This window comes from Tachysurus fulvidraco, chromosome 10 (genome assembly GCF_022655615.1).
Source record: "Tachysurus fulvidraco isolate hzauxx_2018 chromosome 10, HZAU_PFXX_2.0, whole genome shotgun sequence".
NCBI lineage: Eukaryota > Metazoa > Chordata > Actinopteri > Siluriformes > Bagridae > Tachysurus > Tachysurus fulvidraco.
The window spans coordinates 8,261,481-8,405,659 of record NC_062527.1 but is presented as its reverse complement, the minus strand read 5'-3'; the positions used below and the strand labels follow the sequence as shown (position 1 = coordinate 8,405,659).

The 144,179-nt window shown below is 38.1% G+C and overlaps 7 protein-coding genes across 18 annotated transcripts in view; 3 read left to right on the top strand and 4 right to left on the bottom strand.

The window, feature by feature from the left end:
• grm8b (glutamate receptor, metabotropic 8b) overlaps window positions 1-11,248 on the top strand; it is a 124,560-nt gene extending 113,312 nt beyond the window's left edge. For all 3 annotated transcript variants that reach the window (XM_027173282.2, XM_027173280.2, XM_047819705.1), the window contains exons 8-11: window positions 1,817-1,953; window positions 2,220-3,155; window positions 9,355-9,601; window positions 10,730-11,248. In XM_027173282.2, coding sequence (XP_027029083.1) covers window positions 1,817-1,953; window positions 2,220-3,155; window positions 9,355-9,601; window positions 10,730-10,779 — 1,370 coding nt within the window. In that variant the 3' untranslated portion in view covers window positions 10,780-11,248. The remainder of the gene's footprint in view (window positions 1-1,816; window positions 1,954-2,219; window positions 3,156-9,354; window positions 9,602-10,729) is intronic.
• A 47,355-nt stretch (window positions 11,249-58,603) lies between these two features.
• pot1 (protection of telomeres 1 homolog) lies at window positions 58,604-97,028 on the top strand. Of its 4 annotated transcripts, XM_047819820.1 has the most exons (21): window positions 58,637-58,738; window positions 59,499-59,716; window positions 70,427-70,558; window positions 70,686-70,758; window positions 71,905-71,978; window positions 74,349-74,456; window positions 74,610-74,657; window positions 76,125-76,230; window positions 79,880-80,010; window positions 80,266-80,556; window positions 81,464-81,619; window positions 92,591-92,760; window positions 92,979-93,070; window positions 93,785-93,814; window positions 93,921-94,077; window positions 95,303-95,475; window positions 95,608-95,743; window positions 95,918-96,000; window positions 96,095-96,189; window positions 96,411-96,516; window positions 96,757-97,028. In XM_047819820.1, the coding sequence occupies exons 3-21, from the start codon at window positions 70,439-70,441 to the stop codon at window positions 96,897-96,899; spliced, it is 2,292 nt and encodes a 763-aa protein (XP_047675776.1). In that variant the 5' UTR covers window positions 58,637-58,738; window positions 59,499-59,716; window positions 70,427-70,438; the 3' UTR covers window positions 96,900-97,028. The 4 variants fall into 4 exon arrangements, with proteins under 4 accessions (XP_027029269.1, XP_027029270.1, XP_047675776.1 ...); XM_027173468.2 differs by lacking the exon at window positions 59,499-59,716 and having other exon boundaries at window positions 58,604-58,738; XM_027173469.2 differs by lacking the exon at window positions 59,499-59,716 and having other exon boundaries at window positions 58,604-58,738; window positions 96,362-96,516.
• A 1,584-nt stretch (window positions 97,029-98,612) lies between these two features.
• gpr37a (G protein-coupled receptor 37a) lies at window positions 98,613-104,148 on the top strand. The gene is made up of 2 exons (XM_047819221.1): window positions 98,613-99,722; window positions 102,737-104,148. Exons 1-2 carry the CDS (start codon window positions 98,841-98,843, stop codon window positions 103,583-103,585), a joined length of 1,731 nt encoding a protein of 576 aa, XP_047675177.1. The 5' UTR covers window positions 98,613-98,840; the 3' UTR covers window positions 103,586-104,148.
• An 11,744-nt stretch (window positions 104,149-115,892) lies between these two features.
• LOC113659914 (hyaluronidase PH-20-like) lies at window positions 115,893-119,673 on the bottom strand. 6 transcript variants are annotated; one of them, XM_027172994.2, is made up of 5 exons: window positions 119,570-119,654; window positions 118,676-118,910; window positions 117,589-118,522; window positions 117,349-117,438; window positions 115,893-116,582 (listed from the first exon to the last, which is right to left on the bottom strand). In XM_027172994.2, exons 2-5 carry the CDS (start codon window positions 118,750-118,752, stop codon window positions 116,289-116,291), a joined length of 1,395 nt encoding a protein of 464 aa, XP_027028795.2. In that variant the 5' UTR covers window positions 118,753-118,910; window positions 119,570-119,654; the 3' UTR covers window positions 115,893-116,288. The 6 variants fall into 6 exon arrangements, with proteins under 6 accessions (XP_027028795.2, XP_027028792.2, XP_027028796.2 ...); XM_027172991.2 differs by having other exon boundaries at window positions 118,676-118,947; window positions 119,570-119,651; XM_027172995.2 differs by lacking the exon at window positions 119,570-119,654 and adding an exon at window positions 119,475-119,489 and having other exon boundaries at window positions 118,676-118,947.
• A 1,504-nt stretch (window positions 119,674-121,177) lies between these two features.
• On the bottom strand, window positions 121,178-125,615 carry LOC113659933 (hyaluronidase PH-20-like). 2 transcript variants are annotated; one of them, XM_027173033.2, is made up of 4 exons: window positions 125,551-125,615; window positions 122,928-123,869; window positions 122,666-122,755; window positions 121,178-121,712 (listed from the first exon to the last, which is right to left on the bottom strand). In XM_027173033.2, the coding sequence occupies exons 2-4, from the start codon at window positions 123,858-123,860 to the stop codon at window positions 121,377-121,379; spliced, it is 1,359 nt and encodes a 452-aa protein (XP_027028834.2). In that variant the 5' UTR covers window positions 123,861-123,869; window positions 125,551-125,615; the 3' UTR covers window positions 121,178-121,376. The 2 variants fall into 2 exon arrangements, with proteins under 2 accessions (XP_027028834.2, XP_027028835.2); XM_027173034.2 differs by lacking the exon at window positions 125,551-125,615 and adding an exon at window positions 125,115-125,378.
• An 871-nt stretch (window positions 125,616-126,486) lies between these two features.
• Window positions 126,487-130,583, bottom strand: LOC113660151 (hyaluronidase PH-20-like). The gene is made up of 5 exons (XM_047819773.1): window positions 130,530-130,583; window positions 128,981-129,928; window positions 128,786-128,875; window positions 127,361-127,702; window positions 126,487-126,567 (listed from the first exon to the last, which is right to left on the bottom strand). The coding sequence occupies exons 1-5, from the start codon at window positions 130,581-130,583 to the stop codon at window positions 126,487-126,489; spliced, it is 1,515 nt and encodes a 504-aa protein (XP_047675729.1).
• A 413-nt stretch (window positions 130,584-130,996) lies between these two features.
• LOC113659956 (hyaluronidase-4) lies at window positions 130,997-138,344 on the bottom strand. The gene is made up of 4 exons (XM_027173058.2): window positions 138,192-138,344; window positions 134,993-135,981; window positions 133,646-133,735; window positions 130,997-132,799 (listed from the first exon to the last, which is right to left on the bottom strand). Exons 2-4 carry the CDS (start codon window positions 135,941-135,943, stop codon window positions 132,380-132,382), a joined length of 1,461 nt encoding a protein of 486 aa, XP_027028859.1. The 5' UTR covers window positions 135,944-135,981; window positions 138,192-138,344; the 3' UTR covers window positions 130,997-132,379.
• Between the last annotated feature and the right edge of the window lie 5,835 nt (window positions 138,345-144,179).

The following is a 144,179-nucleotide window of genomic DNA, read 5'->3' as shown; positions in this document are numbered from 1 at the left end:
AAGTCAAAGCATACATTCCAGCACACATTTTTACACATAACAAGCAGGTGAACTCTGTATCATTCTGTGTATAGTTTATTTCTGTATCTTGTGCCATGTGTATTTTTCACACATCTTCGGAAGATGCTTCAGCATGCATCCTGTTCCTGTGCACAGCCGTGGTCGATTGAACTTTTACCAACAATTTGCTATCATTGTTCTGTCCTAACTGACAAGAGGACAATCTGAACAAGCAGCTAATAAATGAATCCAAAATAGCATGAAGCTCTGAATCTCTGCAAAGTACAGCTGCCTGTGGGCAATTGCCAGCTCATCTGCAGTCACAGACGCTTCATTGCCTTCATGCACACGTTTATTTTTATGAGATGCTGAGAAAAGCGCACAGCTCTAAACTGCAGTGTCTTGGTTGATTATTGCACATGAGCTATGCTAATTCCTGTGTTACACCATATGTTTTAGAAGCTGTTCCGTACACACTAGTAGGTCGCACTTAGTGAGTTTAATGGAATGAAACTAAGATTAAGACAGGCTAGTGTTTGGGATGTTTCATTAGCATTTACTTAGCATTTTCTGCGCAGGACTAAAGACATGATGTGTACATTATATTTGTGTTTGTCACACTCTATTTACTCTATTTGGTGCTTACTTAATGTATTTACGTCTTACTTGTTCAATATTAACTCAATTCAATTCAATTATAGAGAAGTGTGACATATTTATTCTGTGTAAAACTGTTGAATTGAACCAGGTTCAGTGTTAAAATCCAGCTTTTATTTATTTTTTTATTTTTTTAAGCAGGCAATTAGTGGTTCATAAGCTGTAGAGAAGATTTACAATACATCTGTTCTTATGGTGAAATGTAGGCAGTAAGTGGATCCACTTGTGTACATACATTAAGCCTAAATTACAAAAGGTTGAGGCTTTAATTGCCATCTTTAATAGATTGATTTCTTAATTAGTGAAACATCCATTTTATCTTGTCAGGTTTTATGCAGCCCATTCTGAAGAGCAGCTTTCTAATTGAGTTCACAAAATGGCTCTAACCTGTGATTAAGCATGGCCTTGTTTAATCACAACATCTTGTGAGTCTGGTAGTCATTCAGTCACTGAATCAGTCTTTGTTCAAGGCAAGCAAATCATGTGGCTAATAGAGAAATGGACACAGCCATGTGCTTTAATGAGGAGACATATGGAGTTTTTAATGGGAATTGTGTTGCCTGGTGTTATGGTGCAATAAAGTGCTGTAGACATAATGCATGTGTGAAAGTTTTAATTTTACTCATGAGCATTTACAGATGACTGAATCCGGCTGGACTGTATTTTTGCAGGCTTTGAGTCCTGCAGGCCCGCGGTTCCTGTGCAAGCTGCCTCTCTGCAGGTGTTTTAATGATGCATCATATCCTAGTCCCCTGAGATGCTCATTTGTGTTACAGTCCTCACTAATCATGCTGTTGTCTCTTAAAATGCTTGATCTGAAATTCTAAAAAGCCTGAGAGAAAGTCAAGTATAGCTCACAGTGATGGAGCTGTAATTCATAATAATGATTAAACATTTGCTGAGGCTTTATGAAGGATTAGTGATTTTCATATCATATGCGATGTAACCCTGGACACCAATTCCAATCTGATTAGAATTATATAGTGTGCTTTGGATAAATATATTTAAACACATGAGGGAGGAGTAATGATTATTATAAAGCTAGCCTTAATGTCAGAAGTAAATCTGCACTACTACACTGGAGACAAGGATATCAGATTCTATATTAAGCAAGGATTGGCATAATGATTTTAATCCCCCCTCCCTCTCTCTTTAACAGGTAGTGCTAAAACCCCTGTAACGTTCAACGAGAACGGAGACGCTCCTGGAAGATACGACATCTTCCAATATCAGATTACAAACGATTCTGCTGAGTACAAAGTCATTGGGCACTGGACAGATCAGCTGCATTTAAATGTAAGGAATGGCATATATGCTATTGTGTATTAATTCATATGTTTGGCTGAAATAAGAGTTCATTTTATAAAGGTCAATGAGAGGAAATGTTACTGATAGAAATGATGATTAATGTTGGCCATTTTTACTGTATTCACAGTCAGACAGTCAAACCGTTTCATTTAATTTCAGTTAATTCAGTTTGATTAAATCTTGTAAAAATGCATACTAAGTGCACATCCTAATTTAGAATGGATACCCATAATTACACTTGTGTACCTCTCCAGATGGGTATCATGCAGTGGGTGAGTGGGGACTCATCTGTGCCCAGCTCGGTGTGCAGCATGCCCTGTCAGACTGGGGAGCGAAAGAAGGTGGTGAAGGGTGTGCCGTGCTGCTGGCACTGTGAGCGCTGTGAAGGATACCACTACCAGGCCAACGAGTTCATGTGCCAGCTGTGTCCATATGAGCAACGGCCTGACCACAACCGCACTGGCTGCCAGCCCATCCCTATCATTAAGCTAGAGTGGCACTCTGCCTGGGCCATGATACCTGTTTTCATCGCCATTCTGGGTATCATAGCCACCACATTCGTGATAATTACCTTCATACGCTACAATGACACACCAATTGTACGCGCCTCAGGCAGGGAGATGAGCTATGTGCTGCTTACAGGAATATTCCTCTGCTACATCACCACATTTCCTATGATCGCAGCACCCGGACTGGCCGTGTGCTCATTCCGTAGGCTCTTCCTTGGACTGGGCATGTGCTTCAGCTATGCCGCGCTGCTCACCAAGACCAACCGCATTCACCGTATCTTTGAGCAGGGCAAGCGCTCAGTGGCGGCACCACGTTTCATCAGCCCTGCCTCCCAGCTGTTCATCACCTTCAGCCTAATCTCAGTGCAGCTCATGGGTGTGCTGGTCTGGTTCATCGCCGACCCGCCACACACTTTTGTGGATTATGGTGAACAGCGCACACAGGACCCTGAAAATGCCCGCGGCGTACTCAAATGCGACATATCGGATCTTTCACTCATCTGTTCGTTAGGCTATAGCATTCTCTTAATGGTCACATGCACTGTTTATGCCATCAAAACCAGAGGAGTACCAGAGACCTTCAATGAAGCCAAACCTATTGGATTTACTATGTACACCACCTGCATCATTTGGCTTGCTTTCATACCAATCTTCTTTGGGACAGCACAGTCTGCAGAGCGGGTGAGTTTAAAGATCTATGAGTGTCCTGTTTTGCTTCTTTTAAACACACATTCACAAACTAGACACGCCTACAAAGGTTTCTTAATATATCGCCTGTACTCATCGCTTTTTAATCTACCTCTTTAATAAAAAATCTGAAATTCCACATGAAAATAATAACAAAATACAAACTAAAATTTGAAAAAGATATTAATTTCTCTATGAATTTATCTTGGCTGAAATGGAAAGGTGTTAGTTGAACCTTTCCACACCATTTCAACTCGAGAGTTTCACATTATTGCTTTTTTGATGTTTTCTGGATGATAAAGTTTTAGATATTAAAATTAGAGCCCGAGTTAGAGCACAGTTGCTGGCCTCTTCTGTATGACACCCCTCAATAGATTAGTACTGAAAAGGCTTTCAGTAATTCTTTTAAAAGGATTTTAAATGGTTTTGATTTGTTACATATACTTTAATAACTAAAGTATAACAGATTAAATTATTATACACTGACACAATAATGGACAATACTAATTTTGTGAGTGAGACCAAGAGAGGAAAGAAGCAAACCACCTAAACACTAGCTTTATAATATGTACAGTAAAAAGCCTAAACTCTAATCTTTGTACAACAACTACCAAAAACTTATTCGATCTCAATTTTAATGAAAGTTGAAAAATGAAATGAAAGTTGAATAATGAAATGCTTTAAAAATGAACAGAAGAGGCACCTAGTGAAAGAAAATCTAGTATCTTTTATAAAACTATAATTAACATATAAAGCAGATGCTCCACATAATCTCAAGTGAGTAAAGAGATTTTTTTTTTTATGGTGTTATGTTTCCAAAGGAATTTTAGAATCAACATGGTTATTTTCCTATAAGGAGATTTATCATAGGAGTCTCAGGTAATGGTTAGTAAGTTTTCTGCTTTTACAAATTCTTTTGCAAAAGAGAGCATTGTGGGCTCATGACATCATGACCAACTGAGAGAAAGAAGAGAGGTGTGTTATAACACGTGTTGTAAGTGATATATGAGTGTTATAGCAAGAACTTACAACATGTCACCCTGTAATAAATAAAAATTTCAAATCGGCAAAATGCTATGCTATTAGATGAATAAAACACTATGCGCCATGCTGTTATTGGAAAATGATTAACTCTGTTGTGTTAACAGTGCTCAATCTTTATGCCTGGCTGCATCACACCAAATCAGGGTTTGTAATTTTTTCGTACCAGCTAGACGTGTAACGATTGGACGATTTGCTTTGACGCATCGATTGAAAAGGGCGGCAAATGAAATCAAGCCAATAATCGTAGCAACAACTCTTAGGTAAAAATTATTCATCTATAAACGGTGTACTGCATGTAAATAGTCTAAAATAATAAGGACTGAAATAGTCCTTTAATATTTCAGCCTTCATCATGTACAAATTAACATAGGCCAAGTCCAGGTTCTGTATAAAGCGAAGACATTTATGAGTTTTCTAAATTGTTAAATAGAAAACTGTTACCGTACAGAAGCCTGATATCGTCACACTCTGTTGTGTTTTATTCTTACATACTTACATACTTTAACATACATAAGAATTCAATTTAAAAATGTTATATTAACTAACCATTGTGTTATTAACATATGAACTGACAAATCTTGGATGAAATAAAAGTGTTCCCTGGTCAGATGTTGCCTCAGTTCTTTATATCTGCTGAGTCTTTACAGCTGATGAGTGGAAAGCTATAAAGTTTTTTCCCTCACACAATATTTCGTCCTTCTACTCATTAGTGCAGTTGTTTTGTGTCTGTGAATAACCCAGTAGCATCATTACACAGTCACTGCTTGAGCAATATCCATGCTGATTGTTTATTTTCTCCCTTAGACAATTCCAGTTGCTCGATGCATGATGCCTTCTGCTGGAGTAGTGTTATCTTGTTACTGATAACATTGATATGGGGCAAAAAAAAAAAAAAAAGAAAAGTGGCTCACGTTATGTAGTTCGCACAAACGGATATTAGAGTCTGAACACGAGGACAGTCTCTCTGGATCTTACCATGCATTCTGTTAGATACCTCTGGGTTAGACAGGCAAGAGCTAAAGAGACAGGACATTGTCCACAGGACCTTACACAAAGGTACACTTCTTTCCTGTGTGAGTTTAACTGGATAAGAATATAGTGTGCAGGAGATTATTAGTTTTAGTGTAGTTTGGAAGAGTAAAGACCAGCTACTGAGTAATATTTCTTAGCTTGACATTTTCTCTGTTTCAAATGTAGCTTCATTTTCCTCATATTAACCGGGTTAGCAGGTGCATTTATCTGTATTAGCTGTGTTTGTAGAGTTCTTAGGCGAGTAGTGTCATAGAAAAATGATTTCATAGCCTGTAATTGCATTATTTTATTAGCTTACTCGTGCTCAAAACATTTACATTATATTATTATACAGAATACTTGTTAATGGGCTACATGGTGATGCTGTGGCTCCAGGGACCCTGGTTGAGTTACTGTGGATTTTTCCACTGTGTCTGTGTGGATTTTTCCCAAAACCCATGCCAGTAGGAGGCTGGGCTTCACTAGATTGCCCATTGGTGTGAATGTGTGCGTTGTGCCCTGTCATTGGCTGGTCTCCTGTTCATAAGATAGGCTCTGGATTCAGCATGGCCAGACTAATGTGCACTGTATACACACACCAAACCATCACACCCATGCATGCTGGTTAAGCAAACTGTTTCAAAACCATGGGCTTTAATATAGAGTTGGTCTCCTATGATCTTCTGGGAAGGCTTTTCACTAGATATTGGAGCATCTCTGAGGGATCTGTGCCAGGTTAGTTATAAGACATTAGTGAGATTGGGTACTGATGTTGGGAGAGGAAGCATGATTCACAATTGGCATTCCTGTTTATCAGGTTACAGGTCTGGGATTTGCGAAGGCCACTGGAGTTAGACCATGTCTTTATGGAGTTCAGTTTGTTTACAATGTCCACATACTTTTGGCAAAGTAGTAAAAATACTGAGAATGAATGATTGAATGAATGAATGAATGAATGAATGAATGAATGAATGAATGAAGTCAAATCAGTGCCAAAATAAAATCTCTTGCCTCACTGTGCAGATTCTCACCGAAAAATGAATATACTGTACCCAGGAAAAGCAAGGAGGATTCTAACTAACTTTACAGTTACAGGATAGAGTATTTTGGGTAAATCATTACCAGCATCATTGATCTAATCTAATCTAATCTAATCTAATGTAATGTAATCTAATCTAATCTAATCTAATATAATATAATATGTAATATCAATGGTAAAGCATTATCAACATCATTTAAACTATGAAAATGGCATTAAGGGCATTTAGAAGTAGGTTAGCTCAAACAGAATATTTATCTGATTATGTATGTAATGTAAATTGAGCCAACACCACCTCACTTTTTTTCTGACTCTAAATTAATGTAGGCCTGTCAGCAATTTTTACATTTTATGATTATTGATTGCATTTCATGTCTCGTTTAAATCACCAACATTCCATTATGAAGCTATTATAATGAGCAAATGAACAGGCCGTGCAAAACAGGTCATCACATAACCTTTTGTCAGAAATCAATACAAAGCTCCAGCCTGAATTCTGTATCATTCCCCTCAGAGGGCTTATAGGAAACAAATAAAAACAAATTGACATGCATCTTATACACTGTAGACTGTAATAAATTATTTTATAAAAATATGTAAGGGAGAAAATTATTTCCTTAACATCAAAATGCCTATATTCTGTGACACCATGGGATTAAAGCAGCAACACGTTTCATCTTTTGAGATTATCTTTCTTTTATTTTTCTTCATCAGGAGATTAAATGATGCAATGAAGCAGTGAAGTGTGGCTATACAGTATTTAGCTTTACCCCCCATCTCACTGTGTTCTAGTGCAAACAGATCTGCAGGGCAATGTCTCACTATTTCCAGGACTGTTCTTTATACACAGTGCCATTTAAGACCATCAGCTAATTTGGTGTGCAATAATAATGCTTTGGTCCCCTCAGTGTATATTGCATCATATATTTTATATTCAGAGGGAAAAGGAAGTGACACTTTAGGGGAGATGGATCATCTGCATCCACTGACACATTGAAAGCTCCTTTTAGCTAGGTTAGAACATGTCATCTTACGTATTTGATTAAATATTAAAGGTATGATCATCTGCATATTTAGCTGACCTACTTTCGGTATTAAAAAGAATGCTATATTTGCTTGTTCATTCCTCGTTGCAATTTCATGTGTTTGTGTCTAGCTTCAGATGTTCTATTAAAATATCTTAGCATTATATTTGCGTAATATCAAACGGTGTAAAGAAAAACACCATCTGATCTCTTGGAATTCTTTCAGCGTATGATAAATTATTATACTTAATGTGAAACTAATTTCTGGCTGATTTTTGCTGTGAAGATTTTTGGCTGGTAATGATTTCTGTCATACTGGCTTTGACTACTGATAAGTATGTTCTTTTAATACAGTACATCTATAGCTTGGCCCAAAAACAAACAAGCAATAAAAAGCCTGGCCTGAACTGTGGAGCGTTTTAAAGATAGCTTGCTGAACGGTATCAGTATCGCTAGTGCACTTACTGAAGCATATTATTAATAAGGCCAATTTACTTTTCCTGCCTTTAATTTTATGTAATCCTTGTCTTGATGTGGCAAAAGAATCAGCCTTCCTTTTTAACATAAAACCACTGCTCCTGAATCATTCCTTTGCATGCACGGTGCGGTGGAGTTGTGTACATGATACCAAAAATAATAAGATAATAGGACTAAAATGAAAGGAAAAGGAAAAGAACTGTAGGTTTTGCAGTCTCTGTGCTGCACTCTCTCACTTTTTTATCGTGTATCTGCAAGCTGTAATAAACATGTGGCAGGAAGTGTTTAAATAGCATTAAATGCAATGTTGAAGCAATCTTAGTCGAAACAATAAAGGGGATTTTTAAACATTTTTAATATTATTCTTTGAAAAGCATTCAACAACAACATTGTTAATAAGCACACAATGTGTGTATTATTTGAATACTCTGCATGGAGTCAGGATGGATTAAACTACAATCATAACCCTACAGAAATATTTTATTCGGGTGCAATTAGTTCTTTATTATTATAAGACTTTGACTCCTGATTAATTCTGGGTTTCCACGTGTAAAAACACAATGGAAGCTAACAGCTAGATGAACAACTTATCAAACTAAATAAATAAACAATTTTAAATTTAACACGGGGGGTCACGGTGGCTTAGTGGTTAGCACATTTGCCTCACACCTCCAGGGTTGCGGGTTCGATTCCCACCTCCGCCTTGTGTGTGTGGAGTTTACATGTTCTCCCCGTGCCACGGGGGTTTCCTCTGTGTACTCCGGTTTCCTCCCCCGGTCCAAAGACATGCATGGGAGGTTGATTGGCATCTCTGAAAAATTGTCTGTAGTGTGTGATTGTGTGAGTGAATGAGTGTGTGTGTGCCCTGTGATGGGTTGGCACTCCGTCCAGGGTGTATCCTGCCTTGATGCCCGATGACGCCTGAGATAGGCACAGGCTCCCCGTGACCCGAGAAGTTTGGATAAGCGGTAGAAAATGAATAAATGAATGAATGAATGAATTTAACACAAGGAGCTACACTGATCCTTACACCTTAAACAGTCTTTTGGTTCTATTAAAGTTTCTGTGTAAGATGTCTCCCTTCGTTTCATAGAATGTTCCCTGTAGTACCCTCTTTGAAGCGACAGAACAACATTCCAAAGAGACACTGAGAAATCCTTATTTTTGAATATGCTAAAATTAAATATGCTGATAAAAATATCAGCTATATGCAGCAGTTGCTATGTTTTTCGGGCTACATCTACAGCAGAGCTGGTTCTTACCATTAGGGTTCTGTAACAGATATGCTCTTTATTCTCTAGCATCCTAGATACTTCTAATGGTCCTAAAAGTGACAGATAGATATAATTATTAATTAAGATGTAAAGATCTGTATTAATAGCTTAGAGGAGGTCACACTGTATGTTTCTGTACTATAAAACCAGCTGTAATGTAAGTGTAATTTGCACGTGATCCTGATTTAAAAAAGGACAGGTGAAAAGAGTGAAGCAGGCATCCAGACATCAGAATGTTTTAGTTCAGAGACTAGGCAGAGCTTTGGTTCAATGGCAGTTTTAAAGATACTGATATGCTAATGTTCTTCTTCTCTTCGTTGTAGATGTACATCCAGACGACCACTCTGACCATGTCTCTGAGCCTGAGTGCATCAGTGTCACTGGGAATGCTCTACATGCCCAAAGTCTATATAATTATCTTTCACCCCGAGCAAAATGTGCCCAAACGTAAGCGCAGCTTCAAGGCTATTGTCACAGCTGCCACCATGTCCAGTAAGCTCAGTCAGCTGGCCAGTGAAAGGCCGAACGGCGAGGTGAAAACTGAGCTCTGCGAGAGTGTGGACAACAGCAGTGAGTAGATTTCAAATTACTTTCTCATCCTCATGTGACAGATGTTTTGTAGGTTTCCATGTAAAACGCACTTTAACTTGTAACTTATTTCTCCTTATAGAACATGTGCTTTTTAATTACAGTCCAGGGTTTTTTTTTAAACCATTTTTAATGTAGATTTGAACTGTTGGCCTAATTCACTCAGCTTCTCTTGTATTTATAGTGTGAACTTTGGCTGCACCGAGCAAAAATACGGTTTAAGAGAGTTCATTCTTAATTCATGAACTGAACTCTTGAATATCAATTTGGTTTGTTCAAGAAACCATGGCAGGGGATGTGGATCTTCCCAGTAATACAAGATACAAAATGTTCAGGCTCTTTCTTTCGTGCCAAAAGAGACTCTGCTAGTGAGCCAAATCATAATTGGTAACATAAATGCTATGTAATGGGGTGTATAGCCTGGCATTTGAAAGGAGAAGACATATTGATTATCTTTTGCTGGGCTTGATCCACCGGTTTACACTCGAGGCCCGACACTAGCACAGAACCATTCTTTTCAAAGCAGGCAGTCATCCTGAGCAACAAAAGCATCTTGTGGCACAGTGCCAGTCTGTCTTTTGAGTGTCAGTCCTTAGCCTTTATGTTTAATAAATACGAAGATAAATATTTATGGGCATTCATGAGCGGGAGGTTTCTCATTATGCTCACAGGTTATGGCCTATGAACCATATGTTACTGTATGCTATCATCAATTGATATATACGATGTGACCTCAAATGGCGCATAGTGAGCTTATATTTCTGACCTATTCCTTTTTATCCTTTCTTAATTACTTTCATTTGACCACAACATTGACTGATTTAATCTTATCAACTAAATTCTCAAAAAAAATAAAACCCTAAAGAGTAGGAATTCCTTTGTCTTCATACAGCTCAAATGATCACGAAGCATACTGAGTCTTCAGTTAATCTAATTTGGTATAGAGAAGTGTGATATTGGAGGTTCAAAGTCACACTTTCAGAAAGTGATGCCACGAGTCTGTGATAAAAATAGCTGCTATATTTCTCTCACTCCATACAAAGCACCATCAAAAAGCCTCAGTGTTCCTTTACACAGGATGAAAATCTGTTCTCCTTTTCTCTTTTGCAGCATTACCCACCAAAACAACGTATGTGAGCTATACCAATCATGCCATGTGAAGATGCAACATGAAGATGAGTAGAGGATTCTGGGAAGGATTACTGGCACTGATTGGAACTAAAGCATGAGACTTTAATGTTGTTCATGATAAAGAGAGTGTTTGTTGTCCTGAGACAAATCTTGCCTGTTTTTTCTAACAGTTAAACATATTGGCCGTACAACAGAGTGACTGGGACAGCACTCACTGCTGGCTTAACAACACATGGAAATGGGACTTCACTGAAGCAGAGGGAGAAGAATATATACATATATACATATTTAAAAAAGAAAATCTAAAAATTAAGGAAATGTTGGAGTCAACCATGTTAGTTGTTATTCTAATTGTAAGTATTTTGTGGTTGTGCAGATTTTTTCATTCTTGTCCCACGGTGTGAGATCTGCGTTGGAAAATGCCTTTTGTCTCTTGTATCGGCTACTCTGGTCAATTACCGCTGGTTTGTTAAGTGTGTATATGCCATGGTTGAAGCATGCCTGATTTTTTATACAAATAATTTATTTATAATAAAGGAATGTTTTTGAAATGTCTAGAGATCTTGGAGGAGCAGTTACATATTGTGATTTTTTTGGACTTCGGTTTCAGGCGGTTTATACGAACATCCAGCTACACAATTAGCGGTAGTGGAATTTGTTTACAACTCAAACTACACTTTAAATTTGAATTTAATGCAAAGACAGATTTATTATCTACGTTGGAAGGATTAGATGTTGTACATTCTCATGGCTTAATGAGGTTTAGAGGAAATTGAGTTACCGAAGCCCAGATATAATATGCATTAACCTCGCTTTACTCCATGGAACTAATTTTCTTAGCAGGTGAGCCTAGACACAGGCAAAAAGCATGGCTGGCAAGATATTATTTATGAGCTGCAGTACTGCATTCCAAATATAGCAAATGCTAAGTTTTCCAATTTTCCTATGCCAGAAGTACACAGTACTTTTCCTTCCTGTTGTATGTATGCATGCAGCACAAAATAGTAAAATGCCCTGCATCCAAAAGATTATAAAAAATTCAATTAAAGAAAGTAGAAGAACCAATTGAGAAGGCAGTAAACACTTGGTCTTTGGACTACGGTAAAGTAATGAAAACTGACACTTTGGGAAAGTGAAAGCAGCGTTTTGGAACAGCCTTTTTATTCTTTAGCAAAAGCGTTAACATAAACACTTCAGTTTAAAGGGTATGTGTAGCCGTGACTGTAGATTTTATATGTGGACTGATCAATATTTTAAAGCTCGATCTACTTATTCCAAAATGCAAAGGCTCGCATAGAGGCACATTAAAATGCAATCAGTATATGTATGTGTATAACAAACAATCTGATCTCACCCTTGTGTTTAACTCCTGGTTTTGTTTCTGTCCACAATGGAATCAGATCTCATTTTTCACACTCGATACACAGACCTCCAGGTTAAACAGAAGGGCAGCTTAGACCAATACCTAAGCCTGTTCTTTCTGTACTATCAAATGGCTAGTGCTTTGTGTCCAGCTTCATTCAATCAATAAATCAGAGCTCTCTATATTCTGAATGTAGACTGTTAGATCGTTGTGGCATTGGGCAGCTTATAAGGTTCAACCAATGTTTCAGGTGTAAATAGTAGTTAATGGTAAGGTCTATTTAATGATTTAGTAACAATTCTGTTCTCAAGACACATTAAGGGGTTTGTCAACTAATGCAACTAATGTGTTCACCCAACTGAGGCAAAATCTCATTTCTTACAAGGTTACATTGCTGGCAATGGTTGCGTTTTGCTTTTAAAAGTGTAATAACATTGCCATCCGAGCGTGATGGTGTTAAGGACATTTAAATGAAAAAAAAAAGAGAGAGAGAACATACCTTTCCAAATGTTTCAAATATTTAAGCGGCTGGTAACACGGTTGAGAGCTAAAATACTACATTTTTTATAAGCAGTAGTAAATGACCCATAAAAAAGGATGCTTCATGCATGAGATGTTAAATGGATTCACACGTTAATGCAAACTCTTTGCATCAATTATTGCATTATTATTATTAACATCTAGATCTAATTGGTTATAACTAATATTCATTCAATTATTTAAATAACATATGTAACAAGTGTAATTCCAGTGCAACCCAATCGGTTCTCGTTTCTTACTTATCAACATCAATTTTGCTACAGAAATTCTTTCCAGACATTAGCTACCTATTCAACTTCAACTTACCCATTTAACCTATTCAAGGATGTAAATCTAAAATAAACTCTGGATATAAGTTTATGTAGGTTTTTGTTCAAAGCGTGTAAAGAACCAGGAATATACTATGGATAAAAACATTTACACACACAAAACAAAGTGAGTGCAACAATAATGAGAAACATTTTAGCGAAAAAATAGGAAAAATTAAAAAAGTTACAATAACCTGACTGTATAACACCATTTTATAATTGGATATGTGGCTGTGTTCAGAATGAACCAAATGTAATTCTCATACATTCTCTCTATCATCAATTATCCTGAAGTTCCCCGAATATCCCCAAAATCTTCTTGGTTTCACCTGAATGCTGAAGCCAGGGTCCAAAGACAGCGTACAAAACATGCGTACAAAACAGCATACAAAACAATGTGTCTCACTTGTTAACTTGTTATTTCAGTTGTCTCACATTTATCTCAAATGTATTAATCAGAATTGGGGTAACCATGTATTTCCTAATTAAATTCCTTTTAGAGGAATCCGGAACATTAATTCTATCATTAAAAAATAGGGCTATCTATAAAACGTTAGGGCTATCATCACACAAATATGTACAAGGGAGACTCCCAAGACACCTTCAGCAGCGAATATCTGAGAAATGATAATAATCTCTCATATTCTTCCTGTGTCTGACCTGTGGGGTGAGACAGCAAGATGGAAGCCTTTTCTCACAAAAAAATATCCAAGCTCAAATAAATCAGACAAACCATGTGGCAAAAAAATGCATATCAGCAAACATAATCATGCAGATGGTTCAGCATGGTGATGGCAGCAACATGCTTTCAGTCAGAACAGGGGTGTTTATTAAATTGGGCTGATTTATATATAGCTACAAATACCAGTAGATTTTAGCTCAAAAACTCTTCAAAAAAAGTGGAACTTCGCCTTCTAGACTTTCTTCATTCTTCATCTAGAAGGATCGTTTTTTTTTATAATCAAAATCGTGTAAAGAAAGCAAAAGGTATTTCAACAAAGTATTAGTTTAGTGATGCACAACTAGGTTAATTATTTTAATTGTTTGTGTTTTCTTACTATGTTCCAGATTGCTTTGTATTTTTGATTTTAGGCATTGTAATTTCACATTGAGGGTGGGAAACGTACTGACATAATTAATCCTGGTTTGGTTTTTTACCATCAGAAAAACTGCTATTTCAACAGGGGTTTGTAGACTTGTTATATCCGATGCATGTTTGACTGCCTGCTATAATACCAGGTCTTTTCTTTGTGATAAACCACAAGAAATTGTTTTAATATTTTTTGGCATTGCTCCCAGATGCTTAATGATATCCCTCCACAATGCACAATTCTAGTCCATTCTTGCTTCCTTGGCAGAATTTGCAAGCTTCTTTGGAATAATTGAATAATGTTGCTATGCTGTAGGCAGGTAACTTCTCTCTAGTGTAAACACACTGTTTAGTTTGCATTATAAATCTGCAGATCCAAATCTGATCACAATGAGGCAGACAACTTTCATGCATGCATTCACCTAACCTGGCCTAACACTTGCCTAGTCATCACTAAAGCCATTTAAGTGAACTCTACTTGTGAGGTGTCTTGATCGCAGTCCACCACACTTAATTGGCTCACTGACAGACATGAGATTTTGCTAACCAAGAACCCTCTTTATATTTGTCTAGGAGTGGACAGCAGCCAATTATCTCTCCTCATAGCCATAGCTCACTAATGACTATCTCTCAGCCTCCATTTATGGTTAGAGAGATAGTAGTTAAAATCCCACCAAATACTTTTGCTACTTCAGATCTTCTGAAAGCACTCAACTTATTAGTTGACATTGACCCCGTTGGTCCCACTTGGTTAAACTAAGAGCAAAAATAATCAGGATGTTTGTTTTAATCAATCTATTGTGCAGTAATGAAGTTACCATTATTTTATATAGAATATAAGATATATACACATACTGTATGTATGTATATATATATATATATATATATATATATATATATATATATATACTATACTATACACATACTATACACATACTATATATGTGTGTGTGCTACACTGTACTGTACTGTACTATACTGTGTGTGTGTGTGTGTGTGTGTGTGTGTGTGTGTGTGTGTGTGTGTGTACAATTATATGATATATGTAGCACTTATATGGCATTAGTCACAGTCTGGCCATGTACATTAATTGTATTATACATCAAAGTAACAACCTGTTTTTACCTTTATTATTTTAACGCTCAATGAGTTTTATTGTATTTAAATGTGTCCCATTTCACTCTTGATCTTGGTCTGACAGCTTGATTACTGCAGTAAAGAACATTCAGTATCATCATGAATGAATTATGCACTCTAACACAGTAAAACAAGATGCATAAAATTTAATAACAGTCCTGCAATGCTTGGATGGGAAGATGTACATTATAACGAATCGGGTGATCAGTGACATAGACATAGATGTTTTGAGAAGAAGGTGCTTTGCTAAACATTTGTGTTTAAATGACCTCAATTTGTTACTCTAATTCTAACACTTCCCATGAGTCTTTTATCTATAGGCTTAAAAGTTTTACTCCTCCGAATTCATATCCATTTAATAACACACTCATTTTACATTAATATCCGAGAGAAGATTTTGATTTCCTTATTTAATTATTCTCTATCAGTATGTTAACTAAAAATACCATTCGACTTGCCAAGGTGCAAGACCTTCAGGTGTCTGCTAGTAAGATGAAGATTAAAAGGAAAAGATTATTATCTTTATAGTGATCTCCAAGACAGCAAGACCTTTTCTCTCTGATTTTTTTTTTCTCATGAGACAAATGGTCTCGGTGATCTTGTATATGTGTCCTTTTGTATTGCATTAGACGTGTCGACAGAGCCACAGACTATTCAGATTAGGATTTTATTGAAATGTCAAGTTCATTCAAATACTCCTTTTTTTGTAGTTTACTTATCCAGGTTTAATACAAGCACGCTACTTTATGTTTGGAGAGAGGTATAGTTTACTTCTGATGATTTGTGATATGCTAGCAACTCTATCAATTCACCATTTATTTACTGCCCACATTAAATTATGCATATTAGGTTATTATAATTACAAAACATAAATTATATTTGTTTTATATATTGTCACGGTGAGGCAAATGTGGATCCAAATGCAGTTGAGACTGAGACAGAGACAGAGACAGAGACAGAGACAGAGACAGAGACAGAGACAGAGACAGAGCGCAAAGCACATACTAACACCGACTCACAACAGGGAAATGAACAAACAGAGTAGATATAGGGGACAAGAACCAATCACAAGACGGAGGCAATCACAGACTAAGACAAAACACCTGGGGAAGAGAATGAGTGCAGTTAATGTCCATGGTAACAAATAGGTGGGCGGGGTCAACAATTAACAGCAGGGAATGACAGCAGACAGAAACAAGGGAAAACACAGACAGACTCGTTACATATATAATCATAAATTATATCATGTTCAGGGTATGTTTTTACAGAACACATGAAGCATTTTAAAATGTATTTGGACAAGAGATTTTAATCCCCGTTTACTTCAGTATCAGTTTATTTTCAATCTAACTTTTGGCAAACACTTGAAAGAAAATATGACTCAATAAACTAAACAGTGAACAATAAAAGGAATAATATTTGTTTTAACAAGTTTCCAGGTGGTGTCGCAGAAAAGTGTTTATTCCGTTTGAATTCTCTGTGTGCCAAGTTTGGCACTTTCTCGTTGTTTTGACTCCTTAAATGGAAATAAAGTCTTTTATGAGACATTTTAGTGACAAAATGTGAAAGCTAAGTAAATCGAGTGAAAATTACTAATAAATCTCCTGGCATACCAGAGAGAAACTTCTAAGCAAATCAATTTTCTTCTGGGTGTGTGGCAATAATCGTGATGAAACTGTTTGAAAAACAAGAAATACTCCAGGTGTACAAAAACGTTTCACTCCCCATGTATGCAGTATGGTATATAGTATACTATAGTATATAGTATCTATATAATATAGTAACTTTTCAAACGGCTATTTTACGCTGTATGATTTAAATCAGGAAAATCATAAAAGTCTCATTTTGAAATAAAATTTGTAAATTGCATTCAGTACAAAGACCGAGCATTTTTGTTTCCAAAGACTAGGAATAGATGGAGACATTTTGGACCAAAATACCTTTGTGACATGATGTGTGACTAAAATGATGCATGACTGAAATCCATCAGTAGCAGAATGTTGTTCATTTACTGCATTGTAGAACTTTAATAGCATCCTAACAATATCACTCTACCAAACAATCAGACCAAGATTTTATTTGCATCCTCTCATTCACTGTGCAAGTAATAAACTTATCAAATAGAGCAGCATTTACCAGACACCCTTATCCAGAGTGACTTGCAGCTGAGGGTTAAGGGCCTTGCTCAGGGGCCCAGCAGTGGCAGCTTGGTGGACCTGGGGTTCGAACCCATGACCTTTCGATCAGTAGCACAACACCTTAACCACTGAGCTACCACATCATTTATACAGCCTTCGTTTTTAAAACATTTTTTGCAGATAATTTTGTTAATGGGCAACAAAATTAATAGGCCATGTGTCTGTTAAAGTTTATAAACCTATAGTGAATATTATTATATAGTTGATTTTAGCTTTACTGGTTGTTTTACTGCTTGCTGCTTAACAAAATTATATTGCCAATTATAAAACTTTTACTTTCATTATTTTTTTTTAATTGGTGGTTGGTAAATCAGAAAGATTCCTAGACACTGTAGCTTTAATAGTATATATTTATTTTTAATAGTATATATTTATTTTTATACAGTATATATTTATCAGAATCTAACTCATTTAGTGTAAGTGTAACCTACAGGCAGCTAACGTATTGCTCAGATGGCAAAAATATGCCTTTAAATCTTGAATCTCAAAACAGTCATGATGCTTTTTCCCCCCACGTATACCCCTCGGGTATACTTAAACCTTTGTGCTTTGTTATCTGTCTATAAGAAGTTATGAACCATATTCAGTCATTTGTAGAACAATTTGTATTTCTTTAGCAACCAACAAAATATTACATTATTGAAAATACTCTCACCACCATGGCCTGGGTTCCAAGATAAAATGTGAGGTTTACATAAGGAAGCGTAAAAACCGTGCCAAATCAATTATACAGATCTTATGTAATGTACTCCAGTGTACCAACCCCAAACAGGGAACAGCCAAATAATGACATACAGTATATTTTGTTTATTTTATTACTGCTTAAAGTAGGTCAAAGAATTTGTGCTGCCTTGCAAATGGTATGCATGATCAGTTGAAAGCCTATGTATTTAAGGTTTAAGCATATATCGTCTGATACAAGATGCTTGAGTTGAAGATACCCCTTTACATCCTGGTAGTAAACTTTTCACCTTTCCTTAGTCACAAAATGGCACTAAAATGCACAACATGTACCGTGTGGGTTATTTAATTAACATACAATTTGGACAAGGGTGTCAAGTAACGAAGTACAAATACTTCGCTACTTTACTTAAGTAGACATTTTGAGTATCTATACTTTAATGGAGTAATTATTTTTTAGCATGCTTTTTACTTCAACTCCTTACATTTGTAATGAGGGGTCAACAGGCTGAGGATCCATGTGCAGCGGTTCTAATGAACAAACACTCGAAGTCAGACAGGCAGGGTCAAAGCCGGCAAACACAATATCAGAGCGGATACAGAAAAAACAGTAAGACAGAAACAGGATCAAAACCAAACTAGGAATACACAGAAAACGCTCAGAATGACGGTAGAAACCAGCGTAGAGTTCAAGTTCAGACTATGTACTAGAGAGTAGTTGATGAGAAGCATCGTAGGCATCGTAATCAGCGGCGGTGAAGGATTCTGGGAGGTGTAGTCCGGAAGAGCTTAATATTCTGGGGATGCTTCCCTTTGCTGGCGTATGGGAGGTGCGTGCGGCGCGCTGACCGTGACAACATTTTCACGCAATTACTTGTACTTTCTACTCCTTACATTTTAAAAATAGTCTCGTTACTAATATTTAATTTCGGCTAGTCATGATTTAAAAAAACCCTATCAAGATAAATCGTGCCATCCAAAAAAAATAAAAAATCGCGCCATCCGGATAGAGTGAATTTGATTGTTGTTGGATGAGAAGTATAAGCATATACCATTCCGACACCCTATTGGTTTGTACGTGACACTTCAGTTACCCAACGCTGGACAGAGCAGACGGAGCCAAGTACGAAGGTATCGGTGGCAGAGGCTCAAAACTCAGTCTCAACAACCAGCACCAGTGAGGAAGTTATTAGCCAGGAAAACCAATCAACCCCAACCCTTATACATCCGTGGCTGTACTTGGAAGAATGTTTTAAGTGGTTGGATGGAAAAATAAGTCATTGCGCATGCGCTGTAAGCAACGCGCGCCTAAATACCACGAGCTAATTGTTTTCAAAAAACTCGCCGTCTAATTTTAATAAAGCATATTGAGGTAAGTTGAAATCTTATCAGTCAATTATTAACAAATTTGACTTTAGCCAAATGTTATCTGAGCTTAAATTATTGCTATATTTGTGAGATAATTGTGCAAAGCTATAGTTTTTGTTATCAGTCGATTATTGACAATATTGTAGTGACCTAGTAACGTACTAATAAAGATAAATTTGCAATGTTTGCTGTGGCAAACTTGGGTACATGCCAATGGTTTACTTGCTACCAGGAGGCTATGATTCAACATTGCAAACTATTTTGGTGGCTTGGTGTGAGATTTGATATTTAACTTTAACCAAATGTTTTCTGAGCTTATATTGTTACTATATGCAATATTTGTAAGTTAATTGTGCAAAGCTATAATCTACAGCTGGTTGATAAGTTATGTAATAAAGATAGTCAGGATCCTGTCTGTGTATGAGAGTTCACGTGCCTGTATGGGGCCCTCTGGGTCCTTGTAAAGAGGTAATAGGCCTAACTATTAGCCAAATGTTGTTTAAAATGATTTTACTGGTAATTTTCAGTCATGCCCGCAGCTGCGTGTGGTCCTAAAACAGCTAAAGGGATAGTTCACCCAAAAAGAACAATTCTGTCATCATTTCTAATCCTAGTTTTGTTTTAAATCTGTGAATTTCTTTATTCTAATAAACTTCTTTACCTCCGTGAAGAAGACCAGCGTTCTTGAAAAGACCCAGCAGTTGGATGCGTACCTGGGGTGCCCAGGAGACACAGTAGTGGTACTGAAGTCCTTCCCAGCTGTGTGCCAGCTATCACTTAAGCTTAATACAGCACTCCCTGCCTCAGCAGCCTGTGAAAGACTGTTTAGTGTTGCAGGGCTGATCTTCAGGCCAAGAAGAGCATGCATTGTCTCAAAGAACTTTAAGAACCAGCTGCTTTTGTGGATGAACAAAGCCTATTATTAACTCTTTGTCACATGTTGATTACCCTATTGTTGTTTAAGTACAATGTGTTTCAATAAAGATTATTGATGACATGCCTCTGAAGTTTGTCTTTTTGCACCATTACAATATTTATAGCCAACTAGTCATATCTTACCACTCCATGAAACACAGCTCAGTCGTACACATACTGTATATGGTTCTTTAATGTATTTGCATTGTACTAAAATGCGTTCTTTTTCAATGGCCATATACAGTATGCGGCTGAAACAGGTAGCCTAGTGCATCCCAAATTTTCCAACATTATCATGTTAATATAACATTATCGTCATTAAGGCCTTTACAAATGTTTTTTGAGGAGGTGGGGTAGTGCATAATAGGCCTCTGTGGCACATCTTAAGTGTTTCTTTAATGGCATTTTTTCCCCTTGCATTACTTTTATACTTTTAAAGTAGTTTTGAAACCAGTACTTTTATACTTGAGTAAAAAGCTCGAGTTGATACTTCTACAGAAGTATTTTTAAACCCTAGTATCTATACTTCTACCTGAGTAATGAATGTGAATACCTTTGACACCACTGAATTTGGGTACATGACCGTATCATTCTCATTTATTTTATATTACACAATAATACTTCATCAGAGTACAAAGGACAACACAAAAGCAGAGGAATTGTTTTGTTGTTTGTGTATTGTATACTATATAGTTAGTAGCACGCATGTCTTACACCTCCAGATTCATATCCTGCCTCTACAGAGTTTGTTCTCCCTGTGCTTCAGGGGTTTCCTTCTTTAACTCAAAGACATGTGTTGTAGGCTGATTGGCCTTGCAATACCTTTATGCCCTGAGTCCCATAGGACCCTACATACAGTAAGACCCTACACACATAAAATGACAACAATGAACTACGTTGTATTAAGGCTAAGCAATATCATAAGGGACAAAGGAAGCAAAAAAAGCAGGGAATCTTTTATGAATATCTTTATTGTCATTGTCGAAATAGTACAAGATTTATTCTTCAATGAGATCGTCTACTCTGTACTCTGTAGTTAAGTAGGATGTAGTTGAGTGTATCTTTAACATTACATTTTGCTGGCTGCAGCTAATGACCATAAACTTTGGTGTCACAGGTTGACATTAATGAGGACATTATCAACGCCTCAAACTAAATGATGTCAAGCGGTTATCACACTACACTTATGCTACAAGCTACTACCTAGTGAATTTTGAGTATAAGTAACCCCATAATGGCCAGTCAAGCAGAGTACAGTCAAGCAGCTTGCTTTATAATGGATTTAGACATAAATCTGTTCAGCTTTATTTGACACAGCAGTTGTGTTTCCCATTATCACATTCCCATTGCAAGGTGCATACAAAGTTAATATCACTAAACAGGGTTGACGGTTAAAAAAAAAATTACAGCCTAACCATGTCTTAAAATCATCACAAAAGACCCAAAATTATCGCCAAAATGTCCAGGTTTACAAAAACAAGACAGATATACAATAGACACTACACAGTTTTTCTTAGAGAATTCACAGATTTTCTCTCAGACCTATTGGTTAACTTTGATAAAGCGTTAATTGTACTGTAGGAGATTTTAACATTCATGTTGACGACACAAACGACGCTTTAGGACTCACATTTATGGACTTACTAAACTCACTTGGGCTTAAACAAAACATCACTAGAGCAACTCATCGTCGTAATCACACACTAGATTAGAATAGATGTCACTGATATAGATATCATACCTCAAAGTGATGACATCACAGACCATTACCTCATAATGTACACACTACCCGTAGAACAGACTAAGTATGTCTCTCCATGTTATCGACTCGGTAGAACCATTATTCCGACCACTAAAGACAGATTCACAAATAACCTGCCTGATCTGTCTGGACTTCTTACTGTACCCGTAAACACAAACGACCTAGATGTAATGACTAACAGCTTAGACGCTATATTCACTAGCACATTAGACACTGTTGCCCTAGTCAGATTACCGAAGGTTAGAGATAAAACACTTGCACCATGGTATAATAGTTATACTCATACCCTCAAAAGGGAGACCCGTAACCTCGAACGGAAATGGAGAAAAACTAAATTAGAGGTTTTTAGAATTGCGTATAAGGACAGTATGTCCAGCTACAGACATGCTCTAAAAGCTGCTAGGGCTGAGCACCTAAGCAAACTCATAGAAAATAACCAGAACAATCCCAGGTTTTTATTTAGCACAGTGGCTAGTTTAACAAAAAAACAGAAATCTGAACACACTATTCCATCACAGTTCAGTAGTGAGGATTTTATGAGATTCTTCACTGATAAAATCGAAAGTAAAAGGAATAAAATAGGTGACGCTCAACATACGAGAGCAACCAGTGACACAATCTCACCTATGGCTTTACAGAGCTTTACAAGTACAGAACAGGAAGAGTTAGATAAACTTTTTACTACAGCTAAATCAACAACATGTTCACTAGACCCCATCCCAACTAAACTACTGAAAGAAGTGTTACATAAAGCTGGTGAGCCTTAATGATTCTTAATATCATTAACTCCTCGTTATCTTTAGGTTACGTCCCGAAGTCTTTCAAGTTGGCAGTTATTACGAGCGAGCACACTGCCATGATTTCACAAATCTAGAAAGCTGAGCAAAACAAGGGAACATCTGTCAAATAGCAGCCACTAGTCTCTCAAATAATGTAATTATGTTGGCCTTTTTTCCCATAGACTCCCATTATAATCTTTGGAGGTTTATAACTCTTCAAGCTTTCGAACTATCTACACCAAACTCGGCCAGCTCCTTTATGGTGATACTCTGAACAAAGTTGGCAAAATTGGTGTACTGACTGGCCTTTCAGTTGTCCCGCAGCCCCGCCCCCAAAATATGTAAAATCAAAAAACTTTTTACAACATGGACATGTGACATATCAAAACACTCAGAACAATGAGGGGAACTTCCTCACGAGTATTCTGATGACGTCACGTGATGTCATGTGAAAATTAAAAATTAGCACAACATGGACTTGTGACATATCAAAACACTCAGCACAATTAGGAGAACTGCCTCAATTGTATTCTGGTCACGTTATTATTTACCTTTATTTTTCCAGGAAGTCTCATTGAGATTAAAATCTCTTTTACAAGAGAGACCTGGCCAAGGTAGCAGCCATACAGTTTGACAACATATTAAAATACAACAAGAACAAAAATAAAAAGAAATATTAAAACATAGGATCCACTCAACAAAAACAATCACATATATTAATTACCACTTTCTTTATGATGCCTTTAAATTCACCGATAGACACCAATTTCTCTAGTTTTAAATCTTTTTGCAAATTATTCCATGCCAAAGGTCCAAAATAGGAAAATGCAGTTTTCCCCAGTTCAGTAAAAACTCTAGGTACATTTAAAAGCAAACACTTTGAAGAGCGCAACTGGTAACTGCCAGAACTAACTCAAAGAAGAGTACAAAGATACGCTGGAAGTTTACCTAGCATTGCTTTATAAATAAAAATGTACCAATGCTGTTTTCTTCGTATAGTTAGTGATGTCCAACCAACCATCTCATAAACCATCTCATGTGACATCACATGAAAAAAATAATTAGCACACATTTAAACACTCCTCAAGAGTATTCGGATGACGTCACATGCTCGTCTCCAAATGTTTTGGCACCCTAGCTTTCTGTCTACTTGCTTCCAAAAGTAACACTGATCCTTATGTCCACTCGCCTCCAAAGAATACTTGCATTGTCAAAGCCAGCATCAAAGTTTGTTGCGACGAACTTTACAAATCTAGTTAGTATTGTAGTGTTTTAGTGAAAAATGCTGATGTTGACAGAAATTATAGTGGTCTGCCCCACATGTCGACATAGATGAATCACTGTTGCATTTAGAATTAATATTGCAAGTTTGCAATTACAAAAAAACATTTTCAAGCATAATTTGTTAAAACATCATTCCAACAAAAAATTAATAAAAATTGAAATAATACATGCTCCACAAACACAAGATTTTCAATTCATTTCAATTCAATTATATTTATATATTTATATATAAATTATATTATATTTATATATAAATTATATTATATTTATATATTTATATAGTGCTTTTAACAATCGATATTGTTTCAAAGCATCTTTACAAAACATAAAATGTTTACGTAAGTGTTTATTCGCTTTTGTCCCCATCTATCCCTAATGAACAAGCCTGAGATGACTGTGACGAGGAAAAGCACCCTTAGATTGTATGAGGAAGAAACCTTGAGAGGAACCAGAGTCAAAAGGGAACCTATCCTCATACGGGTGACACCAGAGTGTGAATATAAACTATTATAAACACCGGAGAGTGTGAATTACCATAAACAAAGGAGTTTGATTGTAAATAATGTCCTTTCGATGTCATATACAGTTAAATGGAGTTGTAACCAGGAGCTCCTGAGTAACTCATAAATTGGCTTGTCATCTGTATTGATTAAAAGGTTGTTCTCCTTGTTGGGTCGGCAACTTCTATTCGAATGTCCGAAACCTTTATAAAGCTTTGAGTATACTTTTACACAAAATGCTACATAATTAGTCTACATTTTTATTACCACTACCACTGTACATTTAAAATTCTGTAATAGTGAACGAACATTCATGAAGCTGTCACACATTTTTCCACAGGTGCACAATCAGAAGTTCTTGGGTCAGTATTCATGGTAATGCATTTTCAAGCTCTCTTAAATCTCCATCAGCATTCTACTACTGTTACTGGTCTGCAGTCAGTCTTGGCTTACTAAATTATTAAAGGACATATATACTTTTCTTCCCTCAAATAGAGCCTTTAGAAATGACTTTTCAAGGTCTTTCCAACCCATAGGACACCACTATCTGTACTGTTCTTATCACCTACGTACATTAAAACCCTCACAAATGGACTCATGTGGGTCAGCAAGCGTCTTGACCCAAAACCATCTTCCTAAGAAGATGTATAGTGTTACAGCATATATTGTTTATGCCTGAGGTGTTTGCGATATTAGTTCAATTAACTGAATCACTTGCAGCTGTACGGAAGGCAGATTACTCCTAGATGTGAATGTGTGTGGATCCGCAGCTCATCCCTGGGTGAATTTAGATCCACGGTAAAAAAACAGAGAAGAACTTAAAAAAATTGAATGCAGATATGCTAACAGAAATCGAAGCGGGTAGCAAATGAAAAAGTTAAGAAAGACAAGTAATATTATACTGATTACTTCAGCACTGTTCAACAATTGTCTTATATCTGTCCTTTCATTGAAATAATGACTCAGTGCCTATAAACAACTAAGGGGATTTTTAATAAGACCATTATCTTAATTTTAGCATAAAATCAAGTTCACAAATCACACAATATCGCATTCTGTAAAAACGAAATAAGAGGCGGACATTATTTAAAAGACGCTTTCTAGGTCAGTGCACTTCTCGCTTGAAGCCTCAGGCTCAGTTTTTGTGGTTTACTCCAGCCCTAGTATGCATGTGCTCCACTTCTGATAGCTTCTTGAGTTCATCAGTGCACTCACTCTGCTCCGAGCTAGTTATTTCAAGGAATTAAAGCTCAAATTAAGCTTTGTTTTATTGATGACAGCTTCATGTCTGTCCATATTTGTTTGATATACAAATTTGAAAATAAAGCAAAAAAAAATAACTTTTATTAAATATTGTCGCTTAGGAGTGGAATACAAATGAAGGGTGCGAATGCAAAAATGTGCTACAGATTCATCTCCGCATTTCTACCAACTGGGGCTGGATTTTGTAATTAAAGTTTCTTTTAAGAAATCTGAAATGTCATTTTCCTTCATGTTTTTCCCTCCTTGTATGCAAGAAAAAAGAATTTCAACATAAATAAATGGTGTAAAAGTACACTGAAGCAAGCTTTTCTGAATTAAAGTCATCTATCAACTACTGTAGGTGTTGCATGGTTGTATGCTTGTAACATTTGTTTTTTGTTAGACTTTACCCATGATGAGGTGTCCAGTGGGGATAGGTCTTATATATTTTCCCTATTTGAGAGTAAACAGAACTAATTCTTGGTATTTACTTAGCAGTGTACAATATGTGCTTGAGAGCGTTCCCTATTCTCAATGGAAATACACTGAACTGAGCCATTAACAAACTCTAGTGAAAGGCAATGAAGCTTGTCTGGATGTTAATGGGTCTTGTGAGACCGGTCCACATTTCTTTAAAATGCTCTTTAAAACCAGCATTCGTTATGGCTTTAATTACTCGAAACACTTGCTATTTTTTTCAGTGTTGATGATTGTACATGGGGTATACTTAGTGTCTCTTGTCTTTGTGTACCAATAAGGCAATAACTTCTTCCTCGTCTCACAGAGCTCAGTTCGTTTTCTCCCCAGGCATTTTTTTTGTCTCAGCTTCAGTATTCTTTGCTGTCAACACATGGACTAATTGGCCTATAAGTCACAGACATAGGGCACAAAAGAGAATGTAGACTTTTCAGTGACCAATTACCTTCTGAAAGGCAGAATACATCTAAAGGCTGCATTTTCCGATGATTATGGGATCATATACCGTTATTTATAGCTCTAAAGATATGAAATTAAGTCTTTAATTAAACCCTTTTATGACATTTTCTGGCCATAATCTTTTCCCTATGCCCTGTATGAATGAAATACTGAGCCTCAAAGCAGATTATTCCATACTTAAATACCACTATGGACTAAAAAATAAATAGAAAAAGCTGACTATTGATCAGAATATAAATGTTTGAGGAGTCAAATGCATTCATATTTTATTCGGATGAAATATGAAATAGTATTTATTTTTAAAGGCTGATCATTTAAAATCGCTTGTGTATCTAGCATATGTATGACTTCCACATCTGCAGTACACACACACACACACACACACACACACACACACACACACACACACACACACACACACACACACACACACACACACACACACACACAAAAAGCTATTACCACAACACACTGTGAACCATAAACAGTCTGCCCCGAGTCCTTCTGTTTGAGTCAGAACTCTAATTAGTCTCTTTCCCCCAGGATGCACACTGAACACAACGTGCAGCGAAATGTCAGAGCAAGAAATGATGATTCACAATGTGCTGTCGTACTTCAATATCTATTTTTAACATAGCTTTAGCGTGACCTAATACTATAGGCATCAAGAAATCTCAGTCTAGACCTTGACTTAGTTTAATGTGCTGGAACTTAGCTGCAGGTTGCTGCTTTGTGAAATTCTTTTTCTAGATCATCATCATCATCATCATCATCATCATCATCATCATCATCATCTGCTTCATTTTTATGTGTTTTTGGTTTCAGTAGGATTTTTGAATTTATCCATTTTTATTCTTGTCATATCAGAAATGTCAGCAGGCTCATTGTTTGCCAAGCAATCCAGACAAGAGGGGAAACAACAGCATTTGCATTTGAGCTTGTACAAGAAGAGGTATACATGTTGATATTTGAAGGCTCAACACTTCTGAATGAACACAAACCCACCCTCAGCTCATTGTAGTTTGCATTTGTTGCAGTCGATGTTGTATTTTTATTTTATTTTCTCCGACTTGGATTATATACTGTATATTAGGGATATAACCAAGTATAAATACATAATTCAACATAAACACATAATGTGTCCTAAATGAACAAATACAAAAATGTGCAAGGAGTTTTTTTTTTTTTTCAGAAAGTATACCAACTTGCCAGACAGATAAACAAAAAACAGAGTTGGATATGGTTGGGGTGGGTGGTTGCAGGGGAACTTTGGGGGTTTTGCATGGGTTGTGCATTATGGGGTGATGTAAGAGTGTCGGTGTCAAAGTTTGCCAGATAATCATACACAAAATGTCTTGAAACTAGACCAAAACTCACTGGCCGCTTTATTATATCACACTATAAAGAACATATAAGGCCATTATCAGGAAGTCTGTGAAGCCTGGCCCAGGGGTTACTGAGACAGCAACTAGAGAAAACAGGAAATAAAGAGAACAGACTTTGACATGTTCTGAGCAATCATTGTCCCTTACCATTGTAACCATTGTAGAATCTGCAGTACAAAACACACTGAAAGAAATAAAGAAAAGTAGTATAAATAAAGTGGCTATGTAAACTGACATTTTTGGGGTAATTGAATAAACACTTTAGCACCAGGCTTTCCTAAGCCTAATCCCCTGGCCTACTGTACAACCTTTAAACAGCTCCAGTCAGCTATTACAAAATCATTACGCATCTGTCTGTGTCCATGCAGAAAGTGTGACTTGATTTGCTGACTTTGCTGTTGGCATGTCTGCTTCTGTACTGAAAAATATCCCTCAAAGGTAAGCTGTTATTACTATTGATTTTACAACTATAACACAACATAAGCAGCTACTACTGACTTTCTTCTCTAGAAATGAGAAAATCAATTGTCCAGTTTTGGACTTTTGTGCAATTTATTGATTTATAGAGCGGTGAAATGTTAATTTACTTCATTCATTTGAGACTGTAATAGTAAAATGAAATTAAGCTGGTACAGTAGATCAAAATGCCAATAGGTTAATTAGTGTTGTGCTGTTTGGTGTCTTCTTGTGGAAGATTTTCACCCAGTAATGTTTTGCATGAGCAATAGTCTAATGATAACCTTCTAAAGGATGGGTCAGCACAGTCCTGTTGACATCTGTGTGTTGCTGACCAAGTGTTCATTGATTAGGATGGAAAATGCTATCTTAAGATAACGTCCCTGGAATGTGGGGGTAATTTATTGATGAAGATGACCTTGGCTGCGGTCTCTTAGAAATGCCAGTGATGTACAAAAGCAGCCACGTCTCATATTGATCTGAACCTAAAGGAGCTCGGTGAATGTGTGATAGTATAGAAGGGGAAACTAAAGAGAAACATACAGAAACATACTTTTTCCAAAGAGATAATTGAATCTTCTCTTCAAACAACGCCCCCTCTGAGGAACTTAAGGTCACTGTGTTGAACGTTTAGAGAATGCCAGTCTTTTACTGATGTGGAACCACCAGAAAAAGGTTAGACTGGTGATACGGTGTGTCAAAAAAGAAAAAGCTTCACTGACCCCTTAAGCAAGTAAACATTGTGTAGCTTCCTTTTTGCTGCATACAACACAATAGGATTAAAAAGTAAGTATAGCATCTAATCCTCTTAGTTGAATATCTTGTATAACCTCAGTGAACAGTGTATCTAAATCACACCCAGGACGTCATTACACTTTTTTTAATCTCTCCCCTTTGCTTTATTATAATAGCTTTCACTACTAGTGCAATCACACAGCAAGGCCACAAATATAGGGAGCAATTTTCAACTTAGTACTGGGGTTTCTACATGATATATGAACGCAGAAAACTAAATGTGTGTGTGTGTGTGTGTGTGTGTGTGTGTGTGTGTGTGTGTGTGTGTGTGTGTGTGTGTGTGTGTGTGTGTGTGTGTGTGTGTGTGTGTGTCCATATGGAAGAGTCACATGATTTTACGTGATGTTTTTAAAAAAAGGATCATTATAATAAAATGCCACTTGAAGACTCCAATACATTTGACTCTCTTCTGCTAGCTGTTAACATCTGAATGAAAAAAAAAAGTGTGCTTTTGTCAGTGTTTTGCAGTGTTCCTAGAGCCTATGCTCCTATACCCTTCTAACCCTAAGGGTATGGGAACATATCTTAACAAAAAAAACTTCCAGTATAAACCACAGACACTTCCAGACACTTAAATATGAAAACAGATATAAATATTTTATGCACTTATTATTTTAAACTAAATCACTTGTGAGTTTTTCACAATTCCCTTATTGTTGGTGACTTTTATACAGGATTCTTTTCTTTTCCAATATATATCCATCAATCTGTTTACATGCTGTTTTTGCAGACTTTTTGCTATTTGCACATTCTGTCTGATGTTTCAGTTGATTGATTGCTGTTTTGCACAACCCTGTACAATACCTCAGGTAACTGCTGCTATAACACTGTGATCATCCCAGTATTTCTGCACATGTAATATTGTCTGAACATACAGTATTTACACTGGTCAGCACTGTTTCTTTTTATATTGTCTTTTGTGTATTGCCTTTTGAGTATTGTCTTGTAATTGTTTGTTCCGCACTGTCTTGTCTGTCTTGTTTGTCTTGTCCTGCACTGTTTGCACCAGGTTACACAGTTGTACTTCATGTGGCTAGGACTAACTTACTAAGTCCTTATCTTTGTCTTCGTTTTGTGTGGCATCATGGTCCTGGAGAAACTTTGTCTCATTTCACTGTGTACTGCAACAGCTATATATGGATGAAATGACAATAAAGGCTTCTTGACTTGACTTGACCCACATCGCAATTTTATACAATTTAAATCAGATTATAGTTTAATTTGCGATAACATTTTCTTTTCACTGGGTCTGGACCTATCAATCACAAGGCCGACAACTAACCCAGGCTTCCCCACTTGTGGGGATCAGATCATCTATGGAGTGATCATGAATGGAGTGTAAAGAATATTGAATATTATAGAATATTAAGACATTTTCCCCTGAAATCATGTGCGAGCTCATTCTCCACACTGATGAGTGTACTGACTCACTTTCTGCAACAATGCATCATGATAAGAAGAACCTTATTCTGGGTACTGAAAAATAAACAGCTAGGAAAGAGCAGCATGTAGAAAAGAAGTGTTATTTTGAGTCTAATGCTGCACTTGAGGCGAAGCTGCAACTTGTAATTCACCGCCTACAACCATCAAAAATGTGAAGCCTCATGTCTGCTTGGAGTTTTGAGTCTAACGAGTTTATATCAGTATTGGCTTTAGATGAATACAATACACAAACAAAATACTAAGTTAAATCTATAATATTTTTTGAGAAGGTAATCATCGGCATTAGTGTTAGTGATCCGAACCAATAGCCACTTAGGCCTGTCATTGCAAAAGTGCTAATCCCCTTCGACCCTAGCGTGGTACTAGAGTCGAGACAGGACAGAAATTTATAAATCCTTTCTTAATCATAAAAAGCCTGACATGCAGCACACCAGAGGTACGGGAAGAAGCTTGGATATAAGACTGCAAAGTCCTTTTCCACCTAAACAAAACACAATTCCAATGCCAAGCAGCTAAATTAACAGAGAGAAAAAACATTGCACACGCAAAAACACTGACACAAGAAATCGGCCACTGCACGTTAAACACAAGCAGATTCCCCAGATTCCAGCGGTATAAGGATGAGCACTCTGTGACCAAAACTCACAGAACCAAAAGCAAAAAAAAAAAAACTTTTTATTTATTAACCACCAATTATTACTTCCATCACTTACTCTGACCTTCTGACATTCTAAGTACCAGAATTCTTCAAATACACCTTGTAGTTTTTAAGATATACTCATTTTAAGTTGATCCTGTCATTTTCAAGCAAGAGGCTCAAAAGTAGGCCTAGGGTTGAACAAGCTAAATTAGCATTTTGTCAACTTTAATTTCACTAACAGAGCAAAAAAGATGCTTTCATGTACTGTAAGCTTCTGTGTAAAAAAAATGGTATTGCAACATAAAATAACAAATTAACACTTACAAGATACCGCAAACGCAGCATAACATAACTCTTAGAGCTAGAGCCGGGACTCTTGTTCTTTGTGTTTGTATGCAGTTTCATTGCATAACATGTTCAACTGCATTTAATCACATGTGAAACAGGTTTTTTTTTAGTAATGGTACCACAGTTGCACACAGTGAGGCAGGAGTCATCCACAGGCTTGTCTCGGGTCCTTAGGGGCTGCTTATTCAACAGACCATGTCTGAGCGACATCCGAAAGTTGGACATTTGGTACCAGCTCTTAAGAGTCACACCTGAGTCTCAGAGACCCTCCAAACCCTACAGCCATGTACAAGTGTCAGAGAAAACCAGTGAAAACAAAACACTTAAGGGGACTCTGGGATTATTCTGGGATGTTGTCAGTGTGAATATTGGGATTCTGTGTTCCTTGTGGTAATAAACACAACTTTATCCTTTGAACATAATGCAAATGAGACACTCTGTATGCGAGCTGCAGTTTCCAAGCCTTGTGTGTACATCTGACTCTGTACTGTGCAGAAATATTGGTCATAGCATGCTTCTTTATTGGCAGCAGTCCAGTGATGTGAGTAGAATATCAAAGAATGTTATATTACACAACATTCACTGGCTAATTATGGCTGAGGTCACCATCAAACATGAGGTTAAAGAAGTAGCTCTGATCCTAATTTTAAATGCATTTCATTAATTCAGTAAAAGCCACATATGAACTTTGGCAGGAAAAGATGAATATTTCATACGAGCAATTAAAATATTTTATTGAAGTTTGATTATTATATCATTTTTAAAGTTCTGAATAATTAAATGGAAAACCCAAATCGTATCATGAACAAAAAGTAGTAATGTTATGAGGCATCATTTATTTAGAATAGAATCAACTGAGTTTATCTTTTGATTGATTGTATCTCTTTTTGCCTTGTACAGCATTTGAATGGAACAATATTCATGTATTCATCTTTATTAATCACTTTATCCTGGTCTGTGTCATGGTCATGGTGGATCCTGAACCTGTCCTGGGATCAGTAGGAGTAAGATGTGAAAACACCTGGGATATAACATCACACATTCATCACAAATTCACGAAAAATATTCTGCTGCTGATGACGATGATGACGATGATGATGAAAACAATTACAGCAATGATGATGATGATTGGGTGTGGCAATGATGATGATGATGATTATTTCAACAGTTACACCAACAATGATGATGATGGGTCTGACAACGATGATGATGATGATGATGATGATGATGATGATGATGATGATGATGATGATGATTATTATTATTATTATTATTATTATTATTATTATTATTATTATTATTATTTAACTTCATAATCTAGTGTTATCAGTAATTATAAGTGCCATTTTCTAAATTTGACAGTCCACAATTTGCTAATGTATATTTAATCTGAAACAATGCAACACTTCCAATATTTCATTAACACCAGTTGAATCTATTTTCCTCCTGATCTGCGCTACAGCTACACAATGGAGCTGCAGGATCAGGTTTTCTCTTTACCAGCTTCATAATTGTACAGTCAGTCTAATAGGTTTAAATTTGTTTGCTTTAAAAATGTGGATAGACTTCAGCAGATTCTATTTACCTGCTCACACACATTCACACTCACAGAAAAGAGCTTTCATAGGAAATTGTCTAATTTAGAGTAAATCGCTAGTGTATGATGTGTTAGGAAATACAAAAATGCAATGATTAAAATATTTTTTATTAATGATCAGAAATTCTTATGGAGGCAATTTCTCATTTCTTATTTATAATTGAATGAGTGGTTAATGTTAGCAGAACATGTACAAGTCTCTCTTTACTTCTTGTTTGACATTAATAAGAACAAATAAAATGTGTGGGGGGTGGGGGTGGGGGTGGGGGTCGTCCACAATGCCGTTGGCTTATCCACAATGCTGTTGGCTTTGCGGATGCAGTGTGTGTGGTGTAAATGTCCCTGTTAGAGGGAAGAGAGACTCCAATGATCTTCTCAACTGTCCTCACTATCCACTGCAGAGCCTTGGGATCCGAGATGATGCAGTTCCCAAACCAGACAGTAATGCAGCTGCTCAGATTGCTCTCAATGGTCCCTCTGTAGAATGTGGTCAGGATGGGGGGAGGGAGATGTGCTTTTCTCAGCCAGTTTTATCAACATTCAGAAAAAGGTTGTACCTGGCTCTACACCAGGCAGTTAGCTGCTGCACCTCATCTCTGTATGCTGTCTCATCGTTCTTGATGAGACCCACCACGGTCGTGTCATCAGCGAACTTGATGATATGGTTCGAGCTGTGTATTGCTGCACGGTCGTGAGTCAGCAAGGTGAACAGCAGTGGGCTGAGCACACAACCCTGAGGGATCCAGTGCCCATTGTGGTGGTGCTGGAGATGCTGTTACCTACTGTATCTGGACTGACTGAAGTCTCCCAGTCAGGAAGTCCAGGATCCACTTGTAGAGTGAGGTGTTCAGTCCCAGCAAACTCAGCTTCTCAATCAGGGCTGAGGGATGATTGTGTTGAATGCTGAACTAAAGTCTATAAACAGCAATCGTATATACAGTGGTGTGAAAAAGTGTTTGCCACTTCCTGATTTTTTATGTTTAATGTTTAAGATCATCAAATAAATTAAAATATTAGTCAAAAATAACACAAGTAAACACAACATGCAGTCTTTAAATGAAGGTTTTTATTATTAAGGGAAAACAAAATCCAAAGCCACATGGCCCTGCATGAAAAAAATGCCCCTAAACCTAATAACTGGTTGATCCGCCCTTAGCAGCAAGAACTGCAATCAATTGTTTGTAATAACTTGCAGTGAGTCTGTTACAGCACTATGAGGAAATTTGGTCCACTCATCTTTTGCAGAATTGTTGTAATTCAGCTACATTGGAGGGTTTTAGAGCATGAACTGCCTTTTTAAGGTCATGCCACAGCATCTCAATAGGATTCCGGTCAGGACTTCGCCTACGCCACTACTCCACTCCAAAGTCTTGATTTTGTTTTTCTTCAGCCATTCAGAGCTGGACTTCCTGATGTGTTTTGGATCATTGTCTTGCTGCAGAACCCAAGTTCGCTTCAGCTTGAGGTCACGAACAGATGGCTGCACATTGTCCTTCAGGATTTTTTGGTAGACAGCAGAATTCATGGTTCCATTTATCACAGCAAGTCTTCCAGGTCCTGAAGAGGCAAAACAGGCCCAGACCATCATACTACCACCACCATATTTTATTGTTGGTATGATGTTCTTTTTCTGTAATGCAGTGTTACTTTTATGCCAGATGTAATGGGGGACACACCTTCCAAAAAGTTCAGCTTTTGTCTTGTCAGCCCACAGAGTATTTCCACAAAAGTCCTGGGAAACTTTTTGCTCAGCAGAGGTTTTCGTCTTGGAACTCTGCCATGCAGGCCATTTTTGCCCAGTCTCTTTCTTATGTTGGAGTCATGAAAACTGACATTAACTAAGGCCTGCAGTTCTTTGGATGTTGTTGTGGGGTCTTTTGTGACATCTTTGATGAGTCGTCACTGTGCTCTTGGCGTAATTTTGGTCGGCCGTCCACTCCCGGGAAGGTTCACCACTGTTCCATGTTTTCGCCATTTGTGGATAATGGCTTTATAACCGTTTCCAGACTGATAGATCTCAATTACATTCTTTCTCATTTGTTACTGAATTTCTTTGGATCTCAGCATGCTGTGTAGCTTTTGAGGATCATTTGGTCCACTTCACTTTGTCAGTCAGGTCTTATTTAAGTGCAAAAACTTTTTAGGGGCAAAAACTTTTTCACACAGGGCCATGTTTGGATTTTGTTTTCCCTTAATAATAAAAACCTTCATTTAAAAACTGCATGTTGTGTCTACTTGTGTATCTTTGACTAATATTTAAATTTGTTTCATGATCTGAAACATTAAAGTGTGACAAACATGCAAAAAAGTAAAAAATCTGGAAGGGGCAAACACAACTGTAACTGTAAGTTTTCACACAACTGTAAGTGTCTTTATTTTAAATATTTATTACTATTTATTAGAATATTTTAAATAGAATTTTGAGTTGAATATAAGCAATTGAATTTAAAGTGAATATTAACATTATCTCAATTAAGCAGAAAATAATATGAACGCATGTTCACGCACGGCACTGTTATCGAGCTGCCGTTCATAAACACCGCTGCCCTTGGGCGTTTATTCATGCGAATGTTCACGCAATAAATTATTGTGTGACAGACAGGCCAAGAGATGCACTGGCAGCACTGCACAGCTAATTTAGCTAGTCAGATAGCGACTAGAGACAGAATCACATCAACTTAACTTTACTGTTATTTGCTCTTGCTGACATCAAACTTGAAGAGAACACAAGTTTACTTGATTGCTGTTCTCGCATTTCACTCTCATTTTGTTTCTTTTTTCTCTTTTCATGGCCAGATGGAAAGCTCCGCTTCATATTGTCATCTACACAGTAAACATTAACATGTGCTGTAAAATGAGGCAGGGCCTTGCGTAATTTGCGGGGCCCTACGCAACTTGCGTAGTGAGCATATAGGGCCGATCGGCTCTGGCTTCACTATATCAAACATTAGACATTTGCATTTGTAATATAAACACACATTTTGGAATATTTTTATAAATAAATAAAAAAAGGAATCCTTGTTTATTAACTATTACTATAGAAACAGTAAGGTATGAGAAGTACATGAAGAGAAACCTGTGATTTGCGACGAGGGTACGAGAGCTCAGATCTTTCTGGATCATCCTTTGCATTTTTGCACTAAAACTGCACATACATTGCTCACATATGCAGAATCATATTTCGTCACCGTAGTGTTTTCATAAGTTTTTTTTTTTTTAGATTTTATTTCTATTTTTTTCTTTGTTCTGTACTGCTAATTCTAATTAATTTCATTTCATTTAATTTCTTTAACTCTTTTTATTCTGACTATTTTTATAACACAAAGCATTTCACTGTTTATGTGACCAATAACATTTGAAATTTTCAAAATATTGAAATGGCTGGGGGGGGGCTCACGGTGGCTTAGTGGTTAGCACGTTCGCCTCACACCTCCAGGGTTGGGGGTTCGATTCCCGCCTCCGCCTTGTGTGTGTGGAGTTTGCATGTTCTCCCCGTGCCTCAGGGGTTTCCTCCGGATACCCCGGTTTCCTCCCCTGGTCCAAAGACATGCATGGTAGGTTGACTGGCATCTCCGGAAAAATTGTCCGTAGTGTGTGAGTGTGTGAGTGAATGAGAGTGTGCGTGTGCCCTGCGATGGGACGGCACTCTGTTCAGAGTGTATCCTGCCTCGATGCCCAATGACACCTGAGATCCCCGTGACCCGAGAAGTTCGAATAAGCGGTAGAAAATGAATGAATGAATGAATGAATGAATGAATGAATGAATGAATAAATGAATGAATGAATGAAAGGGCTGTTTTCTCTCATGAGTTGTACTGTCTTATAAAGTTAATCAACCCCTTCTGACTAATCAGATCAGAGAATTCAAAGGCAGCATAGTATAAATTGGAATAATTCTCACACACAAACAGATGGGTTGTTAAACGAGACCCACCCATCAACGTTAATTCACTGCAGGGCAATTTGCTATGCATCTCTACTGCTCAGGAGCCAGTAAATGCTTCATGAAGGCAAACCTGATGATAGAGCCTGTGTACAATGGTAAATAAAGCAAGCAGTGCACAACAACGTGGCAAACATGACCATCTGGTGTTTATCTCGTTTAGGGATTGCCTGTAAAGTAACGACTTTGGTGAAAGTGCCTGACTTTCGCATGTGCTATTTTGTTACACCATTGACAGTACACAAAAATTCTTCATATGGCACTGATAAGAACTTTTCCGTGCTCTATAGAAAGGGATTTGTTCGAGGGATCCTTTTCAATGCAGCACAGAGGTAATATTACCTCTCTCTTCTCAGCCATCTTTTTTTCTTTCCACTTGATCTGCTTGATAATGAATCTGCTTAAAGATGCCTTTAGTGATCCATTGATAATTATAACACAAGTGGTGCAGTGATTGAGCAGCAGCAGAAGAAGCTGTTCGGTCTCTTTCGACTCTCTGCTTCAACGTAAACGGTTGGTTCGATGACAGGTGGTTCGATATTCATTCCTGTAGGATTTCTAGCACCTAATTTTACCAATGTGTTTCACTTTTTACTTTGCATCTAAACAGGCCAGATCTCTTGGGTACATTTCCAGTCATGCAAGAAGGTAAAAAAGACAACACAGTGGACAAACACATGGGCAGAGTGACAGATGTGTGTAATATGTTAGAGCTGATCTAATAGCAAAACATTTCAAGTGGTCTTGGAATAGAGATCTATAAGATCTAGAGTGGTCCCTTCATTTTTTTCATTTTATACCCCTCTACTCTTATTCATTCTCACACAGTATATAGTACCATCAATAAATCCATGAATCCCAACAGTGTAGTGCACGGTAAATCAGCCTTTATTCCTATATATACGGTAAATGATAAAACAGAGCAGTCACTGTTAGACGTAACCCTCTGTCATTAATCTCAAAGCAGGGGTCGGCTTCTGAATAGCTTTCTAGTGACAATTTACAGCACCGCACAGAGCAAAAATCATGAATGAGAATTAATGATCCGTTTTATGGGGGAGATAAGAAAAAGTTATTCATTCCATAAAGAAATGACAGGTTGGTTATCTCAAAAGACCAGGACATAGACCAGGGGTGAAAGCCAACTGATATTCATACAGTGCAGCAGAAATGTTTTAGTTATGCCTCCCATACATTTTTTTTTTAAGTATTTATCTAAGCAATTTTCAAGAAGAATGTCACAGAATCAGTTCACATCTGATTAACACTGATGAGGTCATGGTGTCCAGGGAACTTCATTATCTGATAGTATATTGAGATTTTAGTTTCAGTAAATGGATGTTGTAAAAGACACACATGCTGACACACACACACACACACACACACACACACACACACACACACACACACACACACACACACACACACACAGGTTTTTACTATCTTTCCTTTGATGTAATTATTTGCTCACTCACCTTCTGAATCTGCCTGTGCCAGGAAGACTGAACATGAGGCAGGAATCCCCCCAGGATTGGATGCTATTCCATCACAGGGTGCCAAGCACAAACACTTATACAGTCATTCACACTTAGGGGCAATTTATTTCAGCCAATCCACCTACTGGCATGTGGAATCCCATGTGGACACAGCGAGAGAATGCAAAGCTCCTGAGTAGCCCAAGTTCACGGTCAAACCCAGGAGCTTTAAGCTGTGAGTTGGCAATGCTGTGCCACTATGTCACCCTGATGTAATTATTATTGCAGTTCATTCATTCTATACTCACACCTAAATTTAACCCTAACCTTTATCCCAGTAACCATATTTTGAAAGGTTTTGGCTCATTTAATTTTTCAGCCAAAAGATTTGATTATTATTTTTAATTCCACCTGAGTATTATAATTATATATGGATATTAATTTCCTCCTTACTGCTTCTTTGTATAAAAAGCAATTAGTGTGTTTCAAACTTTACTTACAGATATCGTATCTCCATAGAAACAGCACAATTTCCCTCCATAGTGTGTTAGACTGTACATTTGTATTGACTGCACTGGTTTGAAGAATAAAAAGAATCTTCACGATTAAATTAATATTAAGCATTAGTCAGATTTTATTATCAATCTATCATTCACACTGTTATTGATATTTCAGTAACCCCATAGGCCTGGTCAGTGTCATGGAAGATCCAGAGTCTATCCTGGGAACCCTGAGCACAAGGCAGGAGAACTGACAGATGAATAGATGCAATTTGTACTTGAAAGGAACAGCTTTTTTCCCCTTCTTTCCTAACTTACTTACTTTTTGTTCATCTTTCTTTCCTTTCTTTTCCATCTTTCTATCAAATTTAGTATAAATTAATTTTCCTTTATTTGAGTGCTCATTTTGGGACTGGAATGCTTATCGGGGCCACTGTCTTTTTTCCCCTTTTTGATAGTTCTTTGATAGAACTTTTTTTTATGGAGGACATGGGAATTTTGATGAAAAAGTGTAATATGAGAACTTCTGAATGTAAACTGTGTGTGTGTGTGTGTGTGTGTGTGTGTGTGTGTGTGTGTGTGTGTGTGTGTGTGTGTGTGTGTGTGTGTGTGTGTGTGTGTGAGAGAGAGAGAGAGAGAGAGAGAGAGAGAGAGAGAGACAGTGTGTGTGTGTGTGTGTGTGTGTGTGTGTGTGTGTGTGTGTGTGTGTGTGTGTGTGTGTGTGTGTGTGTGTGTGTGTGTGTGTGTGTGTGTGTGAATACCTTAGATAACTGCTTCAAGGTTCATTAAGTTCTCATATTCATTTACAGTTGAATGGAGCCCAATTCCATGAGGCCTGTGTAACAATGCTGATTGATAATAGAAAAGAAACATTATCATCTCTAATAGTTGTGCTAAACTATAGATCTTGCACTTTAGTTGAGTTTTCTCTATTAAATTATTATTTAGCATATACCTCAATTACTGCAGATTGTAGGTTTTCATTTGATTGATTTTATTATTTAAATATTCACTGCTCACAAAACATACCGTGAAACTTTGCTTAAATGCAGGGTCTCCGATTTTTGAGAAATGCTTCAGAAAACTGAGTCGGGCCGAACGATAAACAAAAATCTGAACAAAAATCAAAACAAACGTGTAACCAATGAGCAGAAAGGGGCGGGGCTTGCTAATATGCGGCGGAGAGAGTGTTTAGTGCGCATGTGTGACATTAGCAGAAAGCGGTTTTAACATTGACATGGAGGATAAAAACAAAGAAAGAAAGCGAAGAAAGGCTTACGATAAGGAAAAATGTAGGATGTGTTCATATAGGATCAGCTTTCCAGCGCTGGAGAGAACTGAAGGAGCAGGAAGTTGGCGCATATTCGAGTTTCCTGAGTCAATAACTCCTGAGCTAAACGCTGTTACTACACAAATAACACCTCTTTTCTATCGTAGTAATGTAGAGACGCAGCTACAACCGTGTTTTGTGTAGTAACAGCGTTTAGCTCAGGAGTTATTGACTCGGGAAATTCAACTTTACTTAAGAAGCCGAGGCGCTTTTTAACTTCTCGATAGGTGAGTAACGGGGTTTTGCTTTGTTACACAGAACTAATATATGCCGTCCTTTGCATGATTATGCTTGTGTGTCATTTTTGCTTGTTTGTTTATCTGCAATCGTATCGTTCTTCCCTTCAGCTATGATAAAGACACATTTCTTTCCATTAGTTGCCTGGGTTACGTATGTACGTGTGGGCGGAGCTATCTATACAGGGGTGGGACCCATTTGGGTTAGGGGCGTGTTTGTTTTGGTGATTTCAAATGTCGACATTGGCTTTCAAAAATCAGAGACCCTGCCTTTAAAGATAGAAAGAAAAAAGTCCTCAATAGACATTACACGAAAAAATATCAAATCTCACTAACATCACTGACATCTCTTTTCCTCGATATTACATCCTGTACTTCTGTAAAAGTTCGCCTGCACAATTATAAAGAGGACATCATGTAACAGTAACCGAAAAGGTCACTAAATTATAAATTTTGTAAAAAGCAGTAAGTACACTTATGTTTTATCTTTTATAGACGGTGGAGACATTTACCATTATGATGAGAATGTTGTAATGTCATGGCATAAATTTTGTACCTCAAACTTTTTAACTTTGTATTGTATGACACAGGCTCATTTAACTGAACCAATTATTTCCCAAATAGTGCATTGTTTTTGTTTCAACATTTGTTTCAATACAAATGTTGAATTCACATCACATAGAAGACATACAGTAGACTAATTTCATCTATCTCATAGATCAGCTGAACTAAATTGCAGCTCTATTGCAAATTTGCTAATATTACTGCTGTTATATCAAGTAGCTGCATCTCACTGCATACTGTTGACAGTAATGACATTTCAATGCCATTTCTATCATTATCCACAGTTGCATACAATTTGTACATTCAAAGTTAACGTTACTGCTGCTATTACCATCTACAGTGGTATTAAATTTATGCACATATTACAATAACATTGTTTTGCACATAAGTTTATATATATATATATATATATATATATATATATATATATATATATATATATATATATATATATATACAGATAACAGTCTATATTTCTATATATATATTTCTTACCTAGTCTATCTGCTGCATAGTTTATTTTTTATTGTGTGTGTGTGTGTGTGTGTGTGTGTGTGTGTGTGTGTGTGTGTGTGTGTGTGTGTGTGTGTGTGTGTTTTACATAGTTTTACTTTTTTACATTTTTTTTTTTCATTTTTTGTATTTGTCTGGCATTCACTGTGGACACCAAAGAGAGAATTTCATTGTACTGGGAAACTTGTTTCCTTACTGTGCATATGAAAATAAATGCTTTAAATCTTATATGTTAAATCTTACAGTTTTTGTGCACGGTTTGGCCAGTGATGGGAAATCCATAACAGAATTGTAGTTGTGTATCAGTAGGAAAATGTCACTGCACTTCACACAGCTGTAGGAGCTCATCTAAATGTACCTCTTTAAAATGCATTTATCTATCTGTATCACAATGCTCTGCTGCATGCAGTAATGGTCACAAAATACCAAGAAAATGTCTTTCACATCATCATCATCATCATCATCATCATCATCATCATCATCATCATCATCACACACACACGTGAATGATTTTTGCATTTGGTCACAAAAGTCCTTGAGTACAGTATGTGCCTGTTCATGGTCAGCATCAACCAAAAACGCCAAACGCGGCGGCTTACACAACACCACATACACAATACATACGCTCTTCTAATCACAGTCACCCAGCTACTTACTCAACACACCTTCACATCAATCACCCACACACATACACAAACTGTTCAGTCTTCAGTTGTTCATACTTTTAGATGTATCGTTCCGTTTACTTTACTCTGCGTATCTGATGTTACTGAGCTTTATTTAATTATTCTGATTTCCAGGTTTTGACCGTAACTTTGGTCTCTTGTTCACCTGTGATTTCATTCATAGTTTGCGTTCAATCAGCCATCCATCCATTTTTCCATCCATTTTCTACCGCTTATTCGGGGCGGGGTCGCGGGGGCAGCAGTCTAAGCAGGGATGCCCAGACTTCCCTCTCCCCAGCCACTTCCTCCAGCTCTTCCGGGGGAATACTGAGGTGTTCCCAGGCCAGCCGAGAGACATAGTCCCTCCAGTGCGTCCTAGGTCTTCCCCGGGGCCTCCTCCCGGTTGGACATGCCCGGAACACCTCCCCAGGGAGGCGTCCAGGAGGCATCCGAAACAGATGCCCGAGCCACCTCAGCTGACCCCTCTCAATGTGGAGGAGCAGCGGCTCTACTCTGAGCTCCTCCCGAGTGACTGAGCTCCTCATCCTATCTCTAAGGGTGCGCCCAGCCACCCTGCGGAGGAAACTCATTTCGGCCGCCTGTATCCGGGATCTTGTCCTTTCGGTCATGACCCAAAGCTCATGGCCATAGGTGAGGGTAGGAACATAGATTGACTGGTAAATAGAGAGCTTCGCCTTGCGGCTCAGCTCTTTCTTCACCACAACAGATCGGTATATCGACCGCATCACTGCAGAAGATACACCGATCCGCCTGTCGATCTCCCACTCCATCCTTCCCTCACTCGTGAACAGGACCCCAAGATACTTAAACTCCTCCACTTGAGACAGGAACTCTCCACCAACCTGAAGAGGGCAAGCCACCCTTTTCCGGCTGAGAACCATGGCCTCGGACTTGGAGGTGCTGATTCTCATCCCCGCCGCTTCATACTTGGCTGCAAACCGTCCCAGTGCATGCTGAAGGTCCTGATTTGAAGAAGCCAACAGGACAACATCATCTGCAAAACGCAGAGACGAGATCCTGTGGTCCCCAAACCTGACTCCCTCCGGCCCCCGACTGCGCCTAGAAATCCTGTCCATATAAATAATGAACAGGACTGGTGACAAAGGGCAGCCCTGCTGGAGTCCAACATGCACCGGGAACAAGTCTGACTTACACCCGGCAATGCGAACCAAACTCCTGCTCCGGTCATATAGGGACCGGACAGCCCTTAACAGAGGGCCCTGGACCCCATACTCCCAGAGCACCCCCCACAGGTCATCACAAGGGACACAGTCAAATGCCTTCTCCAGATCCACAAAACACATGTGGACTGGTTGGGCAAACTCTCATGAACCCTCCAGCAACCTGGTGAAGGTATAGAGATGGTCCAGTGTTCCACGACCAGGATGAAACTCGCATTGTTCCTCCTGGATCCAAGGTTCGAATATCGGCTGAATTCTCCTCTCCAGTATCCTGGCATAGACTTTTTCCGGGGAGGCTGAGGAGTGTGATCCCCCTATAGTTGGAACACACCCTCCGGTCCCCCTTCTTAAACAGAGGGACCACCACCCCAGTCTGCCAGTCCAGAGGCACTGTCCCCAACCGCCACGCGATGTTGCAGAGGCGTGTCAGCCAAGACAGCCCCACAACATCCAGAGACTTAAGGTACTCAGGGCGGATCTCATCCACCCCCGGTGCCTTGCCACTGAGGAGCTTCTCAACTACCTCAGTGACCTCAGCTTGGGGGATCGACGAGTCCACAACCGAGCCCTCCGCCTCTGCTTCCTCAGTGGAAGACATGTTGGTGGGGTTGAGGAGATCCTCGAAGTACTCCTTCCACCGTCCGAGGATGTCACCAGTCGAAGTCAGCAGATTCCCACTCCCACTGTAAACAGTGTGAACAGGGCACTGCTTCCCCCTCCTGAGACGGCGGACGGTTTGCCAGAATTTCTTCAAGGCCAACCGATAGTCCTTCTCCATGGCCTCACCGAACTCCTCCCAGACCCGAGTTTTTGCCTCTGCAACCACCCGGGCTGAAGCTTGCTTGGCCCTCTGGTAACTATCAGCTGCCTCCGGAGTCCCCCGAGCCAACCAGGCTCGATAGGACTCCTTCTTCAGCTTGACGGCATCCCTTACTTCCTGGGTCCACCACCGGGTTCAGGGATTGCCGCCACCACAGGCACCGGAGACCTTACGGCCACAGCTCCGTGCGGCTGCATCAACAATGGAGGTGGAGAACATGGTCCACTCGGACTCAATGTCTCCAACCTCCCTCGGGATCTGGTTGAAGCTCTGCCGGAGGTGAGAGTTGAAGATCTGGAGACTCTGTCAAACGTTCCCAACGGACCCTCACTGTACGTTTGGGTCTGCAAAGTCTGTCCAACTTCCTCCCCTGCCATCGGACCCAACTCACCACCAGGTGGTGATCAGTTGACAGCTCCGCCCCTCTCTTTACCCGAGTGTCCAAGACATACGGCCGGAGGTCAGATGAAACAACCACAAAGTCGATCATCGACTTCCAACCTAGGGTGTCCTGGTGCCATGTGTACTGATGGACACCCTTATGCTTGAACATGGTGTTTGTTATGGACAAACTGTGACTAGCACAGAAGTCCAATAACAGAACACCACTCGGGTTCAGTTCGGGGGGGCCGTTCCTCCCAATCACGCCCCTCCAGGTGTCACTGTCGCTGCCCACATGAGCGTTGAAGTCCCCCAGTAGAACGACGGAGTCCCCAGTCGGGGCACTTTCTAGCACCCCTCCCAGAGACGCCAAGAAGGTCGGGTACTCTACACTGCCATTTGGCCCATAAGCACAAATAACAGTGAGAGACCTCTCCCCGACCCGAAGGCGCAGGGAAACGACCCTCTCGTTCACCGGGGTGAACTCCAACACATGGCTGCTGAGCTGGGGGGCTATGAGCAAGCCCACACCAGCCCGCCGCCTCTCACCGCGGGCAACTCCAGAGTAGTAGAGAGTCCAGCCTCTCTCGAGGAGTTGGATTCCAGAGCCCAAGCTGTGCGTGGAGTCACTTCTTCGGGCTGAGCCCGGTCGGGCCCCATGGGATAAGACCCGGCCACCAGGCGCTCGCATGCGAGCCCCAACCCCGGGCCTGGCTCCAGGGTGGGGCCCCAGTTGCGCCATACCGGGGGACATCATGGACCTTGTTATAAATTTAAAGGGTTTTTGAACCGCTCTTTGTCTGGCCTGTCACCTAGGACCTGTTTGCCTTGGGAGACCCTACCAGGGGCAGAAAGCCCCAGACAACATAGCTCCTAGGATCATTCAGGCACGCAAACCCCTCCACCACAATAAGGTGGCGGTTCAAGGAGGGGTTCAATCAGCCATTTATATGCAAAAGGAGACAGAAAACTGCTAAAGACTGAGCTAGCTTGATATCTGTAAAGAGTGTGTTGAAACAAAACCACTGCTGTACGTGCATGTTAGTAAACTGGAAGGGATCATATTTAAATGCAGGGTTTATCAAGTTTATTTAGCAAAACCAGCAAAAAATGCAAGTAAGAATTGTGATTAAGACAAATAGGAGAGCTACAGTATAAAAGGCTTAATACTGCAACATTACAAGAACAAGACAGAACTAAAGTCAAGCCTAAGATATTGAAAGCTCAAAGCTCATGAGAGGCACAACACAAACCTGAGAAACAATGCAGAATGTGAGTCAGTTAAAAAGAATGATTCAGCTGGAAACTGGTTATTGGTCATTTGATGTGGTCTGTAGTTTTGCTGGCTAGGAATAATAGGAAACGGTTTAAAAATAGGAGGTTTAAACAGAGCGAGAACATAGAACAGATACTTTTAGATTCCCAAGAGAACAAGAGGACTCCTGGTCATGAAAGACTGTGGCATTGTTAAGATTCAAACTCAATAACAACAATAACAATAAAAGGAAGAAGAGGAAGAAAACATAAAATTTTTTATTTAAATTTACTAACCAGTAAATAAGGTAAGCAGTCTGTATGTTCTCCCAGAGCTTTAGTTTCCTCCGAGTACTCCAGTTTTCTCCAACAGTTTAAATACATATGTTGTAGGTTGATTGGCATTTATTTGTACTTTGCAGCTTTGCTTGTATTCATTTTACATTTCATTTACATTTACAGCTTTTGGCAGATGCCCTTATCTGGAGCGTCGTACAGAAGTGCTGTCGGTATTTATCTGTCGGTATGTGTCCATAGTGTCTGATCAAGTATGTGAGTGTGTGTGATTGTGTTCTGTAAATGGTTTTTGCCCTGGGTTAAGCTCCAGGTTCTAGGATAAGCGGTACAGAAAATGGAAAAAAGGGGATAATAATAATGCCACATATTACAGATTATACATACTTGTGTATGCAATATAATAACAAAAATATAACAGAATTGTCATTTTATTATTACTAATTATTATTTACAATTGTGGATTGCAAAATATTCAAGAACATTAACAAAAGCAAAGTCCACATAACAACACAAACATGCCTGTTTGGTTTCCTCACTTGTATTCATGATGCAGAAGGTTACAGGTGTCACAGCTGTGTCTTGCAGGCAACAACTCCCGTGATACTCTGCACATGACCTCATCACATGACCTCCAGTCACATTACCATCCATGTCACATTCTCCTGAATAATAATCCCATTTACCTGTCTTTATATAAGGCAGATTCTGAGCCGTAATTTGTAATGTCTAGGCCCCGGGTCTGTGATGGTTCCCAGCTGGTGCCGGTGCCTGGGTTGATTAGAGTTTTGACCATAGCCTGCTACACATTTTACTGATTTGGTCTTCTCTAATTTATTCCTGTTTGCACATTGACAGACTATTTGTCAGTCTCGTATTTTTGTTTTTTGTTTTTTGTTACAAGAAAAAAATTCCATCTGCCGGCTTCCCGACAAGAGAAGAGGAACATTTCTGTTAGATTTCTTTGAATATATTGGCATATTTGTATTTAATTGGTGGCTTTAAGAAATTTGCAGGCTTCCTGCAGGTATGGTGAGTTTATTATTTAAGATCAGCTGAAGAACTGCCAGGGTCATTTTATTTCACTTCCTCCAAAATGAAAGCATTTGGTTATTGTGCAGGAAAGAGTGCATCATTTGTCATTCTGTCTTTGCAATACTATGAACGGTTGTTTCTCCTTTGTGATTCCCCTTTTCTATAGAATGGCTAAGAAAGAAACTTTAAGAACTGCTGAACCTTGAAATGCAAAAGTTTTGTGTGTGTGTGTGTGTGTGTGTGTGTGTGTGTGTGTGTGTGTGTGTGTGTGTGTGTGTGTGTGTGTGTGTGTGTGCGTGCATTATTCTGGAGGTCATAAGAACAAACCTTACCCAAATGTGCATGCATCCACTGCAACAGTTCTGCCACTTAGTAAAGCACTTCAAAGCAGCTTGGGGAAATCAGCTGTGCTCAGGGAAACCAGAAATATTTAGCAGTGTTTGAGCGGGTATAATTATTTCACTTTTATAATAAGCCAAGTGGTCAAAGAGGAGTATACTGTAAGCACTGCATAAAAGACAAAACATTTGGTGGAAATCCGCAGAACGTGCACTTAGAGATATTCAGTCAAATAACTGTTAGGTGAAAATTGTATGTAGGAACTACAGTACAGTCCACCAGGAAATGCACAGATGTTAAGGTTTATAGTGTTTTGTCATTCTTTTGAAGATCATTTGACAAAGCAAAGCTTGTTTATAGCACTCTAATTTTACAAAACTGAAATGACAAAGGGTAACATTTTGTGCTGTTGTGTGCTGAACGTGATGACTAAATGTTAGCATTTTAGGACAGTTCTGCAAATGTATATGCTATAAGATGTATCTTTGCCCAACATCCCTACCTTAAAAAAATGTTGACTACTCGGTGAACAGACGGCTGAAAGCTTGAGCTGCCGTCGTTCCAGGATCGTTATAAAAGACGACCTGAACCAAAGTGCCAGACAGATATGACTCAACAGAAACTGCGAATTACATATACACCCTCACACAATATTGCAAAGACACTAACAAAGCTGCTCACAATATTATGAGCAGCTTTGCTAACAATGCTTTATTTAAAAGTGTTTTATGGCAGATGATGATGATGATTCATTTGTAAAGCTCTGACAGGTCTGTATTAATGGATTTGTATTGTTCTAATACCTTATCGTTTAGTAACGGCTAACATACAGAAATTTATATGGTGAAAATGTCACATAAGTCTAAAATACGAATGGGAACGAGACCTAACTGAAGACGTTGAAGTAATTATTTCATTTAGGTCACAAAAAGGTATACATACAAAGGTAAATATTTAAGACATCAGGCTAACATAATATAACTTGCAAACATAATATAATTAAGAATAGTGTCGGTTTACTGACAGAATGTATGCGCGTGCTGCACTTCAAAGCTACAAAGCTGTTTTTAATCAAAGCGTATAGTGACAAAATATTAGAGGCAATGTGAAATAAACAGGCCCAATTGCAATGCTGCTTCGAGTGTCTAGTTTTAGAGTAAATCTTATGAATCTATTTGTTACTGTGTTATTAGTCCTCGAAGTCCCATACAATCAGTATTGTCCTTGGATGCAGTTCAAATTTTTGTAAAGTAAATATTTTTCAAGAACAGGTAGGCTACTGCATTGTGACATGTGAAAACACTTCCAAATATAATAATGATTTGAATGCAGTTTATTGAAGAAATAACAGAAATTCTTTGTGGTGTGCCTCAAGGCTCTGCAAACAGAAAGTGCAAAACTGGTCTTCAAATGAGTGCCTGTGAATTGGTCACAGGTGTAGTTAGATAAAGGTTTTTTTTTTTCTCAGGTTGTGTAAACGACCTTGAAAGCCAACCCGTTTTGTCTGAAATCTGTGAAAGTGAGAGGTTTTGTGAAGTGTAAATATATTCAGTGAGTCTATTTTTATGGCTTTTTCTTAACAGGATTCTTGTTTAAAAAAAACAAAAAAAAACAAAAAAAAAACAGTAAATTGAATCATTAACAATGATTTAATTGAAACAATAGGATTGGTGATGTGATTGTTCATGTAAAAAGGCAATTTAAGGCACAACAACCAGAAAATATACAGTGTATATATATATATATATATATATATATATATATATATATATATATATATATATATATATATATATATATATGTATGTATGTATATGTATATGTGTGTGTATGTATGTGTGTATATATATATATATATATATATATATATATATATATATATATATATATATATATATATATATATATATATATAATGAGCAGGATGGTTATATTGGTCATTTTCAAGTTCAACTGTTCCCATCTTGCCAGTACAAGGAACACGCAATTAAACTATTATTATATGTGTGAAAGTACACTGGGTTTAAATCCAGTTCCGACTAACAGTTTACCACTAGTTATTCTGGTGTGAGTTTGGTGTTGTATGTTTTACCTTGGATTCAGTTTCAAGCCTTTTTAAATTACAAGGTGAACTCACCTTGAAATTATTTCTGTAATTATTATAATCTGTCAGTTTCTTGATTTCGGTATTGTTGCTCATTGTATTGCAGATAATCACTTTAATTATGCTGATGTAATTGCACATTATCAGCTTAAAATTACATGCATGAGAAATTACAGGCTATACCTTTTTTCTGTTTTAAAGCTGGGGGTGTTTGGGAGCTTTATCAAGAAATCTCCCTCTGTTTATCTCCGTTTCATCGGTTCTAAATCTTAGATATGCCGAGTTGTCAGGATATTTTGCCTGCCTTGTGGCAACACATATTTCTGTTTTAGGTACTGTAAACTTGCAATATAGGCCATCTTATACTGTAGGTCTACAATTACTGACTGTGGACTCCTGTCTACACCATCATTGGAGCTGCTATACATTTATGATTGATATAGCTGAACAGCTAAAGATCTATAGAAAAGATGTTGAGAAGAATCTGACCATACTGTAGGTTCGTCTGATGACTGGATAGAAAAGCATGAACATAAAATGTGCAGAGAAAAAGCTCAGATATAGTTCTATGATCACCTAGACTTAGGGGTCCAATCGTATCCAGAAAGATCCAGTTTGGGTGCAAGTTTCCATTCCAACCAAGCAGAAGCCACATATCATATTTCCATAGTGAAAGATCAACTAATTAAATAGGTGGAATCAGGATTTTTTTCTCCTGCTTAAATGGAGTGAAAACCTGCACATGCACTGGCCCTTTTCGAAAAGGTCTGGACTTCCCTGACCTGAACAATGCACTAAGATAAGTATCTGCAGAAGTATCTAATAAGTACAGTACATTACATTAAGTAACACAGTTATTTTATAAACTCAGATGTGCTTGATACACTTGTTCCAGAACATCATACAGCCACCAACAAGATATCTGATCATAAGTGGACATATGACTTATTTATGGATGACATAATAGAGGGTTTGACACTGTGTAGATAAGTGATTCTCAGTCTTTTTGTAGCCACGGACCATTTTAACTCTGACATAAATTCCACTGCCCTCTCTATCTCTCGACACAAATTTATTTCATGAATATAATTTAAATGTGTAAAACAATCATTTGTTTTGGAGCTATTTCGGTTGGAATTCAATTATTTTAATTCAAGTCAGCAATTAACAAGTCTAATAAATGCAAGAACTCAATAATGAATATGATAACTTATGATACAAACAATCAAATAATAAATAACATACCCAAGTTATGCATCAGGGTCTATAGGACCAAAGCTCTCAGTACAATGTACATATACATATTGCTAATTATGTGATTAAATACATTAATAAATGTATGTGTAGTATTAATATATGCATTACTTACAAATAAAATATTTCAAACTATTTTTTAGTTAAAGCTTTTGTGTGATTTTTGGTTAAATAGATTTTCTATTTATTATTGCTCATTAATGTTGCTGTTTGTAAAGGTAAACAATACAAACAGATTGAAATCTGGCAATAATTTAATTTGATTGCATACATGTAAATATGGCTGTTTGACTGAAAATGGAATTAATATTCTCTATCATTATTGTTTGCCACTAAGTATTAATTGGCCATTGTATTGAGTGAAAACTAAAGGTTGGTCTCTGACTTTTGCTCAGTACTGAAGGGTCTGATATAAAAAGTCTGATATAAAGTGGCAATTCATAATATATTCATGTTTTAACCATATGTATTTTGCGCCTGTTCAAAGCTCATCCGGCTTGTAAAGTGAACCATGTTTTGTTAATAAACAGGTCTAAAATGATCAGTGTAATGATAAGGCAGAATACACAGGAATATAATCTATTAGCAGAAATTTAATAAGAACCACAGTAAATCCAAAACATCAGGCAAAGGTAGATTTGTAAAACAGGCAACCAACCCAATTAACCAAAGACGCTATCAGCAAGGTGAACAAATCCAAATCACAAAGACGAATAAATCACAAACCCAGACACACAAATACAGAGTCAAACACAGAAAGCAAACAAATGGGTATGCAGTTAAACTGATGATTTAATTGATGAGTGATTGGAAAAACCGCTGGTGCATTATTTAGTCCATATGATATGACTAAGTACTCGTAGTGGCCCCTTACGAATGCAGACTTTCACTCATGCCCTTCTTAAATTCTTGGTTTGCATTAGTTTGCAGAGGTTGCACTGTGTCTAACTTTGTAAAAAATCTGGGCCTCCCTAAGCTGTTCCAGGGCAGATGGGACTAATGAAATTGGACAGGGGTATCTGATGGTTACAGAGAATATGCCTCTTTAGTTGATGATGGGGTGCAGGCTGCCATCCTTTTTCTCAACAAAGAAGAAACCAGCTAGAGCAGGGGAAGTGGATGGTCAGATGAAACCGGAGGCCAGTGCTTTCTTAGTGTACTTCTTAATTGCACAGGTCTCAGTTCCAGGGATGGTGAGGAGTATTTGGGAAACCCTTCTCTTGCTAAATACCTCAACTAAATCTTGATTTTGGGGATGGTGTCTGGGGTTTCTTTGGAGGCTTTTGATAGAGTTGGGCCAGCATGGGCATCCCTGTGACAGGGATCCCAGACAGTGCTTGTGGAAAAAAAAGGGACCAGCAAGTTAGGTCCTTTTGTTGCCATGATATTTAGGGATCATGCAGGCTTAGCCTAGTGCAGCCAATAATGACTGGGTTCTGAGGGGAGGAGATAACATACAGCACTATAGTTTTGGTGTGGAACAGTCTAACTTTGACCTGCAATGGGATGGTTTGGTGGGTAATATAGCCATTATCAATGGGCTGATTGTTCACCACCATTACTCTGAGGGTGGTCAGGCAGGGAATGGTGGGTATCTGGAGTTCCTAAGCTAGTTGGTAGTTGATGAGATTAACATCAGAGCCAGAGTCTAAAAGGACTGAAACCTGACTGGTCTGATCAGCATGGAGGAGGTATACAGATAACAAGACACTGAATGGATATGAAGCCGGACTCAACTTTTTACTAAAGACTCCCATTTCTTGGAACAGGAGGTCCCAACCAGGCTACATACAGTAAAAGCATTGTTTTTGGCCAAGCGGTGCTGATGATCCTCAACTGAGTCCTCCATAGCTACACAGGTTCCAATGGTATCAGAGTATGTGGGAAAGGTCCATGGGGTTTGGGCTGTGGACTGATCATGAATAAGGTTATCCAAGCAAATGGTTAATATACTGGGATAGCGTTAGTGACTACTCTTTGTAAACCATCTCACCCTTGTGTGTAGGGTTCAGACCTTCCCTGAACATTGCCCTTAATGGGGCATCATTTCACTTGCTGCTAGGGTGCGGAAGTGAACAGCGTGGCTTGCTGTGGTGAGCTACAATAAATGCACAGAGATAAAGAGGCTTGTACCTGCCGGTTGTTGTCAGAAACCGCAAATGCCCATTCTAGAGCCTGGCCCATGAGGAGGCAGAATCCACAGGAGTAGAATCCATTCTGTAAAGATTTAATAAGTACATGGTAACATAAACCCAACATATTAAACCCAATTAACCGAAGGAGCAAGATGAACAAATCCAAAACAGAAACAGAGTCAAACACAGAAAGCAAACATAAGAAATAGCAAACAAATGGCTTTGCATGCAGCAAAGCTGACAATACTTAGCATAGAGTGCTAGAAGTGCTAGAACACTAGAAATAGTGCTAGAAATACTTAGAAGTGCTAGAACGCCGGTCATAGTTCTATCTGGTGGGGCAGAGGGGGAAGTGCAGGTGGAACTGTTGCAGTCAGTAACATTTAAAAAAATGTAATATGAAATCAAACCATAAATTAATATCATGTGTCGCTGACTGCAGTATTAATGGACCAATGGATATTTTTCTGCTTTATTACTAGGAACTCAAAATCTGATTTATGTACTTGTAACTGGGAAATTCAGATGTCTGAGCGTTCAATACTCAGAATGGCTACACTTTTTAATTAAAGAACAGAAATAATGTGCTGGTTGGGGTGGCAGTGATGTACAACTCCTAAATGTTTCCAATTTTGCACTAGTGTTGGAGGAATCAAATAAAGGAAAGAAATCATTCCTGGGTAATCAAGCATAATCCAATGTTTAGTTCATTTAACATTAGAAAATGACAGCTTATTGGTTAGTGGGTTTGTTTCACACCTCTGTTGGGGGTTTGAATCCTGCCTCCAGTTTGTGTGCATAGAGTTAGAGATTGCATTTTCTCACAGTGATTCAGAGATGACTAGAATCTCTAAATAGTGTAAATCTCTATAGGTAGATTGGTCCCCTGTCTTGTGTCCCAAATGCCATGAGACTTCAATCTCTCTGCAACCATAGTGGCACAGAAAATGGATGCAACAGGCAAAACAAGACACATATGAATCGGTTTAAGAAATTTCTTGTTAAATGTATTTAAATGATTAAACAAATATTCCCTAATGTGACTTTTAATAGGATTAGGGAATTATTTTTAGATTTCAGATTACTATGGTGCATTCTGGTCCAGTTATGCCCCCTTTCCACCAGAAAGAACCGGGTGCTGGTTCGAAGTTGGTTCCACTGGCGAGCCTTCTAAGAACAGGTTTGCCTTTCCATGGGCTAGAGAGCCATCACAAACACAAAATCAACAATGGCTGATGTTGCTTTACTGTTAATGCTCATGGATTTGCAAACTTACATATCATCCAAACGTGGCGAGTCTTGATTTAAAATGATTTAAAAATGGTGCTAGCGAAGTTCTCTTGTTGGTCACAACGAAGCTGTCTTGTTGGTCACAGTAACCCCGCCCCCAGCTCCTGACGCAAGCGGTCCTTAAGTGTAGACCAGCAATGTTTTGGTGCTACTTAAGAGACACTTTTCCTGGTTCAGAGCCGGTGCTTTGGGTTTCGAAAAAGAAATAACTGATTTTGAATTAGGCTCTGGCTCTGAACCAGCACTCAAACTGCCTTGGCGGAAAAGTTGGATGATGAAGAGAGTGTCCTATATCAGCTTTCCTTATAGCACAGGATCTTGGAGTCACAGTGAGGGCCTGAAAATGGGAGATCGATGTTTGGAACTATCGATGTTTGGAACTAACGATCGATGTTTGGTACAACCTCATAATAATAATGCATAAAAGTGTGAAACAGCATGATGACTCACAGCCTATTCTGGCCCCATTTAATGTCACTAGTATTGCTCATCCCACTATATATGTACATGAACTGCTCTGGTTCTCTAAGTAGGGGAAATGTACTCCTTGTCTTGTAAATCTTCTTGCATATGGACTTTCCAATGGAATGTGTAGAATTTATTGCCTGTATTGGGTTTTAAATGACCACCCCATAAAAAGGCTGACAGCCGTGTCATGGGGTGGTGTGCACCCATTTTACAGCTCTATTCTTCTCTGAGTCTCTTGGCTCAGGCTCACGGGTACACTTACAGGCTTCAGAAAAAGGCTAAATATCGTTCTACCAATCCTATGGGCATGAATGTGCAAAACAATTTGTCTGTATTCAATGGTCTCACTTTTACCCTGTCTGAGTTGAGATACTGCCCAAGAATGTGTAACATTTCATCAGAAAAGTGACTTAAGTGAGGTCCCAAACGGAGCAAGTTAATAATAGGTCTCTAATGCTCTGATGTTTATGCTGCAAGAAGCTGTCAAGTCTGCCACACTGGTCATGTCAGAGCACCAACAATGTGTATGTACTGTATGAAAGCAAATGTACATTATTCGTATTTTAGAAATGTCATCGATGCAGCTCGGAACCTAAAGCAGTAGCTAAAAATGCTGCTGATATAGAGCTAATGATAATTGGTGGGTTTAAACATCAACAACAGTATACTACAAGCTCATGCTTAACATGGCTGAATTAGAGAAGTGCTATTATTAAAGTGTTGCAATATGCTGTTATATACATATAGTATGCTAATATGTTCTTTTACATTCACATATTTTTATTATATTCTCACAAAATATTTTCTAATTCAAAATCTAATTTTATTTTTCACCTGTGCAACATATAAAAAAACGACATGTAGTGAAATGTTTTTTTTTTCAATGCTGTAGAATAGAATCCAAGTAGGCCATTTATTTTGGCCTTGTATGTAATCATTATTAGTTAATTTTCCTTTTTCCTTTTTCTCTTTCTCTTGTAATATGAATTCAGAAAGGATGAATGCAGAAATTGTGCTGATGCTTACTTCCTTTTAAGTTCCTCAAAAAAATTCTGGTTAAATAATTGAACTTGACTGTATAGGGAAATTTTCATTAATTGCACTGTCCAGTCTCACCCAGAGTATGGGTTCCCCTTTGTGTCTGGTTCAACTCAAGTTTTTTTCCTAATGTAATATTTTTTCCTTGAAATTGTTGCCTCTGTTTGGCTCATTATGGGTAAATGTAAATTTATTAGATCTAATATTTAATCATCTTTAAAACTTCTTTGCGACCATGTTAATACCAAAGACCATGTCCATTGTTAAAATTGCTATGTAAATTAAATAGAATTGAATAGAAAATATTATCTCAATTATGAGTGTGTGTGTGCCCCGTGATGGGTTGGCACTCCGTCCAGGGTGTATCCTGCCTTGGTGGCCGATGACGCCTGACCCCATGACCCGAGAAGTTCAGATAAGCATTAGAAAATAAATGAATGAATGAATGAATGAATGAATGAATGAATGAATGAATGAATGAATAGAAAATATTCCTCAATTATGAGAGTGTGTGCGCCTTGTGATGGGTTGTCACTCCGTCCAGGGTGTATCCTGCCTTGATGGCCAATGACGCCTGAGATAGGCACAGGCTCCCCGTGACCCGAGGTAGTTCGGATAAAGCGGTAGAAAATGAGTGAGAGTGAGAGTGAGTGAATAGAAAATATTATCTCAATTATGAGTGTGTGTGTGCCCCGTGATGGGTTGGCACTCCGTCCAGGGTGTATCCTGCCTTGATGGCTGATGACGCCTGACCCCATGACCCGAGAAGTTCAGATAAGCGTTAGAAAATGAATGAATGAATGAATGAATGAATTAATTAATTAATTAATTAATTAATTAATTAATAGAAAATATTCCTCAATTATGAGAGTGTGTGCACCCTGTGATGGGTTGTCACTCCATCCAGGGTGTATCCTGCCTTGATGGCCAATGACGCCTGAGATAGGCACAGGCTCCCCGTGACCCGAGAAGTTCGGATAAGCGGTAGAAAATGATTGAATGATATTCCTCAATTCTTCAAAAAGGTAAAAAACTCATAAATCCCATATTTTATGGAATCTTATAAGTGGAACATTTGCTGATCTAATTGCATAATCCTTCAGACAATGCAATTATTGTTGAAAAGCAGATTTACAATACTGTTTTTGTGTACCACACCTGAGATTCCATTTTCTAATAAAGCTTCTCACTGTGTATATTACGGTATTGCTCTTTGTGGCTGTAACAAGAAATCTGACTATTGGGATTTGTAGACTAGAGTCATGGCTAGCTGATTCTGATTAGTCTGACATTGCTAATCTGCTTTGCCTCTCTAGAGTCTGCCTAATGGGATTACTTCACATTATGAACACAATTCCAACAAATTATCAGTCCAAAGCAGTGCAGCAGGTAAGCAGATAGTGACCTGAGAGAGACTTGAACCTGAATATTGTGAAGGATAATTTATTTTCGGCTTCCTTGAACTGCACATAATCCAATCTTCATTCTGTTTTCTAAGAGTAGAAATTACACTTCTGGCCAAAAAGCTTGTGATATTGTGCAAGTGATTTTTTACTTAAATATGTCCATGCATAAGGAAATATCTTTTGTAAAATGATCTTTAGTAACAAATCCTGCTGAAAATGAATTCCTAATGTGCAGTGATTACCTTCTAATTAACAGATTCCAAACTGTCTGACCTAAAAATAACACTGACCTCACATTATGGGAGATCTAGTGGCATACACAAGGTGACAGGGAAAAGAGCAGCATAGTGAATGTTATGATGGAAGAGGTGATGCAGTAACACAGTGAGTCACTGCCTGTATGCGATAAAAGGGTCACTGAGTGAGAAAAAGAGGCGAGAGATGATTTAGCAAAGCTGCCACCTTCATTTCTGTCACTTACTGCCAGGAAACGAGTCAATGCCCAAAGAGACATGTTGGATTATCACATATACTTAGCACAGGGACCGTGTCATGCCATCAAGCATTGGACTACCGTCACTCTTTCTAAAATAAAGCTGCATAAAATCAACACCAGCCAAGATGTATTTGGAAAAACTGAACAACATGAGAGTTCCCATTTAGCAAAAACATGTCACTTTGACTGACTAGGCTAAATTAGGTGTGTGTGTTTGTGTGTGCGTGCGTGCGTGTGTGTGTGCGTGTGTGTGTGCGTGTGTGATTAATTATCTTGAACTTTGATATTCACTATATGAAAATGTATTACTTGAATTAAAATAAAAATATAAATAAAGCCACCCCCGACCCTCTGGTGTACTTAGTTCAGTACCCTTTATTAAGCTCCGCCTCCTCCGCGCGACGTTTTATTTTCTCCTCCTTTGGCGCACACATTAAACACCGGGATTTTGAGATTTTCCTTCAGTGCAACATGCTAATGTGAGTAACACCGGCGAATATGGGGTTCTTTTCCGCCCAGACTTACGAAGAAACCGACAAACTAACGCTGCTCTAAACTCTTTTCTGTCAGTTTAGCTTGCTTATGTTAGCTTTAGCCGAGGTTAGCTTGCTAACAGGGTTTGCTAGCTAGTTTATGTTCAAATATTAACGGTCTGAATATAACGCTGTCGGTTATGTAGCAGTTATATAGCAGTTATAGACTATATATCATTTAAAGAAGTTTCCTGGGATTTGGAAAATAAATGCGGTATTTCTTTCACTTTGCTTCAGTGTTCACTCCAAAAGTTCGTGCAAAAACTTTTGATGTATTATAAGTATTTCGAAACAGTGTAGAATAGTAAGTGTTTGTGTTTGTGTGTGTGTGTGTGTGTGTGTGTGTGTGTGTGTGTGTGTGTGTGTGTGTGTGTGTGTGTGAGAGAGAGAGAGAGAGAGAGAGAGAGAGAGAGAGAGAGAGAGAAAGAGAGAGAGAGAGAATATTGCGCATATTACTTTTAGACAAAAATTTAATTTAAGTGACCCAGATGTGTAGTAGCTGGATTAGATTATTTGTATTAATTAACTATTCATATGAACATAAACACTTATTTTTTGTTTGTTTGTTTAAATGTTTTATTAATAAACACTTATTGTATTTGTTTACTTTTTTTTACATAAAGGGCTAATAGTAAAGCAGGATAACATGACAGCTGAAAAAATCAGTAGTATTTGTAATTAGCAGAACTTTATTATACTTCCTCAGCTACATCACTCAAGTTCAAGTTGATCGGTCTCAACCAGACACCCTGTGGAGTTTTCTCACCAGCTTTCTATCTAATGTGCTGGAGTAAGCTAGAGAGCTAACTTTCAAAGTGACATTTTCCCTAAATAAGGGAATAGTTTATTTCAGAACAGTTCTCTGGATGTGAAGCAGAATCAGCTATAAAACTGGGACACGCTTACAGTGTCTGCCAAACTGAGGTACCCCTTTATGAGTTGTTCCATCATATTACCTGTGTGATTTATTATTATTTTTTTAATAATAATAATAAAGCATGAATGTTTTTTTTACTAACTATGTTCTAACTAACGGGTACAATTAATTTACACGTTTGTGCAAGATAATATTAGTTTAAATAAATTGAATGAGAGAAGAGATGTGCTGCTCTATGGATAGTGTGTGCTCTATAGTGTGCTCTATAGTATCTATGGATAGTGTGGGCTTTATGAATCACAAAGGCTCTATAAATTAAAGCATATTTCTTTTGTTAGTTTGGGTCAGTTTGTACAGGAAGTTAAAGTGACGTGACATAAGTACGGTGACCCATACCCAGAATTTGTTCTCTGCATTTGACCCATCCAAAGTGCACACACACAGCAGTGAACACACACACAACATGAACACACACGAGGAACAGTGGGCAGCCATTTATGCTGCGCCGCCCGGGGAGCAGTTGGGGGTTCGGTGCCTTGTTCAAGGGCACCTCAGTCGTGGCCGGCCCGAGACTCGAACCCACAACCAGAGTCAGACTCTCTAACCATTAGGCCACGACTTGCCTATGATAAGGCAGGGTATAGGTTTGTACAGGCTACATTAGTAAACCAATAATAGTATGCAAAATAGTTGTTTCCTTTGTCATGTAAGCTTCCATCTCACTTTGATAGTGTGTGTGCGAGAGAGAGAAATAGTAATGTAAAAATTTCCTGTTCATTTCACTTTTTTGTTGCGCTCCATGGGATTTCAGTCCCAAATTCAACTCTCTCAAGGTCTCTCTGGATCCTGTGGGGAAAAAAGATGTCTTACTGGTATTTATATTTGTTTAAAGCGTATTATCGGTTTAATCCGGATAACATATTTGAATTTGGTTAAATCCCTGGTAGCAACCAACCTGTGTGTTGTGTCAGAGGCAACAGCTTGCGGATAACTTACAGTCCAATCACGCCTGGAACCTATTTGCATGCCAGACTCTCTGGATAAATCGTTATGGTAAGCGTATAATGTTAGCAGGGCAGTGTGGGTGCACTCATCTCTGCAACCTCAGTATCTCTTTAACATGCCCTTAACAAATCATTTTGGCTGGGGCATAAGCAGGACAGCTGCCATGATCTCGTCTCCATATCACAGAGCTTATTCAGGCATGTGATGAGACGAGCTGCTCAGCCTAAAGAGAGTCTCCTCTGACATGAACTGTTGTGACTCTGCCACAAAACTGCTGGAGCATTGCACACTCTCCCTCAAGCTTTTTACTGTTTTTAGCCTTGTTTATTATGTACACTCAAATCAGAGAGTGCATCTGGGATGACATGAACTGAATAATGCAGCACAGTTTGCCCTCTGTTTGTACACACTATAATGTATAATGTGCTAATTAATTTATATATAAAATATTTAAAAAGAGAACAATCCTTTTTTTAAACAGCCTTTTAAAAAAACCTGTTATTTACCAAAGCAATTTCTAAGAATAAAGCCAGGCTTTATACAACTCCTAAAAATAATTGGCTGCCATGATGTGAAGGGTCTATCCTGTAGCAGTGCAAATTTATAAAACATTTTAATGAAAATGACAACACATGTAGTCGTTTTTAGAAACAAACTGCAAATTCATAGACATGATGCAAACTGGGAAAACACATGCAACTTAGTAAATGCTGTGACGTGAGCCACAAAACAACCGCAGGGTACAGATATAACGCCAATGAAATGCAGGTAGCATCTATCCAGGAGCACAAATATTAACGTAGCACTAAGTGATATGGTGCAAGTAATGATCTAAAAGATGCCGTAAAGTTTTCAATTCAATTCAAGTTTATTTGTATAGCGCTTTTTACAATAGACATTGTCTCAAAGCAGCTTTACAGAACATAAACATAGAGCAGAAGGTAGACATAATTAATGATAAAGGAAATAACGAATAATAAAAGTAATAAGAATTAACAGAATAAAAATTCTAGGAAGTGCTAGTGACAGTACAGTGGAAAAGGCACTATGCATAAATTCAGTAAGATGAATGGCATCTGAGGACACTACAGTACTATTGAACATAAGTTGTAATGGTACTAAAGTAGAGATGGATAAATTAAATCAAAGTACAAATGAATGTATGGTGAAAATAGAAGAATGTGAAAATCTGTGCAAACCACATATTAGTCTATGTGCAAAGAAAGGTTGGAGGAAGGGGGATCAGCACCATTTCAGCGACTTGACAACTGAGGGGAAAATGCTCTCCCTTAGTCTGCTGCTGTGACACTGGAGGCACATGTAGCAATTCCCAGATGGGAGAAGATTGAATAATCCATGGTCAGGGTGAGAGAGGTCTTAGTTGATGCTTCTCTTTCTCCATTGGCAGCATTTGTGATGACTGTGCTTGATGGAAGGTATCTTCACACCCATGAGATGGTGGTATTGAACGTTTTCTAGAAGCCCTTCCATTTGGACATTGAGCAGCTGCCATACCACATTGAGATCCAGTTTGTCAGTGTGGTTTTGGTGGAAACACAATAGAGGTTTAGAGTATTCAGGTAGACAGGTGAGATTTCCTCAGTGTCCCCAGGAAGAAAGGATCATTTTAGACTGGAAATGTTATGGCCCTAGATAAGGCAAGAGGTAAAAGAAGTGACTTTAAAAGCAACTTAAAGCTGAACACACACTCAGTTCAGTTTCCAATGATGTTCCTTGGGGTGTGTGATTGTGGCTCTTCCACAGTGAACTCGGTCTTCTGGGTGAGGGGTGCCGGTTATTTATCAGCACACTGCACAGGCAGTGTGTGGGACCTCTTCCCTATAGGCCATCTGATCATCATCATCATCAGGGCTACCTCCATGTTGTCCTCTGTGAAATGATCATTTGGGGCCCTGAGCAAATTCACAGTCACAAGAGAAAAGAGAATGCTTAGGGACCAGACATGTTGGAACCTAGTATGAAGATGGAGGAGGTGTTGATTTCAGGCCTAAAAAACTGCTAGTATAAAAAATTCCTGGGTCCAGTTACACAGGGATGTGATGATGCTGATTAGAGAGTTTGGAGTTTGGATGGGTTGCAGCTTGGATGGTTTGACGCTGTTAATAACTGAATAACTGAATAGCATCCTAATGTAGGAGTTGTAAGTATCCAGGTGGACAAGGGCAGAGTGGGGTGTGACAGTGATGGCATCCTCTGTTGACGTGCAGTGATACAATGTTGAGGGCAGAAAGGATTTCCAAGGGTAAAAGGATCAGCATCTCAAAACACTTGGGGATGGGGGTGAGGGTGAAATGACAGACGTCATAGGGGCCTTGGCAGCAGAATGTTTTTGGCACTGACACAATGGTGGCAGTTTTGGAGTGGGTATGGAGCACTGCTTGGGCCAGCTTGGAATCCACTATGAAGACCCCTGCCAACCACTCTATAAAGGCCCTGAGCATCTGGCCGACAACACTGGCAGGCCAGCAGCCATGTGTTGCTTCATTCTGTCAGGGTGGAGCACACATCACTGGTAGACAGTGTAAGCAGCAGGGCACTGAATTAGAGCTCAGCTTTAATGCAATGTTTTTTGTTCACAAAATTAAAGCATGCATAGATTTTGAGCTCATCAAGGAGCAAGGCATAACTGATTTAAGAAGAATTTTTGTTTGGTTTTTAGTTAGTGAGGGCTTGGGCACCCTGAAACTTTTTTTGTGGGACATAGTTGAAGTTTTTACTTTTTCCTGATTCTCCTCAGATTGGCCCTGGATGAGCTCTAAGCTTTCTCTGGATCAAAGACTAGCATCTTAAACTCTCAGTATAAGGTGGACCTCTTCATACATCCATAGCTTCTTACTGGGGAATGTGACTAGTTTCACAACCACTGATGCAGAACATCACGGAGGCCAGGGTGTACAAACACAGTCTGGTCTGTGTGCTGGATCTGATGCTGGATTGGAGTTTGCTCCCTCCAGCAACACTTTTATATACTTTACTTTACCCTTGACATGTTTTATGATAGGACTTTATTTGGGAGTAGAAACAGGGAGAGTTAATTAGAAGTGCGCTGTAGTCTTATGTAACATTGGTGTAAATTTGATCCATTTAGTTTTTCTTCTTATATAGTTATTTTATCGTCTTTGTAGATAGTCATTTTGATGAAATACAAGTATAGTAGTGTGCAATGTGACATAACTGAAATCACCAGCATCAATAAAGATCCTATGTGCTGTTTGTAATTGTAATAGTTGGACCTTTTTAACTTAGCATTCAGATAAACATAGACCGCAATGATTATGATGCATGTAAATTCACAAAGCTGGTAGAAAGGTTTAAACTTCATAATGCAGAACTCAATATTGTCTTTTTTTATGGTTTCCATGCAACTGCAGAGCACTTCCTATCAGCCTGGTTGGCTTACTCTGTCATGATGTCTTGGCTGCCTACGGTAGTAGCTGATGGAAGTTGAATGCACCCGTCTGTTTAATCACCAGGGACTGTGTAAAAATCCCAGGAGTTCAGCAGATTCTGAAATACTCCAACCAGCCCATCTGGCAGAAATATTCATACCAAAATTAAAGCCACAGAGATCGCAGAGATTTTTTTTTTCCCTAATTCTGACGATTGGTGTCAGCTGAAGCTCTTGACTTGTATCTGCATGACTCTTTCACTGTGCTGCCGCCATATGATTGGCTGATTTGATAACTGCAAGAATATAAAGGTGTTCCAAACCTAGTGGACGGTGAGTACAATTAAACTAAAAAATGCCGGGTAAAATGTTAGGCTTATCAACCGAGGATACAAAATGGAAAGCTGTGTGTTTTAATATGGTCCAATAATACAATTGTGGAAGAAATGTTAAATATTTTTAAACAAGCATTTTGATCTGGGCCTGATTTGGTGCAAGTTATTCCTCATATATCATCACACCATAACCTTAGGCAGAAAAAAAGTCTGTCGAGTTTAAACGTTATGATTAATGTAACATTTAAATGCCATAAAATTCTGGCTGCTGCTATCAATGTGAATAGTGAGCAAAAGCCAAACACCTACAGAGAAGGGAGAGAGAGTCTGATCTAGATTAACTGTGTCATAGCATAGAGATTGATTTATTATTATTATTCATTATTGTTTGCAAACACTATCTTGCCACTGTTCTCAGACACTTTCTGGTGCACCCTCTTTCTCCTCTTTTATAATTTGCAGCCCTTACAGTGCCTTCTCTGAGTTAACTGCTCAGGTGGACAACTACACCATCAGCTGTCGTACTGACCTGCCACTCTCTTGAGTATGCTGATTGGGACACAGCCTTTAAGCTGTCAGTTTAATTTGTGCCATGGAGAAGTGTGCAGCATGGGCCACTTTACTAAATGTCCTTCTCAGTACCTTGCAATTGTAGTCTCTATATGGAGAGGTTCCCAATGCTGAAGAAAATTGGGTTTTTGCAAATTGTTTCGGTTGTGTTCTTTGCCCAACTAGTACAACTGCACTGTGCGCTTCTCTCAGCATTTAATTTGTTAAAATGCATTTAAGGTAATTATGACGGTGGCAGTCTGTGGGTGTCCTAGACTGCTTACTGTGCATTATATGTCTAAATTGTAATGACACTAATGGTGTACCAGGGTTGGACAAAGCAGTAGTCCAGATGCATTAGGGAATCAGCATTTGTGTGCAGGTTAGTAGTTTTTTTTTGTTCACCTTTGCCCAGGGGATGAGATTAAACAGCCAAATATGACAAAATAACTGACTTTTTAGAACATTAGCAAACCAGAGTTTTTCATTTGGTGGTGTGTAGCCAGATTTAAATGTAATGTGCTACACTGTTGTATGATTCACCTATAGCTGTGATACTGTAGCTAGTTAACTAGTTAAAACTGCAGAGTGAAAAAGAAAAATGCACAAGGCTGTTTTTTGGTGTTCAAATTTTTACTGTCAGATCCGTGTTCCCGCTGTATGCCATAATCCAATTTCTGTATTTTGCTATTTGATCCAATTTGTCTTCATCTCGTCTTTGTGTTGAGCTTGTCTTTTAGGTAATTAACAAATGTATGTGTTGTGAGTTTCAGAGCTGCACAAAGCACAGTGTTAAGTGAATATCTGAAAATCCTGCCAAAACAAACAAACAAACCCTGCCCATGTTATAGAATGCACACTGCAGCTTTAAACACTATCTCTGCTGCCCTTCAAGCCAGACTGCACTTATTTTATATAGGCCATTTGTAATAAAATCTTGAATCTAGTTTAGGCTAATTGATCTTTGTTTGGCGTGAAGATGTCCAATAGGGAATTCATTACGCTCATTATGTCTAGAATCTTCTTCTCTCTTTTTTTTTTTTATTGTGCATTGTGAACAATAATGTCTAATTCACTCCGAGCTGGTCTCTTTCCTTTTGTGTTCCATTCCGAAGGCTTCAATTACTAGCTGGCGAGAGGGGCAGAGGAATATTCATAGGCTCAACCATTTCAGTTAATTCATCTAACAATGTGTAACATGCTCCTCTCATCACAGAGGAAGACGTGTTATATAAACTGTTGAAATGTGTCCGACCTTGTAATTACCTGTTATTTCGTTTCTCAGATTGTTTGAAATAGAATCTAATGGCTTGTTTTTCACAGATAAACACATTTCTTTTTGAGTCTCTTCAAGCAATCTTGCTTAGAATTTCCAGAATCCTTAACTTGACATGTTTGAATCCTTTCTTTTAAATTCTTTTAATTTGGTTAAGGGTTTAAGTGTCAGGATCATGCTTGGACATTTACCTGTTGGTTCTGGCAGTTGCGTCTTGTGCCATGTGTTTTTGTTTACATTTTGTGTTCACGTGTCTGCCCTGCCTTAGTGTTAATTCCTTCCCGCCTTATTGTCTTCCCTATTTATCCCTGCTGCGTAGCCTTTGGCACAGCGGAATCCTTGTCATCGTGTTGTCTTCATCTTCATTGTCTCTGTTCGGTTTTTCCCAGTTTGTGTAATTAGTTTTGTAGTCTTTTGAGTTTCGAGTTCTTTTCCTTCCCCAAGTTTCTTTCCCCAGTTGTTTTCCGTTTTGTGCTATGTTTTGTGAATAAATCGTGTTTTTTGGGTCTGCATTTTTATCTGTGAAGACACCCCAGTTTTCTGACATTAAGAACTTCTTTTTTTTCCCCTCGCCCCATCCCACTTGGCCCCCATTCCCTTCCAATTAGGTGACTAGGACTGTCGGGTCATTGTACAGTTTCAATTGCGCTCAGAGTTCAGGTGCTTGGAAGCCAAGTTATAATAATAATATATAATAACAAAATGAAACTTCTATTGATTTATGGTTATAAGTAAGAGTGCTTATTTCCTGACATTAGCATCACTTATTCTGTGTCCTGCTAGAATTATATAATCCTTATATATTATATATAACGCCTATAATCAAGGCATAACCCATCATCAGTGACAAATAACTTTTATTTATTAGGTTATATGTACAAGTGTAATAATAATATATTGCACCTTTTAAACTATCGATTTGTACTTTAAGCCTAAACTATAACATCGAGGTTCTGATAGACGTCATGTATTAATCCCAGTTGGCTTTGTGGCTGGTGGTTTGTCTGTACACTTCTAAAGAGTTTAAAGCACCTGGGGCAGAGGAAGAGCTCTCTGGTCATCTGATGTTGTTAGTGGAAGCTAAGGCCAGTTTAAAACAGGTCAGGATCTATAAAATGACCGTTGAGGGGTTGTTCTAGATTTACTCCACTTGCTGTTTTAGGATAGGAAGTTTGTTTTGTAGCTAGATGTAACCGCAACTTAACTAGTCAATTAACTCGATTTTTGTTTGTGGAAACAAAAGCTGTATCTAGATCGCATTTCCAGTTAATCGATATTGATAATCAATTATGTCTGGAGAATACCACTGGAACTAAATGGCTTTTAGCAGGGCAGTGACGTCTCCACATTAACGTCTCCACAAGGAATTTGTTAGGAAGTCTTTTTTTTTTTTTTTTTAAATTGTAGTCTCTGACCATGTGAGATGTTTGTGCTTTTAATGTTGCTGAAATAAATTGCTAACTCATAATTGGGAATTGATTGTGCTGTGTAAAGTGTGCATCGTTATTCTTTCAACCGTGAAGCAATATACATGAGTTCTGAGAGGTGTGAAGCTGGCAGGTAAGAGGCAATGATATCTTTTCACCTCCTCCAGTGTTTTATTGAGGTGGTGGAAAAAATGTACTTACTAAAAAAAAAGCACACACATACTAACTTGTGCTGCACGATTAATCATATCGCAATCGCGATATTAAGCCTGTGCGATTATATGATGCAAAATGCTGCGATTTTATGAAATAAATAAATGCATGTGTGGACATGACAACCCATTCTCTCTTAAAGCTGTTTGCGTATTTCATACACTACACCGCTATCCGCTAATAAAAAAAAAAGACCAGCGAGTTTCAGTTTAGGCAGTGGCACGTGTGGCGCAGATGGTCATGTCGTGACTTTTTCCGGTGTGCAGAGCGGAACGGGTAAAGATGGATGCCGAGAAGATGGACACTGAACTGGTGGCCAGAAAAAATGCTACCTCTGTTATATGTAGTGTTAATTTCGTCAGACGAGACGAAATATGTTCGTCAACAAACTTTTTTTCATGACTAAGACGAGACGATGACAAGACTGCACCACTGTCCAACAACGCTGACTAAGACTAAATTAACATGCATTATTGTTGACGAGAAAAGACGAGACAAAAATGTTTTGTATAAAATAAAAACTAAGATAAAATCTCTCTTCATTTTTGTCTACAATTGTCTGCTATTTCATCAGCTGTTACGCCTTTAAAATATTCAGAACGAGTTCGCGGCTTCGCACTGTTGCTCAAGTTACAGGTCTCATACACCTGTGGCTGCAACATGAAACTGCTGAACAATTGTATTGCTTCCGCTAAAGAAAATAGTGCGCTCCGTCTCTACGGTTAGAATCCTGTGTGTCCATTCCATCGCTCTGTTTTTCATGGCAACGGTGTGTTATAGTTAGCAGCGGTCTGTTATCAAGAAATAAGAGTGTGTGCATAGAAAGAATTCGTCCACACGCCGCTCAAAAAAAATAAAACTAAAAAATCCTGAGCGCAAGTCCACCGTCTAGGCGGCTTTTTGCGTTAAATTATATTCCTGTCGCTGCGCAGGCGCTTTTATTGTACATGACAGCTTATGTCCCGATGACCGGTCTTTGCATTACGATTAAAAGCAGTATCAGTAAAGTAAAAAATGTGATGTGCAGTCAAGTTCGAGTGTATGTACTGTTTAAACGAATGTTCTCAACTTCCCACTGATACCTTTGTGATTCGTGGCGTTCTGACAAGTTTTATAGCCTTGATATTGTTTCTTATTCAAAAGTGGTGACAGAAAAAACTCAGCACCCCACACCTGAAACCTCTTCCCCTGTCACAATCACATCATAATCAAAATTAATAATTAGGCTAAAAAGCAAATGTATATGTAAGGGAAATATCATCAATAATGGTGTGTGCAATACCATGTATAACTTGCATTTAAGTTGGTAATTTACTTTAATCTGTGTGTGCATTTTCCTTGAGAACCAAGCAAGTTGACTCATGATACCATTTGTTTATTATATCGCAATCGCAATATTGACCTCAATAATCGCAATATGACATTTTCCCTAAATCGTGCAGCCTTAATACTAACACTAAGACACACACTAACGCAACATCACATGTATATCACATGTTAAACATTATAGTGATACTGATATCGCAGAAGCTTGCAGTGTACAAATGAACTCTCTACCGAGGTATTTTATTATTCTGCTCAGAGTAATATGTCTGCTTTCTGTGCGTTCTTAGGATGTTTCGGTCAATAAATGCATCGGTATGATCCCCAAAGAAATACAATTTTGGACAAACTAATGCAGCCGACAATTTATGACACCTTGCAGGTTTTCCAGTCGGATTGAATATATTGTAAGGCACTGCCATTCTGAAAAGGTCTGACCGATGACATGACAAAGAAATAAGAATCTTGCATGCTTAGTATCCAGGCCAATGTCTAAAGCCTTCCGAAAGAGTATGTAGTTGCCTTTATCAAGGTCGTCTCACAGAGAAAACGATGTTACTCGGATTCCATTATAATCGGCGTTCACATTCGTATTCACTTTTGCAATCACAAATTACAGCAATCACAGAATGATGGATGTTTTGGAAATCTTTTCAAATTTCACCTACATTGTGCATTCACCTAGGAAAGTAAAGCAAAGAGTGTAATCCCGAGAGCTGATTAAATTGCCCATTATAATGACAGCAACTGTCGGCTTGGAACATTTTCTCATATGCCACCGTTTCCTATTTGTACTTTTCTATAAATAAAATAATAATATAGTAATGTGATCGTATCGGCGTGTGTAAAGTAAACATCCGAGTTTGCAGGAAAAGATACCTGCTAGACAGTGGCTTATGCTGTGAGAGTTTCTAGTTATATCATAGAGGTTATAGAGTTATATCACATACTGTGAATAAGGCTAAAATTATATGTATTTAGATCATTGGACCATATGTCATTATTATATAGAAGGCTATTATACAGGAGATTTAATGAACTGCACTTTCGTGTGTGTGTGTGTGTGTGTGTGTGTGTGTGTGTGTGTGTGTGTGTGTGTGTGTGTGTGTGAATTTGTCAAAGTGGTGAAAAGCTGTGATTTAGTTTTCACTGAGTTTTACATTACTGTGTTGTCTGTGCCAAAATGCTCATGCGCACATTTGTCATTGATTTGATTACAGATCCTAAGAGCAATGCCGATCCACACAGTGAAATGCGCTTCTGATCTGGACACAAGTCTCCCTCAGCACTTCCAGCGGATCTCCATATCAGACCTCAAGCTCACGTCTGACTGTGTGCAAAGGAGTGTTAAGGTAGCAAATTGGCATCCTTAATGTTATGACTTTTTTTTTTTACTAAAGTAAAACGAATCAGCTTAGAAAAACAGCAAAGCCGTAGCTGCCTGACTGCACCGTGTGTGTCTTTGTTCTGTTTTCACAGGGTGAAGTGGTTCAAAAGGGCCCTGTAGTGTCTAGCAGACAGAGAGAGCACATGCTAAAGGCTGCTATCCAAGGTGAGCTTCTGATTAAAATGCCCAATAAGGCTGTTTAATGCAGGCTGTCATGAAGCGAGTAGTTATATTGGAACTTTGGCCTTGATTCCGAGGTTAGAGTAGGCACTACCAGGTTTATGATAGACAGCACAAATCAATTTAATCCCACAGAGAAAATGCCGTTTCAGAGCTAGAGGAAAGCTAGGAACTCCTTGATCCTCAGAGGCATGGTCGCAGATTATTATGAGAATGCTAATATTCTCAAGCATAATGCGGTCTGAGCTGCTTGTCCTGCTTCCCCTTTGTATAGTTCTGCTGCATCAGACCTGAGGATTTGAATGTAAACCAGGGCTCCTTCATGTAAAGGGAATCTACATTTGCTTGAGATTACCAATTTTGGGTCAATAGGAGAGATATGTTAACTTTGACCCTCTTCATGCTTGAATTGCTTAATCACTTAAAAATACTTTAAGCAAACACAAGCAATCTTCTTTCACCCCCCCCCCCCCCCCCTCCCAGCAAGGGCAGGTCAAAATATAATACTTTCTTGCAGCCTGAATATTATTACAAACATTACAAATTCTTTTGGCTGTGCAAAGGTAACGCTATACATGTTAGCGTCCCATGTGCAAGGTATGTCCTTCATAATGTAAATAATCTGTGAAATTCTGCTCAAGGCAATTCTAAGCCTCTTGTAGATGGAAAACAGTCATGATTATCATGGCGTATGTGTAATGTGACAGCATGTGTAACCATGACTCCCACCTCCTGTCTGTTTATTTTTATAGATTTAGTCAGAATTTGTTTGTGAATTTAATATTTAGTACATAATAATAAACATTCGATTAGGGGAAAATGTGTTCCTGTTTGCTGCAACTTCAGTGCCAATCATTAGTTCTTCCCTTACAGCTTAGCTTCCTGATGTCATTTCTTCTCTTTTGTGCACTCTGTACACTCACTGCACTTCAGGTGCACGCAGGATGTGGTTCCAGTAATTACATGAACATTTTTTGTGCACACCTAACCTAAACGCATGGTGTGGTTAATGCATTGGCTCCTCATTCTTTCTTTGTAGTAATTGAAATGTCTCAAGTCTTAAGTGTATATACTGTAACGTATGTAGCTTTTTTTCTTTCTCCCTTTTTTTCTTTACATTTTATTTCCCAGATAAAGACACGTCAATCAATGTCATCTTTTTTGGTACGCTAGCGAAGGACTTCTCACAGACTGTCAGACAAGGGGTAAGCCTCTGCTTTGACGTATTAAAAGTACCTTTTATGAAACCTATGGTGATGTTTATGAGTCTCCTTACGGGCAATCCCTAAGCTCGACTTAGTTAAATTTAATACCATTAGTAAAGAAAGAGCTGTGCAGGAATAGTATTAGAGCATAATACGATTATACTTAATACTTTTAGCCAATGGGAGTTCCACTCTTAGTATGTTTTAAAAAGGTTTGTATAAATAAGAAGTAGTATTTATGATGAATTTGAACAGTACATTGTTCACCGAGGCCTGTAATTAAATCCTTCTGTCTCCAACAAGTCACAAGCAAAGGGTATTCTGAAGCAAATAATTGTGGGAACATGATGGAGAAAGCACTGCAGTACTATAACAGATTTGCTGCATTGAAAATAAAAACACAACACGATCACCATAGTTTGGATTGCCTCCCTGCTGGCTGTGTGACAGAACAATTCTCCCTGAGAGACATGTCTTTTAATCTGAACCTTGCTGCTTTGCCTTATGAAATGCACTGCATTTTTTTTTTGCTCTCTGGATCCTGTCCTCCTATCCTTTCAAGCCCTCGTGACTGCCTTATCTCTCGTTTTGTTCATTAGTCCAAGAGCCGCTTTTTCATCAGGAGCCCTCCACTGTGCCTTATCCTCGCTGTTATTGTTGGTGTTATGCTGAGCGTGACTCGCTGGCTTCTTGTTTGTGGAGTGGGCTAAGCTCCCAGATAGCCTGTGGAAAGAGCACTTCTTTTGTAATGTGAGCTGATGCTAAAACCCTGGACGTGATTACAGTAGACACGCAGCGGCTTTTATAAAGGCGGCACGCTCCACTTAGCCAGTTTGCTTTCCTGCATTCATAAAGAAGGATTTCCTTCCAGAAAGGAGGCATACACTTCAAATATGTTTGTGTGTAGAGAGCGAGACGCATTGCTCTGTCATTAAAACGGTTGCAGACAGTGAATAAATGCCCAGGTGTGATTAGTACATGGGTGTGGCAAAGAAGCTAGCTCACTGAAGAAGCAAAAGGTTTTACAGCAGATGTTTGTCCATATAGAGAGACTGGAGTACAGCTGGAGAACTTTGTCAGGGGCATTTACAAATCGTAATTATTTCAAATGGGTTAATATGGTTCTTTAAACAGATAATGATTTGAACTGAAATAACAACCTGTCGATTGGAATTGGAAAATATTTTAAACTTGTTCCAGCCAAGCAAGTGACACTCTGGACTCTACGATGATAAATTCATTAGCTAGTCAAAGCTCCAATGTGCTGCCAAGAAGCCTAAAAAGTGGAAGTCAGCATAATGTAATGACTACATAACTAGTTACACTAACACAGTGTTAGGAAAATGGATGAATCATGTAGCACCTGATTGTGTCCTGACAAAAAAAAAGTCAGCATGGCACCAGTTAACATTTTGGCCATGAGGTTTGGTGGATTGTCCTTACATCACATGTGAAAGTTTATGTCATGGGTTTTGTTTAACTGCATGGTGACTGCATGTTGTGCTAAATGTCTTTGGGCTGCTGCACACAATTTCATGATTGTTTCCAGGTTTATGTGCTTTTGTAAAAAAAAAAATCGTCTATGATCCATGTTCTCCAGACCAAAGAGTGAAGTGCAGCAGGCGCTAAGAATGAATAGTGTGAGCTATCGTAACAACATCAAGGTTCATCGCACCATGTTAAGTTTAAAATGCCACTCAAATCAAAATTGGTGTTTTATCTCTTGGTGTCCTTGTACCTTAGTGTTCCAGACACCTATATTACAGTGTATCTGCAGCTGTTCAGGGCTGAATATGAATACAATTCCGTCTTTATACACTGTTAAGGTTCTCCATCGGTAATAGGGAATAAAAGGCTATTGTTAATCTCTTTGCTGTTCTCCGTATTCAGCTAGTTGGTTAAGCAGTTGCCGGGACTGTTTAGATTTGTGGGTGTGGCCTATAACTAACTTGTGTAAGTCACTCAAGCAGTACAACACATCCTCACCACTGACATCCTTCATCACTGACTCGATGTTCCAGAACGAAAGAATCAAATCACAGCAAAAAAAAAAACTGTTTCGGGGGGACTTTAAACAGGTACAAGTTTGGAGCAAATGAAAGTTTTTGTTTTGTATAATAGCTGTGTTTAAACTCTTGACCTTGGTCATCAAACAACAATTAGCTGGTTCTCCTGTTCGACTGGAATGAAAGTCTGCAGTCATTCCAGCTTTTTATAAATAAGATTCGAAGGCCCCCGCTTCACTGAAGTCCATAAAACCAGACACAACTGATTCCCTGAGCTCATTCCCATCCCCAAGCTTAAGATCAATGTACTGGCATTGTGCTGTTTTTGATGATCTTTTGTCTGTCTCACTTGATATTGCTCTAGGACATTGTTTTATTGTCTGGCTTCACCATCAGCAAGTCACCCACTGAACAGACTGACAGGCTGCATCCATGTCTTCTGGAGATGAGGAGCATTGATGCCTGTGTGCATGTGAGTATCTGAGCCTAACAATGGCATGCCTTTCTGTTTGAACTCCACAATCTTTGAGTAACTTGGCTTGTTTTTAACCAAAAGAAGATAAAACACTGCCTCTGTGGTTTGTTGTATTTGCATACGATTGAGTTCATGCGGTGTGTTTCGCAGGTGTACTCATCTTTTGTCTCTGCTGGGCCTGCTGTTGTCAGCTCAGAGGTACTGTATTTGCTTGCATATCGTCCTAAATGCAGCACTAAGTCTGATACTACATTTCGAAGAAGAAATATGGCTAATATGTTTAAAAGTGTGCTTATTCCAGTGTGCTTTTTTTTTTTTTTTTTTTTTTTTTTACCCAAAACATTTCTTGGCAAGGAACAAGCTGATTATATGTAAAGAGCAGCTAGTATGAGACGGCAGCCGCTTCCCCGTGTGTGCCGTTATTCCTTTTATATCAAACAGATTGCAGTTTTATATTAGGCAGCTGACTAATCCCAGTCACATCCTTTCTAACCATTTTGGTGAAGTTTCTGTGGTATAAATGGAGCAATTTATATAAAATCCAGGTAATGCTGCTTCTCCACTGCATATTTGTTGAGTAGCAATTGTTGCAGATAAAATATATCACCACAATTATCTGCAAAGTTGCATTTCGAAGGAGTGCTTTTATTTGTGTTTATGGATGGGATCACTCTCATTACAAGTAGAACTCAAAATCCATAAATTATGTTTGTAAACTGTTTCCATTTAAATGACTACTATAATCATCTGCTGTAGCTGGAGGCATTGCAACCGATTTCAAGCTCAGTGCTCTTCTTTAAGGAAGCACAGCCATATCTAGTCCTTGCCAAGCTACCGGCTGGTTTCGTTCTTGTTTAAATAATAGAAACGTTTTAGCATTTTGCAAAAAGCTTCCACTTGCATGATTTTTGCCTGGCCTATTTGAGAGCCTACTCCATTATGTTAATGTGGTATTTTCCAGAACAATAATGTGTGGTTGAACTGTGGTACAAATTGCCTTCACATCACTTGTGGTACCAGTCTAAAGTTTGTAAAGACATGAATGTGTCAAATATGTTTTTCATAATCAGGGAGAACTTGTGACCTAAAGGCATATCCTTCAAATTCAACAAATATGAAGACTTGATATCTTAATATCAAGTCATAATAATAATAAGAAGAAGAGGACGAAGAATCTTCATTATCCTGAATGATCTTTATTTATATGGCACCTTTCAAATTTGTGTTCATAGAAATGCCCCCAGCAAATAGTTAATTTGTTCCTAGCTTAGTAAGAGCAGCCATTGAGTGCTGAACATATGTGGGCACATCAGCAAGTCTGTTGGGAAACTATCCCAGCTGGTCCCCTCATAAAGAGTCTGACAGAGCGCCAGCAGTGGGCCAAGCTGTTATTAAGACTTCGACTTTGGTCACTGCATAATTCTTTTCATAGTTTAGATGTATTCCAGATTATCTCAATACAGGAAAAATAGTCGAAAGTAAAGAAAAGCCTTCTCTGTGTAGGTGTGTTCAAACTTTTCACAGCTACTGTTTGACTGGGAAAGTTTTTTACACCCCGGTGCTACAAGATTGCATTCAGGAGAAGCTGACAGTAAGCTCCTGTGCTTGTGTTTATTATTCATGCACGTCGCTATTCCTCTACATAACGCTTTTCTCTACATTCAGTCCAGGTACACGTATGTCCGTTTAAGTGAACTGAAGCCCAGCAGAATTGTGAACGTTTATGGTGTGGTGACCTTCTTCAAACAGCCTTTTCCCACCAAAGGCACAGGTGAGTCCCCAAAATGCAGTATTAAGGTTACATTGTTGTTTGTGCCCTTAAGCTCATGCTGAGGCTAAGGGAAAGATCTCCACAGTGTCTCTGCATGCTCTATAGCTAGCAGTTATAAATTTTTCATTTATACAAGCATACAGTAAAATACCCAAAACTACATACAGTCTCTAATCGTCACATAAATGCAAAGTAATGCCTATCTGTATATTTGTTTGTGTATGTAGTATATGTATTAATTAGTGTTTGTTTAAATTTGAATTAAATATACCTGCGTTGTTGAGTATTGCATAAATTAGCAAAAATTAACTTAACAACTTGTCTGTGAATGCTGATAACTTACTGAACTCTGGTTCTACTCTTCAGCATGTTTCTCAGCCACAGTAGTGAGTTTTGCCTGCTAACAACTGCAAACTTCTTAAACCTGTTGATTCTGAACATAGATGCTCACTGATGAACATTAATGTTAACGTCATTCAGCAATTTAACTCGCGTTATTTAATGTCAGTAAAGGGAATTTAAATATAAAGCATCACCTTTATTCGACCATTTTACCATTTCTATTTCTGCTTTATCATCTGAAGAGAAATCCGTAAACAAATTTGTAATAAATTGGAACAAAACATGTTACTGACAAAACATGTTACATCACTATAAAGGATTTCAATCATTTCAAGTTCAGCTGTGACCAATGTCTGTGCTGTTGAAGAAGGACCCCGACCCTGGAGGTGAGAGGCGAACGTGCTAACCACTAAGCCACCGTGCCAACCCCCCCCCCCCCCCCAATCTTTTTTATTTATTTTATTTATTTATTTATTTTACATGTAGATACTTTCTTGTTTTTAGACAGGATTAGAAAACTTTTACTTTTATGTGCTTCAAATCAGCGTCCATAATCAATATACGTCTGAGTGGTGTAGCAGCTCAGGCATCTCACACACACACACACACACACACACACACACACACACACACACACACACACACACACACACACACACACACACACACACACACACACACACAGACAGTATATAGAGAAAGAGAGAGCACTGATTTGTCCTGTGAAATATGCTGTAATTGTTTGCAGGCTAACAATATATTTAAATAATGTTTCCACCTTCTATCAACGATGTCAGTCCTTCATTGTCCTTTCATAATCATCAAACCATCAGTAATTATTAAACGTGTTTTTAACACCGTGTGTACAGTTGATTGACCAGATGGTGTGGGTTCATTTTGTAAAAGAGTACAGGCTTTATATTATTCATTCTAATACCTTATCATTTCTATAGTAACAGTCATTCAAGTCTTTGTGTATGATCTGACACTGCACATAATCTTACTCTTAATAATAACAATCTAATTAAAAACGTGAAGAAAAACATAACGGTTGATGTGGTGAAGGTTTTCCCCCCAGGTCTTTATGTTTGGAGCACTGAGTCAGGCGTCTCAGGTGTCCTCATGGTGCTTTGTGACATTTTCCAACATGGGAGCCTTTGAGATAAATGTATGCTTTTCAGTTTCCCAGGAAAATGGCAAGATGTGGTTTTTAAATGATTGAGTTCCTTGTTTGGAGAAAAAAAACAATGTTTTTGCGTTGCGCTGTAAATGATAACATGACCTAAATTGTCTCAGTGATGTTCTGCAAGTTTACTTATAACTACTTAGAAAAGAATGCCATGTTCATTAATGAATCAAAATTATAGTTGGCAAATCATTTTGATCTATTTCACACAACACACTTTACATCATGCTGTTATTAGATAATACACTGAGGTAGTAAGCTGAGTTGTTCTGTTCCACATCCTGTTTGAAACAGCACTTGGGAAATAGACTGATGCCTCCGGAGGTTCTGGATGTTGGACACTCGTCACATTATATGTGGAAGTCTGAATGGGGGCTTTAGAACGGATGTGTGTTGGTTGCAGTGGTTCATGTTTATCAGGCATCAGTCATCTTCAGCTTTCATACTAATCATAGGCCTTACATGATCAAAGTATGTTCACTACTTTGAACCCTCTTAAAGAACTCATGAATGCACAGTCCTTTTGATAAAATTCTTAGTTCATTCTGACCATTTTTCCTTCTTGCCCATCTCTCCTTTCTTTATGTATCCTTCAGCCTGAGACTCTAGCATAAAATCCTTCTAATCCATGGGACGTGGTGTAGGTTACAGCAAGCGATTTGATACAGTAGCACAAACAAATTAGAGCTCTTCCACTTGAACATGGAGAGAAATGTATATACTTTCTCACTTTCCCATTGAAGACATCTCTGGCTTCAAACTGCAATTGTGTGTACAGTACCTCCACCCATTCAGATAATTGATCCTTTTAAAGGATGTGTCTTGCCGGTATCTTGTAAAGTCCTGAAAATCAATCCTTATTTCAGTCAAAGGCTCCTGTCGATGGATCATTGAGATGAGCAGAGAAAGTCCAGGCTCTTGTCCAATTTAATCAGCACGCAGGATTGGGCATTGTGCACATGTTTTCTGCCCAAAGAGGCAAACACTTCATTCTAAATCGATGCTGTAAGTAAAAGGTCATAGCAGAAATAACAATCAGCGTTTCAGTTTTGAAACAGTAAACCTGATTTAACGCTTCTTATCGTTAAACATTAAAAATGTTTGTTTATTTTTTGCAACATTTCACTTCTTTCTCCTCTACTTAATTCTGTTCCCTCATTCAAGGAGAGCAAGGAAAGCTGAGAGTAGAAAATGAATGCGAGTGCTTTGTTGCCGTTTCAACAGGTTTTCGCTGCGTTCAAAGCAAATAACAGTTTGCAATTGAATAATGAATTAACCTTATGAATCACAGATTCTCCATCTGGCAGCGTTTGTGCTGTAATGAGACTGATGCTTAGGTACTCAATCATTCCTTGAAATATTTATTGATATTAATTTAACCTGCAAATGATGCTACAAGCACTACTGAGTGCGATAAGACTGATTATTAGACTCTCTTGTACCAGGTATCCTCATATTGTACCCATTAGTTATTGTAATCGTTTTCTGTGCACTGAACATTTTACTTTCTTGATCTGAATCAGTTAATAGAAAGAACAAAATTAAAACCAATGTCAATATAGGCAACATGTGATAAATAGCAATATCAATAGATACCTTTTTATATAACAATAAAACAACCAGACTAAAATTGTGTCAGTCCCCAACAAAACAACTCTGACCTGTCATGGCATGTCCTCCACAAGGCCACTGATATGTCTGGCACCAAGACCTTAGTAGCAGATCCTTTAATTCCTCCAAGTTGTGAAGTGAGGCCCCCATTAAATGGACTTTTTGTCCAGCACATGACACAGATGCTCTAACACTTTGAGATCTGGTGAATTTGGAAGCTCAGTCAACACCTTGAACTTGTCCTTTTCCTCAAACTGTTCCTGAACAATTTTTGGCTGTTGTCAGCGTTGCTCCTTACTATTCACCTGTCAACGATTTTAATCTTCTGGCTGATTGTGTGTGTGTGTGTGTAATTGGTGCTTACGGTTTTACTGATAACTGCTCGAAGGTAAACACTTGTTCAATATGTTCACCATTTAATTAACTACCGAAGCTGATATGTAAGGTAATATTGTCAGTTCTGTACACCTAAGCCACCCTGATCACCATGGACACATTGATTTTCTATAGATTACTGCTCCACACTGAAGATCACAGACCAGTCAGATGCTAAAGTGAGCTGCACCATTTTCAGTGAAAGGCTTGATGACCATCCGAAAATATTCCGAATCGGAGACATCATTCGTCTTCACAGAGTGAAGGTGAGAAGGTCAGAGGACTGTACTGTATTTACCAACTTTGGTAGACTTACTCATTCACATTAACCAGGCTAGATTTAAACCGTTGGAAGTGCTTCTCTGATTGCATCCACTTATGGTGTAATTACTTTATGAGTGCTAAGCACTGTAATGGGCTCTAATCCCTACGATTACTGTTGATTAAGGTCTATTTAAGCAATATGTGAGTCATTTAAATATTCAGTGTTGCTAAGAGTGTGTTGGAATTTATGTACACAGGCTCAGGTGTTCAACGGATCCATGACCCTATTGACCACTTTAGGCTGGTCTACTGTCACATTTGATGGGATGACTGACAGCCCTATCGAGCCACGATCATCAAGTAGGACTTTCCATTTTGGTGAATCGGATAAACGTGCAGTGGAAGCGCTGCGCCAGTGGGCAGCAAGGCAAATTCCGGCCACTGAGCCCACTGTCCCCTTGTCTTCAGTACAGCCGAAGATGTTTTTTGATCTGACCTGCCAGCTGCTAGCCAAAGCCAGCATAGACACCAGATGCATACTGCTTAAGGTGCGGTACATAAGACTATTTATTACACTTTAATGCCATAGCTAAATCCTTATTATCTTGGAGTTATATGAACAAAGTCCACTAAACACTTTTAGCTGTTTGAAACAGAAATGGTTGCTTTTGTAATTTTTCTTTTTTCTTTTTTCTTTTTTTTAGTCCTAATGTAATATCAAGATGAAATTGAGTGTCTATCTCACAAACAATGACATACCACATGAATTATTACATGCACACTCACAGTCCACTTTATTAGGAACACCTGCACATTCACAGTTATCTAATCATCCAGTAATGTTTTAGTTGCATAATGTGAAAAAAATCATGCTTATACAAGTCAAGAGCTTCAGGTAATGTACACATCAAACAGAAAAAAGGGGTGATATTTATGTAAATAGGAGTCTGGAATGATTGACCGGTGCTTTGAAATAGTATTAATTGACTGTTTCTGGAAGCCCTGACCCTTTTGCAATTTTTTCATTAGTAATGATTTGTTTAGTGTTAACGAGGCTTTAGAACTGCACCTTCTATTTCTTTCCAGTTAAATGGAGAATGTGAAATAAAATCTGTTAATGTATGTTTGACAAGTCAAGTTTAGACACACATATAGTTGCATATGCACACACATAATCGGGGAAGTTGTGGCAGGGGGAAGTCATGGCCTAATGGTTAGAGAGTGTGTTCACGGTCTGTGTGTGTGTGTTCACTGCTGTGTGTGTGTGTGCACTTTGGATGGGTTAAATGCAGAGAATGAATTCTGAGTATAGGTCACCTTACTTAGCTGTATGTCCCTTAGAATATAATGCAATAAAGTCTGACGATGCCACCTCCTATAGTCCCTGAAAGTGTTAAATGCTTTATCTATCACCTATAGACAATCTAGCACCTATAGTTTACTTCTGTTGCTCAGGTCTGGGATGGGACAAAATGTGCACATCCTCTGCTCAACATGGCTGTGGCACCAGACGCTTTAGAGGGAGAGGCCAGAACCTCTCTTGCTCGGGAGAACATGATCGCTAACGTTCTGGTCTACGACAACCATGTGGAGGGAGCCAGTAAGTTGAAGGTAAGGAGAAAAAAAAGTTACTGATGTCATATTAAATGTAGCACTTCGTCATAATGAATATTTAATCGACTTGCTGTAAACTGTAGCTGTGAAAATGAGAGTAGCAAGAAAAATAGCTTTTATATAGAAAAACTGTATTATGCATGTGTAATATGTTGCAACCTGAGCTTAGTGTTACGATAACTAATCCTATAACTCACTTTCAGTTGATCAAATATTAATGATATGATCACAGCTGTAGAGTGTACCAATTTTGTTGCATGTGCTTCATGAGATTTACCTGTACATCTGCAAAAGATCTCCAGCAAAATGTGTATTTAAACCTGTGGTGAGTGAGAAATGAGAACTGAGAAAGGTTTGCTATATGTGTAGCCGATTGTGAGTCACCTGTCACTGGGAGTCCAGGAGAGCATAATTGGCCTTGTTCACTGTGTGGAAAGAATGGCATTAAGCTGGATTTATATGTGCTTGTAACTACATATATGCAGGGGGCTTTTTTGGAAGGTTTGAAATAAATGTGACGTGTGTGAATGCGATGTTGTACCAACAAAAGCTGTGTGGGAAGTGTAGTGCAGTGTAACACAAGGCCCACAACAGGCTGAACCAGCTACAAAAACCTATCACACAATTCCATCCATGTAGGTTTAAGGACAATAACACTAACCAATTCTCCAATTGTGGTGACTGTTTAAAAAGTTGTATAGCTTTCAAGCTTAACACAAATTCTTTTGTTTGTATCATTAAGATTTGCACTTTATATATATATATATATATATATATATATATATATATATATATATATATATATATATATATATATATATATATATACTGAAGGTACAGGTACAGCTCATGAGGACAATTATGACATTGGTGGGAGATTTCTAAATAAACTAAATGGTCTTTCATTGAATGAGTGTTTAACATCTCAGTGCAGCTGCACAGTAACACATAAGCATTCCCGAATTGTGAAATAATTTCACGGGTTAATATCGATGTCCTAAAGATGGACGTGCCGTCTAACGCCTATCACTTTTAAAAGGGATGCAGATCTTTGTGAACAATGCTGCTCATGTAGTTGCTGCTGTGCACTTCATGAAATAAGCATGCGCTTGTCTCATCCCCCAGGGTGGAGTCTGCTGTGCAATAAGGGAAAACTAGCTGGTGGATGGTGAAAATGGGTTAAGAATTAAATAAGTCCTATTGCTCAATACATCAAGCAGTCTTGTATCTTGTCTAGTCATTTTCTCAAGCATAGGAGTGAAAAATATTTCCACTTGTATTAACTGTTACTTTAGATGCCCAGTGTTTCCAGTTCAATCACACATAACGAATATTATTTCAATATCCAGTGTTAACTGTCAAATGCTGATGGGTTAACTTAGGAAATCTGCTGGTTCTTATAGTAAATAAATTAATAAAATTAGATGCATATCTAGAAAAGACAACATGACACTTAATTCCAGGAGTCAGAATATTCCCAGTAAAGTTTTAGGAGATGGACTTTAAATTTCTTATCGCAGGAGCCAGATATTTGCAAGCTTTCTTTAAGAGGTCGATTGACCGATCATTCATCCATATTTTAATTTTTTTTATTTAAGTGAAGTGCTTCTCTTGTATGGAATGTGGAGGGCTGTCAGGGTTTGTGTGTGTGTGTGTGTGTGTGTGTGTGTGTGTGTGTGTGTGTGTGTGTTTGTGTGTGTTCATGTGCGCATGTCATGTCCTCCAAAAGTATTGGAATGGCTTTTTAAAAAAAATTTTTTTTTTTTTTTAATTCTTTTGTTGCTATGCACTGTTTTGTTGAATTCCAGCTTGCGATTTCTGATTTTTACATCTAGATATAACAACATTATACCCAAATTTAGGTAGCTATTGGAACAGGTAACACATGATTAGACAACACTGGCCATTGAAGGTTTCATGCCTATATTCACACACATGCATGCCTGATTTCTCACTTCATAAGTAAGAGCAGAGTGTGAAGGTTGAATTAGCAGAGCAATAGCACAGCTGTACATAAAGTGTCTCAGTCCATGCACCATAACAAGAGACATATCAGAGTTCAAAAGAGGACAGACTGTTGTTGTGCATCTTGCTGGTGCATTTGTGGCCAGGACAGCAAGTATTTGTGGTGTATCAAGAGCCACAGTATCCAGGGTAATGTCAGCATATCACTACAAAGGATGACACATCCAACAGAAGTAACTGTTGTTGCAAGCGGAAGCTGTCTGAAAGGTATGTCTGGACAATAACCTGGATGGTATCCAAAAAAACAAAACCACACAAAACTCGCTACTGAATTAAATGTGCACACAGGGTCAGCATTCATGGTGCTTTTAATGATTTTAATAGGGCAAGCAGCTGAAATCTTGGGCTGTGGCCAATGTGAAATACGTGTTGCTGTTTGATGAGTCCACCTTCACTGACTTTCCCCACATCTGAGAGAGTTACGGTGTGGAGAAGCCCTAAAGATTCTTACCACTCAAACTGTTGTGGGCCCAGAATGAAGCACGAGGGCCGATCAATGATGATTTGGGCCAGAATATCATACCATTTGTCATCCACTGTTGTTATTTTCTTTGGCAAACATGGTCATTGTCTGTTGCTTTTTACACCTGTGGCTTTTTTTCTTTTCTTTCACAGGACATTTCAGATAGTTGAATATGTTGTATGCATTTAAAATGGCTCTGATCGATTCTTCCTCTTTTCTCAGCTTTTAAATTACTCGCTCTCCCATACACAGCTCTCTGGGGTTCATGTTGGTTTTTCCTTTTTAACAACAAATTCAGTCTTCACAGGTGAAACCCAGGGCTCAAACCAAGAGTAGATTTTCTGGGCAGCAAGAAACACCTGTAAGTCAAATATTCTACTAAAATATTTATTTTATTTTCAGATGTATGGTTTCAAAGCGATTGTTACGTGTTGTACCTTTCTGATCTCAAACCAAATAGCCTTTATATATTACCCTTTCCCTAAAATAGACAATTCATTTACTTCTAATTAGTTGGACACTCAGAACTCTAAGGCATTTTGAAGCCTGTCTTGACGGCGTTTGACTTCTTGTATAAAATAAAAGCACACAATGTTTCTTTTGTGAATGTCTTCTATAAATGCTTGAAGAATAAAGACTCAAACTACTGACAGCTTTTCTACTTTCTTTTTCTCTTTGTGTTAATATTTCAGAAAGAGTCTGGCTTTTTTATTTCTTTTTTTGTGGTTTCTTGGGCCTTGGAACAGTATGATTTTGGCCTTGGATTTTAATATAACACTTTAGATTATATTCTTTGGACTTGTATAGCTATTGCTGACTTTGTCTCTTAGTTTGTTCATTCTACATTGTTTTAGGGGAATAGTAGGAGTTTGTGCATTGGTTATAAAACAAAGGTTTTAAGGTTATTTCCAAGAGCCTATATAACTTCTGTCTTCTGGCTATAACTTCTGTCTGACCTTGTTGTCTGTAAGTGTGCCATTGCCATTTGGGACTGCACAGTGTGAAATTCTGAAAGATCGGACATCAAAGTTTTGACATCTCGGCTCAGGCAAAACTCTAATGAGAATCATTTACAGTTCTGTAGAGCTTTTGATTGAAAATTGATATAAATGTACATTTTTAAATCCTGTAACATTTTAAATGTGCCGTTTTAACCATGTGTCAGAATCTTGCTTTAATGTTACTCATACGACAGCACTGTTAATTCTCTAAAGTCAGTGCTCTTGATGCCGTTAAAGCAAACTCATGACAGTAGTGTCAGCTGATGGTTTTACATCAATGCACTCAATTTAATACAGTACAGTTCCTATTATAACTTATTCACAAGACTCGCATGACAGACTCTTCATATAATATAAGCTTTATCATAGATTGATTTTAATTAGAAACCTTAGTCATCAGTATTGTCATTTATCAAAGACATCAAATCGATTTCTTTAGCATTTATGTACAGTAAGTCTTGGATGTTTTTTGGCACTGGGGAGTCTTCATAGGATGCCGCACCTTCCAAGTTCTTGGTATGACAAACCTGTTGTTGTTGTTGTTTGTTGGAGGCTTAGATGTAATAGAAATAAGTGTTGGGCTGTAAGACGAATAAAACATTGGAACATTCTGCAAGAGCCTGACATGAGCTTGTCTTTGATTATAATCCAATAACTGCAGACTTCATAGTGTTTTGTTTCTTATCTGTTTGTTTAAGAGCAGCTTACAAAACCATCCCCAAATATGAAATAAGTCTATCCAGCTTTTGATTTAATTCCTTACAAATGTTTTTAAATGAGTTAAGCTATAAGACCTTTATTGCTGAACTGTTATAAGTTAAAACTAGACCACTGCTGCCTGCAAAATATTTGTAGTTTATATTCTATTGATAAAACAAAAGGGGAAAACTTCAGATTTTTGGTTCCTCCATGTCCTCATTATCTGGAAAATTTTCCCTTTAGGTTCTCTGTTGTTAAACATACAAGGTCTTGGAGTGATGTTCATCATTACTTCTCAACAAGAACAAGCAAATCAGTGCTGTTATTAAGGGTTGCTTCTTCCATCTGTGAGTTGTTGCCAAAAAAACATATTCTTTCCAGCTAAGGCCTGTAAATTTTGACTTGCTAATTTCATCATGGTTAGACTATTGTAAGTGGCTGTATGCTGGTCCCCCTCAAACTGTGCTATCCTGCCTACCGCTGGTTCAATATGTAGCAATTAGGCTTTTAGGGTTAAGAAAGAGGGATCACATCACCCTGTATTGGTGGTATTGGCTTCCCATTAAACTCAGAATAGATTTTAGAATTCTGCTTTATGTTTACAAGACACTTTCTGCTGCCATGCCCCAATATGTCAGTGATCTTCGTTTGTACTTTCCTTACGAGAGCACATAAATATTCTGATCAGCTTCTTTTGAGAGTTCCTTACGGTTAGGGTTATTACTAGAGGTGGGAGTAAGTCACATGTGCAAGTCACAAGTAAGTCTCAAGTTGAGTCTTTTTTTAATATTTGTCAAGCAAGTCTCAAGTCTCAAATGTGCGACTTAAGTCTGACTCAAGCCAATTCCCCATCTCGGAGTCGTTTAACTCAGGTCCGAGTCAAGTCTCAAGTCATGAATGTTAAGTCAAAGTCAAGTCGAGTTTTTTTTTAATATCTGTTAAGCAAGTCTCAAATAAGCGACTCAAGTCTGACTCGAGTCAAGTCATATGACTCAAATCCCCCATCTCTGGTTATTACTGCCCTTTTCTGGGGTTGGACCTAAACTACATTTCCCTGTGAGTTCAGCTTCTCCAAAAGCCATGTTTAAATCTTTGTAAAAACAGATTTTTTACTTTTCAGTATTTGAATAGGTCTTTTAATAGGTTGAAAAGGGTTAATACTTTAAGGTGTCTAATTATTAAAAATCATCATTATTATTGTTGTTGTTACTATATATTTACCCATAGCTTTGTTATGGCTTTTTTGTTTGATTTGTAAAGCACTTCTGCTGTGAAAGCATCGCTCGGCTTCGAACGTGCTGTAACATGAACATGCTCTTTAAACAAGAGCACAGGTTTTTAATAGGGTTCATGTCCAGAGTCTGAGAGGGCCAGTAAACATTTGTGTACAGTGTTGAGAAGAAAAGCCTTTTAATGAATGCCTGCTGTCTAATTCACCAGATAACCACAATATTTTGTTACTGTTATCAATCGCTGTGCCCCTGTCATCTGTAGTATTGTGTGAAATTGCTGGAGCTTTAGACTGGGCAGGAGAGAATAATAGAGTGAATAAAGCAAGCCATTAGGATTATACAGAATGAGAGAGAGAGTTTTACGCTAGTGAAGAGAGGGCCAAATCGATATGGTAACAGCGAGAGGTCCTGACTGTAACGGCCTTGATGCATAGCACAGTCACAAAGCCGTGTCACACAGAGTTGCTAATAGCCAGCTAAACAGCAGCTTCAATTACGCATGAACGATCCTAATAACTGTCTCACTCCTCACTTCAATGAGTGACTGTGTCAGCTACTGAATTAATAATTCTACATTTCATGGGGCTCTATGTAGAGGACGAGGCCTCAAACATTTTCGGAATATCAAAAAATTACCCAAAGCTCTAGTATCTCTCTCCCCCCCCCCCCCCTTTTTTGCCTTTGCATCGAGTGTCCCAGGCCAGTTTCCAGTGTTTCATCTGAAAAAGACTGCCTGGAGTAATAGCATGAAATTAATCTATGTCTGGAGCATAGATTGAAAGGAAAGCAGCCAGAGCCAGATTTTCCCAAAACACTGTAGCACACAGAATTTTGGTGCTTTTTAACATTCAAATAGATTTTGTATTGTGATGTAGAGTACAAATGTTAGAAAACTGTTAACTGCTAAAAGATGATTTATGCTTGAAAGCAACTGTTTGATTTAACATCACTTTCAAAGTTTTTCATTTGTATCACTAATGCTGCATTTGACAATAACAACTTAATTAATTAATTAAGTAAAAAAACAACAACAACATCTAAATAATGACCTCGAATTTGATTCCCTAAGCCAATTTATGTTAGCTCCTGGAGTTAAAGCTAGATGAGTAAAGCTAATGGCTAACTTAGTTAAAAATAGCCATTAAAAATCCGTTAAAAAAGTCGTAGTAGCAGTTAGCTACATGCTTTGTAATGAATTTATGCATTCTATAGAGGAAAAGTCGTTCATGGATGTTTTTGCTTACTCCGGCATTATGAAATTTTACTAAGGTACAGACAGAAATGTAATCTTCATGTTCTATACTTGTTCGCTATCTATGGTTAGAACCTCACAAAGAGCTTACAGCACTACATACAGATTGTGTAACAACAAAATCTAATGATAAATTGGCCCAATTGATCGTTTTCTATATTGATATGTATATATTGGAGGAACGCTAAACACAAATGATTAAAATGCTAAACTCAGTCCCTACTATAGATATATTGCATGGATGTGAGAAGAAGAATTGAATACATAGAAGCCTTTATTTTGTCACATATACATTATAGCACAGGGAAAGCCTTTTCTTGCATATAACAACTTTAGAGGTTGAGGTCAAAGTTTGGGGTCAGCCATAATACTGCACCCCTAGAGCAGAGGGTTAAGGGCCTTGTTCGAGAGCCCAACAGTGGCAGCTTGGCAGTGCTGTGGCTTGAACCTCTGTCCTCGAATCAACTAAACAACCTTTATGATTGGATGAAGCTCTAAATAAAAATTTATAAAATGTAAACATAAGTTATTCTTTTTTTTCTTGGAAATCTAATAAAGTAAGAATGCAACTATTCAATTTTAGTAACACTCATAAAATTGAAATATGGCGAGTCGATTCCACCCTTGGCTGTTGAGATTTTGTCATGCCATTTCAAGGTTTCCTTTTGACTAAGATACAGTTGTTAAAGGAATAAGTGCACCAGAAGAAATGCAAGTGCCGTTTTTCAGTGGTTGGAGTTGGCTCACAGCGGTGTGACATCCTGTCTATATTCACATCTGACTATCAATTATTCATGCAGAGAAAGAAAGAGCACATTGGCTGTCTGAACACACAAATGCTCTGTATGTGTGATTTCCTCAGACAGCAGGCTGATAACACATGTCTACCTGTAATGGGTTCTAGATGTTTATATGTAATTGGGTATGTATGTGATACAGATACTGTATGTAGAATACAATATAACAGTACAGTAGAATATACTGAATTATTGTAGCGTCATGCCACATCCAAAAGGATTTCTCTTTCACACTAAAATCTTTATAACAAAACAACTGATTGTGTAAATGTACTAAAGAAAACACCCTTGAATAAGTCCTGTTTGTATTGAATCGGACATGGCACGTGTATTGTGTACTGTTTCAGGAAATGCAGGTTTTAGACATTTTAGCTAATGTGTCTGGAAAATGTTTGCTGACATAACAGCACTTTTTTTTTTTTTTTTTGACAGAGATGAATAGAACGGAGTGCTGCAGTCATTCACTCGTGCATTTCCAAAGCCAGAAAGCCTCACAAAAGCTTAGGAGATGATGATGATGATGATGATGATGTCAGTCTGCTAGCCCATTCTTCTCTTATCAGAGAGTTGGAGAGAGTGTCATCTGCAATATTGTGCTGAAAATGAACATTTGAATGGTAGGGCAGTAGTGTCAGATTTGTGTTATGTCCTTACCGATAGCTAGCTGCTTAAAATGCTTAAATTCATTTTTTAGTCGGACATAATGATAATATAAATATGCAATTAGTTTATATTTTGGAACCATGAAGGTGCTCAAAGTAGATTATATTCAAAGCTCCATGTTATATTTAACATTTTTTTCCATGACAAAGCTGTTGTAATTTAATAACTTAGGAGTAAAAGCATGCTTTGGACTAAAAGTTCACCATTTGCTGGACCAAGGTCATCATAAATTGATTGGTTTTGGTCATAGTTATTGACTTTCTACTAAATGAAACTTTTGGCCATTTGGTTAAAATGTCCAAATAGCAACGTGGACAATAGTACTTTCCCCCCAAGAAATTCAAATCCTAAGGAAGTCATCTCAGTCTGTGACGATGAAGTTAATATTGTACTTTATACACATTTGTGGCTTGCTTTGATTTGACTTTGGGAAACTACTTTTTTTTTTAACCATATAGCTGAGAATCCAGTTGAATACCAGTGTTATCCAGGTAGCTGCAAATCTTAGGTTAATAGAGTTTTCCATGCTGGGAGCTGCGGTCTTTGTAAAGAGCACTACTTCATTCTAGCTGTTCTCTTCAGTTCCACTGAAGAGACCTTCACAAGTAATAGATTTTATGTTATTTTTTTTGCCCAGCAAATGAAGTGTCCTGCTGACACATATACCCTTGAAAACCGTACATGTGCACAGACAAACATTCAGATAAGTCAAGTATGATTCTACATACATTTCATTCCTCATTAATAGCACCTGTTACATCCACTTGAGACAAGTATAACAGACATTTCCAGGTAATAGTATTCCTGACCCACTCACCCATGCATTTTCTTTCTTGACCATAATTCTCTGAGTGATGATGCAGACTAAAATGTATGGAATAATATTCTGCAGTAATTCAGATGTTTAGAAATGTTTCTTATATAATAATATAATATAATATATAATAAGTGTGCACAGAAATCTCAGTATATGCATCAAAATAACTCCAACTGGATCCTCTATATGCCTTTCGTTGTGATTCTTAAACAATCAGTGAAATAAAGAATACCAAGGATTTCTTCAATTACTTAATTTTGATTGCTTCATGCAAGCAGTCTATACAAGATGTTTTTACTGAAATCAAACATGAAAATTAGCGCATTAAAACAAATCCTGTCAAAACATAGGCAAGGCTTGAATTTCATAGTGAGAGATTTTTTTTTTACTTCTATGCTGCAAAGTTTGTTACTTTAATGCAGCCAACATTTGTAATGCAAGAATTTCTCCCTCCTTTATTGGCAAGCCGTCACCCCAAACAGCCGCAAGCCAATAAATCATTCTGCACTTCTTCACTGTCAAATTGAGTTTTGTACTGCAAGGCACTAATGCAAGTATAGAGTAATCAAAGCAATATTGGCATGAAGCTAAAGCTCCAACTCTGGCAGCGAAGAAACTGCAGTGAAGTAAGCATCTGTTTTTGGCATGTTCAGTTAGCCTTTCAAAGATTACCAAGGTTATAAAACCTGAGGCCCAATCACAGTGCTGTTAAGAAGGATGGTGCAAGAGAGGCAGCAAGGGGAGAAGAAGGTATAAACTCTAATGGCAAGGACAAGGTTTTAACTTTGTGATGCTACTAGTAGACAGAAATGGACTTTAGCAAACAGAGCATATCCAGCTCTGGCTGTGAATGTACCACTTTGTTACAACCTCCTTAGACCACTGAAATCCCAAAAGTGCCAAATAAAAATCATGGCTGTGTACAAGCTCACAGAATTGAGACCAAAGAATATTAACAACTGGTGCAAACCATAGTGAATATCAACTCCAGTGCTCTATTATGGTGCTACAGTATATTCTGGTCTTTGACTCTGGTCTAGAGGCACAAGGAGGACAAGTGTGACAAGTGAAATCCCAGGAGCTTAAACTCTCTGACTGCTGCTTGTCAGTCAGAGTGAAGGAGGAGGGTTGGTGCGTCTGTCTCTCACTTGCGTTCATATCAAAATCCGAACATTCTCAGGCTCATATCACAACCCAAGTGAGACAGACGTGCACTCCTACTCTGAAGCCGTTCACTCGCAAGGTGCGTTTCCTTTCAAAGCACCGGCTTTTATTCATGATTCTTCCTAACCAGCACATCACCGGTGATCAAATGTAACGAACTGCATAGTAAATGACTTGAGAGCTGAATTGTTTGCACACTTTCATAATACTCGGGGAATCAAAAGTAAACCGTGCAACCAGTAAGTCCCTGCAGCAGCGTATCCAACAAACAAAGCTTACGCATCCTATTGATGCACTTGTAGCATATTCGTCTCAGCCTACACACCTGAGTGTTTGCAACATGCTGAAAATCTACACTGCAGTAAAGAGAAGCAGGTATGCTGTTATATAATACCACACCCTGCTGGCCATTGGGTTCTGTGTCTTTAACGTGGATTATGTATTTCTTTTCACGCTGCACAAACACCGAACACATGCAATGGTGTTTTTGTTATGCAAAGAATAGGATGTGCAATTAAGAACAACACTACAGTGCAGATGTTTATGGGTGCAATGATTCATTCCCGTGTAGTATAAAAGAGTCCTTAAGGATTTATACCAGACTGCCCCCTGCTGGGGGATGTTGGCAAGCTGCTAACGGACTTAACTCGCAGATGATTTGTGTGATTTGTGTTATTTAGACACATTATTAGTCGCATGGGCACATTAAAAAAAGGGTTAATGATTATTATTGGTTATTAAAGTAAAATGAATGGTTATTGCTCCTGAGCCGTGTGTGTGTGTGTGTGTGTGTGTGTGTGTGTGTGTGTGTGTGTGTGTGTGTGTGTGTGTGTGTGTGTGTGTGTGTGTTTTTAGCCCGGCATGTTTCTGCGGATGTTCAATCTTCATGCAGTGGCACAAAGAGCTTCTGAGGAATCTGCTGACTGTGTCAGTCCCCTCAGCTTCCACCTGCATGGTGGCACTTCATACGGTAAAGGCCTGTGTGCGATTCCCTCAGAGAGTTCAGAACTCCAACCACTCAAGAGGTAAAATACACTGTGGCTTTGACAGTGTTTCCTGCATAAAGAAATTGTTTTAGTATCACAGTTTTTATACTAGACTGAGGTGGAAAGTTGGTATATTGATAAGAATAGTGCATCTCTTTGAATCTACTGTAAAATAAACAGATGCTATTAGACAGTGGTCTCTGATAAGTTACTGATAGCACTTCATTTTTTCCTTTCCTTATCTCTCACTTGTACAGATTGTTGGAGAGTCATGCAGCAATAGCTAGTGAAGATATAGTGAACGATGCCACTCTTTTAGAAGCTTGGTATACTCCTCCAGAGACTCTTGGTGCGTCCCTGCCTCTACACAAATTTTGAATCAGTGGGCAAAGATCTGTATACCTCTCTGTATCTCTCACTGTATGTCTAACCGTATCCACTGTAATATATGTGTACTGTATGTGTATAATGCCCCCTGTAGAGTTGAATACTGTATTGTGTAGAGAATTGTAGCATAAAGAGACGATTGGAAAAGTAGTTGAACTCTCAATAACGAAATTTAAACACCATTGATTTTCACAGCACTGAAATGTTACTTTGAAAACCACATATCTTTATACTTTTAGTTTGAAATGAACCTTCCTTGTTCAAAGATTGAAGTTGATGCTTTCAATAAAAATGTTCACATTTTTAACTTTGAAGAAAAGCAAACAAAAAAGATGGGCATTCAGGCTAAACAGAAACAGGCATGGGTGTGTGAGAGAGAGAGAGAGTGAAATAGTGAGAGAGAGAGTGAGTGCGAGATTCCAGGCTTGATTATCTTTGACTATGTTTTGTTGGTAGCAAGATGCTTTCAAAGTGAATTTTGCAAACTAACATTGACAGTTTACGCGTATCTGAAAATTAAGTTTGTGGAACCAGATTTCCCCTTTGGGGACTAATAAAGCGCTCTACAGTATTTCAGTGTTCAGTTAACTATTTTAGTGCTGTATGGTTTGTCCAGTATTTTTAATGACTGAATCGATTGCATAGCCTTGAGTAAAGTGTTTCTGTTGTGTTACAGGTGAAGAGATCAATGAAGATTTTTATACAGGTAAACTAGATTATTCTTAATCAGTACAGTTTTTTTGTTTTGTTTTGTTTTTCAACATTGCATTTTGATACAGCCTTTTTTATTCATTGTTATTGCATGTGTTCAGTTAGGACATGTGAACACGCAGTGCAGCAGGTAACTCTTGCTCATGTGAAGAGATATACTACACCTGTGGTTTGTCACGTACGTGCCAAGGTGAAATCATACCAACCCCAGAACCTGTACCAGTGCCTCAAACTCTTCTGCCCACGATGTACAGCACTGTGAGTCTCATACTGCACAGTATCAAATGATGGAGATTTTAGTCTTTTAGAAATTCTTTTTAGACATAAAAACAAAACATATTACTAGGAAGAAGATATGTTATAAGGTATAAGAAAATGTTATTAAAAAGCAAAAAGAAAAGTGTTCAATTAGTTTGGTTGTAGTTTTTTTTTTCACTGAATGGTGGGGCATTGCTCAGCTGGAAAATTTCCTGCATTCTGATATCATTCTGATTGAGACTATTGATTGGTAAAACACACTCCTCACAGGTCAACATAAGGTTTACTGATTGGAATCCGTTTTTCCTTAAGCACAGAATTTAGTAATCCAGTCATGTAGCGTCTACTACTAAGTTTCTTAGCACTTTTCCTTTTCTGCTGGATTTAAAAGGCAACATCATAGCTTCAGGTTAATGCTTCAGAATGGTTTTTGTTTATTGAGCCACAGTATCATTTCCGTAATGCATTTTATCTTGCTTTTGCATTTCGTTCCTTCACCCATGTCAATTTTTGGAATAGGAGATCCCAGATTAATTCCTGCTGAATTTCTTTGTGCTGCACAGAAGCTATAATAAAAGTTAAGATTCAGCCATAGAAGATGCCTATTACTAATCAGCCTCTGGTTACCCACTGTATATTTCTCCTTATTTATTTAATATCAGACTCTACAATTACCTACAGCAGTATCAGCACAGACTCCTGCCCAGCTGTGCTGATATTCAGTATAACGCACCAGAGTAATACAACAACCCACCAACTGTGTTTATTTTTGCTCTCGAAAAGTACTGAGACTTGCTAGCATTTTCACTCAAGTAAAATTTGGCTTTCCTTCTTCCTTTTCATCTTCATCTGATGAGCACTGAACAGATTTTAGGTCAGTGTTACAGTCCTGATGAGTATATACATTTCTCTTGAGTAGTTGAGCTGTTGATAATACTAATTAAATAATAATAAAACTCCAAGTAAAATGATCATGTGATTGGGAACAGACATGGAGAGGCGGAAACAGATGGTCCTGCGCTCCGATTTGTTACCAAGCCCTTGCTGTGCTGCGTCACACTGTTCAGTAAAAGAAAAAAGTGCTATTATATTGTTATAGCATGTACAGAAAACAAAACAGTTTCACCCTGCTACCATTGAGTGTAATACATTTTTCATGAGAAGCTATCTACATAAATTCTGCAGCTGTTCTCATGCTGATGTGCATAACGTGCCTGTATAATAGAGTGGAGGTTCCGGACGATGAGGTTATAGCTCGAGTATTCCAGGATGCGTTGAAAGGCCATCAGCCTTGTAGTGAGCACTGGGCAGTCACCTCTTCAATGGACTCTATTAGCATGCACGTGTCCTGTGAGATGGTCCTGAGCAACACGCACACACAGCTGCTGTTTCTCCAGGGTAAGCTGTGCACTGCAAACCACAGCACTTTTCTAGAGATCTATGGCAATGTGTGGAGCAAACTGGTGTGCTGAATGTCAAAATATGCTTCATGTGGTATTTGTTTGTTTGTTTTTAATGGGTTTCCTTTAGGCGTTACACTGGAGGAGATGTGTGTGATATCGGCTGCTCAGAGCAACGTGGTCCCTGTGCGCTCGGAGGATGGGAGAATGAGACTCCTTGATTTCTCAGCTCCATTCCTCTTCAGGGGAAACAAAAGATATTATGGGTAAGGACTGATGATTATCAGTGTTTCAATGCTGTCAGTTCACTGAGGCAGTTCTTTAGTCTATTAACACACCTACTCGGTACTGTAGTTCTCATGCCTTTAATTACAGAGCCTATGATTTTTCTGCTTTGTTTTTTTTTTTTGTGTGTTGTGTTGTGTGTGTGAATGTTTCAGGTGTAAACAGTGTTCTCGGTCCACATTTGAGGAGCCTGAAGTTTCTGGAGTTGAAATATGGGATGAGCATAATGTAGCCAAAGGTAAAATATACCTTAATAATAATACTACATCATCGCTACCAAATTGCGTTCAGAGATAACGTACGTCTCATTTCTTTCTCTCTTTTATCCTCAGCTCTTGGTGTGCAGCTGATGCAGTATGCACTGCTGATGAAATTTGAGCTAGAAGATGAGACAGACTCACTTGAAGCTTTAATTTGGGAGGATGCTGTGAGCAAATTCACTCTGTTAAATTACAGTCTTCATGGATGCAAGAATATTTGTATAAAAATGCAGCTATTTTTCTGTGTTTTATGTGTTTTTGCAATTAACAAAATCAGCGATGTAGACCAGTATTATTTGTGTACTCTCTGCAACGAGGTTGTTTTTCCCCTCTCTAAAGGAAGACAGAAAATTCTATCTTTCTTCTCCTCATCCTCTGATTCTCATAGGAGCGATTCTTCCACGTCAGTGCTGCAGACACATCAGCGTGCCAGGATTCGCAGGATAAAGTTCAGACCACTGTGGATAGGCTTCATCCACCAGGGAGCAGCATGGGTAAAAATCATCACTGGCAACTCCTGCTATCAAACTACTCCCAGCTCCAAATAATGAATAAGCACAGAAAGCACTCAAGACCAAATATAATCCTTTAGCTAATAAATTAAATTGACCAGTCTCAAATTGTGTGTGTGTGTGTGTGTGTGTGTGTGTGTGTGTGTGTGTGTGTGTGTGTGTGTTACATTCCTGCTGTTTACAGTATATAAAGGAGTTTGTATTCTGCTTTTTTTCCCAAAGCACAATGCCCATGGCTGGACCTCTGCCTTTGCACCTACACTGTAGAAGAGAATGGCAAAATTCAAGTATGCTACCAGATTACTAACACAGAAACAAGAGGCAATTTCTGCACTCCGCAGCAAGACCAACTTTCCTGCGGATGATGAATGCTGCGCTTTACATTGAGCACACTTCAGTTAGAAAACAGACAAACTAAAAGTGAGATTGTAAGAATGTGTATCATGTACATTGTTTTTTTTTTTATTAATAAAGTGATTTATCATTTTCAGTTATATGCTGAATTAGCTTTGTTTTTATTGCAGTTTAAGAATAAGGCCTAGCATAGAATTTATAGTTTACCCGCAATAAAAAAATACAGAAAAATCTGAATAGGTGAAAAATGCTTGCTTGAGGAAAAACTCCTAGATGCCTTCATTCCATAAAATAACATTCACTGCCTCTTCACCAGTTTTTTTTTTTTTTACAAACTGTATGCATGCTCAGCAGGTGCTTTGGCACAAACTATTAACAAGAAATGTAAGGAAAATGAATGCTGGCAAAATAACACAGTTTTTGGTATGTTTAACTCTGGACAAACTGAATAAGTAAATAAAGTAAATATTATAATGTTCTGTTGTAGATACAGTAGATACACATTTCAAGTGGAGCCAAACTTTTCATGTGGAGATTTTAATGTTGACAAGAAAATAAGCACATTTTAACAAAGATTAGATATCCGCTATTTTAGATACAGGTTTCTATATTACCGCTTTCTGCATTGCTTCTTTTTTTGTGATATGTTTCTCCTTCAGTATTGTTTTTCCCTGGAGTTCAGGTTTCTTCATCCTTTTGATAACAGTGATGGGAAAAGAGGAGAGAAGATTATTTTAAGTATTGTAGAAATCTAGTTTAGAAAATTGTAGCTGCTGTAAAGAAACGAATTTACAAAAGTAGTTTTCAGTATTCAGATTATCTCTTCATTTAATTATCGAAACCCAGCAAACCATTTGCTCTCATGTCATTTATTAATATTTAACGTGCCCCCTTTTTTGTTTCATTGGGCTTGGAATGTTGCATTACAGAGCATTCTGGCTTGAGGACCTCCTGGATTTTGTCTATAAAAACAGCTACAGTAGTAACTTGCATGAGTGATGGAAACAAATGACCTGTACTGTATTTTAGTTGTTACACATGGACAAGACATACTCGATATTTCAGAATAAAGGATATTGCAAATTTAGCAAAAATCTGCAGTGGAAAATGCATCAAAATTTCATTTTTGTCCCACCTTTTTTCCACCCAGAAGGTCTTTAATATTTTGTCTTTTTCAGCACAGTTAAGAAACTGAATTTTGCATATTGCCCAATTGTGAGAGAAGCAAAATTTTGTTAAATGAATTTACCAGATCTGTGTGTACCAGAGCAAAATACTGTAGGTGTGAGCTGCATTTCTAATAATGCAGAAATAATTCATATTTCATTCAAATATGAAAATATTTCAGGCAACAAAAAAGGAATAGGATAAAAAAAAAATCGAATACTTTATTCTGCACATGCGCACTTCTATAAGTGTAACAACCTGTTTTCTACATGATGGTGTTTTGCACTTGAATGTTCTGTGCAGAATATACTTTGTGCTTGATATCCACTGATTTACAATTAAAATGAGAAGTTCAGTATTTTTAGGGATGAGGTCATTGGGAGCAGGAAACAGGAATAGTTTCATTTGGGTAAAACAATGTAGAGAAACTACTGTTTCAGTAGAAATCCCCAATCTCAGGAGTTTCATCTAGGAGTTTTTCTCAAGCAAGCATTTTTCATACTGTGAAAGTGTTGTTTAATTCCGCTGAGCGGCGCTGTTTTAGAGCTTGGTGCTTGTATCCAGTGGCTGGTGAACAGCAGGAGTAAAGGAGAGAAGAGTAAAACTCATCCACTGCTCCTCCATCAGCATGCTGAGAGCCACACAGCACAGAACCGCAGAGTTTATCACTCAGCATCCCAGTAACAGAGGAGTCAAGACTACAACTGTGTCGCTGTAATCGATGGATTTCTAAAAGACTTCATTGGCAATTTTGATCATGGTTCCACCGAGTGTTTAAGGGAAACATGGGAAGACCGATCACAGGACTATTTTGTCTGCTCGTGTGTTGTGAACTTTCTCTAGTTCTTTCCTACAGGCGACCCTTCAGGTTTGGGAAAAACCAACACCAACAGTCCTATAATTATGCACTGAGGACCGGCACCGGGCGCGCACTCGCACTTCAGACTAACAGGAAAGTCTTTAATGAAGTGGATAAAGCTCATATACAATGGGAATACGGATTGGCATTAAATGTATTCAGGAAGCTTGGGGGAAAGGTCCGAGCTGATGTTCCAGGTGCCAGGATAGATATTAATAACGGCGCATTTACGCACACGGATAAAACAGACACCAGACTGTCCTGGACACACACACTTAAAAGAAAGCACATGGAAGATCCCGGAGTGTATCGACGACCCAGAAGAGCTGCAAGGACTAATCAAAGTGAAACAGGATCAGTGTTTAAGAGCTTGGAAAGCTTTCCTAAAGCATCAGCGCAGCAGCAGGGCACTGAGCCGCCCGGTGTTTTCCCTACACATGGCCCTACGTTCCCTTTGCCTGAAGAAGACTATGAGGACAGCACTCCTCTCGGCCCTATTAACACCCGGCCCAGAGCTCCTGGGCTTCCAAACCCTTTTTATCCAGTCACAGGGGAATCATACGCTGCGTATGCGATTATATTAGTGTCTGTAATCATGTTCACAGCAGGGATAATCGGCAATATCGCAATCATGTGCGCCGTGTGCCATAATTACTACATGCGCAGCGTCTCCAACTCTCTGCTCGCCAATTTGGCCCTGTGGGATTTTCTTATCACCTTCTTCTGCTTACCGTTAGTGATATTCCACGAAGTCACAAAGGACTGGCTGCTTGGAGAGTTTTCATGTAAAATTATACCCTACTTTGAGGTAAAAATACATACATAAATAAATAGATAGATAGATAAACAAACATAAATAAATAAATGGTATAATTAATAATTATAGAATTGAGAGAACAGTAACCTGCAGGGGTGATTGATATTATTTAACTTGCCTATGTCATAGTATTTATACTGGAATGTGGGGAAATATAGGGATGTGGAAAATGTGCAGATTTGGCAAACTCAGGTGTTTAGTGGCTTTGAAAGTGTTTGGATACAGAATGATGTCTCACTACGCTTCATGGTAAGAAAAGCCTCTACAGATAACATTTCCCTAACAGTAGTATATGGTCTGTCCGTTTATGTTTAAGTTGACAAAGTTATGTTGAGATGATAATAAGCTTGAGATGAGATGTTATTTACATAGGAATAAAATTATAGACTAGCTATTGGTTTCACGGCAAAATGCCAAACTCATTGGTGAAATCAGCAACGTTATTGCAGGTGGCTTTCATTATAATACATTAAAGAGAAGTTTCTATTCGTGCAATCTTTTATGAGTTTACAATATTTCATTTTGCGTTAAAATGCTTCAGAATCAGGCTAAATGGATAAGTTAAACTGTACATCACCATTGTGATGTGACTGACATTATTTTTGTGAATGCATGTGCAAAGGGCTGAGCATAAAGAGAGAATAATATGGGTCCTAAAACATGTAGTGGTATATGTTATTGCACTCTTAAGCTTTATTAAACTGAAAACATACACCAAATACGATCAAACATGATCAAGACAAGGAACAGACAAGGAACCTGTCAGACAAGGAACCTGTCTGTAAATCCAAAAATGTTTTCAAATATGAATGTTAAAATATCATCAGTGAGCAGTGTACAGATTATATCCATAATCTGAGGATCCACAATCTGAGGCAATCACAAGACCACTTGAATACTTTACCCATCTCTGATTCTATACTATGATGCTTCCAGAAACTAGAAGGAAGTACATCACACTCACAAAAGTGTCTTAGTGGTCAGACAGAAATAGTCAAGATCAATATGTGGTTCCTTCTGGAATGGCTTAACAGAGTCTCATTAACAGAGATGGGTTCAGAGGTCTGGAGGAAAGGATCAAAATGTGTTCATGTAGATACTCTGTTAAATAAGGATCTAATATTGTTCCTGCTCTCTCTCTCTCTCTCTCTCTCTCTCTCTCTCTCTCTCTCTCTCTCTCTCTCTCTCTCTCTCTCTCTCTCTCTCTCTCTCTCTCTGTGTGAATAAATTGGACACTCTGGCTGATACAAAGGCATTATGCTTATTGCTGAGACATTACCTTTAGGCTATTTAGTAGACCTTCAGCTTATTGTATTACCATCTTCTCAGAACAGTCTGGAGATTGTGTGTGTCTGTGTGTCTGCTGAATGGCATCAGAGACACCTAAACTGCTGCACATAATGAGAAACACAAACTCTAGTTTTGCTTAATATAGAATTATTTAATTGTTTGTTGTTTGTATTTAGTTTTGCTGCTTGTCATTAGAATTCCATAAGAGCTTTAAAGATTAAAGCTCCTCTAAATGACCCATAATTATGAAATTATGTTTACCATAAACACTGGGGGAATACTGTACTGTATGTGGAAATTGATTGCTAATAATCATCACTTTTTGTGTCCGGGTATAGGCCATACACTGAATTTCCTATGGCTCACTAATGAGTGATTTGCATTAAACTTATGCTTTATTAAGAGATTCATTTCCAAGAAGTGCAATTCAGAATGAGTTAACGGTAGACTAAACACAAATTCTCTTTATTGCTTAGACAAATTGCATATCTAACTGTGGCACATGCAATTTACGTAATGGCAAATCTGAGACTGTGTTGCCTTGTTATGTAAAGTAGATAACTATTGTGCTCTGTTGTCATGCTAAAGAGGACTCTAATCAAGTCATTAATTAGAAAAGATTAGAGAGGCTGCTCCATCAGTGCTATAGACAAAGTGCATTGAGCCCTGAAAAATTGGTTTTCATGACTTTAGATTTTACATGCTCACACCCGAGTAATTACAAACACTCACATTACAATATAATTTGTCTTCATTCTTTTTGGCCTTCATTCATATATTCAATCTTTGCTTAAAGTGATCCTTCTATTTATTTATACAGATCCTATTGACAGCTCTTCTCTGGCACCAAATTTCATGTTTCTAAAAAGAAATCAGCCTGGCAGGGGTGGGCATTAAGCATATAGAAAGTGGAGGTCAGAACTATATAGAGTTAGCATTATTTTAGCAATTCCCCGATGTTTCACAGATGTTACTTGTATGACTTCAGTTCCTGACCATACACTGAATAACCATGGACTTGATTGTTGCACTGTAGTACTGTAACTAGAAGTAATTCAATCATTGGAAAGTTGTTAGTTGGAATAGTCACCTTCTCTTGGCTCTGAGCTTCATTAGCTAATCCTGGGTTCTTGTTAGCTCAAATATACAGAAGAGTGCAGATAATGTCTCCAAGCTCCCGTGACTGTGAGTGATGTTACATAAGCAACAATTTGAAATGATGCATTGGTCATGATGTGGCTTCATATGACTCATGAACAATTTTTTTAGCCTATATTCTACCTGCTTGGTAGATGTTCTTGCAAGAATAGACCTGGCTAGAAGATGGGAATTCCCAAAATAAGAAAATGCAAATGTTAAATGTACAAATATGAATACTTTTAAAAGTGAATACATAATTGCAATGAAATATTTAAAGTGCACTTTGTGTTAAAATTATGCTAAAATAAACATGCTGGTGGTCTGGACCCTATGAAAGTCCTGTTTCTGATTAGGGAAAAGATTTGGCAACCACAGAGGTGTGAACTAAACATAGGTCTTGTGTACAGTCTGTATACTGAAACTAGACTTATGTGTACGGACATGCAGTATATTTTACACTTAGGTCACCATGGTCCTAACAGTGGAAGTAACTGTTTGATAGTTTGAATAGGTTTGACAGGTATATCAATATTGGTATTGATGTTAATTAATTAATTCATTTGTTTCCTTTACAGGTGGTTTCTTTAGGCGTAACTACGTTTACACTTTGCGCTTTGTGCATCGACCGTTTCCGAGCCGCATCCAACGTGCGGATGTACTATGAGACGATTGAGAACTGTGCCTCCACTGCAGCTAAGCTGGCTGTGATCTGGCTGGGTGCTCTTTTGCTGGCGCTGCCCGAGCTTTTAATCCACCAGCTGGTAACAGAGGAGAGAGAGGTGCCTGCTGAGGAGCTCCCTGAGGTGGCTAATGAGATGCTACCCAGCGAGCGCTGTATAATTCGCATCTCCACAGCACTCCCAGACTCCCTTTATGTCCTGGGACTTACCTACGATGGAGCCCGTCTGTGGTGGCACTTTGGCTGCTACTTCTGCCTGCCTACTGTTTTTACCATTATCAGCTCAGTGGTGACAGCTCGGAAGATACGGCAGGCTGAGAGGACAAATGTTCGAGGGCAGCGTGAGCAGATCCACCTGGAGAGACAGATGAACTGTATAGTCGTGGCTCTGGCCATCCTGTACGGGTTCTGTGTGATTCCAGAGAACGTCTACAATGTCGTGTCAGCATACATGGCCGTAGGAATGTCACAACGCACTCTGGACATCCTACACTTGCTTAGTCAGATATTGCTCTTCTGCAAGTGTGCAGTGACACCCATGCTGCTGTTATTTCTGTGCCAGCCTTTCAGCAAAGCCTTCATGCACTGCTGCTGCTGCTGCCTGGAGGAATGCGGCCCTCCAAAGTTGTCGAATGGGATTAATGACGACAACGAGAACGAGGCCACTACTGAGCTGGAGCTCTCACCCTATAGCACAGTGCACAGGGAGCCAGTTAGCTATGCATCTGTGAGCACACACTGCTAGGACACTATAACCCCACTCATATACTGTAGACTCTATACCATATCATACCCAAAGGATGCTATGTTATACCACAGGGTTCAGACGCTGAACAGGCTACTGTGATATGGCGTCTAACTCACCTGCCACATCTTGGGAGATGATGAACAAATGGACTACATAAAACATTTACAATATTATAGAGCAGATTTTGTAAGAGTTATAGCTGCTTGTTATAGCAGTTGTAAGAAAGCCATGAGTGTTAACTGTAGTTTTAATGGAGTTCATAGAAATTATGAATTAACTTTGCACAGTTGTGTTATACCTACATGATGAAAGTTTACATCTTTAATTTATAGCAAACACAATGTAGTATTTTTAAGTCTCATGGAATGTAATGCTAATTAGCTGGTAGTTAGATATCATTTGTAGTTGGGTAAAGTGAAATGATGATTCACAGGAATCAGTTCAATAGCTAAGCCTGACTGCCTTGCTATGTAAGCATTATATTCACTCTGTATTTAGTAGCAGGTAAAACAGCATCACTTCAGCTGACACTGTAAATAAAGACTGCTATTTTAGCTAAATGTATATATATATTTTTTAAAAAGGTGAAAAGAAAAGTGGAAAATATGAAATGAAATCTATTGTGTGCTTTCTTTCTTTCTTTCTTTCTTTCTTTCTTTCTTTCTTTCTTTCTTATTTACTTACTTTTACTATTTACTATTTTTTGTTGTAACTCATCCGAAGTTGTTTCACAACACTGTAAGACTGAGTCTTTGTGAAGGCGTTAGTCTTATACGTGACATCAGTGCTATACAGTATGAGTGCACACAGAAGCTATTGTCTTAAGCCGGTTGCCAGAGCAACGTTAGGCATCCATAATGAAAAGGTCTGTTTACATCAGTGGCAGCCATGAAGAAAGAGCTTAGCTGTGAGAGGAAAGCTGTAGGAAGTGCTTTTTCAGTGAACTGGATATTTGGAGCTGGGTAATTACAGTCTGCACAGGGGACAAACAATTTATATTCAAGTGAAAATTGAAAGTGTTTTTCATCGTATTATGATGACATTAGTTTTGTAGTAGAAATGTCTGGATAAAGTGTACATATATGTAAAGTTATGGGGAGATGTTGATTCTTATTGCATATAGATTGATAGATAGATAGATAGATAGATAGATAGAGAGAGAGAGAGAGAGAGAGAGAGAGAGAGAGAGAGAGAGAGAGAGAGAGAGAGAGAATAAGAAATATTAAAAAGTTTTCTCAAATTCTACATCAACTAAAATTTATTTTGTTATTTCCCCACAACTGGATTAATTAAGTTATTTATGAACACTAGGAACAATTCAGTAACTTTTCTTACGTCCGTTCTATTACAATTGAGTCTGTGATCAGTGTAGGTCAAGTGTTGATTTGTTTGCGTAGCTGTTAGCTCTTCCATACTGACAGTACTTTATTTGGTGGGAACAGGTCATAACCTCATACACACACCCAACTCCCATTTATCAGATATGAGCCCCAGTGAGCTGCTTATTCAAAATGGTTGTCCGCCCTCAGTGTGCGGTATAATGTGGTATGTGTGACAGAGCGGATTCCATGCTGATGGGATAGAGGCTGCTTTGTCTCATGTTTCTCTTTGTGGGATTGCTGTTCATTTCTAGGTCACTGCCTGTGGTGAACACTTAAATGCATTAATGAGTTGGAGGGCATTGAGAACTGTCCTCTGTGAGGGGCTCTGCTTACTGCTTCACACACACTTTGTGTTACTATCATATTGAGGACCTTCCACTGACTATTAATAATGTAATATATAATGCGATGGCTTTATCTACATTCAACCAAAAACTTTATCCCGATATCCATCCATCCACCCATCCATCAATAAATAGATAAATAAATAGATAGATAGATAAATAAATAAATAAACAAACAAACAACCCTCTGGTTCTTTAGGGGGACCAGCTAAATGATCCAGAACTAAAGTGTCATATTTTCCTATTCATTTGGAGATATATAGTTTCCAACCAGGATATAAAAACATGCTCATACTCACACACTCTAAACACTCACTGTGCTCCTCCTTCCCAACTCTTCTGTAAAACATTATGGCAGTTTGCCTCATGCTGCCAATTTCCCCCTTTTTTGTCCTCTTTTAATCGAGAACATGAAAGACATGTTTGTTTGCACTAAATTCTTTTTTATGGATCTAATTGAACTTCTGTAAATATTCTCATCCCACTGAACAGGACCTCCCCCTACCTGTACAATGACGACTGTTGACCAGTCACAAAGATAATGTGATAATTTTTTGTATTGTATCTTTATAGCTAGAAACTGAATTCAGAAAAAGTTTGAAGTTAAAAAGTTTGGTCATCTCAGTTAGGTTGAATATTTTCACCAGGAAGATTTGTAAAGCCCACCACAGTTTAGTGACATAGTTCCATACCAGTGTGAATAATCGAATGCACCTTGAGGCTAAACTATATACTGTATATAGATTAAGCTATGAAATTTCCATGAATGGTTATAAGGGATTTGTTAAATTCATGACCATATATGACAACTTAGATTTATTCCATTTATACCTGTAGGTCTGAGCAATTGACAGTTAAGGTTCTTGGGAGTGTTACTGTATGCCTTAACCACTGAGCTACAAACACAGAGCAAAGAGTTTGATGATGATGGTGATGATGATGATTGTATCTGCACCTTGTCAATGTTATACTGTCTAAAAGCAGGGAGACAGAAACCTGTCCAGCTGTGCTTCCTTTCCAGACAGAACATATCCTATTGCACTGCAACACATCCCAAAGGCCACACTGTGTTATTGTCAGTACTCAGAACAAGTACCAGCTGCAGTAAGCACCTCAGCAATTCTGAAAACTACAGGGTTTCGACTGAATGCACGTTAGAGAGCAGATTTCATATTCCTTTATATATATAAATATATCCTTATATATATTATATATCCTGTAATATAAAAAAGTATGCTATACCCTAAAGTATGAAATATGTTTCTAAACAGCCCAGGGTTTTTAAGGTTGGCAATCCTATTACAGTAAATCCAATTAATGTAAGAAAGTAATGTAGCAATGGAGTAAATCTCTTGGAAGACACCGATTAAGGCCTAATGCTCTTCAGTAACACTGTCTAATCCATGTTTGGCTACCTATGATGAAGATTCACTAACCCCCTCTGTTCATATTCTTCCTAATAACTACTGACGATTTTATTAATCTTCTTTCAGGAGAAAAGGTTTATATTTAAAACCTATTAATATTGACATTCAATCTCTTGTGGTTTTTACACAAAATCCTCTCACATTGTCCTCTCTTCATACTTTCAGTGACAATCAACACTCAGCTGTGTTTCACAGTGCACTCAAGTAACAGAAATGAAAAAGATGAACAAAGCATCTGCTTACCCTTTGACTTATTCCCATCTCAGTGCTTTAATGAGTAACCTGTTGTACACATGCCATTAAATCACTGGTGAGCACTTACATCAGCATGGCTGAGTTTTTACTGCACAAAGATGACTATAAAACGGTGGAGCGAGCATCACATTGACCCCTCTCTCGCTCTCTCTCTCTCTCTCTCTCTCTCTCTCTCTCTCTCTCTCTCTCTCTCTCTCTCTCTCTCTCTCTCTCTCTCTCTCGTAAGACCATATGAACTTTATGATGCTTTACATTTAAAGTACATTTTCATTTACAGCACTTAGCACTAAGACTCCCTTATCCAGTGCGACATACAGAATGCTCTCGTGCTTTATCAGTAGTTCAGTGAAGAAGTATACCATTGAGCTAAAACATGATGCTTTTTGGGAAACTTGGCCCACGGCAAATGCTTCACCTCCAAGAGGGAAAAACGTTCACCTCCAAGAGGCATTTCTTTTCTAGCACTGGGTCTTGAGAATATAACACCAAAGGATGGCTTTATAACCAGTCAGCTTCCATTCAGCCTTTCTGGTCACTTGACCTCTGAGCACTACAAAAACTAACCTGCACCAATCCAAACATTGCTGTCCATAGACACATGACATGTGTCACATATTTCCATGTGACTGAGAGTGCACCTCAACCTTAATGTGCAAAATAATCAAATGTACATGTCACAACAGGTGAAACATTGTCTACAGCACAAAAAAAACATGCTTTTCATTTCCTTCATCAACCTGGTTGACCATAATGAACTATATAATATTTATATACAGTAATTTGCTTTTGTTGTGGTGAAAGTGATGCTTAGCAGAGCTTCTACAAACACAATCATGGGTCTCACTGGGAACCATAAACAATCTCTGCATTGTTGGTCTAAGTACATTTCTGTGTGGGAATGAATTCTGCTAAAGCTTTGACGTGGATGCGTAGTGTTGTTTAACTTCCAACTGCTACAGTGACTACCTACTCAATAGGATATCTCTGTATTATGCAGCTGTTTATGAAAGACAGGTACATGAATGTGTCTATGATGATTAGTTATTAGTTTTTAAAACTTAATACAGAAATTGTGTTGATTTTATCGCTTTCATTTCCTGAGTTCTTGCTAGTACAAAGGAAACGTCATTCTGGTACTTGGGGTCAAGAAAGAACAATCACAGTCCTGTGTGGGCTTTTTTATGACTTGTGGGCGGAGCCAAGCTGCCACAAGTGGCCTGTAACTCAGTATTCACAAAGACACAGGGACAGAGAGGACACAGTACAGTTCTTCCTCACACCCATGAAAGTAATAAAAAGCCAAACAGCTGAACACGTCTCAGATGATTTCTAATCACATCTCAAAGTCACATTTTCACATCTTCTATATGGAATATAATTCTTTGGGTGAATTTTGTGTGAAAGTTGTAAGAATATATTACAAGCACACAAGCCATTTGTTGTGTTACACAAATGTGCCGTTTATCTAATTTATATTTTTACATTTACATTTATGACATTTGGCAGAGACCTTTATCTAGAGCGACTTACAGAAGTGCTTTGGAAATATACATTAATGTCCAGTTTATGGATTTGATATATCTTTGTTAAAGATTTAATTTATCTAACTAATAATGGTAGCAAGTTTTCAGGACTCTAAAGTCTAACATAAAATCATGCAAAATTAGGTTCCCCAGAGTATTGATATACTCAAGCCCATGTGGATCTCATTAGCAAGTTTAAGCTTTACTGTTTCTTAGCGAGCTAGCCTGGAATGTTTCATTTGAGTGCTAAATGTCCATTGGAATGTAAGATAAATTATAGGGCCAAAAGTAGTGGACCATCACACCTGAATCTGTCCTTGAACATCCTATTACAAAACAATAGGTACAGTATTATATAGATTTGCCCTATTGCTACTACAATAGCCTCCTCTCCTTTGGGAATGCTTTCAACTCTAATTTACAACATGGCTGTGTGGATTTGTGCTCATTCGTCCACAAGAGCATTACTGAGAGGAGGAGAAGGTGCAGCCACTTGTGTTCTTATGCACTGACCTTGGCAATGTCATTATTGTCATGCTGAAGAAAAGAGTTAAGGTCCTTAGAGCCAGTGAAGGGAAATCTTAATGCCACAGCCTACAAAGATATTTTACACAATTGTGTGCTTTTATTTTGGTGGTAGCATTTGGGAAACAACCACATATGGTCAGGTGTTTGCATACTTTTGGTCATATAGTGTGTGTTTTGTTAGCAAGCAGTGTTTACAGTGGTACGGTTTACCCCCGCAAAAAAAAAGTAAATAAATAAATAATGGGGGAATTGATGTTTGGTAAGGATCACTGACCGAAATATAACCAATTTATTTGTGAACTGTTAACCAATTATTATTTCATTTCCATTTATTAATTTGTGTGTATGTGTGTGTGTGTGTGTGTGTGTGTGAGAGAGAGAGAGAGAGAGAGAGAGAGAGAGAGAGAGAGAGAGAGAGAGAGAGAGAGAGAGAGATTATGACTGGTGTTTATTGTATGTGTTTGTTGCCTTTCTGGACTCCTTTATCATTTGTAATGTTGCTCCCATTTAAAACAGTTCGGCTCAAGCCCAGGCATTTTGAGGACAATGTCCCGTCCAGAGACGAGCTGTTTCGTGTTGAGGTTCAATTCAATTCAATTCAAGTTTATTTGTATAGCGCTTTTTACAATAGACATTGTCTCAAAGCAGCTTTACAGAACATAAACACAGAGCAGAAGGTAAACATAATTAATGATAAAGGAATTAACGAATAATAAAAGAAATAAGAATTAACAGATTAAAAATTCTAGATTATTATTAGATGTATATAGTTCACAGTGTGTATGTATTTATTCCCCTATGAGCAAGTCTGAGATGACCCAGGCAGCAGTGGCAAGGAAAAACTCCCTTAAATTGGTAAAGGAAGAAACCTTGAGAGGAACCGGACTCAAGGGGGAACCCATCCTCATATGGGTGACACTGGGGGTGTGATTGTAATATACAGTCAGTTAAATGTTGTATTGGTGTGAGGTTCAAGGACTTCTGATCTCCTGAGTACCACAGAGTCTAACTGGAGATGTCTCAGGACTCTTAGAGTCGGCCTCGGCTCAGTGGACGTCCAAAGGCTTCGTCCCACAGAGGACGTTGGGAGCTGGTACAGTGTCTGGATGCCTCGGGATGGGTACAAAGAGAGAAGCAGTGGAAAGGGATTAACATATCTGCTGTTCATAAAAATGTGATTTTTGTTCAAACCGACCATCGAATATACCCACTCTAATAAATGTTTTTTTTTCATTGGTTGTTGCATGAAATCTTACTCAGATAGTGCTATTTTCTGATTAGCTATCGTGTAGCCTATATTTTTGATTGGCTGATAAGCGTCAGGCTCGACTAAGAACTCCAGGGGAGACGCGGCTGATTCCTGCCCGGTTCCATAGAGACAGCAGTGCGGACAGATACATTTTGTGCGCTGCGGCATATTAAATATATGATGTATAATCAAAAAGTTATTCTGCGTGAGAAATACGATGTGTGGCGGGAGAGCGTGACAAAAGTCTGAAATGCGCGACTGTCACTCTCAATGCGTGACACTTGACAGCCCTGCAATTGCATATGCCTGTGCAAAGTAAGGTGATGTTATTAGAGGGAAGTAGCAACTCTGTGTTGAACCACTGATCAGAAGGTTGTGAGTTTGAATCCCATGACCACCATGGTGCCACTGCTGGGTCCCTGTGCAAGATACTTAACCCTCAACCATATAAAAACTGAGATGAATGTAAGGCTCTGGATAAGGGCGTCTGCCAAATTTGTAAATGTTTAAAAGAATATAAATAACAGTAAGGATGTAGGAAGGAATAATACGCCCTGAATTAGACAACAAATTATGGCAGACAAGAAGAGTCATAGCCATAAATCTGAAAGAAAATAAAGCTAGCATGTATCTGTCTTCAGCATGATATACCACAATGAACAGTTACAGTTTAGACAACAAGTGTTTTAAAATTAAAAAGCAATGTTTTACAAATGCTTTTAAAAGTGTACAGTACATTCAGATTAGAGCACATGAGCACAGCTCTATTTACAGTTCACATAAATTACCTCAGAGACCTTCCCTCACAACTGGGCTGGAAATTTTACAACACAACATAAAAAACAACAAATTTAACTGTAAATTTTGTGCAGTATATCACATCGCAGGGCAGGGGATTACCGGAGAACACCAGAGTAGTAATGACCACTTTCTCACTACTGTACCTTGTTGTTGATTTAGCTACAACAGTATACCCTCTCATATTGTATTCCTTACATGTTAATAAGGGGAAATAACCAGAATATTCTAATCCTGAATACAAAGTACATTGTGACCGTTCATGTGCATAAGTGAAAGGAAGTAAACACAACCTCTGCAGCAAACCTGAAAATGCAATTTTACACAATTATTAATGCTCAGTTTCTTTATATTTGATTAACCTTAAAGTAAGTAATTGTGGGTGTTGCAAACATAAAAAATATAGATTCTTTATTAGTTATATCTCAAATCTACATATACCCCAGCGTTGTTGAATCTTTGTTGATTAGTGTTCTATAACAGTACCTCTAACAGTCACAAATCACAGGTTCCTATTAATGCACTTGTTGAAATACATTATATTATCTATAGCGAGCAAAATAATTCACATAGACTTTTGTGAGATGCTCTATATAGTCTAAGGCTAATAATTAAAGATCAACAATTAAAGATTTAACAAAAGAAGTAAAAGTAACATTTATAGAAGGAGTTAAAAAAAATCTAATACAGAGGGGTGCGTTTAGCGTATTTTTGGTTTGTTAAATCATTACTTTATTACTTTATGAGACAATGGTGGGAATAACTGTTAATTGTTGCTATAAGTGACACTATAAAATATAATATATACTATAGTAAATATATACTATAGAACTATGGACAGTGAAATATGTGGTTCTGTAATACATAAAATAAAAATAAATGTTCTTTTTAGCTGATGTTGGAAAATGATCAGTGTTGTAGTAGTAACAGCCCTCTGCTTCACCTCAGAGCATGTCTTTTATTCCTTAGATGTTGAATATATTGCCAGGGTTATTTTTTGCCAAAACCTCCTGACTCCTGGCATTTCATATTTCTGAACACACAAAAACCCTGCTCTAATGAATGTGTCTAGTAAATTCTCCTTTCTCTCTTTGTCTCTTTCCAATAACATACTGACCCTTCTGTAGTGAGCAGACAGCTGCCTCCTGTTTGCTCTAATTCAGCATCAGGGTTCTGCAAAACAGAAGGAGGAGGAGGAGGAGGAGGAGGAGGAGGAGGCGGTGGTGGTGGTGGTGGTGGTGGTGTTGAGCCACATTCATCTAGGCTAAAATTATTCTGGGCCTGTTGCTGTGAATCAAATAATTATTGGTCATGCAAAGCTAGTGCTAATGAGCTTTCATTCTGGAGCCATGGGCCAACATTGACTCATGCATGATAGACTTTAATTATGCCTGTGGGTACACGTAAGATGGGTACAGAAATTGTACTTAGCATGGTTATTTAAAAATAGCATCCTGCACTCTATTAGTTTGAATTATGCTAAAATACAAATACAAGAAAAGCTTTAGAGCCCAAAATGTTTTTTTTTGTATTTGTATTTGTATTTGTAATATTACTCATTGTTGATATGTAAGATTTGGTCTAATAAACATATTTAGACTTAGCCTTGAATAATTGACAATGTCCTGTGGATAAAATGCCATTGCCAGGAAATAGCAAGCCCCTCAATCACCCCTCGTTTAGAAACTTACTGCCATTGCATAAACACTGAAAAGATTCCCACACTGAGCATGACAAAAAGCACAATGAGCTGGGCCATGGGATTCAGAGTGACCAACAAAAGAAATGAAAATTACGGAAACAAGAACTTCCTTGGTAGCACTGTTTTGGCTTTAGAAATTGATAGTGATTGGATCCACTTTAAATGCTCCGTTTATATCATGAGCATTTGGTCAGCAAACACATGAATAAAGTTCTGTAATAATGATATGTCCAACATGAGATAAGCTAGATATGATAAGTTAGATATATGGTACTTGCTAGATTTGATTCTCTCCACAGAGTACACTAATACTAAAGATAGTGGAAGAGACACCAGACAACAAATATCCCAAGGGACTCAGCAGTGCAAATCAATTTCACACTTCATATATGGAACAGAAGAGCCAGGAACCCTAAGATCTTGATGGGCCAGTGTATGATTTAATGACTCTCAGAAGCATTACAGGTCAGAGAAAGGAAAGTGCCATGTGTCCACCAGAGCTCACGGCTGTTTCTTTGATGGATGGTTCTCATTTTATTCTCAAGTCAAAATGTAGTACATATAGACACACAAAGAAACACATTTCTTGGAAAACTCCACATTTTGGGCTAACTGACTAATATATTTACATTTACATGTACATTAAACACGTTTGGTAGATGTCCTTATCTGGAACGCCATTCAGAATTACTTTTAAAGTCTCTATTGCTGAAAATATGTCCTCATGCTAGTTCACTAGGAGATTAGGTAAGAGTACTGTCAGTCTAAAAACCCTGATGGGGACATGTGTAGTGTGAAAATCACCCAAGATACCACGTATTTAAATGACTATATGACTATGACAATAACTAATGCCATTAAAGATTACAGGCTTTTCTATGACAAAACTGTTTCTAAACTTAAGACCCTTTTTTAAATTGGAATATAACCACTGACCATTTTTCAGTGCTAGCTCATTGGCATACGTTTTGAAAGGCAGTGAGTTCAAATCCCACCACAGACCACCAAGCTGCCACTTTAGGGCCCTCCACTGCCCAGTTGTATAAATGAGATAAGTGTAAGTCACTCTGGATAAGGGCCTAATACCAAATGGTGCAAATATATTTTAAGAGTATTATTATCAGGGTGACCTAGCAGAACTCTTTAATTAAATCAAGCTGGAGAAAATAGACAAAGTATATGGATGTTGGGATTTGTCCATTTAGCCACAAGAGCATTAGTGAGGTCAGAACGCGATGTTGGGGTTGGAGGCCTGGGGTACAGTCAGTGTTCAGTAGGGTTGAGACCAGGGCTCTGAGCAGGTCATTCAAATTCAAATCCAAATTTCATACATATCATACATAAGCATACACGGTATAACGTAGTGAAATGTGTTTTTGACGACTGTTCCTTGTATTGAAAATAGAAAGCACAATAAAAGGATAAATAAGTAAAGAGAAAATAAACAATAAAAAGAATAAAAACAGATGTGTACAATGTGCAATGAATGGCATGGGAATGGGGATAAATATGTTGTATATAATTTAGATGTCTTCTTCATGTCCTTCCACAGTGTTCTTTCAAACTTAAGTGTTTTGAACTGTCTAAAACGTTTCAGGATAACCCCCCCCCCCCCCCCCCCCCCCCCAAAAAAAAAAAAAGTATAAGCAAAAAACGCCTCAAAGTTTTAGAGTAAAAGAAAATGGCTACATTCCCATGTACGTTACAGCAGAGTAAAATTTGTTTCTTCACATATCCCAGCTTGTTATGAAGCTGGAAGATTTTAGGGGATGATATGATAAAACACCCTTGGAGTATAGAGAGTTAAGGGCCTTTCTAAAGCCACCCTAGTGCTTAAACCCCCAATCTGTAATCCAGGACCTTAATCATAAATAAGGCCTTACACATAGAGTAAACATGATCATTTTTCCCTGTGACTTGACTTGAATTTGATTTGACTGGTCAAAATCCAAAGTCCAGTCATGAACGCATTAGGCTTAATCGTTCCAGCTTCTATTTATTTTAGAGCTGACGTTGCACCAGACGTTTTCTGGCATCAAGATGTGAAATGATATTAATTCACCCCACACCTGTGTTGTCAAGGGTTGCACATTGAATTTCTGAAGCAGTCATTCTTTTTCTGGTGTGGATCTACTTGTGAAACCAGCGCTAGATCAATAGGCAGTTTTAAATCATTTAAGGTCTGTGTTTTTTATTAGCTTGTGTTTTATGAATTCACTGTAATAGTGTCTTTTCATTAGCAAAAGCTGTCTTGTGTGTGTCAGGAGGCACTTGTGTCATGCTCCTGTAGTGTAGACCAGCCCCTCGAACTGAGAACTAGAGCAGTCACAGGCAGTCACTAGGCAGCCTTTTGTTCAGAATCATGCTAATTTTTGTGTCCATTTAATCATAAACGAGGACCCAAATTAGTGCACCATGTGCAAAGGAATGATATAAGACCTACATTATTAAATCTTAACAAAACAACAGCAGTTTTGATCATAAGCATCTTGCTTTTTGCTGTACTAAACATTAATACAGATCAGGATTAAACTGTAGTGAATGAAAAGCAAAAATTATTAGTAAGATACTTTGGTGCCACCTACAGTCAAAGTGGTCATACAACAAATGAACCCAATGGCATCATCTGTCCTGTGAGTTCCAAATAATCTTTAAACACCATTTACACATTAAAGAAACCTGAATCAAACTGTAAACTGCACGTGTTCTTTATGATGCCTGTCATTTAAAAACATGGCAGAGTCAAAAAAGAATGATTTGTTTGTGGAAACCAGATAAACCATGGACTTAATTTGGCCAAGGACTGTGGTTGCAGTTTGTATCCTTTTAGCTATGAAATATTGAAGGATTCTTATCACTGATTACAGAAAACAATAGGGATGAAATTCAGTAGAAAATGATCAGTAGAAGCTATGATCAATAGCTGCTCATGATATTTGCTTGAGACCAAACAATCTGTTGGGGATTTTCAGCAACGGTAACTGCAATTGCTACAAACACATCAGGTATCTGCCTGTATTAAAATGAGCTACAGTCAGGTCCATAAGTATTGCACACTGACACAATCTTTGTATGTTTGCCTCTACAACACAACACTCGAGTTCATATCAATTTATTTCAAGCATTCAGCTTTAATTCACAGTTTTGCATTAAGGAATTACACACACAATAAATAAACACTATATATGTAAATCTTGCAAAAACTGCTTCATCGTTTGTGTGTGTGCGCCATATGTTAACATGCCAAAAGAAATAGACAGGCAGAAGAACAGTTTGTTTCAGAAATCTGTTTCACAATTTGCACCTTCTCAAGCAATAACAAAGAAATATGGAAGCTGTGTGAATAAACAAAGATTGTAGAAAAGAATTTCCTGAAAGGTGATCTGATATTTATCAAATGAAAAGATGATATTAACCAGCAAAAGGTTTCAGTGCAGAATAATGTCAAATCCCCATATTACATTATTAAATATTTCTGCCGCTGGATAAAAGTTACCATTTTTTACATTTCTTATCTTCATAGCACTGACAGGTAAACTTGTCAGCCCAGGCAGTGAGGTCAGCTTTAGAAACTTTCCCAAAGACTTTATACATCCCATCAATCTTCTGTATATTAAAGCTGTTTATGTTGAGGTGTAGGTAGTCATCTGAGTCATAGCTTTTACGGACACATCGCCCATTCCCTTGACACAGCAGGTCACTACACAGTTCTGCCGCAGTTGTAACGTTGACGATGTATTTATTTAGTGTGTTAGACATGTAGGTAGAAAGGGCTTCACATGATGCCTGGAAAGAAAGCTTGGATTATATGCAACTAATCAAAATCATCTCTCTCTTAAAGATGACACAAAAGAGCACCAATACACTGTGAATAAAAGATGTAACAGAAAAATGTAATAAATAAACTCTCCACAAATATTTGCCTCCAAGAGTAACTTGTATTTATCCTGCACCTACAGAGCTGTAGCTGATGTGCAGTTATGTGGTTCTGTGAAGGTTTTTATTTATAGTTTTTAACAGTACTAGATAGCAGAAACCATGACGACTTTGGACAGCTATTACAACATTTCTGCATTCAAGTCTAACTTCAGCAAGATAGAATTCATGTTAAAACAAGAATTCATTTCCTGCTTAAACAATTACACCTTTAAACCATATAATACACGGTTATAGAAAAGACATTATTTATAAATCACACTACCCAGTGTCACACAGATAAGGATGGGTTCCCATTTGAATCTGCTTCCTATCAAGGTTTCTACTCAAGATAGTCTCAGGGAGTTTTACCTTGTCACAATCACCTTTGACTTGATCATTAGGGATACGTTTAAAATTAGTAAATAATTAAAATTGAATTAGAAACACCCCTGTGGGAGATTTAGATCAATATTATAGAGCGAACACTCCAAGTATAAACATGATAAAAGCTAACAACTTTGATTTTTAGATTTTTCAAATATGTCCACAACACTCACCTTTCTTCATAGGGCTTAAGGATTTGCAAACCAGTTGGAATTAACCAATAACAGGCTTTGTAAAATCAAAGATTTACCTTCTCATTAAAAGAATAGCTAGATCCCCAGAGCACACATCCAGCAGTTCCCAGAGCTGCACTCTCACCAATACTTCGAATCAGATCAACCTACACAGAACAAACCAGTTAGCCAATAAATTGTTTGTAGAGGCGAGAAAATGTAAACAAGGAAATGTCTCTGAAATATGCTTGGAAGATATGCAGCCCATGATGAATGTATTATGCATGTTGTACATACTGTATAAAAAGTCTACTCACTTCATGATTGTACAGGTCATTCTGATCCCTCAAAAGAATCTGCAGATACAAATAAATTGGAGCAGAGTAGGGGCGTTGTGACAATTCTGCCACCCTCATTGCTTCTAGCACCTTGTGTCGGACAAACAGAGCTGCTTTCTTGGTTTTGCTTAAAGAAATTGGCATGTATGCTGATGGAAAGAATGCAGTACTTGTCTGCCAAAGCCACTGAAGTTCATCATTTAATGCATGTGCCCTCTTTGGACATTGCCCCATGTAGTCTGGGTTCAAAAAATCATAGTTGTAGCAGTCAGGATACAAATAATAACCCCAGAGGAAATTTGGCCTTTGTGAGATTCCTAACTTTAATGTTTCTTCCATGAAACTTCTGGCAGCTTTATCAAATTGTTCCTTGGCGTTCAGTGTAACTTGTTTGCGTGTAAGGGATGGATTCTGCTGAAGGGTGTAGTTTATGGACAGTGATTTATAGATCTCTCTTAAATCTGAATTTCTTTCAAACAAAGGAAACCACTCCTCCCAGTCAAGCACAGCCAGACCAGGTACAGATGATGGAATGTATTCATTGAACTCCATCTTTGCTTTTTGCAGACTGGCATTTAGGTTTCCTTTCTGAGGAATGCCACCATTGTAATGTGTGAAATTGTAGAGGTCAATGTAAGGAAAAAGCCCCAATCTTTTATAATACATGAGGCTCAGGACTTGGTTGGGCACACGCTGAGGTGTGGTGACGGCCTGAAACACACCCAAGTCCAGGGGGACCTGCAGTTCGTTGCATCTGTAGATGGGAGCGTTCCATATGACCACGAACGGCTTAGTGAAAATTGGAGCAGCTGTTGGTGGGAGAGCTGCTGAGAGACACAACCCCGCCATGGTCAAAAGGATGAGGGAAGGTAGGTGCTGCATGTAGTTGCTGCATGTAGTTGCACTGTGTAAACTGAATGGGGGGAAAAAAACTCAATAAAATAGAACATAATAGTATGTGGACACCTGAACATTACTCCCATATGTGGGGATTAAGTTTTACCACAAAGCTGGAAGCAATAATTGTCTAAATTGTCTTTGCTTTTCTTAATTTCTCATAATTTACCTCACTGGATCCAAGAAGCCCAAATGTGTTCTGGTATAACAAAGCTCGCGTGGACAAAGCGATGCCCATGAAGACATGGTTTGCGAAGTCTGAAGTGGAAGAACTCAAGTCTGGCACCTTTGGGATGCACTGGAACGACGAGCTGCATGCAATGCCTCCTCACTTAACCTCAGTACCTGTTCACACTAACGATCTTGTGGCTGAATGAGCGAATTCCCACAGCGGTGCTCCAAATCTAGTGAAGTTTATTATATCAGCAAAGAGGACTAAATCTGGAGTGGGGTTTTGAAACAGCACATACAAGCGTGAAGGTCAGATGTCCACAAACATTTTGACCAAATATTAAACACATAAAAACTGATTGCTTGGTGAAATTTCCTGGTTGTTTAAGTTTTCCTGTCAAAAAGAAACAGCTCTAAACAGTAGTGGTCATTATATGGCTAATTAAATCAACTTGCAGGATTTTTCTTTTCAATTTAACTTAGAACAGCAAAAATGTAGCTCCCAGCATAGAAGGTACATTTTTAATACAGACAAAGTACTTTTGGTCAGAAATGATTAAATGGTTTAATATTGACCCTGAAGCTTTTTTCTTTTCCTTCTTCACACAAATTTCTGTAAATTCTGCTTTGTTTAAGTTTTCAGTGCGTTAACAAAAACATACTTCATTAAGCACAGAAGGTTAAAGCAGCCGTTAGCATGAAGCTCAACAAGTTTAACAGCTTTGTTGTACGTTTTTACTTGAACACTAATAAACCCATAAAACCGTGTTCAAACCAAGGAGCAGGTGGTTTTTCACCTGTAAACAAATAATCTGTACTAGTGCAGTCAGAAACACTGGCTATCAGGTGAAGCCTATTTTCTCCAATTACTTTGGGACTCTGGAGCACTTACCAAGACAATAACATCAGACATCCAGCACTACATCCTGTTACCTGGAGGGTGAAGGGTCACTGTTACATCACCAGATACTCAGGTGGCTGCAATTTAAGGAAACAAATACAACTAATCTAAGCGGTAGAAAATGAACGAACGAATGAATGAATGAATGAATGAATGAATGAATACAACTAATAATAATAAAAATAACAATTAAAAATTAAATAAATAAATGCGCACCAAATAGAATATATTTTTAAAAAATGATTTAAAATCTCAGCTCTCTATGCTATATATTACTATATATATATAGTAAAATCACGGAAACGTGCAGATTCAAAATTGTTTTTTACAGGTAAAAATATTACAGTTATAATGTAAAAATCATTAAAAAAAAAAAAAAAAGATTCATGTGGGGAAAAAAGCGTGTTTACGATATTATTCATTTCACTCTTTGTCCACCAGAGGGCGTGTAGAGACCTTGCTTGCTACTGTTACTGAGGGATTAATGGTCGATAACAGTCAATATATGTGGCAGGTTAAAAAAAAAACAATGTGATTTACATTGTTTATTGCATTTGATTTGAAATAATGGAAAAAAACTGTTCGCCGTACATAAGCATTTACTTATTCATGCGCTTTGCCATTTTATGTAGTTGTACTATTTCTGCAATTGTTCAATGAAATCTTACTATACCAATACTTTGCATTGCATTATAAAATACATTGCTTTGCTTAATTATGGTTATTGTGTCTATGCTTCATTACAACATATTCATTTTAATTTATTTGTTTTTTTGTTCACTTTAAACACTGCAATATAACACAGTGCTGAGATGCTGAGAAAGACACTTAGGCTAGGATTGTAGGATTGTTTTTATTTTATTTAACATAGGGGGCGCAAGAGAGGAGATAGCAGAAGCTTCAGCATCCCCAAGAAATAACAATATTCCCCCATAGCATCCCCAAACATTTTTTAAAGCAATAATATACACATTGCTGGCACAGGCATAGTAACATTTTATTTTAAAAATAGAGCAATTTCTTGTGCCAAATAAGTGACCTCTTAATTCTAATTCAGATTTCACTTCTAGTGAAAATATAAATATAAACATACTTCAGCCCGAGGTACAGAATGATTGAGGGATGTGGTAGCTCAGTGGTTAAGGTGTTGGACTACTGATCGGAAGGTCCCAGGTCCACCAAGCTGCCACTGCCCAAGCTGCCCATGAGCAATCCCCTTAACCCTCAATTGCTCAGTTGTATAATTTGAAATAAATGTAAGTCACTCTGGATAAGGGTGTTTGCTAAAAGCTGTAAATGTAAATGTTGATTGTTCCGATTATTGGATAGTGGCACAAAACAGCAACTTAGCACTATTGCCATAAATACTCGAAGAACGATATATATATATATATATATATATATATATATATATATATATATATATATATATATATATATATATAATTTTTTTTTATTTAAGTGCTTCTTTAATTACATAAAATAAAAACATAAAAAAGATTCAAAACATGAGTCCAAGACCTACTTTGCAAATATTATTTGTAATGGCTCAACTCCCCCTGTAAATAAACTGGCCCTCAGCACCTGCGATCAAAATTCTCTGGCGCCTCCCATCTACGTATCTCTTCATATGGCATTAAATTCTTCTTCTAATACTGAAATTGCTCTGAATCCTAATTTTGAAGGAGATTTTTGATTGATTGAATTGATTTTTGATAACAAACCATCACTTTGTCATTCTTAATTGCAGCATAATTTTACAGTAGACATACAATTACTGTAACAAGAAGACTTTAAATCACACATGAATTATTACTGGAGTCTTGGGTGCTGAAATTGATGTGTTGGCAGAACACACTCGACCTGCATAACACTGACAGGTAAATCTGTTTACAAACACATTAAGATCACTTTGGGAAGGTACACCAACAGCCACATATTTTCCATCATGCTGCTGAATGCTGAAGTTATTTGGGTTCAGGTGCAGGTAGACTGCTGAGTCTGGGTTCTGGCGGACGCAGCGGCCGTTGCCTTGGCACAGTGTCTGACTGCAGAGTTTTGCAGCTGCAGTTACGTTGGAAACATAAAGGTTCAGTGTAGAGGGTAGATAAGCAGCCAGTGCTTCACATGAGGCCTGAAAGGGAGAGGGGAGAGCAAATGAAATCCAATTAATCAATCAATCAATCTCACATTAAAATAAGCCATCATTTTTGTTTTTAATTTTGGAATCTACACATCTGATGAAAAGCACTCAGATAGAAAAGTGTCACTCTAGATTTTATTATCTTATCCATTTTAACTTTTTGTCCCTTATAATCTAAAATACTATTACAATCAGAATAAAATAAACAACAATCTTGAAAATGTTTTTTCTTTGCCTTTAAGCAAATATTTTACATAATATGTAATACTCGGTGGAGCACGGTGGCTTAGTGGTTAGCACGTTCGCCTCACACCTCCAGGGTTGGGGGTTCGATTCCCACCTCCGCCTTGTGTGTGTGGAGTTTGCATGTTCTCCCTGTGCCTTGGGGGTTTCCTCCGGGTACTCCGGTTTCCTCCCCCGGTCCAAAGACATGCATGGTAGGTTGATTGGCATCTCTGGAAAATTGTCCGTAGTGTGTGAGTGAATGAGTGAATGAGTGTGTGTGTGCACTCCATCCAGAGTGTATCCTGCCTTGATGCCCAATGACACCTGAGATCGTGACCCGATCTCAGGCTCCCCATGACCCGAGAAGTTCGGATAAGTGGTAGGAAATGAATGAATTAATATATAATACTCTATTTATCCATGAAGAGAAATCTCAGAACCTGATTTGAGTTTAGCAAAGGATCTGTTTATATTTGACAGATTCATCCATATTTTCTTTTAATAATTTAATTATTTAATGATTTATGCTCTTTTGTTATTTATCTTTAAGTATGTACTTTACTCTTAATGCTATTTATTAAGAGAAATAAACGTTTGTTACAATGCAAAGGTTCTAAATAAAGCAGATCTAATAAGAAATAAAATATATTTCAACTGAAATTTGAGCAGATGTTTGGCAGACAGACATTAGATTTTGAACATATCCTGTATTTGCATACCTTGCTGTTGTAGTCAGCACTTGCACCCCACAACACTATACCTGATGCACCTAAAGCTGCACTTTCTCCAATAGTATGGATTAGATCTGCCTGAGAAGAAACATGTTAAGAGATCAACAGGAGATCGGGGTTTACTGCCTTCAGCAGATATTTTACAGATTTCTGTACTAAACAAAATCTAGAAAGTGAATATTTCTGTGTATTTCTGTGGACTAGTACATTGTCATAATGTACGCTGGCTTATTTGTTCCTAAGAGCTTACCTCACTCAGAAATATTTTGTTCTGATCACGGAAGAGAGGACATGAATACACATAAATCGGTGACGTGTAGAGAGACTTAGGAAGAGCAGACACCCTCACAGCTTCCTTCACACGCCCTCTGACATATAGAGCTGCATCAGGTTGTTCCCTCAGACTGATTGGCAAATATACTGAGGGAAATAAAGCTGTACTAGTCTCCCACAGCCAAAGCAGCTCATCGTTACGGCTTTTCTCAATCGCTGCACATTCACCTGTGTAGCCCGGTTTACCCCATCCATAGTTGTAACAATCTGGAAACAGGTAAAATCCCCAGCAGTAGTTTGGGCGCAGTTTGATCCCCAGCTGCATGGTTTTCTCCATGTAAGCCCTGGCTGCATTCTCAAATTGCTGCTTAGCAATAGAATCAGCCTCACCGAGTGATAGAAGTGGATTATTTTCCATTGCATATTGAATGGAAAGCTTCCGATAGATGTCTTTGGAGCCCCAATTCCTGGCCCACAGTGGACGCCAAGCTTCCCAGTCAATCACAGCCAAACCCGGGCTGAACTCAGGAATATACTGGATGATATCATTATGAGCTTTCACTAGGCTGGCTGTCAGGTTTCCCTTCTGCGGAATACCACCATGAACCTGACTCCCTGTACTGGGATCTGTGTATGGGTATAATCCAAGCCGATTGGAGTAGAACAGGAAAAGAAACTGATTAGGGTCACTGACTGGTGTGGTCACTGCTTGAAAGACAGAAAAGTCCAAAGGAATATTGAGGTTTTGGCAGACTTGCGTAGGTGCATTCCATATGACTGCAAAAGGTGTATCTTTAAAGATTGGAGCCGCTGTGAGGGGGAGAGACAAGGCAGTGCTGATGTGGAAGTTTACAGAAAACGTTAATATGAGCAGGTAAAGACGATGTCTTGTTTCACCAGGATGACGCATTGTTGCACCCTAAAACCAGTGAACAGCAACATACAATACATAGGCATTAAAACATCCAAATTGTTTTAAAGTTGTGTCAATTTAAAGAATAATCATCTGAACATACCAATGAATCTGTTCTGAGCTGAATAAAGCAATAAAGCAGCCCCAGTTCAGTGCAAAACTTGCAGCATTATATGTACTTTCCAGCATCTTATCAAAGGTTGTTATATTTGTTTTTATGATAATACTTTGATGTCATTGCTTGTAATTGCATACCTGGTTAAAATTTGTGTGTGTATGTGTGTGCGTGATCATTATTGTGTTTGACTGACATACGTTTTGTGATATTTAACAGTTATTAATGAACACAATTAACATTGTGCACACACATTGACACACATTCATACACTCAATGGTGGTTAGCACCTCCAGAGCTGGGGTTTGATTCCCACTTCCGTTATGCGTGTGTCTGTTAGTTTTCCCCATGTCTCGAGGATTTCCTTACAGTATATGAGGAGGATGAATACTATGGCTTCCTCCTCCTGTCCAAAGACATGTGTTGTTAGCCAAGTGACATCTGTAATGTGTGAATGAGTGTGTGTGATTGTGCCCTGTAATAGACTGGCATTCAGTCCAGGGTGTACACTGTTTTGTGCCCTGAGTCTCTGATGATAGGCTCCAGGTTCCCCTCAACCCTGTAATATGTATAGGATGGATGGATGGATGGATGGATGGATGGATGGATGGATGGATGGATGGATGGATGGATGGATGGATGGATGGATGGATGGATGGATGGATGGATGGATGGATGGATGGATGGATGGAGATATCTCATGAGTGTGTATGTTGGTGCTAACAGGAAGAAATGACTATAGTATGAAATGAAAGTGAATAAGTCATGAGTGATTCGTTTCTATTTCACAACACCACAACATCCTGTCAGGAAATCAAACATGGCTAAATGAAAACAAGCTGTGTTAATGCAACTCAACTCATTCATGTGTTCACCCAATTTTCCTCATACCTAATTTACTTGTTCCTTGTTTTTACTTTTTTTTTCCATTGAGTTGAACTTCTTATCAAATTGACCTTCATTCTCATTACAAGAAATGAAAAAGTGCAAACGTTTGACCTTGATGAATGGCTTTACTCTCTAAAACACACATTACCCAGACAGCAATCTGTGTTCTGTTTAATGATTAAAACGAGTTGCACATTCCCATGGTTATATAAGCCTTAACTTTCTATTAGTTTGATAGAATTTCATACCAATTTAACTTCATGGATGACTGCTCATCAGTTAAAGCTCAATCCTAGCAAAACTGAACTGCTGTTCATCCCAGGTGATTCATCCCCAGGTCATGATCTTGCTATATCCAAGCGATATCCTTGCATAACGATCTGCTCTCCCCTTCAGCCACAGCTCACAACCTTGGGGTAACTATGGACAATCAACTGTCCTTTTCCTCTCATGTTGCTAATGTAACTCGCTCATGTCGGTTTCTTCTCTACAACATTAGAAGGATTCGGCCATTTTTGTCCACACAGGCTGCTCAGGTACTTGTTCAGTCTCTTGTCCTTTCTAGACTGGATTACTGCAATGCACTGCTAGCAGGTCTACCTATGAACGCAATCCGTCCTCTGCAAATGATCCAAAACCCTGATGCTGGCCTAAAAAGCCAAAAACTGACCAGCTCCCTCTTACCTCAAAGCCCTGCACCCCGCAACCTCCGATCTACCAGCACTGCTCGTCTGGTTCCACGCTCTCTCAGGGTAAGAGGCAAATATACTACAAGACTCTTCTCTGTTCTGACACCAAGGTTTTGGAATGAACTTCCCTTTTGAGGTCTGGACAGCTGAGTCACTGGCTATCTTCAAACGGCGGTTGAAGACTTACTTATTCAGGAAACACGTCAACTAGCACTTCTTTCCCTATCTTTTGCAAAAAAAAAACCCCACAAACTTTGACACTTTTTCATTGGAACTTGAACAATGTTTTAAACTCATGGTATCTTAAGTACGTAAGCTAGTGAACCAGCATTAATGTATCCAGTGATAGAGATTTAAGCACTTATGTACAGTACGTCGCTCTGGATAAGGGCGTCTGCTAAATGCTGTAAATGTAAATGTAATTAAGCACTTTTTGTTTTAAGTTATGTACATCAACAAAAATATAGTTTTCATTTTATCATTTATTTTTAATTTATAATCAATTTACTAGTTTTTTATACCCCTCCAGACAAAGATTTTCCTTGCAACAATGATTATTTGAGTTATGTTACACCACTGTACAGCACAAATAAAATATCCGAATCCTAATTTTGTCAAATAATATTTAGTGTTAATTAACATTTAGGCTTTCGTGACATTATGTGTCGGGATCATGCCCGGACATTTTACCTGTTGGAAAAATATCTGGTGCCATCTGTTTTTGTTTACATTTTGTGTTCACGTGTCTGCCTCATCCTAGTCTTTAGTCCTAACTGCCTCTGCAAACCTGTTCCTTATGGCTCTAATTGTCTTCCCTTTTTATTCCAATGTGTTGTCTTCTTGTTCTCTGCTTTGTGTCTCTGTCTTGTTTCTTTTCCGATTTCTTTTCTTTCCCCTTTTTGGGTTATGTTTAATTTAATAAATCATGCTTTTAGCTATCGCTGCGTTTGGGTCTGTGTTTTTCCTCCATAAAGACACCTCCGTTTTCTGACACTATGAATCTGAATCTGTTCTAAGATGAGCATCACATGATAACACATTAAGCAAATTAATTCATTTACATTAAAAAGATCTAAATATAAATCATGTCCTTTTTTTTTATTTGAAGCTAGAATGATATTCGTATCTTTCTTAGAAAGGGCACAATATATAGGTGAAAAAAGTAACAATTTTAACATTATATGATGTTATTCTGCATCTAAGCCCTTCTTTAGCCAGTCTTTCTTCAAATTCTTCCTATGAGATTTTAGCTCACGCATGCTAAACGAGTCAAGGTATAGAATTTGCGATGTACACAGGTAAAGGTTAGACGACATGGCTGTAGGAGCTTTTCCAAAATAAGAGTGAAGCAGTCTTTTTAATGTATGTACTGTCCATATCCTTCATGAATTGAAAATGGCATTACATTGTCATCTAGAGCCTCACAACACACTCTAGTGTTAAGATAGCTGCTTGGCAATTGTAACTGGATGTACATTATTATTATTATTATTATTATTATTATTATTATTATTATTATTATTATTATTATTATTATTGTATATTTTCATTTGTTTGTTTGTTTGTTTGTTTGTTTGTTTGTTGCAATAAAGGAATATGAAATCTTATAAAGGTGAAACATCATAGGAAATCAGTGGAATGCAGGCATTTATAATTGCAGTATTTTGGACAGGAGGAATGAATTTTTCTCAAGATGCTGAATTGAATTTTCAGGAATATTTATTTCCTCATTTCATTCAACAAAAAAAGGGTATCTTTCTCAGATACTATATCAATTCACCTAGTAGATATGCAGTAAGCAGTACTGTCAGGAGGCCAGTGACACTTCTCTCCCTATTCTCAAATCCAGAGGGAATTTGAGCTCTGCATTTCTTGTCCTCGTAGCACTGACAGGTAAACTTGTCAGCCCAGGCAGTGAGGTCAGCGTTAGAAACTTTCCCAAAGACTTTATACATCCCATCAATCTTCTGTATATTAAAGCTTTTTATGTTGAGGTGTAGGTAGTCATCTGAGTCATAGCTTTTACGGACACAGCGCCCATTCCCTTGACACAGCAGGTCACTACACAGTTCCGTCGCAGTTGTAACGTTGATGATGTATTTATTTAGTGTGTTAGACATGTAGGTAGAAAGGGCTTCACATGATGCCTAAATGAAAAGAGAAGTTAGACATTAATTAGTTAATTATAATGCTGGAGGAATGGCTCCAAGTCCATAAGAGTGAAGCAGATTCTTGTGAAAGGTCAATGAGTCATTAATCAAGTCTTTCTGATAACAGTGATATAGCAGAGATGTGTAATAAGTTGGCAAATTACTATGGTACATAAGAACATTTTGTAGCCAGGGACCCCTTTGCATGGCTGCGGACAAACTCACTACAGCTTTATTTCATGACCTTTTTTTTATGTATATATTTGGTCAAGTGTCGGTTTGTGAATGGACGGTGGAGTCTGGGAGAAGAAGAGGTAAACTTCACACACCTGTAAGGAATATTGCTCTTCGAATATATTCTCAATATGAGAAAGAAACCAGACACAAAAGGGAATATATCCTTGAGTGGGTGACAATGGATAAAAGTGATAGTTACATTATATTAGTTATTATTGAAAAGAATGTTCAGAATGAGGCTCGAGATTACACCATCAATCAAAATTAAAGTAGTATATTCATATGGGGCCATCAACAGCAGCAGAGGGCAAATAACAAGTGCAGAATGCTCCAAAAGGAACAATCATTATGCTGAATCAATCAGGTCTGGATATCTATACAGCTTGACAGAGAGAGAGAGAGAGAGAGAGAGAGAGAGAGAGAGAGAGAGAGAGAGAGAGAGAGAGAGAGAGAGAGAGAGAGAGAGAGAGAGCGAGAGAGAGAGAGAGAGAGAGAGAGAGAGAGAGAGAGAGAGAATGTATTCCACACTGAAATGTTGTGTCTGAGACTGAGATCTCATATGCATTCCAACACATCCGCATCAGGAAATTTACAATATAAAAATATCTTAGGTCCAAGTTACCATTATTTCTAACACTACTTGTTTTTGATTGAATTTAAAAGAATTCAATGATAAAAAAAATATTTTTGGACCAATATCTGTTTGTATAGCATTATTGTGTAAACACCTTTTCTAAATATCATCCTTACAATTTGGGGTCTTGCAGTTTCCATCCTAATATTTTTATGGAATGCTAAGATGCACTTAGTTACAGTAGATAAAGATAACATAATAAATACTACCTTGTTATTAAAATCATAACTAGATCCCCATAACACACATCCAGCAGCCCCCAGAGCTGCACTCTCGCCAATACTCCAAATCAGGTCAACCTGTGGAGAGCCAAAATGACACAAACATTACAATTTTGCATCAGTAATTTTTAAGATTTCTATTAAAAGAAATTGACAGAAATTTCAATGTAGAAAAATTCTTGCCTCTTTCATGTATTGCTCCTTCTGCCCTTGCAAAAGAGGTCGCAGGTACAAATAAATAGGAGTAGTGTAGGGCTGCTGAGGCAAATCTGCCACTCTCATAGCCTCTAGAACCTGATTTCGGATGAAGAGCACTGTTTTCTGGGTTGTACTTATAGAAGCAGGCAGGTATGCTGATGGAAAGAAGGCAGTGCTTGCCTTCCACAGCCAGTGAAGTTCATTATTCAGCTGTGTTGTTGTCTCAGAGCATCTACCTGTATAGTTTGGTTGCTCAAAATCATAGTTGTAGCAGTCAGGATACAAATAATAGCCCCAGAGGAAATTTGGTCTTTGTGAGATTCCTAACTTTAATGTTTCTTCCATGAAACTTCTGGCAGCTTTATCAAATTGTTCCTTGGCGTTCAGTGTAACTTGTTTGCTTGTAAGGGATGGATTCTGCTGAAGGGTGTAGTTTATGGACAGTGATTTATAGATCTCTCTTAAATCTGAATTTCTGTCAAACAAAGGAAACCACTCCTCCCAGTCAAGCACAGCCAGACCAGGTACAGATGATGGAACATACTGGTTGAACTCTTTTTTGGCTTTCTGCAGACTGGCATTTAGGTCTCCTTTCTGGGGAATGCCTCCATTGTACTGTGTCAGAGTTTTAAGATCTGTATAAGGAAATCTCCCTAATCGATTTTTGTAGAAAAGAGTCAATGTTTGATTCGGGACTTTGGCTGGTGTGGTGATGGTCTGAAACACACCCAAGTCCAGGGAGACCTGCAGTTCGTTGCATCTGTAGATGGGAGCGTTCCATATGACCACGAACGGCTTAGTGAAAATTGGAGCAGCTGTTGGTGGGAGAGCTGCTGAAAGACACAACCCCGCCAGGGTCAAAAGGATGAGGGAAGGTAGGTGCTGCATGTAGTTGCTCTGTGTAATCGTTGTGTTGCAGCCTGTAATTTTCACCTAAAAGAAACAAACAAGTACATCAGACATATTATTAAGACTTTTAAACACATCAGTCAACTTTGTGAACCTACAGCGTGTTTCCATGAAGCCAATCTCAGTAGAACGTTAACAGCAGAACGGGAGAACAGCAGAATAAATATGAGACATTTATACAGAACACCACTAAAGAGTTATTATATTCGTAAAAAGGTCATTTGGAAAGGGAGATGAAACTTTAATACTGATAGTGTTTTCATTTTTGCACCTTTAATATCTTAGCAAATGGTAACTGGGTATCATTTTTACTTAAAAAAAAATATTAAGTTGTATCTAAAATACATTACAATTCTTGATTGTATTTTCTTGGCACATTTACTTTGATTCAGTTTGCTATATATTTCATATTGTAAAACAGTCCAAGACCCCATTAGTGCTAGAAGTTAGTTGGTTTGGACAATTGGACTATCATTATCTCCATTTTGAAGTGGGGTTTTCCTGGTTGTTGTTTTGTATCTACTTCCCTGTTGTATTTGATATTGTTTGGCTGTCAGCCTTCAGTTTGCATTTTGACCTTCACTTACTATGTGTGAGGAGGTTGCATAAGTTTGTAATTATTTACTTGATTGTAGAAGGCATTTAGTGTGCAGAGCACCAGCAAGAGAAATAAACACATGGCCTTATTGTTGTGCAAGGCACTTTCTAAAATATGACCAACAAAAAAAGGTTTATTGCAGACAGTGAAGAGGTACTGTATTTAACAAAGACCACAATATAAACCCACTGCTCCGGGTGTGTGTTCACGGTGTGTGTATGTTCACTGCTGTGTGTGTGCACTTTAGATGGGTTAAATGCAGAGAACGAATTCTGAGTATGGGTCACCATACTTAGCCGTATGTCACTTCACTTATATAATTAAATAGAGGAAAACGTTTGTGACAGCAGAGACATTTTTCTGTATAAAAGCCAATTATTAATTTTTAGGTACAAATGCACTTCACACATATATAAATCTGTTAAGTGCATTTTCAGAATTTTGTGTAAAAGTACATTGAATTTATCCCATTTATTAAAGAATACAAAAACATATAACAGACAAAATACATTTATTTATAGTGCATTCAAGGTAAGGCAAGTCAGGCAATATATTCTTTCACATAATCAACATTATTGCCAGTACAAAATAATTCATACAAACTTTAAGCAGATGAGGTACAAAATTTGGCAATAGTTTGTAAAAATGCAATTTAAAAAAAGTAATGCAAAGTGAGACAATACTAACAATCTTTGTTTGAATGACGTTCATGTCGTTATGAAGTAGGAATATAACAGTCAAGTTAACCAAGTGTTCTTAGTATGTTCTTCATATTGAGTTGTGTGGTATTGTAGAATGTACATTCAAAAACGTTGAGAAAAAACGATTCAAAATGAGGTATATGCATTCATTCCTCTGTTTCTGATAACATTGCTTTGCAGTTTCAAATGAAATGATAAAAGCTTCAGCAATAAAACATTGATGGTAAAATGTAATGTTATTTATAGGCTATGATGTTAATACTGGAAAAAGTAAGGTAGTAATATCTGTGCTTTGTTTGTAGTGATTGTGCATTTTGTCTTTATACATTTAAAACATTTACTCAAATAGAAATATTTAAAGTACTGTGTTTAGAGAAAACAATGATAAACCTTAAAATGATCCAGCTTTATTCTTTTCAGGCTTTTTTTTATATTTTGCAAAAGGTCTACTGAATTACATTTACATTTAGTCATTCAACATTCAGCTTGTCTTCTATCAAGGCTTGTGGTAGGATATTCAAGTGATATGGGTTGAAGAAAACGTGAACTGAGAATTAATTAGCTTAAATTAATTAATTATTAAAAAGTGTATGTATGTATGTATATAGGTAAATATATGTGTCAGGTAAATGAGGTGATAGTTTGCTTTAAGATATTAGGATAACATTTAAAAATATGTCGTTCCTCTTTTCATGTAGATACTCAAGTTTAAATTGAGAAGCTGTAGTTATGGTTGGATTGTTGGACTTTGCATAAATCGCTTGCTACATTTTTGTCTACTCAGACAAAAGAGAAATGGACATGCATTTGGGTTATCAGTATTCTCTGGGATTTACTGGATTGACAGAAAATGGTGTCTGGAATCCAACCTTATTAATCATATGTATATTACTAAGAGACATAGAAAAGAAAACATTCGCAGATAAATCATTTGTTTACAGTAATATTGTATGGTTACTGTAGTAAATTAAACACTTTGTATTTTAAAGTTTGTGCAAATAAGGCTAACTTTTTAACAGGTATTTAAAAAGGTTAATGATATCAGATAAAAACACTGGGTGAGTATTTTCTTGTTGCTTCAAGTGATATCAGCCTATATCAGGACTGCATAAAATATGCATCTGCATACAAACATTGGTCACTACATGTGCCATTGGATAGCTGTACCACTGTGCTTCAAATACAGCCGAAGGTAAACAGAATGAGCAGCACCACCAGGACAAGGGTATTTCCCACAGACTCAGCAGAGCTCTCTGCTCCTCCACCATCAACATCTGCTGTGTGCGTCGGCTCTATACTGCCACAGTGCTCGCCCTCATAACCTTCATAACAATGGCAGTAGAACCTTTCAGACAGTTGTTGGAGTTCATGCTGGGAGTGCCAGCCAGTGATGGTAAATGAGCCATTGCGGTTGGAGTGGATGTGGTAGCTGGTGCGGCTCAGGTGCAGAAAATGCGGCGCCCTTGGGTCTTTCCGTACGCAACGACCGTTGGACTGGCACAGATATTCACTGCATACTTCAGCTGCCCGGGTCACGTTGGTGATGTACTGGCCCAGTCTGTAGTTCAAAAATGTTCTTACCCTGGAGCAGTTTTGCTGCAATGACATGGTAAGTACCAGTTAATAAATACTGATATACTGATACTCATATACACTCCAGAAATTTGATAATATTTACTGGAATACCTTCTTCTTTGTAACCTTTGTAATTTTTAGCCTTGCAAAGCATATTAGACTCAACCCAATGCTTAAGTAAGGTAGGTATGGTGTTCTTTTTATCAAATGCTGCTCCTTTTTTTTGGCCCAAAAGGTATCTTTATGTATCTAGACTTTTGTTTAGCATACTTCAGATGTTGATTTTTTGACTTATGTCAGCTAAATCTTCCTTCTGGTCCTTAGTGTCATATATTGGCCTTGCTTTGCCTATCTGAAAGTTTTCCTGGTCTTTCCTATTGGATGTTTTCCTTGACTTCCACAGTTCCCTCTAACTGCTTTTTCTTAATGATATTTAAGTGGATATTAACACTGGAAATTGTGAGCTGGATTTGATTTGAAAATTTATAACATTTCCCTACTTTGTAAGCTGCAATGAGATTTATTTTAGATCCTCACTCAACTGCTTAAAGGGGACCATGGATTTTTAGTGTTGGCACAAGGATTGTAGAATAGGAGAATTTATTATGCTCTGGAATTTTTATTCCTAATGAAATTTCTTGGTCTGCCTAAAGAGTCAACATGAGTCAATTAAGACCTATCAAGTTTTGACTTTACAACTTGAAGAGTGTCCAATATTTTTCTTTATTTTTAAAATGAATCACATAATTAACTGTAATTATGCTTTGACATTTAAAAAAAAAAAAGATTTTTGGTGATTTTTTAATGCATTAAGTCAACATAAATGTATGATTTAAAAAAAAAAACGACAACATTAAAGTCACTTACTCTAGAAGATGTGAGGTTAAGGTCGCCCCAGATCACAAAGCCTGCAGCACCCAAAGCAGCGCTTTCTCCTATTGTGTGTATTAAATCCTTCTGTGAAACACAATAAAATGCTGTTACAAAGGGTTTGCTGTATGATAAAGTACACATGCACCACTTTGCTCTTAAATTCAGATTTTGCAGTTTTCCCTCTAGGAAGATACTGATATCTTGCTAGGAAACAATCTCCTACAGCACAACAGGGCTTTTAACTTTGTCACCTACCTGTTTATCATTTATAATTGCTTGTTTGTGATGTGTTTATGATGCTAAGGATTTTGTATTAATTGCATAACTTGCATCCTTATGTGAACTCTTCTTCTTCATTCAGTTTTCCCCTTCAGGGGTCGCCACAGCGAATCATCTCTCTCCACCTACTGTAACTCTATCATCTACATCCTCAACACTTGCACCCACTAGCTTCATATACTCGATAATTACTTCCATATACCTCCTCTTTGGCCTTCCTCTTTGCCTCCTGCCTGGCAGCTCCATGTCCAACATTCTCCTACCATTATACTCACTCTCCCTCCTCTGAACATGTCCAAACCATCTTAATCTGGCCTCCCTAACTTTGTCCCCCAATTGTCCAACATGAGCTGTCCCTCTGATATACTTATTCCTAATCCTGTCCAATCCTGTCGGCTACCTCTAGCTCTGACTCCTGTCTCTTCTTCAGTAACACTGTCTCTAAACCATACAGCATGGCCAAACTAAGGAATGATAAATGTCTCACCACAAGAGGGTGCACTTGGTTTCAAATCCCACATAAGCATGTAATCCCTGGAAAGCAATATGGATGCAGTCCCTGTGATATGTTATGACTTTTATCATTAACCCTAGTGAGAGTTTATACTGAGTTTATGGAACAGGGCAATGCAGTCAACAATGTAACACCAAGAATGCCCTGTTCACACTAAACCAGGGAGAGCAACACAAATCAATATCCTACACATCATCCTGAAACAAGTATAGCATACTTCGCTATTTGTAAGATTTATAGTAGGCATGTTTATTTTCATGCTGCCACTGATTCATTAACTGTGTAATGCATTAATCTTTAAAAATATTGTATTGAACCTTTTATTATGTATTTAACATTTTTCAATTTTTGTCCCAGAGTACCCCATATCTTAAGCTTTTTAGTGATTTGCCTACTGATCCAATTAATCAACTAATTAATTCACAGCCCTACCTGAGCTAAAGAGGGTGTGTTAGAGCAGGGAAACTATTAAAATGTGCAGGGCACAGGATACTCCAGGATCAGGGTGGGGATCCCCTTTACATGCTATAAACGATATGTGTATTTACCTGTGTCAGGAACGTCATGGCTTCGTCTCTGTATCCGAGCCGTGTGTACACAAAAGTGGGCAGCTCGTAGGGCAGTGAGTTCATGGAAGCGAGCCTTATAGACTCCAGCACCCTGTTCTGGCAGAAGTGCAGGTTGCGAATGCTGTCCATGTGGCCTTTCCGGATAGCCATTGCAGGGAAGAGTGCAGTACTGCTGTTCCACAACCAGAGCAGTTCATCATTGCGAACACTCTCCAGCATGGGGCAATAGCCACTGTAATTGTGCATGTGCACATTGTAGTTATGGCAGTCTGGATATAGATAGAAGCCCCACAGTCCTTTTGGTCGAGCCCGTGTGCCAAGTTCCAGTGTGCCCTGCATAAATGCCATGGCACTCTTTTCAAAGCGTAGACGTGCCAGTTCCTCTATCTGGTCTTCTGTCACATTTATATAGGCTCGAGAGACAAGTTCACGTGAGCGTTGACGATAGATGTCCTTCTTCTGCCAGTTGCGGTTCCACTGTGGCCTCCAGTACTCCCAGTCTATGACAGCTAAGCCTTGAAAATCTTCAGAGGGAATGAAATGTGCAATATCTTTGCTAGCTTTTCTGAGGTGAGCTTCCAGACTGCAGTTCTGAGGAAGGCCTCCATTCACAGCCTCACCTTGCTCTGTATAGAATGGATAGTAACCCAGGCGGTTCGGATAGAAGATAGTGACATCCTGGCCTGTATGGACAGCTCGTGGACTGCCGCTAATATGAAAAAGCTCCAGACTGATGTTCATGTTGTATTTGACAGCACACAAATCGAGTGGTGCATTCCATGCAGCCAAGAATGGCTTGCGGCCCACCAGAGGCAGCTTGGCTGGTTTCTGGCTGTACTCAGCATGCACCAAGAGTAATAACCAGGAGAGGACAAGGGCACAAGCAACAGGCAGGGCTTGATGCAAGGCCCCGCAGGGCACACCAGGCATCCTGCTTTCTGACTCACCAAAGGTAACTGTCAGTCATCCTATGAGCAGGACAGGGATAGGATTAGAGGTGAATGGGATGGGAATGCCCCAACAGCAGCACTTATTTTAGCACAAGGTGGAGATTTTGCTGACCCAGAATTAAAACCGAGTATGTCTTTTTGTCCAGTTACAATTTGGTAGAATCGGTAGAATGGAACATTTGGTCTTTACAGCTGTTAAGCTCACGTTAAGTTTAATGATACGAATATCAGATAATTGGGATGGGTCAATTATTAAATCTGAACATAATTGAAAGAATGAAAATGTCTCTAAAATGTAACACAATATTGAAAGATGAAATACAGGAATCTATGAGTAATTTAATCACAATGATACCCTCAGACCAGTTTTAGTTTTCATGAGCAGAAAGCAAAAAAAAATTAAACAATGGAGTGGTTTTTCTGGGCGTCTTGCTGGTTTAACTGTTATTTAGAGGACACCTTGAGGATTTCAGTCTGCAACCAAAGCATGCTCAGCTGACCATCGAAGTAATAAGCACATCCAACCACAGATACACACCAGCATGGTAGCCACATACCCATAATCATAGCTGCCCTTGCCAGAAGCCTGCTGAAAACTGGAGCTTCTCGTCAAATTTTTCCAACACATGGCCATGTTCATGCGGAATTACTATGTGTCTGGGGTGTCTTTCTTTTATTTATTTATTTATTTTTTGTTTTTTGAAAGATTTTGCTGTAATGAATCTGCTTATTAAAGTGTCTATGTTAAAACTTTGCTATTTCAGATAATGTTGCAGTTTATGTGGTGTTTTGCACAAACAATGTCAGCATGTATGTTGAAATTGAGTCTGAACATCGTTTAAATGGAAGCTAAACCACAGGATTTACAACATCTAGCTATGTATGGAGTCACCGTGTAGTAACTATGGTGATAATAACATATCATTAGATATTATTAATGACAGTCGTCTGCTAAATCAATAGTTAAAAAGTGAGGTTAGGGATGAAATACTACAGATGAAGGTAGCCTGTTGATCACTAGGGTGGTTTCTATAGTGAGCTGGAAAAAGTTTAGCTAAAGGCAATAGATCTTTCTTCACATGGCATAAGTCCCACACCATTAGAGGGGAAAATTATACCACATCCTGGCCGATCAGGAATAAGCCTTTAATATATAACTGTCTAGAGAAGTTGTTGCATAAGATGTTGTATAAAGATTGTATTTTGGTATTCAAAAGGTCTAAGGCACAATAGCATAACTATACAGAATTGCAACATTGTTGGTGTTGGAAAGATGCATTTATATCTGAGCTTCGTGAAAACCTCAACTGTCTCTGGTAGTAATTATGATAAGTGTTTGTTGGTAAATGCTCTTTATGAAAACTTTCAGTCGTCGTTTTCAGAGAAACCGCAGACTGCACAGAGTCAACCTGATGAAAACACTACAGATCATCATATTTTAACTTGGAAATATAAAGCTTAATGCCAACAAATACTGTATAACACGGAATGGTTTCTACAAGTGAGAGCAGCTGGTCCTCAGTAACGAAAACATAAACCTAAGTGTCTAGGAAATACATGAGCAAAGTTGCATTATAAGCATCATTATTTTACACTTAATAAATTCTCTCTTAGATAATTCAGTAACATTTCAGTTAGTGTAAATTCTCATAAACAGGAAGTAACTACATTCTTTCCGCTGATATAATTCAAATATTGATCTCAGATTATTGATTTATGTATGTGGTTGATTTTTGGAGGAATCCTTAGATATAAAATGATCTAATTCACTGTATAGCCTAATCACATTTATTAAATTAACCTGAGACCATGACAGGTATTTTGACCTTGTGACCTCTAAACAAACACAGACAGCTATCTAGAGTGTCCTTTAAACAGTACAGGAGCGATGCTGTCTTTATTTCTTACACACTTCCTGTATTATTCCCTAGATAGCATCATTTGCTTAATATTTTAAATAGTTTATTGTATATTCATAATAGTAATTTACTAAGATTTAGCTTTGGGGAAGTTTTAATAAAGTTTCAAGATATAGGATAAGTTAAATGTTTAAATGTACTTTATGTTGTATTGAATGTAAGACAGTAGTCTAAAAACAGACTGTGTGTGTGTGTGTGTGTGTGTGTGTGTGTGTGTGTGTGTGTGTGTGTGTGTGTGTGTGTGTGTGTGTGTGTGTGTGTGTGTGTGTGTGTGTGTGTGTGTGTGTGTGTGTGTGTAAGAGTACTCACTCGAAGTTTCTGCAAGTCTGTTTCAGCACCACTGCCCTGGGCGCACGTTACATGGCCCTTTCTGAGTCCCCAGCATGTGAACATAGTTTCTGTAGCACAATTCATACACCACTCTTTTATATACAGAGGCAGAGAATGGAAGAGTGAAAAAAGGGAGAGTTTCCTGAAAGGGAGGAGAAAACAACCACTGAGCCTCAAGGGAAGAGAACCACAACACTGTGATTAACATAGAGGGAGGAGAGAGAAAGAGTGAAAGAGAGAGAGAGAGAGAGAGAGAGAGAGAGAGAGAGAGAGAGAGAGAGAGAGAGAGAGAGAGAGAGAGAGAGAGAGAGAGAGAGAGAGAGAGCAAGGACTTCATATTCCATTGACTGGGTCAGTAAGAATATGTGTATATGAGTATGGGAAAGTGGTGTGTGTGTGTGTGTGTGTGTGTGTGTGTGTGTGTGTGTGTGTGTGTGTGTGTGTGTGTGTGTGTGTGTGTGTGTGTGTGTGTGTGTGCCTCACCTTTACACTTTTACTCCTGACATGTCCTTGGCCCATTTTTTTTCATGTACAACACTTTTTGTGTCAAGACTCTATAGTTCTTTATATCACTCTTTCTCTGGCCTGTTATTGTCTTGTTTTGCTGTCTTAGTCATTGTCTGTTGTTGTAACAGACTAGACATTAGTCAGAAATGTATTTTGGTAGATGTAATTAAGTTCAAGAAAAAAGTAGTACTTCCAAAGGTGTTTCTGTGCAGAGCTATAGTTTCATGCAGATATGCTGAGTCCTAACATTAATTAGAGGTAAATAGGGGTGTTAATATACTGTAAGCTTAATAATGTAATCCTGAATAAATAATATTTATGTTGTACATCTGTGTGGAATTTTGCAATGATTTACTATGGTGCCATGTATAATAGGGAAGGGCCACACTTATCTCTTCTCTGAGACATCTTTAGACCAAGCTGTTATTATACTGTGCATAAAGACAGACATGAGAAGATATGATATATGTTGGTGTGATCCTATAAAGTTATGTCCCTGCTTGCCTATATGCCTGTGTGTGTGTGTGTGTGTGTGTGTGTGTGTGTGTGTGTGTGTGTGTGTGTGTGTGTGTGTGTGTGTGTGTGCGTGTGTGTGTGCGTGTGTGTGTGTGTGTGTGTGTGTGTGTGTGTGTGTGTGTGTGTGTGTGTGTTCTTCAATACAAGGCCTATGCAAAGCTATGAAAGCTGTCATGTTTCTGTAAATTCTGTGTTTTTCTTTTTTATATGTCTTTCTCATTTCAGGATAATAGCAAGTGTTGCTATTCTACTTAAACCAAGGCTGAAACATATTTTTCCAGGATTCCACATTACATTAAATATAAGCAGTGTATGAATAAATCATCCATTTTAATGTTACATTATAATGATGCAAACAGACCTTTTGGAACTTGGAAAAATTTAAGCATCTTGACCCAACCTTCACTTATTGGCAAATCATGCGGTTTTCTCATGTCTACAAGTGACAGAAGACATTAGAACTCGTTAACAGACACAATAGTCACATTTGGATCCAGCACCGGGTCATGCATAGCATAATCCATGGGGTGCTGGAGGCTTCCATTCTCTTCCATGCAGTCGCCTTCCAGTCTGCGTGTAGCCAATGTGGAGACATTGGAAGTGGGAGAGGAGGAGAGGGGGTAAGCGTGCTTTAGAAGAAACCACATTCCCACAACCGAAGGAGTGGGATGGTTATGTTGGCAGACAGCTCTGGATCATTCCCTTACCTCTTGTTCCCTAAGAGGAAAAAAAAAACAGCAAATGTGTTTCTGAGGTGTAACTGGCAGCCTCTGTTCACATGATCTCTTTTGGACTCTTGGAAGGAAACCTTTACCTTCTTCAAAAAAATCTTTATTTTAGTTGAAGCCCTAGAAAAGATTTTGAAAATAATATGCGACAACTCTGCTTTTAAGCACTTAGTTTCTTGTTATGATGTTCTAGTCATCTGCAAAACCACTTCTGCAAATGTGAAATGTTTTTTTTTTCCTCAAAACTTTAAACATCAGAGTTCTCAGAGTTCTGTATGTGGATTGAGTCACAAGATGCATTGTTCAGCAGGCTCTGCTATTATAACTCAATCAAATCCAAGACTAAGCAAAGTTTTTAAGAACATTGGTAGAAAACCTTTATGTATTTGATGTATCTTATACATCTAAAAATTGTCCACCTTTTTTGGTTTGCAAAACCTTAAATACAATCCTATAGCACAGGGTTTGTCTTTCAGTTTGGGTTCAGAGTTTAAACTATGAACTAAAACCTATTAAAGTAGCTTTTTTTCTATAACATTTCATATACAGTATATACTGTACTGTAGTTCTATAGTGCACAGACATACTGTAACAGACGCAGGAGAATTAAAAACAAATGGCTTTTTGTGAATATGTGGGAGGAAGGACAGAGATGTGTAGATGCTTTGATGTGCCAGTGAGGTTTGGTTGAAGTAGAGCAACCGAGAGTATAAACCTCAGAATTCAACTTTAGGATAGACCAAATGTGGTTCGGGAGGTTCATAACTGCGGCAATAAACCATTAAGTAAGTCCCATTCCTAGACTTGCTTTGTCTCTTTTTCTGATTCGTGCCAGTTATTGGGAGCTAGTGGCTGCAGATGTCTAAGATGGCCATATGGTTAGTTACATGGGATAAACATTACTGTCTGCTTATTTTGAACAAAACAGCGTAAACAAAGATTGAATTGATGGAAAATTCTTCTTTTTTTTTCTTTTTTTTTGTTTGTTTTTTTTGTTTTGTTTTGTTTGATGAGTATGGGGGGGTGTTAACCCTGAAAAAAATAATAGGTTGGACAGAGCTGTGGAAATGTGTTCCGTCAAACGAACTGTGTAAGTGTTTTGTCACTTTTTTGTCCGATGCCTATTTTCTTCAGGCAGTCAGTAAATTACAGGCCTCCTGTTTGCTGAAGTGAACTATAAACAGCAATTAGCAACAAGTGCAGGTGACACACCCTGTCCTTTTTAAAACGTAATGCTACCGGTTGCAATGGGCTGTGCGTGTGTGTGTGTGTGTGTGTGTGTGTGTGTGTGTGTGTGTGTGTGTGTGTGTGTGTGTGTGTGTGCTGTGAGAAACAATATTGTATATAGTAAAGTGTGACCATGACTACCTCATCCATCTTTCTGCAATGGATGGCAAAATCAAAGTTCTTGCAAGTTGTTCCCATAATAATCAGCTCTGCCAGCTTTCCATAATATTACTCTTGGTAGGTGGTGTTGTGGATGTTGTGCATCCTATGTCCTTTTGCCTCTGACCACATTTCTTCATACAAGCTGGGAGGTCTGTTTCATTAAACCACACTCTGGGCCATGTGCCCTGGCATCGAGTTACGACTCTCTTTAAGTTTGCAGCATCATGTAGTGTTTGGTTTGCTTATTCAGATGGGGCATTTATTCACATCACAAACCAAGAATGAATTACATTTTCCCCATTCCAAATGCCAAAAATGCTCCCACATGATCTAAACCATACTCCAAAGCTAATGTGTTTTGTTTTTGTTTTGGGTTGGGGGAAGGTTTTGGTGTTATAAACATACAGAAATTATTACTCTTGTTCTCAGTTCACTGTGTTTGGAAATGGCATAACTGTAAATCAGCATATAACTAAATCGTCATCTCAGCAGACGTGCCTTGAAGTCATGACCAAATAATCATGCCTTTTATTCATGCTTAGATTATTTAAAGCCATTTTTAATTTACCATGTAAGCATACAGGATGTCTTGGATACTGATTCTTTTTTATCTCTTTCAATAGGGTAGTGACATTACATGTATTTTCAGAAAGTTAAACTTCCTAAATTAAAGGAAAAAATATCTCATCCTGTGACCCATGTGTGTGTTCAACCACAAAATCGTCATTTTGCCTTATTTGAGCAGCAGGAGGCTCGTGATTCCAAATGTACTCCAACATATCACTTCCAACATATCACAACATATCTCTTAGCAACATACTCAGCTTCTGCTAATGCTGTTAAAGCGAATAATAGATTTTCTATTTACAGTATATGCACAATTGTACATGATTATTCATTTCCTATGCACTTTGTATTTGACAGTAATTGCATGTATTGCAAGCACATAGGCATTTATATTATACCCATGTGCTTTTATATGCCCAGGCATCACTGCCTCGAAAAAGGTAAAGTATTATGAAACAGATGTTACAGTAATTAACCTACTAAATGTAGTATTATTCATAATAGTAAACTAAATAGTATTATTAGTATTATTGTTATCTCACTAAATTCCATCCATCTATGGATGGATGGATGGATGGATGGATCTCACTAAATTGTTTTATATAATCAGGGTTTGATGATTTAAATTCATTTCCAGGTTAGTTGGGTTGGTGTAACTGTCGGTCATCATTGGACAGAGCTTTTCATCTTATACTGTAGTCACTTCCAGATTTATGTCTTCCAGAAGTATGTGTATTTGTAGCTGGTATTTTCGCAGAAGTGATGTTAAATGTCTGCTTTTTCTGTTAGTCACTAAGGTTAAACATGTTTACTGCTTTGCCTGAGAGAAGAACTTGTATGTAGTATAGGAATCTGATGTTCTGCAGGGTTTCATTCAGTATAAACCACTCCTAAAAACCATTTGAAGACTGAATACATTAAACCAGTGGGATCAGCTGTCGGTCATGAAATGGAAACCTGTGGATAAGCTTGAAGTCACCTGATCTAAATCATGCTAAACACTAAACTACAAATGACTTCATTTCGTGTGGTACAATATTCTATATTTGATTAACTGTGTAATAAAAAATGAAAAATAATGGATGTGTGGCTTTGCTGCTCCCAGAGTTGAGTTCAAGTTACTGTAATGTCTGTCAAGTGTTTTGCATGTTCTCCTTCTGTTTGCTTTGGTCTCTTATGGGTTCTCCGGTGTCCTCACACGTCCCCAAATCATGCTGGTATTCAGATGGGCTATGCCAAATGTGTGTGTGTGTGTGTGTGTGTGTGTGTGTGTGTGTGTGTGTGTGTGTGTGTGTGTGTGTGTGTGTGTGTGTGTGTGTGTGTTTGCTCTGCAATGGATTGGTGTGTATTGTGTATTCTCATTTCATGCTCAATATTTCCAGGATAGACTCCAGAACTCCCCACACCGATGATGAACAAATGAATAAGTGGAACAAAATAATGTTTCAGCAGATACTTCTCTCTTTTATCCAAAACCTGGATGAGAAGAAAAGAGGTTAATTGTGTGCTTACTTTGCCTCAAAAACATACCATTTGTGGTTAGCATTTGAGTGAAAGTAAAATGATGGTTAAAAAGAAAAAGGTCAGAGGAGACGCTGCTGTGATCTGTGCATCTCTCTTTACTCAAACAAACTCTAAAATCAGAGCCGCTGTGCTAATTACAACATTGCTACCTAAACCTGCAGAAGTAAATGCACTCAAAATGGAATGATGGCTTCTGAAACACATAAGACATATTTCCAAAAGCAGTCATTTTTGTATCTAGTTGACATAGTTCAGATGTGATTTGATGAATGTTATTCTATTCTTATACATCATACCATTATATTTCAAGGCTTGTGATTTATGTTTAAACCTTCCAGAACTACTGTTATCTTAAATGACAGTTATTACAGTCCTGGATTTGCTGAAAACACTAACAGTAAGTCAAGGGGAGTTTAGCCGTTGATGCTAGAGTTGGATATACAAACTGATGCCTCTAAGATTGAGCACTGTTTTAATACATGTAACCCTGACGATTAGCAAAATTATTTTGAGCCATTAGCTTAAAGTTACATAATGCACAAACAAACATATAACAAGCAACTCAAATACAGACAGTCCAACCATCCTCAAGACACAGGTGTATAACCTTTCGAATATATTTAATGTAAGAGACAGAATGACCACCAATCTGTTCCAGGTTAAGGTGGTTTCTTACTTCCATTTCCTAGCAATGAGTCTGCTTTTGCTTGTGTTGGATAAGTACAAGCCCCCAATA

Bases quoted from the DNA above. Each gene is read 5' to 3' on its own strand.
- pot1 (XM_027173468.2), top strand. From the start codon at position 70,439: ATGCCGATCCACACAGTGAAATGCGCTTCTGATCTGGACACAAGTCTC. The intron at 93,071-93,784 runs GTGCGTCCCTGC...GTTGTGTTACAG, and splicing joins TACTCCTCCAGAGACTCTTG to GTGAAGAGATCAATGAAGAT. The intron at 95,476-95,607 runs GTAAGCTGTGCA...GGTTTCCTTTAG, and splicing joins ACAGCTGCTGTTTCTCCAGG to GCGTTACACTGGAGGAGATG.
- gpr37a (XM_047819221.1), top strand. From the start codon at position 98,841: ATGGGAAGACCGATCACAGGACTATTTTGTCTGCTCGTGTGTTGTGAA. The intron at 99,723-102,736 runs GTAAAAATACAT...TTTCCTTTACAG, and splicing joins AAATTATACCCTACTTTGAG to GTGGTTTCTTTAGGCGTAAC.
- LOC113659914 (XM_027172994.2), bottom strand. From the start codon at position 118,752: ATGTCTTCATGGGCATCGCTTTGTCCACGCGAGCTTTGTTATACCAGA. The intron at 117,439-117,588 runs GTGAGTAGACTT...TGTTCTGTGTAG, and splicing joins ATGACCTGTACAATCATGAA to GTTGATCTGATTCGAAGTAT. The intron at 116,583-117,348 runs GTAAATCTTTGA...CTTTCTTTCCAG, and splicing joins GCTATTCTTTTAATGAGAAG to GCATCATGTGAAGCCCTTTC.
- LOC113659933 (XM_027173033.2), bottom strand. From the start codon at position 123,860: ATGCGTCATCCTGGTGAAACAAGACATCGTCTTTACCTGCTCATATTA. The intron at 122,756-122,927 runs GTAAGCTCTTAG...GTTTCTTCTCAG, and splicing joins ACAAAATATTTCTGAGTGAG to GCAGATCTAATCCATACTAT. The intron at 121,713-122,665 runs GTATGCAAATAC...TCTCCCTTTCAG, and splicing joins GTGCTGACTACAACAGCAAG to GCCTCATGTGAAGCACTGGC.
- LOC113660151 (XM_047819773.1), bottom strand. From the start codon at position 130,583: ATGTGTTTATTTCTCTTGCTGGTGCTCTGCACACTAAATGCCTTCTAC. The intron at 128,876-128,980 runs GCAAGAATTTTT...GGCTCTCCACAG, and splicing joins AGGAGCAATACATGAAAGAG to GTTGACCTGATTTGGAGTAT. The intron at 126,568-127,360 runs GTACTGCTTACT...TGCTCATCTTAG, and splicing joins GTGTCACTGGCCTCCTGACA to AACAGATTCAGATTCATAGT.
- LOC113659956 (XM_027173058.2), bottom strand. From the start codon at position 135,943: ATGCCTGGTGTGCCCTGCGGGGCCTTGCATCAAGCCCTGCCTGTTGCT. The intron at 133,736-134,992 runs GTAAATACACAT...TGTGTTTCACAG, and splicing joins CCATGACGTTCCTGACACAG to AAGGATTTAATACACACAAT. The intron at 132,800-133,645 runs GTAAGTGACTTT...ATGTCATTGCAG, and splicing joins TTAACCTCACATCTTCTAGA to CAAAACTGCTCCAGGGTAAG.